Consider the following 144,179-nt stretch of genomic DNA (forward strand, 5'->3'; position numbering starts at 1 on the left):
AGTATATGTGGTACCTTGCTCAATAGTTGTAACTGTGAGAGGGATCTTGGAGTCTTAGTGGACAATCATTTAAATATGAGCCAGCAGTGTGCTGCAGCTGCCAGAAAAGCCAACACAGTTCTAGGCTGCATAAACAGAGGGATAGAATCAAGATCACAAGAAGTGTTAATGCCACTTTATAATTCCTTGGTACGGCCACACTTGGAATACTGCATCCAGTTTTGGTCTCCATGATGTAAAAAATATGTTGAGACTCTAGAAAGAATGCAGAGAAGAACAACAAAGATGATTAGGTGACTGGAGGCTAAAACATATAAAGAATGGTTGCTGGAACTGGGTATGTCTAGTCTGTTGAAAAGAAGGACTAGGGGTGACATGATAGCAGTATTCCAATATCTCAGGGGCTGCCACAAAGGAAAGAGAGTCAAGCTATTCTCCAAAGCACCAGAGGATAGGACAAGAAGCAATGGGTGGAAACTAATCAAGGAGAGAAGCAACCTAGAACTAAGGAGAAATTTCCTGACAGTTAGAAAAATTAATCAGTGGAACAACTTGCCTCCAGAAGTTGTGAATGCTCCAACACTGGAAGTTTTTAAGAAGATATTGGATAACCATTTGTCTGAAATGGTGTAGGGTTTCCTGCCTAAGCAGGGGGTTGGACTAGAAGACCTCCAAGGTCCCTTCCAACTCTGTTATTCTATTCTATATGGAAATGGATTCCTGTCTGCTGCCTTCTCCCCAGTTTTCCAGTTTTTCTATGGCTTTTCTATTTCCTGATAATATACAGTATTATCACATACTAAATAGATCTGACTGCTTAGCCATTCAGTCTATTTTAAGACCATACTAACCTTCCTGCTCTCTGAGGATACACAAAGTTGTTTCTTCTGCATGGAACTAAGGTAGCTCCTATTTGTCTGATGATAGAATAATGTAACTGGCTATTTTATCCATAAGAAGCTACCCTGTCTTGCTCACTGAAATTCATTCTTCAGTGTGTAAATATGAAGATGCAATTTTTAATGTTTTTCCAAATAATTTCTAGAATTCACTGGTTAACAATTGTACAATTATTGGCTTTTATTTTTGTGTGTGAAATAATCAGAAATGATGTGGCATTGTCCTGTCTCCCCCACATATCTGCAGATTTTATGGCTCTTAGCGGATACTCTCCTGCTAACTGTGGAGATCACTGGAGAATAAATTGGTTACTTGGCTTTAAAAAAAAAAGGAACAGGTGAAAAAATACAGTGAAAACTGAAATAAAGCATGGAGTAGCAAATGACATTTTTTTCTTCTTTTATGAACTGTCCACACACATGAAAGAATATGGATTTATTTGGCATACATCTGAATCAAAAAGGGGATACAACATGGCTTCAGTATATTGTGATTACTGAAAACTGAGAGCAGTTAAAACCAAGCAACACTTTTTTCTTGGCTGTTCAAAAGCAGGTTTGCCTAAGAAATTTAACAAAGGTTACATTTGAGGGATAATGAAAAAATACATTCTGACAAGACTTAAAAGAGACTTCTAGAGCCAGAGAAAAAAAGAATAATATGTTCCCGGGATAAGCATTGTTGTTCATTAAGCAAATAGATTTATTGCAAAAATGAAATGAACTCATTATTTTTATATTTTTGGCTTTGGTGTATTTTACAAATGCTGTTTATAACCTCTTTTTGTTGTTTAAGATGAGTCCTGTTGAGATATTTGTAGTCTAGTGAACAATCAGCAGATAGATCACAAATCATGCAGTTTTGGCGCTATTTTTTTAATTTTCTTAATTTTAGTATTGTTACAGAATACTGAAAAACCAGCGGTATTCTAAGCTTAACATATGGCTTGGGTTTCTAGAGACAGATGTCACACAAACATATAGGATTTCAGACCTGTATAAACTTTCTTCAAGTTTTCCTTTTCAGTTTTGAATTTCACATAGAATAAGTTACCTGAATCCGCCGAGTCACACATATTTAAAAATAGCTTATAGTTAACTTTCCACTGAGTTTTTTTTTTTCTTGACTGCTGAAAGCATCTTGAATTTGAGTGGGTCACTAAGCTAACTAATGTATAATTTTAAACTTGCTAGTGATTGCTACTCACAATATTGATAGCATAAATATAATGGCATATTATGCAACAGAACATACCATACTTCAAATATGAATGAACTGACTGATGCAATACAAGGAATTTTGAAAAAAAAAAGTGCAGTTTCAGTATCAATATATATGCAGTTTCAGGGGTGGGTTCTACTTATCTTTACTACCGGTTTGCAACAGGGCTGCGTGTGAGTGAAGAATGCACAGAAGCGTTCTGATGACGTTGGAGTCGGTGGGCAGAACCTCCCACCGGTTTTACTATCGGTTCTATAGAACTGGTGCGAACCGGGGGCAACCCACCACTGTGCAGTTTGTATATCGGTTACCACCAATTCTGTATCTAAAGAGTTTCCTGTCACTGCAGTTTAAAGATTAATCTCATTCCAAAAGTTGAAAATTCATGACTGTCAGAAGGTCACAAAAGATGGTCCCAGGACACTGCAACCATCATAAATATGGACCAGTTGTCAAGCATTCAATTGTAAATCATGTGACCATGGGGATGCTACAGTGGTCATAAGTATTAAAAATGGTCATAAGTCACTTTCTTCAGTGCCATTATAACTTTGAATGGTCATTAAATGAACTGTTGTAAGTCAAGGACTACCTGTATATGGAACAGGCAGGATAATCTATGTCTGTTCTGTGTCATCTCACTATTTCACAGTGTTTGTCATTTGAGTCACAAGAGCCAGTTGCAAATTCTGAGTCCAGTTCAAATGTTACTTTGCCATCAGCCTGCATCCCATTATCAGAATCAGAAAGCTATCTCATTGAAATTTTATATAGTAATTAGATATGGATATGTGGGAGCAGTGTACACATACAGTAGATCCTATCTTAAAGATTATCTGATGAAAAAATATCTTTTCCCAAAGCCTATTTTTGATAATGTGGAAGAGAATTCTTTTACTTGTTAAAAGAAGCTTTATTTAGAATTCCACAATGCTAAATAAACAAGACATAGAGAAAGAGACATTAAATGAAACTTGTTTTCTGCCTTGACCTCTCCAAGTGTCAATCGCAAATAATTGGAGAAAAGATGTACTTTTAGCTTCAGGCTTTTGAAATTTAGAGAAATAATGGTGTGTGTGTGTGTGTGTTTCCTGTATGTTCTCTTGTCCGCATGGAAATTGAAAATGTCTAATTCCCTTTTAATTAAAAGTCAACTGTCATGGGTAAGTGCTGAGACATTGCTTTCTGTCATCCTCCCCTGCATCCCAAGAAGTGCATCCTCTGCTGTAGCCAAGGTCCACAGAACTTTTAATTACTTGCATCAAACCTAAGGCACTCTTGGATTTGACTTTTTCAGCTTCATACCATAAATCTTGATGTGGTGCACAGTAGTGATAGAGTGGTGTGGCAGCGGGGAAACCCAGGTTGAAGTCTGCTTTCATCTATGGAGCTCAATAGATAACTTTAAGTCAGCCAGGCTCTCAGAATTGTACTGGAAAAAACTGGAGGAGTCTCTGCTAGGTAAGCTTCCTCAAGCAATTAGAGGGGAGGAAATTCATTCTGATCGATAATGTGCTCATTGCATTGTGTTTGGAAGTTATCCTTTTTCCCCCCAGTGAATGACAGCTCAGCACCTTTCATCAGGCATGACATTTTCCCCTTTCACAGGACCAATAACAACCTAAATGTCAGAAAGGCACAGAGCTGCCTCTGTACTCTCAAAGTCATTCTATGTGGGATTTGGGAAGGGTTAGTGTCTTCCAGTAGCCATTCTTCCTTATTTCAAGTGATTCTTTAGTATCACTTAATCACTTTAGTAACAACATGCAGGCCTAGTTCTTGCATAAAGTAAGACATTATATAGTTGTTTGATTTCAGTTTAGCATGTTATTTGAATGCAGTCAGTGTAGGGTTATAGGAAGTTAGCACCCACCCCTTTCCTGGAAGAGTGAAATATTTTAGGAAATATGAAAAAGGCAGAATATTATATTTCCCTGGGATAAGCATGTTTTGAAGCAGCTCCCATCTTCCTGCCCCCACCCTTTATCAATGGGCCATTAAGGCTTGGGCCAGTCTATTCTACATAACAAAGATCTACCTCCTTCAGGCAGAGCCATAGTAGGAATTGCCAAAGATCCAACAAAGATAGGATTAGCCCTCTACACAATAGCAGCAGAAACTCACCACATGTGACCTGGGAAGCACATGTGACCATCAGCCAGCAAGGCTAGCTAAGACCCCCACCCCCTGGGAGTCTGACAACCAATCAGAGTACTCTTTCTGGGCCCTAGGAAGTTCAAAGCCAGAGAGAGCATAAAACCTGAAAAACTCACTGTATCTGCCCCTTTTCTGTTCAGGAACTCAAGCCATGTGATCCTGTCCACCATTAAACCATCTTTCCAAGCAGTCTCCATGTTTCCAGTGTCTGTTTCCCCACTTGGAGCAGAACCCAGAAGGATGTTTCTTCCAACAGGGTTATTTAGCTTCTCAGCTCAGCTGACTTCTTCTTCTTTTTAATGGTACAGAAACTAGTTAGTTAATTAGTTCCAGTGTTAGTGGGAAAGGGGGCACATATTAATGTGTAACTCTCTGGCAGTTGCTCTGGTCCTGAGCCCAAAAGGACAAGTGGTTGGTTTCTAGCTGCAGCTGGTAAAAGCAGCTGAATAAGACTAGATTCATCTATGAAACGCTGGTGGACAAACACCCATACCTAGTATATATACTAAGCGGGGAAACTGTGAGGATGTAGTCTGCTCCACATGTTTTCCACTGCCCTACATGTTTTCAGATCCTGCAGCTGAACTGATCAGAAGTACTTATCTTGGGTGTCTGGTTAATTTATTGTCATGTTTCTTTAATGTTTATTCTTGCTTTGCTGTACATTGCTTGGAGTCTTAGCCATTAGAGCAAGAACTGTAAAAAAAAAAATCACCTTCTATATATGGAAATACTGACTGGTTCAAGGTTGACTCAGCCTTCCATCCTTCTGAGTTCAGTAACACGAGGACCCAGATGGTTGTGGGCAATATGCTGACTTTGTAAATCATTAGAGAGGGATGTAAAGCGCTATGGGTTGGTATATAAGTCTAAGTGCTACTGCTGTTGCTACTGTATAATCAACTACTAGTGAATTTTATATGTCTTCAATCATCTCCTGATAAAGGAAACTAAGCCCATATAACTAGGCTTACACATAGACCCCTGGATCTCCTCAAAGCTTGGGGAAGTAGAGGCTTGTAGAGCTTTTCAGGCTGCAAAAATAATTGCGCTCCATGCCAGTCTCAAACTGCCTTGAGTATAAATAGCAGGATTCAATTTTATGAATATGAATATAAGTATGCATAAATGAATGAACGAATAAATAAAAATATTAAAAGGACATTAGGGATACAGATGAGCAGAGATTATAATGAATGTGACCTGCTCTATTGTGCCAGTTTTTACTGTCTGCTGTTATTATGTTGAACTGCTCAGCAAAGCCTAATAGGCAAACTTGTCCTCTAAGGAAGGGAGAGGAATGGAGCAAATGCAGTCTCAAGCCTGGTATAAACCATCATGTGGCTGCCTTGATTTTACCTAAATGAAGTGAGCCCTGTGATTATACTTTCTATATGACAGTTTATCACATGGTGTATAGTGCAAATCCACTCATCTACCTAGCAAATCATAATTAAACCAGTAATATCTTATTGTGACAGTACAATCTCCCAAGGGGTAGAAAAGGAGAATTTGAATTTGAATTTTTTTCTGCTTTTGAAGCTTGATTTTAATTTCTGATTTTCTGAACTATTCAGAGTTTATCAAAAAATTACTGACTAAATAATTGGACAGCAATGTTTATCACATAGTATTTGTTGATTCTTTTCTTTTCTACGAATAAATTAGCCTGTAATTACAACATGCAGGGTGTGTGTGTGTATTTCATTGTATCACCCATCCCACTCCCTTCTTTCTCTAAAGGTTGATTTCCCCCCTCCCCCAACAAAACCCTGACATTCACTCTGAAGTTAGTCTCCCACTCAATTTAAAACAGAGGAACTGAACAGATTTGTTATGATTAAGCAGTAAAACTACATAATAGTTCTGTTAGCTTCTCCAGTCAATTATAACAGATATAACAATTATTATTTTTCTCCATCTTTATTTTTCTCCATCTTATTATTTTTCTGCATAAAAACAGCTTTATAAAACTGATATGTATGCATTGGGAGAATGATTGGCTATTGTTAAATCATCTGGTCTTAGTTGTATAAGTCCCCAAATGTTACAGCTAAAAGTGGAGAGTCAGTTCAGAGACATCAAGCAAAGAAGAGACTATTTATTTATTTATTTATTTATTTATTTATTTATTTATTTATTTATTTACTTACTTACTTACTTACTTACTTACTTACTTACTTACTTACTTACTAACTAACTTACTAACTTACTTATTTATTTTTGCTGAAAGCTACAGTATGTGCCTGTGTAAGGTTTCCTTCAAACACAACTACATCTGCATTTAGTAAGTCATTCTCAAGTGGTGGTGCAGAAAGAGAACATTCGTGTTCTTGGTGAATTAAATTCCATACCCAAATAGAACTTAGTTCGCATTGATTAGGTTGACACACTATGATAAGTATAGTTTCTTTAACCACATTTATTAAATAAACCTTAATTGCTCAAAGATTAGCCTAAAGCTAAGTTTATTAACCCTGGTAGATTGAATGTAATGCAGTTCACTGAGTCCACACAATGTGTTATTCTACAAACCATGGTTATACAAAACCCAGTGACTGGTTTCATACAATAAATTATAGTAAAATCAAACCAACCATTCTTTTCATATAGTATATAAACAAGTTACTCAAATAGTCAAGGACGCTGCCTCTAAACAAATAGAATATCAATTTGCTTGCTTTTCATGTCATGAACAATTTAGCCCAACATTTTCCAGATCCAACACCATATAATTTACACACTTGTTGGGTTTTTTTTTTTTTTTGGTTTTTTTTGAATTTTATTTTTTGAATTTGATTTATATGCCGCCCTTCTCTGAAGACTCAGGGCGGCTTACAATGCGTTAAGCAATAGCCTTCATACTTTTGTATATTTTATACAAAGTCAGTTTATTGTCCCCACAATCTGGGTCCTCATTTTACCTACCTTAGAAAGGATGGAAGGCTGAGTCAACCTTGAGCCTGGTGAGATTTGAACTTGCAGTAATTGCAGGCAGCTGATGTTAATAACAGTGCTTTAGTCTGCTGCGCTACCAGGGTTTTTCCCTCAAATGTCTGGGAGATGTTCAGCATTTGTACAGAAGGCACCAGGAAATAACAAGACTGTAGGCTGGATTGAGACATAAGAGAAGAGAAGGCCATGCCAGGCAATTGAAACTCCAGCCCTTTTTGATGCATGGCATACAAGTGGCACATAGGCTGTAAAAAGGGCAGACTTTGATTATGTTGGTACAGCCACAATGTTACCTTTTTGGAACATTCCTGCAGAAGACCCCAGGCCAGAATATTGTGGCCAGAAGACCACCCAGAAGTAGTATGAAGCATGAGGCTTGTCTATGGAATCATCAGGAACTGAGCTTGACTCAGAGAAGACAATTATCTTTACCTAGATTCTCTCCGAGCATGTATAATTTATATTTATAGTAAAGTTGGAATTAATATTTTATTAATGCTTAATTTAATATTGTGACTCTGGAGAGTTAATCAGGCTGTACTGATGTAAAAGTCTAGCCTTTAGAAATATATGTGGTTAGTTGTACATTTCTCCCAGTAATGTTTTCTCACAAATTTAGGTTTTGCACATCCACTTCTTTGTCACAGCCTACTCTTGGTTCATGACAAAAACATTCATGATCATAATGCATCCCCTTGGCATTAAAAAACGACCCCCTTCTGCTCCAATAAATGCATGCATGATTTTAGCTTAAAGTATCAGAATTGTAGAGATGAATACCTTCTAGCTATATGAGATTTTTTTTGTGTGCCAACAGAATGCCAAGCCTACATATCATGTTGTTATTTTTTCCTGTTTGGGAATTAGGGAGTTAACTGACCTGAATATGCTTTTAAAACAGGGACTATAATAGAGGCTGGCATTTTATTCAAGCCCTGGCAGGCCCAGGCTATTATCCTGCAAAGTTCAAACTAGTAACAAGTTAAGAATGGTATGCAAAGCTGTTAGGGGCTGCTTTCAAAAGTTTCCTAGTCTCCTTCTGGTAGCTACGGTAACAGGCAATCTAGGAGGAATACAAGATATGGAAAGAATCCATGAATTAAAAATTAAAATTCCAAGAAAAAATACACTGCCTCTATCTCTTCCAGTAAAGGATCAGTTAATAATGGAAATGCAGATATATTGTATTCTTCTTTCTTCTGGCTGAGCTTTTACAGGGGTGTGAAACTGGCGGCCCACTGGCCAGATGTGTCACGCACAGGCCATGCCCACCCTGACTCCACAAAGTCAAAAAAGTCACGATACGTCGCAATACGTCATGTGATGCAATCAAGTTTGACACTCGTGCTCTGTCAAGTTCAGAAGGCAGCATCAGTGAAAATATTTGCTTCACTTTTAAAATTTTAAGAGATACCTGAGGTGACTTTAGGCCAGCCAATCTTGATCAGTCTTAGATTGATTAGTCAGAAAATGCCCATCTACCAACCCACATTAAACCAAGGTGGATCTATGTAGTGTGCTCATCATGGCACAATACTATTCTTTTGTAATAAATTGATCATGGTTAGTGTTGAGTATTGAGTGGCAGATTTGAACGAGCCAATCAATAAGCGATAATTGAAGTGGGAAATTCAGAACATTTTCAGTGGCTGAAAGTGCGGACAGCTCCTAGTAGGCATTGCAGTTTACGGAGCTAATAAAGAAGTATTTGTTACTCGCGTGTCCAGTCCTTCTTTGCGCCCACTATACAACACTGGTGACAAAGGTGGGATTCTGAAGGACGAAGAACGCAAGGAATATATCTCCAAGAATCATCGGCCATCTGGATCAACAACTACAGACCGGTCAGATCATCGGCTAGCAAGAATGTCTGCAATCAGCCCACCCACACCGTTCAACCCGGCGGGAGAAGATTGGGAGTTGTACATGGAGTGATTCTTCATTTACATGGAGGCTAATGACCTGTTGAGCCTCTCCGAACAATGAAAGAGGGCCCTTTTCCTCACACACTGCGGCCCAACAGTATTTAAGATGGCAAAGGCACTCGCTGCCCCTGCAGAACTCAGAACACTCACATGGACAACCCTACAAGGCATCCTGAAAGTGCACTATGCCCCACAAGCATCGTCTCTGGTGAGAAGGCACGAGTTCTACCGAAGAGACCAGAGAGAAGGTGAGACAATCAGTGAATTTGTGGCAACCCTGAGGGAGATCGCTGCCGCGTGTAATTTCTCAGACCTAGAAGAGGCCATGAGGGATCGGTTTGTGTTAGGACTAAAAGACCTCACCCTACAAAGCAGATTGTTGGCCAGACCTGAGATTACATTCAAGGAAGCCTTAGAAGAAGCTTCAGCAACCGAAGCATCACAGAAATCTGCAGCAGCCATAAAAAAGGTGAACAAGGGACCGCCAGAAAAAGAGGAAGCCTCAGTTCACCACGGAGAAATAGAGACGGAATCAGAGGAAGGAGAAGAAGAAGACGTACACCATCTCCGAGCGGATCGAAGAAGGAAGCCGCAAAGTAAAGAGAAGAAAGAGTTCTGGTGTGCAGGTTGCAAAGGCAACCACCCACGAGCGGAATGCAGGTTCCGAGATGCTATATGCCAAAGATGCAACCGGAAAAGACATATAGCAAGGGCCTGCAGGGCATCACAACCGGCATCCTGGAAAAACAGACCACCCAACTCACCGCAGAGCAGCCGACAGTTCTAGACAAGTGGAAAAAAACAGCCATTCGGAAGAGGTCGCAGGGACGAGGATTCCGTCGCGGACAGAGGAGAAACGCACCAAACATTAATAGTGGGCCATGTGAGCGCGGGAAAATCAAACAAGATGGCGGCGACCATCATCGAGGGGAGACCCTGCAAAATGGAGGTCGACTCGGGATCTTGCCTATCCATGGTATCCTGGAAAACCATCAAGTGGTTAATCCCTGGAATCAACACCAATGAACTCAAACGCCAAAGACTGACCCTGTTGGATTATCAAGGGAACCGAATTCCCATACTGGGCACCAAGAAGTTCAATGTATCCTACAAGACCTTTCAAGCAAGACTTCCCCATACCATCGTGGATAGTGACCGGTCCAGCCTATTGGTTTGGAGTGGTTCGAGCTATTGGGACTAGCAGTAACCGGTGTCGACCACATCAACAAAGATGGCTGGGAGGAAAAATTGATGACCGAATTTGCAGAGGTATTCAATGGCAAACTGGGCAAGTACAAGGGGTCCCCGATATCATTTAGCTTAGATCCCCAAATTGCCCCTGTCTGGATTAAACCCAGGAGGATCCCATTTGCTCTAAGGCCCAAAATTGATGAGCAGCTAGACAAGCTAGTGGCCCAGGGGGTTCTCGAGCCTATAGATCACGCAAAGTGGGAAACACCCATTGTAACCCCTATTAAGTCAGATGGGTCAGTATGCATCTGCGGAGACTATAAAAGTACCATAAACAAGGCGTTACAGCAGAGCGCGTACCCAATGCCAGTGGTACAACATCTGTTACACTCATTGGGCCTAGGGAAGATTTTTGCAAAGCTTGACCTGGCACAAGCATATCAACAACTCCTGGTAGACAAGGCGACAGCCGAGGCCCAAACAATTGTGACACAAAGAGGGGCATTCAAATGCAAACAGCTACAATTCGGAGTCAGCATAGCCCCGGGTCTATTCCAAAGCCTGATGGAACATCTATTACAAGGGATAGAGGGGGTTGTACCCTATTTCGACGACGTTCTAATCTCAGCAATAGACCTGACCCAGCTCCAGCAGCGGTTGAGAGAGGTACTATCCAGATTCCAGAAAGCGGGGCTTAAAGTGAAACGGAACAAATGTAACCTGGCTGAGAAACAAGTAGAGTTCCTAGGCTACTTAATAGATGAGTCAGGAATCCGGCCGACCCCGGGAAAACTGAAAGCCATTAAAGAAGCACCCACACCCACAAACAAAACAGAGCTACAAGCATTCCTCGGGTTACTGAATTTTTATAATATTTTTCTACCGCAGAAAGCCACAACTGCTGAACCTCTCCACCGGCTACTAGACAGGAAAACGGAATGGAGGTGGGGGAAACAAGAATGAGTGGCATTCGACGAAATCAAAAGGCTGTTAACATCAGACAGAGTGTTAGTGCAATACAACGGGACATTGCCCATCAGATTGGCGTGCGATGCCTCACCATTCGGCATCGGGGCCATACTAAGTCACTGTATGCCCAACGGAAAAGAAGCCCCCCCCATTGCATTATATTCCCGAACACTGTCCAAACCTGAAAGGAACTATAGTCAATTGGATAAGGAAGCGTTGGCTGCTGTAGCCGGAATAAAGAGGTTCCACGAATACTTGTACGGGCGGAGATTCAAATTTATAACTGACCACAAACCGCTACTTGGCATCATCACCGGAGACAAACCTACTCCGCCCATACTCTCGCCAAGAATGCTTCGGTGGATAGAGTTCCTAACTGCTTACGACTACCAGCTGAACTACAAACCTGGAAAGACAATCAGTTAATCTCAGGGGGTTTAATCAGTTAAAAAAAGATTTGTGAGTTTTCCATGGTCTCAATCAGCAGGATGGTAGATGCTGGGGCCGGATCCTCCGCTGAGTCATCATCCCCGGGCAGCTAAGGCAGGACATTTTACACATGCTACACGACAGGCACCCGGGGATCATACAAATGAAAGCATTGGCAAGAAGCTATGTGTGGTGGCCCGGAATGGATAAGGAAATAGAAGCGTGGGTTTCAACATGCAAGCCCTGCCAAGAATCAAGACCAGCACCACACACGGCACCCACACACGACTGGGAGAATCCAGAAACTCCATGGTCCAGAATACACATAGACATTGCAGGACCGTGCCAAGGCAACATGTTCCTGATAATCGTGGACGCATTCTCCAAATGGCTGGAAGTGCAGCTCATGCCATCGACCAATACAGAAGCCGTGATTCCAGTGCTCAGAAAATTGTTCACAACACATGGGCTACCCGATCTGTTGGTCTCCGACAATGGGCCACAGTTCACGGCCAATGCATTTGAAATGTTCCTGGTGAACCAGGGAATCCGGCATGCATAATCCACGTCAGGAAAACCATCTATGAACGGACATGTGGAAAGAATGGTGAGAACGACCAAGGAGACGTTGGCGAGACTGGGACCGGGAGACATGCAAGCCAAAATCGACAAATTGCTCACCATTCAACATAGAACACCATGCGCAGCCACACACTGAAGTCCGGCCGAACTATTAATGGGGAGGAAATTAAGATCCCCGTTAAACAGACTGCATCCCCAGTATAGTACGGAAAAGCCAGCTGACTCCACGAGTAAGACACGGAAGTTCCAGGTGGGGGACCAAGTCTATGCGAAAAACTTCAGCGGTAACCCCCTATGGATTCCAGGAGAAATCACCCAAGTCACAGGCTACAGACCGAGGACAGCTGCCAATGGAAGCAACACATTGACCAGCTCAGAGGTCGAATAACCAGAAAAGAACAAGAGCCCACAGAACACACGCAAGAGCAGCGGAAAGGAAAGAACACAGAAGGTGACCAGGCCCTACCACAGCCAGAGGCACAAGACAGCACAAGCAGAGACTCAAACCCAGATAGACGCAGCGGAAACTTACTGGCAGTCCCAGAGGAGGAACCAAGCAGCAGCGGCAGTCCACAATCCCGATCGGGGGAGGAAGGAAGGAGCAACGAAAAAAACAATGCCCATCCAGCGAACGAGTTCGAGAGAGTTCCAGAGGCAGAATCAGGAGAGCCATGGAACTCGACCTCTCACTCCGAGAACGCTGAGACGACTAAACTGCGCAGGTCCAGTTGCGCACCGAGGCGACCCACCTGCTTATGGGACTACGTAGCATAAAAGCCTCAGGATTGATTGTGCTGAACTAGAGGGGAGGGGTGTTGAGTATTGAATGGCAGATTTGAACGGGCCAATCAATAAGCGATAATTGAAGCGGGAAATTCAGAGCATTGTCAGTGGCTGAAAGCATGGACAGCTCCTAGTATAAAAGGAGCTGCCACGGCTAGAGTAGGTATTGCAGTTTATGGAGCTAATAAAGAAGTATTTGTTACTCGTGTGTCCAGTCCTTCTTTGTGCCCACTATACAACAGTTAGCTTCTCCTGCTATTTCCCTAAACCCATTTTGCAGTTTAGGTAGAATGTTATGAATACGTGTATAGTTGAAAAGCACAAGTAATGTTGAGCAAGGCAACGACAGATCAAAAGTGAACAGATCAAGTAAAAATGCAAATATAGAAGCAGGCAAGAAAGCAAGTCTACCCTTAAAGAGAGAAATGCTTGTCATTTTTTCACCATCAACTATTTTAATCCTTCATTGCAGTGCTGCTGCCCTGAATCTGCACATTTAATATATTGTGCTAAAATTTATAAATTTGATTAATTTAAAGAGTTTCAGGGAAAAAAACAAGCTGTTTTTTTAAAAAAATTTCATTTCACCCATGCCAATGGTGGCTATATCCAATCATGTTTATGAAACCGAGGCTCAGAATTGCATTCTCAGCTGAAGGGAGTTTTTCCTTATAAGGTTTTGCTAAACTCTGGAGAAAGAAAAATGCTTATATTGGCAATGAAATATTGAGTAAGATATGGAATAGAGTACAAATTAATGAAGATGGAGTATACATAGAATGGAGGAATACATTAGGTAAACATCGAGTTTACCATTACTTTTGTTGTTGTTAGTTGCGAAGTCGTGTTCGACCCATCGCGACCCCATGGACAACGTTCCTCCAGGCTTTCCTGTCCTCTACCATCCTCTGAAGTCCATTTAAGCTCACGCCTACTGCTTCAGTGACTCCATCCAGCTACCCTGTTCTCTGTCGTCCCCTTCTTCTTTTGCCCTCAATCTTTCCCAGCATTAAGTTCTTCTCCAATGAGTCCTTCCTTCTCATTAGGTGGGCAAAGTATTTCAGTTTCATCTTCAGGACCTGGCCTTCTAAAGAGCAGTCAGGGTTAATCTCCTCTAGGACCAATTGGTTTGATCGCCTTGCAGTCCAAGGGACTTGCAGGAGTCTTCTCCAGGACCATCGTTTAAAAACCTCAATTCTTTGGCGCTCAGCCTTTCTTATGGTCCACCTTTCACAGCCATACATTGCAACTGGGAAAACCATAGCCTTGACTATACACACTTTTGTTGGAAGGGTGATGTCTCTGCTTTTTAGTATGCTGTCTAGATTTGCCATAGCTTTCCTCCCCAGTAGCAAGCATCTTTTAATTTCTTGGCTGCAGTCCCCAGCTGCCAAGACAAAACTACCGTATTTTTCAGAGTATAAGACACACCTTCCCCCCCCTTAAAAGGGGGTGAAAATTTAGGTGCATCTTATACATCGAATGTAGCCCTACCCACCCACTGGCCCCCACCCTTTGGCCTCTGTCTCCCAGCAATTTACTTCCTTGCAGCAAGCAGCAAGAAGAAACAGCTCATTTCAGCTTCAGCACAGCCTAATTAGCACAAGTTGATTGGATCGGCCTCCCAACTCTCAGCTGTTTTGCTCTCAGCTGTTTTGCACGGGCCTCTGCTGCTTGCTGCAAGGAGGTAAATTGCTGGGAGCAGATTTTTTTTTTCTTGTGCTAATCAAGCTATGCTGAAAATGAAAATGAAAGTAAAGCAGGCTATTTGCTGTTTGCTTCCACGAGGCAAAATTCCTGGGACGCAGAGGCTGAGGCAGATTTCTTTTTCTTGTTTTCCTCACCAAAAAAGGTACGTGCGTCTTATAGTCTGGAGCATCTTATACTCCGAAAAATACAGTATATAGCTGGATCTGTATATTACTCTAAGTACTTCTTCACTTAATTGTGGTTTATTGGATAAACAATTTATTCAATATGCTAAACAAAAACCAACAAGCAATATTATGGCTGTGTTATGGCAAGCTTTGCTATTGCCTAAAATTTAGGGAATTGGAATACAGCTAGATACCTAAAATAGGAAGGAAAAAAGGTGGGTGGGAAAATTTTAACTCCTCCTTCTCCCTGCAAGTTCCCTTATGAGTGGTGCAAGATTTTTCCATAGTCAAACACAGTGATGGAATGCACGAAGAGGAAGAATTGTAGAAAATCATATCAACTGAGGAAAAAAAGACATATTTCCATGATCCATAAAGTTATCACATATGCCAAGATGAGAAACATTAGGCTGAAGTCTACAAAAAGGACCTATGCACAAGTCCCTGGGGATTCAAGATGTTGCAAGATATAGTGCAGAACTATATTGAAACAATATCTCAAAATATAATTATTTAGAGCTGGTTTTAAAAGTATTTCAGTTCTCAATCTGAAAAAGTATAGAAGAAATCAATATTTTGGTGACAAATATTCAACTTCTCCAAACTCTATTTTGGATTATTGTTTTCCTAATCTGGTTCTATCCCCATGATTTATTCCAGGCAATCAGAGAACCGGAAGCAGGAATCCAGAAAATTTAAGTGGAATCCAGATGACCCAGCTGCCGGAGACTTGACAATTGCTCAAGCATGTGAAATGCTAATTCTAAGTCTTTTTCTGGTAACAGATTTGATCACTCTATGTGTTTATGTACATGTGTGTTGTGCTTGGAAACAGTGCGGTTGATTTTTTTCCCCTGGCTCTGGCTCTGGGTATTTATTTTAGCAGGCAGATAAACTTCCAGTCAGGTTTTTTCCTCTCAGTTTCCAATCCAGGATTTCTATTCAAAATGTTCACATTCATGTTTTCTTTATATGAAATGAAGTATCACCAGCTGCAGTTTGCAGATGTTCAAGGCACAGGAATTTCTCTTGGGGAAAAACATATAAATCTTGGGATGTATTTTGGTATGAGTTCTAATGAACTGGGTAACATTTTCCTTTTATGATTCTCATGGATATGATTTCTATCAGTGAATAATAAGAGACTTCATCATCCACCTTCTCAATTCTGACATCTGCATTCTATGCCGGATTCTTTCTTTTCCATCTTTTGAAGAATGCATTTCTTATTCTTACCACAAGGTGGCCCTTTGAGCTCTCTGATACATGCCATGGGCTTCAGCAGGTAAGAGCTCCTTATTGGTTTATTGAAAGCATGATGCTTCCGAGCAACCCTTTTAAAGAGAAAAGCTAGAAACAGTACAGAGAGCTTGTAGCCCAGCAGCTCTGCCTTGAGGAAGTGAGGATCTGTGAACTCTCATTTCAAGTTCATCATCATGAGTGAGGTGAGTGAAAAAATCCTTTTATTTTAGGAGATGGGGAGAGACAGAGAAATAGATAGCTGATAAGGCATGAATTTGCTATAAGGCTAAAACAGAAAAATCAGATTTGGCATATTTAAGGTTGAGTTGTGTTAGTATGAGAAGAATGTGTTGTTTGAAACTATTGTTGGAGTATGTGTGTATCTTACTTTTCTGACAGTGGGTTATGTACAACTACTGAAATTAATATGCGCTGCTTTAAAATCAGTAAGTAATCTTCACTAGTACATTAATCCTATAGCAGTTTAACTATGAATAAACCCAATGAAATGCCATAGAACCTTCTCTGAGCAGATATGAATTGATGAGAAATATATTGCCTATGGTTAGTCTTAGGAACTTCTGCCAACTCAGAAGCATCAATTCTGCCGTTTATAAAAATTCACTGGGTGGAAAAACTCTTTAGTTTCTCATTTTTAGAAAATACTTTAATGTCGTCTTTCTAGATATGTATCATGTGCTGAGGATATAAAAGAATGTATTTCAGTTCTTGTTCTGCATCCTTAAAAAGTCAAACTAGGCTTCTGGTATACAAAAGTTAGATAGAAATCAGAGTGATTTGGGATAGATCCAAAAATCATCCTGTTTGGCCCTGCTTCTCCCATGCCTACCTTATATTGCTTTCCAATGGTGGAGTATCAGTAGCAATTGTGTTTTTAAAATACAGAAAATTGTGGCTGCCTCTATGTATCCATCTTAGGGAAAAGATTTTCTAATATCAAGGCAGCCGTAAGTAGCCCTTGATTGAAAATGTCACGATAGCTCTACTAACAGAATAATATTTCTCCCCGCCGCATTGCCTAAACCTTATTAGACAGGTATTTCCATTATAAACATCATTTTGGGCAAAAGCCTAACTTTTTTCCACCCCACGATATCAAACTGCCTTGAGCAGTATATATGCAGAAGCAGATGTTGTTATGGGATACTGTCATCTATTATTTGAAGAATACCTGCAATCTTGCCTAAAAAGGGAGGAGTAGAATCAATAGTTATGAGAAAGAAATATTGCTTTTTTAACAGGCATAACCTGGAGCTCCGACAACATATCCATCCCAGGGGACAGAGCTGCCCTAGGACCAGGGAAATTCCTCTCCCGGGTCTCCACAGGCTGACTGAGTACATAGTTAAGAGAGCCATGTGATCAGATTGTTCAGTTTTGAATATTTATGCGTACAGCTGAATAAATAAACTTGAAAAGGTCAACATTTTTGTTTAATTGGATTAAAATGTCTTTTCCTATATACTGTATAGCAAATTAAATGGCTAATTGATCCGGCTACATGCCCTTTTTGTTTTAAGTTTAAAAAAAAGTTTCTTTTGAAACCATATTTGATTTCTCCTGTCCATAGTCATGATATGATTTTGTTCCTGGTGCCGCCAACTGTTCAAAAAATTGTCATTCACAGTATAATACTACAATATACATTTAGCTTAATTCAGATAAAATCTTTCTCCCCTTCAGTTCAGCATAAACTAGAATTTCTCACACACCAAAAATAACTGTGTAGCAAAAATAAGAAACTTAGATTGCTAAATTTAGATTGCTAAACTTAGGCTCCATCAGCCATAGGGGAGCCTGAGCTAACGCCCATCAACCTCTGCCAGTCATTCAACATAATTTAAAGACTGAATCAGTATTTACAAATCTTTTGTGTCAATGATACGTTTACATTATCCTATAGATATTTTGAAATCCAAAGTTGTTGTAATTCTGAAAAAAGTTGTACGAAAAATCTATCAGAATATAAAACCACATCCCTTGGTAATTGTCTTTTATTTATTTTTAAAATATTTATTTATTATTTATTTATTTATTTATTTTCCATTTTATTTTTATTTTCCAAAGGGAAAAAGAAACCAATGTGAAAGAGAAATAATGCTTTTTTAAAATAAAAAGAAACAAAAGAGTTTCAGAGAGAATTGCAATTATTTGAGCTTTCTGTTTTGGGTGGTGCATTTGATAGAATATTAATTTGGTGAACTGAGCTTTAAAAATAACTTGTCTCCAAGTTTTAGGAGATGAAATCTGACATACTTTAATGGACCTAGTAGTTCAAATATGGCTAGGAAAATATTGTCTCCAAATACTGCTGAAAGAGAATGGACCAAAGGAAGATATTTCATAGTAGAGGTGTTTATACTTCCAAGTAAGTCTAGGATTTTCAGAAATACTCATCTTCTCAGTTCATTTATTTCATTGCATTTAATGATTTTTCTAATTTAATTTCTTTATGATGGGGATAAATGTTGCTAGTCTTCTATGGTTATAGAAAAACATAGCATAAGAGCCTGTAGTACAGTGGACTAAACACTGTTATTAACATCTGCTGCTTGCAATTACTGTAAGTTCAAATCTCACCAGGCTCAAGGTTGACTCAGCCTTCCATCCTTTCAAAGGTAGATGAAATGAGGACCCAGATTGTGGGGGCAATAAGCTAACTTTGTATAAATATACTAAAGTATGAAGGCTATTTCTTAACGCATTGTAAACCGCCCTGAGTCTCCGGAGAAGGGCGGCATATAAATTAAAGCAAAAAAAAAAAGTAACATATTCCTTATTTTGACCTTATCTTTTTTGTCAGTTAATTTGGTATGTATTCTTTTCTTTTTAAAAGGTTCCTTTGAAATTTGATCTAATAGTTAGTATGCTTATAAGACATTTAAAGGATAAGATATATGCAGTTGGGTGGCTCTACAGGAAATCAGAACTTGCTTTATTCTTTTTTAATAATAACTATATAAAGCTAATACACATATCACATGCACACACACAATTTTTCAGAGTATTAGAATTTTTCAAAGTATCTATACAGTCCAGTGAGCTTTCTATGTCTGTATATGTACCTTTCACTGCTTGCTTTTGCATATTCAGCATGGAGTCCTAAACATACCGTAAGCCAAGGTAACATAGGGATAAGAGTTAAGGCAGCTGGCTCAGTTCCATTGCCTTCCTATGTATTGATTTTATGCATAGCTTAACACTTCCATCAGCCTCTTTGCACCATAAGAAGGATAAATGTGGTAAAAGCTAGGGGGGAAAAAAATAAATGCATACTGAGTCTTTGGATTAAACATATATAACAGTAAAAAGCCAGTCTGTCAATACAGTTCTATTTTCATAACCACTGAATTTAACTTAAACCCCAAGTCAAACCTCAAATTAGTTTTGAAAAAAACAGCAGAAAAAGATATAACAGTATCTTTCAATATATTGACCCCATTTTAAAATACATCTCCCCAATACAAAACAATACAGGAACCCTCTAAAGTCAACAGGGCTCAATTTAAAGCTAAAAGAGGGCCAATTAGTTAAGACCAAATTGTGATGCCTAAATTGTGAGTGGGATAACTTTCCTGACTGCATCACTTAGCGAATGGATCCTCATACATGTACAAGCTGTCCAGTTCTTTACTGCCTTGGATGTTATAGCTAGCTATAATTAGGACAAATGGGGTACTTAACAGTTTGATAAAGAATTCTGCAGCTGACATAAGGTGGGTGGGGTGGGGTGAGAGAAGGAAAGCAAAGAAAGATCACTTAATAATTTGAGCTGACATCCCTTTATTAGATGGGTGGGAATCTGCCAGTTGAGGAAAGGGAGCAAAAGATATCTTAAAGTTGTCACTTTGCCTACGCTTTAACTCGGGACAGGTTGAGGATTTGTTACCCTTCCAAGTTTTGCTGATAGAACTGTTTAAAAAGATAAGTAACCACATACATTTTCCCAACTGCTTTGAGTATAGCTACATCAGCATAGTCATGAGATATCACTCCATTAATGGAGAAAGGAGGTTGTAGAGATAGGTTTTATACCTTTGGGCAGCTCATTATTTCTATTGATGTTATAATTATAGTTGCAAAGACTAATGCAGTTGACAAGGGTGTTAAAGAGAAAATGTTTACTTGGTTGAGGTGAGAATAACTCACTAGTCCTGATAAATACTACTACATTGACATAAGGATAATTAAAATGTTTTTTTAAAATTACCTTGAAAATCTCCATTAACTTTGGACCTTGTTGCCTCATTGAGTTTGGGTTTCTCTGCTTCTGCCAATACTGTAATATGATTCTTGTTGTCTATAGACTTTTCGGAACCTTTCGATAAATATCTAATGCTAATGCTATTATGTATTGGTAGGCAAAATCCAACCCCATCTAGTCTGATGTTTTCTCCTTCTGCAGCTTTTGGAAAAATACTGTGCTTTTTCTAGAGTTCTTCCATGTGCAAAGCAGTTCCTCCATAAACCTTTGAAAATTTATCATGATTTGAAGGTGGAAACAAGGCAAAACAAAATCACCAACAGTGTGTGAAAGACTAGCAGCTTAAGTTCTTAACCTTTTATAATAAAAGTTTCTGAACAAGCTTAATTATGAGGATTAAAAGCACAAGGCTTCCCAGAGTTTATGCTGGCAATAAAAACTGTGAATATTGCTTAGAGTGCTTTGTTAGAGCTTAGAAAGAAATCTTATTTCTGTTGCTAGTTAGCCTCCTTGAAGCTAATGATTGAATTCACATCCTCTTATTTATTTATTAAACTTATGTGCTGCCCATCTTATCAATAAGGCAACTCTTTTTATTAATGCAAGAGTTCATTTCTCAAATTACATTATAAACCATGGTTTATAAACTTAGCATGTTCACTTAACATGATTTATTTGGCTTTCCCTTAGCATGTTCACATAACATGCTAAAGGAAAGCCAAATAAATCATGTTAAGGCTTAGTGCTGTCTGTGAACCAGTATAGGAAAGAGAGACCAGGGAAGTAGCAGGTGCAGAACTGATTTTGAGACATTAGGAAGCTTTTTAGTGACATATAGTGTGAATGCTTTAATCTTCCCTTCATTCAACAGTCAGGTTTTGTGTGCCCAGGAGATTTTTAAACAACCAAATATAGTAGACAAAGCAATATTTTTCATTAGCTCAACTTCTATACAAATTATCCAACCCTTTATTAATTTCTTTCCATCCTTTCTTTTTTTAAAAAATCTCTCAATCTCCATTTGCTCCCACCCAAATCTTAGTGAATGTTCCTATTTTATAACACCACAGTTTTGGATACATGATTTATTTCTGACAACTTTTTTTCCTGGAAACAAACCAAAGAATCCAATGTTGCTATGCTTGCAATTTGCAAGCAAGGGAATATTGACCTTTTTTTTTTAAACAGCTCTTGTATTCATTTCCTGTAGCTATAGCTATTAAAAATGAAAGGGGGGAAAGGAAAAAGAGATGAATGAATCTATTAGAAAGGCAAATACCTCTATGAGTGATATTAATACAAGTTTTCCAAAAATCTAGTACTGTATTGCTTATCTCATAGATTTTGCATAAGGCTAACAATCTCACAGAGATGGGAAGCCAAATTTAGTTCTTTATTTAAGGCATAGAATGTTGGTCCTTTATTTTTTTTTAAAAAAATTGATAAGCAGAATTTTCTTGGAACAGACTTGTAGAATGAACCATACTTTCATGCAGTTCAAAGGCAGAAACTCATTCATATGGAATTTTCTTCTCTTGTTTTGATACATATGCTTGACCAATTTTGACCAATTTTATTTTCAAGATATTGGCCCAGAGGCTGAATCGATCAGATGCAACAAGGCCTAGGCCACTAGCTGGCATGAACTATCTTATCCACAGACACAGGATTCTACTAGATCCATATTCGAAGAAGAATAGAATATCTCCCCAACTGCTTTTTCCTATGATTATGCAGACTGGATCTAGATAAATTAGCAAGAAAAGAGACAGCCACCATTAGTAAGCAGAAAGTTAGTTTAGTTCCAGGACATGCAGGTAGTCTTTCTTTTTGAATATGCTTGCATTGAGTAAGTAATTAAAATATTAATGGATTGCTTAGTGTGCCCAGTTGGGTTTTGTTAAGAATATCACTCAGTTACTAATTTTTGTAAGATAGAATTAATAGTGGGAGTTAAATAAAACTAAAATTCAGAAGTGACATATAAAGTGGTAGTGATTAATGTTGATCCCTTTGGTGCTTGCTTTCTGCAATGGGCTTACTGCTTACTACTCCAAACCAGCATAATTTAAGAGAAAGCAAAAGAAACGATGCTTTAATGAGCTAACAAATAACACACAGGTGAGCAAATATGTCATAAGTAAGGACTTCTAGCCTTAATTAAAGGGCGTGTTCACTTACTTATTTCAAGTCTTTTGGAACACACAGGCTATCTTCAAAACATCCACCCACATGAATGCCTGATATGGCCTTGGCCATTTGGCTTTGTTATTCTCTCGTGTTCCCAAAATGTTACATGCAGTCCCCTCTCCCCAAATATTTGCTTCTCTCTGCCTTAAACAGTGCTCTATTTATTAATAAAATTTATATATCGCTTATCAGTGATTGAGCAGTTGAAAAGTAATAAAACCATAAAACCCTTACAAAAATATGCATAATAGGGAGAAGGCCCTCAAGCCACCAACCACTCATGCCAGTTGAGGAGAATCAGATTCTCATGTCAATTGACAGAACCAGGTCTTAACACTCTTCCAGAAAGCCAGACGAGTGAGGACTAACCTCACCTGAGGGGGTGAGGTGTTCTGTTGGGCAGAAGCAACAGCAGAGAAGGCTCTTTTCCTAGACCCCACCAGCTGAATTTTTTTTAACCAACAAGATCCATGATATACCCTCCCTGCCTGATCAGGTGAGGCTCGATGTAATTGGGATAAGATGATTCCTCAGGTAACCTGGATCCATGCCATGAAGGGCTTTTAACTTCTGGCCCCTTGTTTGCTGGCAGTATGCAAAGAAGTATGCAAAACTTACTGGTTATGCTGCTCAGTCATGCTATTCTCCATTCTACAAAATAGCTGTAGCCAGAAAACAGGAGAGCAAAGAGAGTCAGGGCATCATCATTAGGCCAGCAGCTTTTTCCACTGCTAGTGAAGCAAGGCTCTGAGAATATGGTACCTTCCTTAAGCTGATGCCCTCCAGACACTTCAGAATTTACGCACCTTGTCCTTAGCCAGGAAGCTCATTTGCAATGCTGACTAGGGATGTGGGGAATTGTATTGTAACACGCTGGAGGAAACAGTCTTTGGGAGCTGTTCTGCAGCAATTGCTTGCTGAAAACATCCAGAAAATTAGACAATATATCAAGCAAGTTATATGCATTTCAATTTGTTTCCTATATACTTCCTTTCCCCCTCCTCGTACCCTCCCCAATTTTATTGATATTAAACGCTATTTGAGCAAGTTCTGACATACTGAAGGGATGAATCTGTTTGTTTTACTCGTATTCTTCTGGCTAATAAGAATGTTCTGAAAATCTATACATAATAAATTGGCTAAGATCCAGGCTATTAACATCACGAATACATGGAAACTTATACACGCAGATGGTGCTTAAAATAAAAGTGACCCCATTTGTGAAAGATGCTGTAATTTTATCATGCCTGGGGGCATTCGAGTTTCGTTGCCCTGAATATCCAGCAGTCACCTAGGTAACAAGGGATGCATTTGTAATGTTTTATAGTTTGCAAAATTGCCATCCCTATTCCTCCTACAGTATAGTCTTCACAAACTTCGAATATAATGTAGTATTAGACTTCCTCTGTCACATAAGAAATAATCCACCAGGTACTTTTGGACAAAATATGCAATCTATCTCATAATAAGAAGAGAAACCATTTTCAAAACAGTAAAAAATGGTTGAAGCAGGATGGTATTCAAAAGCGGTTTCCCCAGTTCTAGCTTAAACTGACACGTATCCATCCAGGAGGGATAAAAGTTGCTTTCCTTATCCCTATCTTGTCGGTATTGCACCTCTCCTGGGGCACCATTGAATATACAGGTAGTCCTTGAGTTATGACCACAATTGAGCCAAAATGTATGTTGCTAAGTGAAACATTTGTTAAGTTTGTCCCATTTTACGACTTTTCTTGCCATGGTTGTTGTTAAGTGAATCATTGCATTTGTTAAGCTAATAACATGGTTGTTAAGTGAATCTGGCTTCCCTATTGACTTTGCTTGTCAGAAGGGGAATCTCATGACCATCGGACACTGCAACTGTCATAAATATGAGCCAGCTGCCGAGCATCTGAATTTTGATCAGGTGACCCTGGGGATGCTGCAAAGGTCATAAGTGTGAAAAATGGTAATAAGTCACTTTTTAAAGTGCCATTGTAACTTTGAACAGTCACTAAATGAATTGTTGTAAGTCGAGGACTACCTATATTTTACTATTCGGGAGGTGCTCTATTGGGAAGGGATTCCTGCCTTCCCCTTTAAGCCCCTCCCTATCTACCAATCAGGGAACTGTAGCATAAAGGGGGGGGGTCTGACTTCAGAACCTGTCTTCTGTAGACTGATGAGTCTGCCTCTCCTTCCAGGCCTCACTGGGCTTAAATAATGTGAAATGAAGAACTATGGAAGGCATCGTAGCAGAAAAGCCCCATAGAGGAGAGAGTTGTGACTGTATTGCTTAGCTTGGCTCTGCAAATCAAGATAACTAACACTGACTAGCTGCTGAGAACAGTAGGCAGGAGTGGACCTTTAACCACTGCAATCTCCTTGCAACATTTATTTCTTTTGTACAGGCATACAATCTATTTTAGTGAGCTAACTTTTGTTATAACAATGTAGCAGCCAAACGATAGTTTTTCATTCTGATCTGGAGTTCTATGAAGTTTTTCCTAAATGCCACTAAACAATGAAAGGCAAATGCTCTGTGCAATTACACTCTTTTTATATCCCTGCAGTAGTAGAAAAGCAGATTTAAAATGCAGCCTTCCTCCCACCTTACATAAGGACTTTTTGGTGCCATAAGGTCTGCAACCCCAACCCTGTCTCCCATCACTTTAGCTATCTTCAGCACAAGTGAACGACTGTAATGCACTCACCATACTGTAATACCTGGTAGTGACAACAATCTCTCTGAGTTGGTTGCAGCTCTTGGTATTTTTGAAACAAAGATGTTCATTTCTTGCAGTGACAGGTATTCAGGATTTTAGATTCCTCTTTGAGGCCCAGTGCCTTTGGAATGGCAGATTTCAAAATTTGCTGAAAGTAAGATGTTGAGTAAAGTTAACAACCACCACCGCAAAACTGTCACAAAGAGCAGTCCTTATATTCCCTTTAAGGCCATCCTTTTCTCTTTAATAAAGTTGGGATTAATATGAAATGATTTATTGGGGACAAGTGTTTGCCATTAATTAATATACAGTACTGTTCTGGAAGACAGACATTTTAACCAAATAACAGCTGGATTTGCAGTCTGGAAAATTTAATTACCTTCTAATCTCACTTTTTGCTCTGTTTATAGTTTAAGTCTTCCCTGTAAAAACAAAAACAAAACTTTTCTTCCATTTCTATTCTAATGCCTTTCTTCTTCCCTTCCTCTACACCTTTCTCAGTACTCACTATGAATCTGTCAGATGAGTTCATTCTACAATCCCCACAGCAAGTTTTGAATTTTCCCTTATACTTCAGTTTCTTTTTTTATCAGGGTTTGCCGACATCATGGACTACAGGTAGTCCTCGGTTTACAATATTTAGTGACCATTCAAAGTTACAATGGCACTCAAAGAAGTGACTTAGGACCATTTTTCACACAACCGTTACAGCATCCCCTTAGTCATGTGATCAAAATTCAGAAGCTTGACAACTGGTTCATATTTATGATGATTGCAGTTTCCTAGGGTCATGTGATCAGTTTTTTGTGACCTCCTGACAAGCCAAGCAATGGGGAAGCCAGAATCACTTAACAACCATATTACTAACTTAGCAACTGCAGTGATTCACTTAACAACTGTAGCAAGAAAAGTCACAAAATGGAGCAAAACTCACTTAACAAATGTCTCACTTAGCAACATAATGTTTGGGCTCAATTGTTGTCGTACATTGAGGGCTACCTGTATACAGTAGCACAGGCCTGGATCAGAGGCAAGTAAGATATGAACAGTTCAGTTCTATGATTGTATTTTACAGCTTTATACCATTATTTGCTGCCTCAGAAATGTTAGATGTTAGACACAATAAATTATTATTAAACAAGTATGCCAGAGTTACACTGCCAGTTATTCTAATTTAGGGATTAATCTTAAAATTATTTTTCTGCATTTCATTGTTTGTTATCCAATGTGCCACTGAAATTTCTTGCTGTGTTCAAAACACTTTCCCAACAAACATGCTGGCTGGGGAATCCTGGGAGTTGAAATCCACACATCTTAAATTTGCTGAGGCTGAAAAACAGTGCCCTAGAGCCTTCAGTGTGCCCAGAATCTTTCTCAGATCTGGTAGTGAATTATAATTTTGGGAGTGACAGAAAGGGAAACTTATTAAATATATGAAGGATAATGCTATCAACTGAATCTTAGCTGAATCTTTTAAAAGATAGCTTCTTCCAGTACCCAATCTTTTTCTCTCAGGGTCTGAAAAATTCTACTTCATGCTGCCTTTAGCACCAAGACATGTCCTACTTCTGGTATAAATTTTGCTGTTTAATGAAAGCCATACCCCAGCATGAGATGTGTGGAAGCATAGCATTTATAGCGGGTGCAAGCTCCATGCTACAACACGAGAGCCTCTCTGTTTTGGGGACCTGATGTGATTGTGATTTAGCAAAGAACACCTATCTGGGCCTCGCCACCTTTTTCAAAACCTTTACTAGGTGCTTCTTAGAAAGCAGCAGAAGCTGCTGCTGCTGTGCCAGAATTTTACAACTGGTGAAGTTTGCTGAAAAGGACTCCTTACAAGGATTTAGCCAAGCCTTCCAGGATGGCTGCAACCGCATTTCTCTGGAATCTGTACTGGAAAATTGTAATGAGCTCATTTGGCAAAGAACCCAATTCTTCTCTGCCCGATTGTTTTTGACTGTCTCCTCACTCTTTCTCTGTTTATAATTGTTGTGAAAGCTGCTACATGACTGAGTTTATCTGGCCTTTCTCTCCTTTATTCTTCTGTTGTCTCACTCTTTGTCAACTTTAGTTAGCTCACCTCCCTTTACTATTTTCTCCTGTCTGTCTTTTATCTGCCTGAGGCCAAGTTCAGTTTGCATAAATGGTACACATTCTCTACTTCTCCTAGCTTCCTTGGAATGTGAGAGAGTTGGAATACTCTGCCATATTCAGTTGGTAAAACTGATCTCTTAATTGATCCCTTGAACCTTCTTGTCTTGATTATTCAGCTATTATTTCATATTTGTGCATATAATTCATATTTCACTGGTCTCCTACACAGTGTCTTCCAAATGGGCAACACAAATTACTGCTTGAAAAACTGGGATTTGTTTGTTTTTCAATATCTCAATATTACCACCTCTTGTAGAAGGGAAAAGCCCAACAGACAGACAATGCCTTTTTTCATTTTTACATCCGTAAACAAGGCATCTAAACACACAGAAAGCAATCAAAGAATAGTAGTAATTTCCCCAGTCACAGAACTGCACAGGATTCCATGTATATTGCACATCACAGAAGATAGGATGAGTTTGTGGTCAGAATTATTAAAGAATACTTGGTATATGAGAACCATCCCTGAATTCTTGTTAGAAGTTGTAGATGATTACAATTTTCCAAAATAGATTTTATGGGGATGTAAACATTCTGAATTTTGAACACTGAATTTGAACATTGAATTTTAAATAAAAATGTAGACGTACACATTATTGTAAATCAAACATCACTCATGTCTTGCTCATGTTTAGAACATATATGTATGGAAAAACATATCAAACCTCACTCTGTTCTCAACAACTATATGTTAGCCTTGGGCTTTCAGATGAAAAACATATATGAAAAACATATTTATGTGAACAGCAACTCTCATAGACAGGGTTTTCTTGATCAACTCAAGGAACAAAATTTTAAAAAGCAAAGCATCTAAAAATTAAAGTATAAACTAAAATCAATACTCCAAGACAAAACCACTTAACAATTAAAAGCCTGGCAAAAGAGATGCATTGTTACAGATTTTGAAATGCTAAGGGGGGGGGGGCAAAGGAAAAGTGCTCCCTAGGTTAGGAGTAATGCAGGAGAAGATTGTAGCTGATGATGGACTTGGACATCTGGAGCTTCTTCAGAAAAAACTCTCCTATCACCTTAACAGCTGGGCACGTTCATAGTGGGAGAGGTAGCCATTTAGACAGAAAAATCACAAACTACAAAGGCTTACATTTGATTTTGTAGTATCCCTGCTACTTAGAAGTCAAATTCCTCTTCACACAACAGCCCAAAGGCAACTGTCACTTACAATGTTTGAGGGAAGGCTAGTATTGTAGTATTTTGACACTGTAAGCAGTGTCTGTCAGCTTTGAAAGCAACAGTTTAGTCTAGTGAAAAGAAGGACTAGGGGAGATATGATAGCAGTGTTCCAGTATTTGAAGGGCCACCACAAAGAAGTGGGGGTCAACCTATTTTCCAAAACACTAGAAGGCAAGACAAGAAACAATGGATAGAGAGAAACAATGAAAGGACAGAAGCAACCTAAAACTAAGGAGAAATTTCCTAATGGCGAGAACAATTGAATAGTGGAACAGTTTGCCTTCAGAAGTTATGGGTGCCCCATCACTGGAAGTTTTCAAGAAGAGTGCAGGGAGTTGGAGTAGTTGACCTCCAAGGTCCCTTCCAACTCTGTTATTCTATGTTCTAACATTATACAGTAGGCAATGTATCACCTGTACATGACACTGCAACTTTATTCTACATACGAGTAACATGAGGATAGACCTCAAGTTATCAGAAGTTTTTTTTTATTCTGCTAGATAAATGTCATGTATGAAATACTTTTAAGGAGTTGCTCATTCCCCATTTGGCTATTTAAATATGATTATTTATAGTCTAAACATACTCTAATTTAAAATATTTCATTTGGATCCAGTTCCTTTTTTGCACTCTAATGAGAATAAAGACCACATCCTTTATTATAATAGGATAGAAATAACAGCAATCCATTCTGTGTGGGAGGACAGGAACAGCTAACCATGTCTTTTGCACTTACCCTTTGTAAAGGGAGCATATGGTATTTACCAAAATGTACATGAAAGCAAGACCTTGATCTTGCATGCAGTAGCAATCTAGTTATTCTATTTAAGTACACGAATATTTCAAGGGAGTTGAGATATCAGGGAATCACCTTTTCAGATGTTTGCAAAATCATTTTCAAATACTATTAATTTCTACAGGAGAAATATTTCTGATCCCAGGATCTTTGAATCTGGGTCTGCCAAAAATTAGGCTTATTTCAAAATTTGTTGAAATTTTGAATTATTATTATATAATTTGTAAAAATTATGTAAAAATTATTACATAATTTGAATTCTATTTCATTCCCACTATTCTGATAGGAACAGAAATTACAGTATTCCCATTTACAGTTTATCTAAGATTGGATCCCTGACCCAAAAGTGCTTTTTCAAGAGGCAACTGGACTTTCTATCCCTGACTTTCCTATTAAAAAACCTGGGCTGACCCTCTCTTATAATGGTCCCACAATTCTTAGTATACCCACTGATCTTATGCTAGTACAGAGACAAGGATAATGTTATGAAATAGCAGATGAGCTCCCATTGACCTCATGTTTCTCCTAAACCATGCATAACTCATAACTTGGTAACTTCCAGTTTAGATTACTACAATACAGTCTACATAGGGCTGCTCTTGAAGACCACCTAGAATTTACAGCTGTTCCAGAGTACAACAGCACACTTGATGTTGAGTGTCTTTAGGTTTGCCCTTGTTACATATCTGTTGTGCAGGCCACATTGGTTCCCAGTTTTCTTCCAGGTGCAATTTAAGATGCTAGATGGCATGGGACCAGGTTATTTGCAATACCATTTGTCCCAGAGCAGTGAGTGTAGACACAATCCAAGTTCTTTCCCTTAAACATTACCACTATCTGGGTCTATGGAAGTGTGATTTTTCCATTGCAGTCCCTGTACTATGGAATACCCTCCCCCTGAGGTCTGACAGACCTCCTGCCCTTTTATTATTCCAGAGATCACTTAAAACCTGGCTTTTCCTCCACGCATTGGGGTAGGACAAGATCAGAGTGGGATGAGAATATGGGGGCATCAGAGAAGTATGGCTGTGGTGCCAAGTCTTTGTGTTTTTACTTTTATTGCTGTTGGTTTTATGCTGTTTATATAGTTTTATTAGTTGTAAGCTGCTCACATTTTATTTTTGCAAGCCTGCATATGACTCTCACTAGATTACAGAACATATGAATTTTATGTTTGACTTTTCCTATCCGTTTTAAAGAATACCATTTTTGGAAGTTGTCTTGCAAATATAAATCATGTGTCCTGATTTTCAGAGGCATCCAAAAATAGGTTGACTGTAATTGAGTTAAAATGAAAATAAATTAAGGGTGACATTCAGTATTTGAATTACCCAGTACAGCCCTAGCAATCTAACTTAAATTGTTTTAAAATCAATATCTAGGCTTTTGCAGGAAAAAAGGATAGGCTGCATCAAATACTGCATAAATATACTACAGAATAGTGCCGCCCTGGGTCACAAGCCAGTCCCTGAAAAATTACTGTCTTCATCCAAAAATATACTGAAAAGTATGAACTCACTTCTGAATCGTTCTACCTACGTATCTTTTCTTTTATGTACACTGAGAGCATATGCACCAAGACAAATTCCTTGTGTGTCCAATCACACTTGGCCAATAAAAAATTCTAATTCTAATTCTAATACTATCAATCTATTTTGCTTTTCTTTTCTTTTTTCATTCCCTTTTTAAAAAAATCTCCATATCTTCTCAGGCTATTTGGGTGAAAGTTGTTAATTGTTGTAAATTCTTGTTAAAAATAAACTAGATTCTCTCCCATTTGCACTGGCTACGTTTCGCTAAGACAACATAGAGTGAAGTTTTATCTCCCTGCAATATAGCAGATCACAAAGAGGAGCCTGTCAGAAAATTGGAGGTGGCAGCAATCCAAATTTAGGAGTGAATTCCACATAAATATTGGCTGAATATGCAGAGCTTCAAACTCAGAATTTTAAGCACTATCTACTCATGCCCTCTGCATGGATCAATACATCTGTCAGTTCCATGTTCTCAGGGTCTTCACTTTGGTTTAAATGTCAAGTGCTTACTGCTTAATTACGAAAAAAATGCACATTGGTCATCTCTGTTCCTCCTCCTTCTTCATGAAAAAACTCACTCTTAAAAATTTTCTATCACCCACACCTCTCCCTTGAAATATGGGGAAAACTATTCCTGTTTCTTTCCACATTCCCTGTGTTGATAGTGATGTACTGGGATTCAGTGCAAGGTTTAAACTATGATTTATTAAAATATATTAAATATAAATATTAATATATATTAATATATAAAATATATTAAAATATCTTCTTCCCTGTTGATGGGCAATGAGGATGGGATGATGACATTTTCTTCTTCTTTGCATTATTCCTGCCATATCATGGGGTCTGCGATTTTGCATTTCACCTGCCACATCATCTGGTCTGCAGCTTCTTGCATGGCAGCATCTCAAGCCTTGTTTTGGGTTTGATGCATAGTGATGCGACATTGAAATCTTAGCCAACTTGTCACAAAGTCTGATGCCTACCATCCTCCTATCTCATCCAGGCTTGGGGACCAGCATGACGGAGTTGATGGGAAGATGACATGGAAGCAGATATTCCCCTCTCTTTTTCAGAGAAGATAGTGGAAAGAAAAATCCTTCAATCCAGACAACTGTTGTCCTATTGCAGGATCATAGCCCTGGGTAGCAGCTCCCTGAGATACAGTGCAAGTTCTCCCTGAAAAATAAAAATAAGCGTAGAATAGGGGTGTGGAATCTCATAGCCCATGTTTTTTTTAGCCTTGCAGCAAGTTCCAAATTATGCTGATGGCATTATTTGGGGCATTTCTTCCCTGAAATGAAGACTCCAAAGGAATGTGCTGCAAAAACTTCTGCAAGATCAATACACCAGTGTTGTCCCTCAACACCTAAAACATAAAATAGTTGTTCTGTCCCACCTATCCAACAACAACACAGCTTTGCCATTTGAGCTTTTGCCAAACAAAAATAACAGCAGCAGCAATTTGCCTTGGCATTAAAAAAAAAAAAAAAAGACAAATAGAAGAGAAGATAGGAAAGATAAAAATGGATGAAAAGAAGTAATAGAGATAGTTTAAGGCTTTTTATTTCCAAAAAAATAATTTCAACTTTTTCAGAGGTTTGACAATTCTGGAAACATAAGGTTTATGCCATATAATTCTCATGATAATGCGTATCATTCTCTGTGGTTTATATTATACCTTTGGCTTGTATTATACTTTTTACTTTCCCTTTTTATAATGAGTTTGGTTTTCTATGCAGTTTTTAATGATGTCTCTTTGACGTTTTGCAAAACCAGTAATTTGAAAATTTATATGGCCCCAAGCAACCATAAACTGTGTTACCTCCTAAACTTCATAACAACAACATTGTTTATCTTTTTAAATGTATAATCATTCTGTTTTTACATTCATGTTAATTGTAGCTGAGATAGCTCATCAGCAAGAGATAGTGAAAGAAATTATGGGACAAGGTGTCCAACACATATGGAATTCACCTGCTTGGAGACAACTCTGGTATCATTTTAGTGTGCTTACTTAATATAACTTGTATTCTCAGTTTTCAGCCATTAAAACCAAAGTGAATCATTATTAAAACATACAATTTGAAAGAAGTTGATGGAGGAAATTAGTAAACTACTTCTGAATTTGAAATGGACTGGGTTGTTCCCCTCTAGTTAGCAAAAAGCTTGTTCATTGCAAAGCCAGTTTGAATTTGCTCTTGCTCTTACCCATAGGTGTCTGCACACTGCAAGTGTCTTTCAAACTGAGTGGACTTTGGGTTGGACATCACCAAGTTTAGTTATAACTGCAATTTTGTCAGCAAACCAGGACCCTATAGCGGAACTGGATATAAACTGCTTAAATAAAATATGAAAAAGATGGTTTACATTACTTTTCCTCTCATAAAGGATAGTATACATATGTGACATGGCTTAGAAAGCCCCTCTGCAGAAAATAATTGAAGATACTATGCATATATGACATGGCTTAGTATGTCCCACTGCAGAACATAACGGAGATAATGTGCACACTTTTCTTTCCTTAAACCAGGCATTTTCCACCTGGGCATAATGGAAAGCAGCTGCTGTGATTCCTTAAAAACATCTTATCCTTAAGAAGTGACTCTATTAGAAGGAGTATTAACTCTGCTCAAGGCCAGGAGGATGTTGATTTATATTTCAAAAGTGTCTTCCCTACATTCTTTTACCCACTAATCATAATCAGACATTCAATATGCAGGAGTCTCAAAGGCAATTTATAATAGTTCTCATAGTTATTGACTAGATAGACTCAGATAAAAACAATAAAGAAGCTTGTGGCACTTTAAAAACTAATATATTTATTATAACATTAGTTTCCATGCTCTAGGAGCTTAAAGGAAGTGGTTCTGAACTAAAGGGAGGAACATTCATTAAGATTTTAAACATTTATTTTTAACTACATGTTTGCATTGCTGGCCACCAAGACATTCAGGCAACATCCATTGCTTTCTCCTCTCTTCATTGAATCTTCACACCATCCCTTATGGATGGATCTAAAGTCAATTAATAGCTTAATACTGTAGTTGGGGGAATCTGATTCTTACCAATATATACACTAATTACTTCACAATTTTGACTCTGTGGAAAACTGTTGCAACAGCAGTGCCATTTTTGAAAGCTTTAGATGCAGCTGGCCTCTCAGCTGAAAGAAAATGGTTGCATTAATAATGGCTGATTATCTTCAGCAACACATCATGCCAGCTTTATTTGTTGTACAAATATTGCTAATTCAAGCTAGCTGCCTTCAGTTTTTATTGAAAGGTTCCTATACTTCTCTTGCAACGTCATTCTCTTGTTTTGGTTTTCCCTTCAGTAGCCGAAATTCTTCATGCTAATCAGCAGATCAACCTATTTTCTCCTGATGATCAAATAAAAATTCGAAGAAGGCAGGGGTTAGACATGTCAGAAAGGGTGTTAAATTCAATTCTGCAGGTCCAGTTCAGAAAGCTACTTAATAGCAAGGAATGATTTGCCTTGTGAGCTATCTCTGATCAAGACAGTGTCCTCCTTCAGTCAGTTCTTTTCATGATCCACACTGGAGCAAGAAAGATTCAGTGAAAATATTGATATAGCATGTAGTTACAGTGAAAAGGCAGAAACTCTTATTGGTGTCTGAGAAAGAAGTCAAAATTAATTTTGCCAGATGAACGTAATGGAATACAACACAAGAGGGTAGGAAATAGCTTTCATCCAAGAAAGCTAAACACTGTGAGTTTCAGACAGATTCACACAATGCATAGTTATGAAAATTATTTAGTAAAAAATATAATGATGACAATCAAGTTAGATGTCTTTCAAATGAATTAAACACATTTTAGAGATAAATATGTCATGAAGCCTTGTATTATTTCCTACATTAAAAGGTCACATTAAGACTCAGAGTAACACTTGCTAGAGAGCATTAGAATTTGATTGGCAGCCATAGGAACAAAGACCAAAGAATTCAAAACACAGAAATCTTGTCAGAAGGAGAAAAATGTTCGGACCACAACCACAATACACTGATACTGAGTAGGAATCGAAATGGGTACTAGGTTGATAACAATGTGTTTTTTCTAATATAGCTTGTAACAAACTGCTAATGAACATCCTTTTCCTCCTTTTCTTTCTCAGAGACAAGGTGCTGGAGCAACAAACGGAAAAGGCAAGGCCCCTAATGAAAATGGTAAGAATAGTTGGATTATATTCAATTCCACTGGCTCTTGCAAAAAACCTAAACACAGAGCTAATTGCTGTCAGCCACCATCCCAGCAAGTCTGCTTTAAACAGCAGGCTTTGTCAAAACTCTTCTCACAAATTAAAAAATAGTTAACTGGTTCTGAGTCAGCCTTGCTTTAAAGACATCTTTAAATCTTGATAGTCTTCTTTTTTAATATATAAATGATTCATAGAAGATGAAATTTTTGATGGAGCAATCTAAAGATGTGAGTTGTGGTTTTTAGAATTTGATTTTGTCTTTTTAGCATTCCATCTCTTTCTCCATGTATCTTCATTTCTTTTGCCTTCCTTCACACATGCTGGAGATCTATTACATACATGCTCCAGAAAGGCTTTGGCCTGGTCTATTCCATGAATTTGAAGCAGTTATGATGGGGCAAAAATGCACCTAAATAACTCTTCCCCTGCGTTGTCCAGAAGGTCCTGTTCTGTAAATTAGGTATCGAGCGTGTGATTCTGAGGACCTTTGTGGAGATGGCTCTTGAATTCCATTGCTTCTCTAAGCATGCTAAATAGCAGGTTCTGTGAAAAAGAGTTGCAGAGATGGCAGCTGGAAAACATCATGGGTTTAACTAGGTTTTTTTTAGGGTTAAGGTTTTTTATTCCCATGAAGATCCAAGGATTTCTAGTCAAAAGATGTTTCCTTTTCTTACCATAAGGTTTGGAGGATTGCAAGTATATCTTATGCTTGGGGAAACTGAATTGAATATGGAAGTGGCAGTTCTTCTGGTCTGTCTATGATGGGCTGGAAATATTCCTATTCATGCTGTTGGCACAGGCTGGAGTGAGTGGGGTGATTCTAGAAAAATTAAGCTCATAGCCACACTTGCTATTTTGGCAGAAAAGAGGTTGATGATATCCAAGTAAGAGCTGAACTAGTAGAATTTCTTTTTCCATAATAGAGTAGCTGACTTCAAATAGCTTCAAATAGTGTCAGTGTAGGACAGGGGATTATGGGAAGGCTGTATGTATGTGCAAGAGATGGAAAACTACGGATTTGTAAATCTGTTCAAATGGGAAGGGAATATATTCTTCTCCCCGCCAACACCAGCAGTCAGACTTACCACTGATAGCAAAGCAAACAGGTTGCCGCCCCAACCTTTCTTCCATCCACCTTTCTTCAGTAGTAATCACCAAGAATATTTTTGCTAGGTAGGCTTTTCTCTAGGGATGAGCAAGGAAATATTCCCCCCCCCCCCTGTTTTTTTCTCTGTATAGGTTTTATACACATCTTAAGGCTTTCCTAGGTCTTTTAAAAGTGCCACTGATATATCAATGGTGCTATTCAGGTTATATATTGCAAACACATTCGTCTTTAACATTGGGGGAAAAAATGGAATCATGGTATCAGAGAGTGTGCATCATATTCTTGATGTATTCATAGATCTTTCTGGATAATGCCCTGTAGAGGTTTGCTATCTAAAGGGTAAATAATATGGTGGTTTGAAAGCATAATACTGCAGTTTTTAAGCCTGTATTAAATTGCAGTAAATCCTGCCCCTGTCAGATACCTATGTCAAGTTGTCTCTTGCTTCTCATCTGCCATATGCAGCAGCATTTTGCTTGCTGACTCAGATGAAAAATAAATAGACCGGAGCTGATTTGGTCTGTGTCAAGTGAATCAATGAGCAAGTAAGCAATAGCAGTTGTCTATTTGAGAACATGAGGTTTTTGTTATTGTTGTTGTTATAATTGTTCTCAGTAGGAAATAGTCTCAGCTCATGGACTGGGTGGGTTCACTTTGTACAATTGGTACCAGAAGGTGAAGGGGCGGGGTGTGTATGGAGCAAAAGGGTATCCAAACAACAATTGCTTGCCCTTCCTTTTTAAATCTCTGCCTGATAATCAGCTGTACTATTCCTACCCTGAAAAAAGGCACTTGCTGTTTCCAGGATGCACTGGAGAAGAGCATGGGGTACAATGGACGATTTTTCAATTTGAACAGTATGCTCAAAATAAGATCTCAAGTGTAATATTTTTGTACTGAGATCTGCTGTGGTTAAATCTCTCATTAGCTGTGGCAGAGAAGGCATGCTGCAGGTACCATTGGCTAGGGGCCTACATTTGGTGGGTCCCAGGAGATGTGCCTTCTCAGCTATGATGTCCACCTTATGGAACTTCTTCCTCCCCCAAAAAGAAACATTAAACCAACTCCATCCCTTTCGGTTTTTTTGAAAAGGCTTGTTATATATCAGGCCTGGAACTCCTAGGGAACTGGAGACTTGCGTAGATAGCTTTATTGTTGGGGGGCATTTTTATCCTCCCTTCGCCTAAGGGTTTTTTTTTTTCTTTAGAGGATATTTACCAGTGGTGAAATGTAAAATTTGTTACTACCGGTTCTATGGGCATGGCTTGGTGGTGGTGGGGTAATATGACTGAGTGGGTGTGGCTACCTTTTTTTTTTTACTTTTAAAACCATTTTTTCTACAACCTCTTCGGCTGAAGAGGTTGTAGAAAAAATGCTTTTAAAAGCCTCTGATGATCCAAGCTGAGCCGCGCGATCATCAGAGGCTTTTTTTTTTTTTTACTTTTAAAAGCATTTTTTCGGCCAAAGAGGTTATAGAAAAAATGCTTTTAAAAATTAAAAAAAAAGCCTCTGATGATTGCGCGACTCAGCTGGGCAATGGGGCGGGGCAGGGATTTTTGCTAGCGGTTCTCCGAACCACCCACCTCCATCGCTACCGAATCGGACGATCCAATCCGAACCAGGAGCATTTCACCCCTTATATTTACTGATACATTTTTTAATAATTTTATCTGTCGTTTTTATGTTTGCTATTTTATCCCATTGTTGTACACCGCTCAGAGTTGCTATTTGTGCAGTTGATGTACATTTGATTATTAAATAAAGAAATAAAGAAATAAATAGCCATCCAAATTTTCTCCCTTTCCTCTGTCAGAGCTATGCAGAACGTTGTCTGTTTTTAAAAAAGAACAGCCTGCCTTAGCCCAGTAGTTATTAGATTCACTGAAATCTGCAGCAGTAGCGTGTGCTCCTGTCCACAATTCCAGTCATCTTATTCTGCAATAGTCAGAATAAAACTGTTCAGCCAAACAGGACCAGATCCATTCCATAATGGTAGCCCATCATATGTTAGTTAAATATCTCACAGAAATATTTTGTTTGATGATTCTGAATGACACAGAAAGGATTAGCAGACAGATGGTTTTCTCCCTCCCATCCTCTTCTCCTGGATTCACCCTTCAAGTCATTTGTCCACCTTATGAGGTAAACAGGAAATAATGTCTTCCATTAAAACAATGCTGTAATCTCAGTCATTAGACTGAAGTATACTTTTTATGCAGATGCTAGCAGGTAGATATTCTACATTTCTTCCCCTACTAATTAGCTGACTAGCCTGAATTTTCATCTCCTGTAATTGGGATTGGTGGGGGAAGTCCTGTGAAAGAGTGTGCATCACTGAACGGAAGAAGTGGAAAATATTGCACATGTGGAGACCACACCAGATGTAGGCAACCTGTATGGACATTGTGGTTCAAAGGGTTTTCCACCCATGGTGCATTTTATACTGGTATTGGAGTATTTCCTCTAGAGTTTTGTGTGAATGCCCGAAAGGCTGTTTCTTTTCCATTTCAGGAGGTTGATACTGAAACATTCTAGGGTCTCTTCATGTCTTCAGCTCTGCAGCAAGGCAGTTATAACTAATGTTGGGTTTATGAGCATCTGTTGATTTTCTAAAAGGCATCATTTTGCATTTTGAGATTAAATCATTAAAAATGCACAGAATTGGTTTTATTTGCTTAAGACTGGGCGACTTGCTGTTTTGTGCTATATAACACAATAATGAAACACAATGTTCTTAAATATTTAATTATTCATTCCATGACAACACAAAGATAAAACGGTACCTTTTGGCAAGACCCAACAGCTGTTTTGATTGGGCAGGTGTACTTGCTGGAGAATCTGCCTTTCTAGGACAGATAAAAAGAATATTCCAGTCTTCAGCACCTTGGCAGATAGAGTTGGCCATGTGCATGGTGTTCTTTTTTCACAGAAAATAACTGCAACCCAAGAAAGAGGAAATGCTCCACAACTCCTGATCTTCATGCTTGCACAACCATCTTTTTAAATTTCTCCATGTTGTCATAAGCACATTTCCCCTTGCTCAGCACTTCCTGTAAGTCACCTGCCTTCACACCAGCCTCTATGCCTCTTACATAGGGTTGCCAGGTCTGCTTCCAAAAAATAGTGGGCAAGTGGGTGGGTGGGTGGGCGGGTTAAGTAGTAAAAAAATAAAAAAAAATTACAATTAAATTATATATTTTCTTACAAACATTTTAACACGTATTAAAATAATCACTTCAAAACTTTACTTAAAATTCAAAACATCAAATATATTATAATAATATGTAAAATATTAAATTACATTTTACTTTGCTGTCATGTGTATTTTTTATTTGACTGCGCAGCTTTGATCAATTCTTTGTGTTTAAGGAATAATTCTTTAATTTCAGTACAACATTGAAAAATATTAAAAAATATACAATGTTCACTTCAAACTGATGGTACAAGCAGTCGGTTATGTTCGTCAGTCCACAAATTTCCCATGATGCTAAAAATTCGTTCAACGTTTGCATTTGATACCGGAATTGATGCACAATACTGGAACAGTTTCAGTAAACTCGGAGCTGGCTCTTTCTTGAAAAAGTACGTCCACTTATCAAGGGATGAATCGCCCTGTAGATGAACATAAACTTCTAAGGCAAAAATTTCATCAAAGAGAGTGTTGGGTGGAAGTTCTTCTTGCCATGGTGATAATAACCAGATGTTCATCATTTCTTCTAAAGTTGAAGGATTATTGCGATCAATTAGATTGAAACAATTTAGCGTCTCATATACTGAATCGGTGAAATTATACCACTTTTCTAGGTACGCAATGGCTCTTTGATACATGTTGATGGCTTCTTTCTTTAACTTTTGCATGACATTCTCAGGCAAATGTTTTTTACGTAAGGCAAATAAAACTTTCATTCCAAAAAACTGCTCATCATATTTTTTTTTTGCAAAGAATCACGCAGCTTACACATGATAATGTGAAGATCACATGCAAGAATTTTCTTGCTTTCCAGCTTCAGTAGGGTGTCTTGCATTATTGACATGAAGAAGTGCATGAAATATAAATACAACCCTGAAATTGTTGTTTCATCGTCCTTTGCAAGTTCATTTTCTTGATCCGAAATAAGGTTCCAGATAACCTTATGGCACTCATCAGATCCAAGAGAAATAAAATACGATTTTAGAGGTATCCAGTTTAAAAGAAGTCTTTCGACCGCTTTAAACAAACTTAACCAACATGTTGGAACATGGCGCAAAACTTCACGGATTTCTGACTCGCAAAACTCAAAAAATGATTTCAACTCTTCTCGTTTCTTCGCAGAATTCGAAAATTCGGCAAAAACCTTCAGCACTACATTTTCGATATCAAAAAATAACTACTTTAATGCATTTTTTGCGTTGTTGTGTAAAATGTGATTATTGCAATGAGCAGCTACAATATTGTCATTTTCCAGCAATAATTTTTGGTAAACAGATTTGTTCACTCCATAATTGACCGATGCATTATCTGCTGAGTAAGCTGAAACATTATTTATTTCCAATTCATTATCACTAAGAACTCGACACAACTGATTTTTTATTGATGTAGAATCTTCGAAAGAATCCTCATAAAAGTCAAACATTTTCACCCACAGTCCTTCTTCACAAGTAAAATATTGTGCAATAATGGGATACATTTTGCGATTTCCCTTGTTTGATGCGTCAGTGGAGAGAGAAAATGGAATTCCAGTTTTAAGATCATTGAGAACCAACTCAATAGAAAAAGGATACAAAACCTCATTGACAATAGCTGATGATTTGGTTCTTCCACAAGACATCTTTTTTACAATTTCTGAATCATCAAAAATTTGCTTCATTAACTTAATACCGCAATCTTGAGCCAGGAAAGAAATATTGTGTTTGATCCCATGGTAAGTTTCAGCCATTTCAGCTACAGTCACTTTCTCACTGAAAGAGGAGTCTTTAACAATGAAAAATGAATTGATTCGCTTGTTGCTGGAAGCTATTTTCTCCTTATCTAAATGATTTTTTGTGCTTGCATGCTGTGTGACAACTTTTATACCATTATATTCAATTGTGAACGATTTCTGACACAATTTACAGTAGGCCGTCGTATTTGTTCTGTCGGTTTCGTTGTTGGTAATCCATGCAAAAGTAGCTTCCCAGTCTTTGATGTATTTGTACACTCCTCTCTTTCATTTTAAAGAATTCGAAATCTCGCCGCTGTCACTCTCATCACTCGACACAAGCTACAATACATTTTTAAAATGTGAACTGTACATAATTTTATAATATATTTTTATTTTAATCTCATCATTAATTTTTTCGGAGAATCGAGTTCAATGGATATTCAATCTTTGTCTCATTCTAACTTATGAAAAAAAAGACAAAACGCGATTCTCCTATCCTTATTCTCTTAGACTGTACAGCTTTAGATTACGTACCATTTCATCACAAAGCTTTTGAATAAAAAAAGTCCACTATTTTGTGAAAAAAAATAGTGAACATAATGTGAAAAAAGTGGACTGTCCGCTCAAATAGTGGACACCTGGCAACCCTAAAAAGGATTGCCATACAAACTGTCTCACATATTTTATAAGTGGAAAACTGCATCAAAACCAATGAAGTGTGGCTTCCCAGTTCATTTATTCTACAAAATTGCAATCCTGAATTACTAACTCCTCTCATCGCCTGTCCTTTTTCTTTTTAAAAAGGGATGTGTCCTGTTTGGCCAAGAAAATTCCTTTTAAATAGCTATTTGTTTAGATATTTATAAAATTAATGCATGATAGGTCATAATTTCCATAGCTTTCTAATAATTTGCCTAAGAGGAAAATAAAGTAGATCCATATTGGTTGGTGTGGAAAAACGAAAATGTTAAAACCTTTTTATTAAAAAGAACTTCCCCAGGCTTCTGCTATCTTGACATCAAATGCTGATTAAGAGGCAAACTGTATTGCAAAGACTTAAAAACACGCTATGTGGAATTGTCCCCATCTACGCTACAGCATATAAATGTACAGATGTACAGGTAGACCAGTGCAACCTACCCACATTGCTTTTAGTTTACCAGTTTTGCCTATTTTTTGCTCTATGCATGTCATGCAAACTTGGGGCTCCCCTTGAACCAATAGAAATTGTGCAGTCTTTGTGTCATAGGAGAGACCTGAAGATGCAGGTCAGGATTCACTTTTTAAGAATAGAATAATAAGTGATATCAGTTCACATTTATAATTGCCAACAACACGCCCCCATCACTTCTGGGCATAACTGGGGGAAAGCTGTGGTGTTGATAGGTCATTTAGATGGGATGGGTAGTGTAGAACTTTAATAAATAAATGTACAGTTACATCAGTCGGCATCTGCTGTATTTTTCCTCCTGTTAAAACCAGTGTGAGGAAAAATAGCTTATTTAAAAACTGAACTACTACAGTGAAAAGTTATGATAGCCTGTCCATCAAGCCTGGTGGAATTCAACTTTGAAAATGGCAGATGTATTATTTTGGCTCTTGCCATTATTTTGTTCTGGTAAATATATTTTCTTAGAACAAAACAACAGGTTTGCATATCTTTTTTTGTAGACAAAATTTTTGGTATTTACAATGAATGTACTCTGTGTTTCTCAGAGCTGGTTTTATGTTGCTATAGAATAAAATATTCACTGTAACTGGCAATGACATTGGATCTTCCTTTGTGTGTGTTTGTGTGCACGGGTGCACGGGTGTGCATGTGTGCATGCTTTCTTCAGCTTTGAAATAACTTGCAACTGTCTTAGTCTGAATCAGACCATCAGAGTCAGCCATTTTTGGACAAATTTTGGCAGCTTGAATCCTAGAATGCTACTAACATAAATTGTTATCAGAGGGAGGCAAGCTCCTTTTCAAAAATACAGCAAAATCAAGCCTATCCCTTTTGTTCTCTACAGGTTGTTCTTACCTTACGACCATTCTTTTAGCAACTGTTCAAAATTATGACAGTGCTAAGCAAATGACTTAGTAATTGACCTCACAACCTTTGTTCCATCCCCATGGTGACATGATCCAAATTCGGACACTTGGAAACAAACATGTATTTACATTGGTTGCAACATCTTAGGGTCATGTGAGCAGCATTTGTGACCTTCCCTGGAAGCTTTCAGCAAACAGGGTCAATGGGGAAACCAGATTCATTTAACAATCACCCAATTCATTTAACAACCATGGCAAAAAGAGTAATAAAATCAGGTATGACTGACTTAACAATCCCCTTTCTTAGCAATGGACGTTCTGGTTCCAACTGTGGTCATAAGTTGAGGACTACTTGCATATTTGTTGCACTGGCTTTTTCCATAGTGGAAGCTGATGAATCTGATGCTGTCTGTGCAGAATGCAAATTCCTATGTTTTGTTCTATTTCAGTTTGTATGTATGCACATACATATCCACACCAAAGCTGATTGAAGATGTTTTCTCAGACAAATTAAAGAGCAAAAGATACTGTGTGTGTCACAGCAGAAGGCAGCACCTAGTCAAATCTTGGCTAATCAAACAGGGTTATATTTCATTCATATTTAAATGGAGCCCCCTAGAAAAAAAATCAGAATTGTAGCCTAGATTGAAATCTTGAAAAAACAATCCACACAAAAGCAGTGGTAAAACATATATGTATTGCTGCCAATAAGACAAGATACATGTGTCCACATAGTCAGTAGGAATCCAGGTTGACTGAAGGGAGAGTTTATTTTTATCAATTGCAATTTTTGCGTATTTAAATATATTGTAAGATGGGTTGTACGACATCTACAGTTACCAAATCAAATCAACTCAAAATGTTTCACAACTATTGTAGCTGCCATCATTATATGTGCTGAGGTTCAAGAAGTATTCCTAGGTGTAGTCCTATATTTTTAGATGGAGTGTACGTCCATTCAAAGTTGGCTAAAGTTTGGTTCCTGAGTTTAGCATGTTCCTTATTTGGCAACAGTTTTAACAAACTTTAAGGTGGTCCTTGAATACATTTTTGCTGAAAACAATGTTTCACTAATTTGTTGGTAAATATTATCAAAATAAATATAAAATACCTCCCCTCCCACTATACATGCAGAGTCTTTTCTTTTCTTTTTTTAATTATTTTTGGATATACATCAATATCATTATATGAACAATGAGGTATCTGGGTATCATTCATTTAAATACCGACAATAATAATAATATTAATATTTGTTACATTAATCATACTTATGTAAATATAGTATTATACATATTGGTATTAGAGTGTGTTCCTTCATTGTTTGTTGTTCAGCATTTTTGTGTGCCATTCTAATTACAATCACAATATTATTGAAACATACATAGTGATACCATCTTTCAACATCTAATCTTTACATCTAGCTATTACTTTTAGTAAATTATATAAAAATATGTATAATGATATTCCCCTGTGATCTTGTTTCTACCTCTATTCTAGCTCTCAATAAAGCCAATCTTATATTAAACAGCATTCCCTTTCTAACCATACTCTCTTGCCTGCTTTAGTATTTAAATTCTTATTCATTTTTTGACTAGTCTCCCAAACTTCTCCCTTGGGTCTTTGTCTCTGTCTACATCTTTCCTTTTTAACTCAAATATTTCTTCCATCTCTATTATCTTTTGCTGCCATAGCTCTGGAGGATTTGCCCAAGCCCCTATCTTCTCTTCTAAAATATCTTTTTATCCCATCCCATTTTTTGATTTCTTTATATATATTTATTTCTTATTTGATTCGTAAGTCTTTATTGTCTTCTCCTTCTTCTCTTCTTGTTTTATTTGTTGATTTATCTGTTCTGTCTTTTCCTCTGGTCTTTCTATTATCTCCTCTATTTCCTGTGTTTTATGATCTTTATTCATTGTCCCTTGTTGAATATTTTCTGATTTCCCCACAATGTCATGCTTTAAGTCTTTTATCTCCCTGTGGTTTTTTATCAACATATCATAAGTACTGCAGAGCATCAACACCATTTTTTTTTTAAATTCACTCATCTCATCCGATGCAACATCTTGTCTTATTTTGTTGTTGCTATTAGTTGCAAAGTTGTGTCCAACCTATCGTGATCCCACGGACAACGTTCCTCCAGGCTTTCCTGTCCTCTACCATCCTCTGGAGTCCATTTAAGCTCACACCTACTGCTTCAGTGACTTCATCCAGCCACCGCATTCTCTGTCATCCTCTTCTCCTTTTGCCCTCAATCTTTTCCAGCATTAGGCTCTTCTCCAGTGAGTCCTTCCTTCTCATTAGGTGACCAAAGTATTTGAATTTGTCTTATTTTGATAGGTCCAAACATTGCTCAATAGCCTGTCAGTAGTCTGTCAAAGTCTCAATTGTCTATGATATCAGAAAGCCATTTTAGAAACCATTTGTTCAATCCTAGCATTGCTTCTCAGGGGAATGCAATAGGTATAGTTCTTTGTGTCCCATAGTTAATCAATTAGTTCCATTTAGATAATCCAGGGAGATTTCCAAATGTCTCCTTAAATCCACTCTGTAAATTTAGTCATAGATCTTGGCATTTAAAAGTTGCTTTCTTTAGATGTCTTCCATAATCTCACAGTTAAACCTCCAATAACCATGAAGTAGACAGATATAGAACAGTAGATAGCATAGCAGTCCTCCAGGTGTTATTTATTTCCACTTTTTTTCCCTTTGTCTTATCAGTACGTCCCAAGGTTGTAGGAGTTTAGTATATATTCCATTCACCAGTAGATGGCGCCTTCAGCTTGAATTTCAATGTTGCATAAAATCTGAAATAAAAAATATTTATTTCAGTTTTTTGCAAATAGTCAATATTCAGACAAATAATTCCAGCATTTTAAAATGCCTTACCAAAATATTGCCAATAAAGTTTAAAAATCCAATCTTTCTATATTTTAAAGATTTTTGCTCTCTAGTTCCTTTTCTTTCGTGTCTATAATTTTTCTCTCTGTAATTATTTGCCTCTTTGACAAGCATTTCAAAGAGTCTCTTTTCAAGGGTTTATTTTCTTTGGGGTTAGGTTCTAGGTAAAAAAAGAATCACCTCACCCAGTTCCAATCACTGTTCATCTGCACCGCACAGTAAATTCTTTGCTTCTTCGGCTGCCCCAGCTTCACGGCAGCCATAATGCCTGCCTCTCCTCTTCACTGTTGGATGGGAGGGAATCCCTGGGTCCAACTGGAGAGCCACCACTCTCCACGACCTGCAGGATGCCCCTCCTTTCTTCATCACCCCTACAGGGTGACTTTAGCCCCTTGGGGGGCCCTCAAATGAGGAGGATTCAGCGTGAGTTCGCAGAGCCCCGCTCCTTGTGTCAAATCTCGCCATGATGTCAAACCGGAAGTCTCATGCAGCGTCTTTTAAATGTATGAGCTTTGGATAATATATTGGTGTATTGAAACTTCACATCAGCTAAAAGTTTATTTGAGTGTCTATCCCCAAACCAGAGCATGATCCACAGCTGGATAAACTAATGCATAGAAATGAGAGGACATCTGGGCTTCTGTGCCACATGTAAGTCAGTAAAGAACCTGACCATGGCTTCAACTTGCACATTTGCCATAACTCAGGCCAAAACCAGAAGATAAAATGATTCAATCAATCCCCAGATAATCCTCAGCCTTTACATTTTCCATTAATAATTTGCAACAGCAGCTTTTTCACTTATAGAATTTCCGGTCCCCCTCTACTATTGTTTTTGCCCTCCACGTTAGGTCAGGTTTTGCTCCCCCATCTGACTAGTGAATCACAGGCAATACACATTACCATTCACTTTGAAGATTTAGATTTGCTGTTTAAAGTTCTTTCAAGCATGTTTCAGAGAAATTCTAGAGGGTGCACTAGTATCTAGTCTTTGCATATTTATCTTTCAAGTGGCTTTCTATGCTTGGAGTTTATCTCAAGTAAAGACAACATGAGGGGGACTTCCTCCTATTGAACTTTTTCAGAATATGTAAGTGCTTCTGATTTAGCTAAGGAGAACTCATGTCCTTTAAAAATTAGCAAATTAATCTATCTGTAGGAACTTGGGGAAATCAGCCATCCAGTTTCTCTGCTCACAAACTTGGGAGAGAATGTTGAAAGGCAACTGATGCCTGTCTTCCAGTCTTGGGGGCTGGAAGAAGGCAAGAGCATGGAAATCCAGCAGAAACATAAAAGATGTTGGCAAATCATATTTGTGCTGTGCTCAGATGCAAATGAGGTTATAGTCATAGTCCTAATGCCACAATACCAATGATACATTTCTAAAAATCATCATCCCAAAGCATCTGTAAACTCATAATCATTAGAGACAGGCTAGGTGGTGTGGCAAAATTCTCTTCCTATAGTGTAGGATTGTATTCTTGTCTCACAGTATGCTACCAGTTTTCTGTTCTTTATGCAATCTGTGAACTTTATAAAGCCCAGATATTCTCTTTCTAGTCATGGTGAAATGTATGGGGAAAGAAACAGGCGCAGCTATGCCATGAATGTCCATTTAAAAATAGCAGCTTTTAAAAAAATATAACTACATAACCCATTTTTAATAAAGTGATATGCTTTTAATTTAATCAAAGCTGAAAATCTTTAAAACTGATGTCACTTAACCTGCCGATAATATATGATGTTAATGATTATAATCTGGAAGCGTTTTGTGTTTCTAATGTGAACAGCTAGCATAATACATTTAGCTTGATGTTCCAAAATTACCATGTAATTTGCCATAATTGGAAGACTCAGCTTGAAAGAGTGACAGAATTTAGAACAGCAGAAGACTTATAAATCAGGAGCAAATATGTGTCTATTGTTACTTACATTGTTTTGAAGAATTTTCCTGTAATCTACACTGCAATCCACTCATTAGAGAGAAAGCATTTAAGTTCAGTTAACATCTAAGTTTAGTTACTTTCATTAGCCTGTATTATCAGCAACAAAACAGCACCTAGAAAGTATACTTTCCCTTGTATTGGTCATATTCATATTTTATCCTTCCTTTAAGCTATTTGTTTTACCCACCACACCCAGGTAAAAGTTTACATATATTTTGAAATTCAGCAAAAATTTGGATTTATAATGTTACATTTTGAATATTTCAGTGGTATCTCTGGTGCAATCTGGCCTTCCAAGTGCATCCTCAAAATGTGTTCCTCAACTTCCTAAATAGAAATGGCCCTACAACCAATCCTGAGCTTATATGATGCTCAACAGAATGTGAAGCTCAGTTTGCTCATCCATATCCAAGTAAATTAAATGGCAGCAGTTTGAAAACTTTTCAGATTAACAGCTTAATTGAAGTAATCACTGTGGAAAACCTGAGGGATATTAAGTTGTCCCTCTTGAGCATGCAGAGCTGTGAGCCCAGGAAAAGAAATCTCCATTAAGAAGTGCTTCCTCCAATCTGCATAGCTGCTGCAATAATCATGCCCGAGGTATGGCTGGCAGTGATATAGGTCAGGGCTGCCTTTCTCTTCTGGCATTTAAGCCACAGAGTTCTCTGCCAAATAATCTAACTAAGCAGAAAAATGATTTTAAAGGCATGCTCTTGCCTAATTACATGAAAATTATTCATTCTCTCTCCAATGCCTTCCTTTTGCTAGTTCTGTGGTTTTATGAAAGAAAACATCTAGATATTTCCTTTTTATATGAAAAATCTTTAAATTGTGGATGGCAAGGGTGTAAATAAATGTAAAAGTATGCACATTTCCATAAATTCAATTATAATACAATTATATTCTTTAATTTCTTTCTTATATCCATCATACCACCGATAGATCAACAGTGTAGTTAGAACACATTGATGTATCTGGACAGTTTGCACTTCCAGAGTGAGAAACAACAACATAGCATGTGTGTGTGTGTGTGTGTGTGTGTGTGTGTGCGCGCGTGTGTGTGTGTGTGCGTGTGTGTGTGTGTGTATTTTCCTGTCTGGAAATCCTTGAAAATAAGTTCTTCTGGTAATAACCATAGCATATAAAATGTTTTTCTATCTTTGATGTAAAGCTGATGTGACATGAATCTCTTGACAACCACAGAGACTCTTTCAATCCTGAGAATTCATTCCAATTACTCATCAGATGCAGAGTTCAATCTATAGTGTTGTAGCATTGAGATGGGAAATGTAGAAAACTAAAATATAATTCTCCAAATAGGATTAGCAAAATTAAAAGTAGAAGGGAGATAACATACCTCCATTTCCCCCTAAAAATGGAAATGCCTATTCAAATATATGATTCAGTCCTTTCCCCTTGCCAATCATAAATGGACAAATTCAATTTGTCCAAAAGCATTTAAGTGCAGCCCTCTGTCATAAAAATGTTACAGGTAGTCCTCCATTTATGATCACAATTGGGCTCAGAATCTTGGTTATTGAGCAAAGCAGTTTTTAGGTGAGATGTCATGTGGCTGTCCCAGTTGTGATTAAGTGGAGCACTAGGGAGAGGGTCTGGGTCTCCCACCACATCCACGAGGTCCAGGTCTTTTTCCTGCCCCATTGGGAAGAACAATCACAAGAGTGATGATGTTCACTAATAAAATCCCTTGACATACTGGAGGGGAATAGACCTAAAAATGAGTGAAAACACTAAATTTTCACTTCATTCTGGAAGGTTTGGCCATAAGTCGAGAGTTACTTACAGTATATTCAGCTTTAGCTCTGGTAAAAGAGCAGACATTTCTGCACTGAAAATGCAGGTATAAAAGCAAATTTGTTTATTCATCCTTTGACTTGTGTGAGAACAGGTGCTGCATTGACTAGCTAAGAGTACTGTTGCTTTTGTTCAGTTGAACTTTTCCAGTAAGATGAACTTTCAGAATTAATTATAATGGTATGTCAGTGCCTTTTCTAGTACTCTTTTATTGTTCTAAGTAATGCAGTCTAGTACAGGAGATGATTTACAATTCACTATGTTTATAAAAAATAGATTTCCTTTGCAAAAGATTTCAATCAGGTAAATCAGGAGGCTTTGTGCTTTAAGGCCTTCAAAGATCTGGTTTTCCCTGTATAAAAGAAATTAAACAATGTACTCTGAAGTGTATAGTATTTTCTGAGAAAATTCACAAGGCAAAAGATTTTGGTTTTTTAAACAAATGGATCTCTACCTTTAGCAGATACTAGAGATACTGGTATAACATGATCTTTTGTCAAGTTCCACCTGTCCAAAAACCTTGCTTGGTTACAAAAATTCACAAGTTTCTTCATAAAATGAAATTGGAGGTTTAAAACAAAGTAGACTTTGTCAGACTGCTGTGCCTTTCCATCCTTTCATTAGTCCAAGAGAGAAAACACCAGGAATTACTTTACACCAAGCAAGAATATTTGGCCATCTGACTGGAATTGCTCTCCAAGTTTTCTCGACTGGTAGTGGGGAAGCCTTTAAAAATGAGAATAAGTTTCTAAAATTATTTATCTTAAATATAGCAATATGTTATTTATTTAGCTGAATTGTATTCAGTTTGGAAAAATTTAGCACTCACTGATTTTCAGAAGATTTTCTGCCATTTGTGACACAGGGAAGTGGAGAATTGTAAACCAGACCACAATTTTAGCTTGCCAGACTTGGATTACAATTTGTCAGGACATTTTCCAGTCAAGAGCCTGCTGAATATATTAAACTGAAGATTAACAAATGCTGACAATTGTTAACAATTCTTGATAAGTATTGTAAGGAGCCTTGGTGGTGCAGCAGACTAAAGTGCTGTTAAGTAGCACTTAGCTGCCAGCTGCCTGCAATTACTGCGAGTTCAAATCTCACCAAGCTCAAGGTTGACTCAGCCTTCCATCCTTCCGAGGTAGGTAAAATGAAGATCCAGGTTGTGAGGGCAATAAGCTGACTTTGTATAAAAAAGAACAGCGCTTAGGGGGGGGGCGAAAGCCCTACTAAGCAGGTATATACAAAAGTATGAAGGCTATTGCTTAACACATTGTAAGCCGCCCTGAGTCTCCGGAGAAGGGCGGCATATAAATTGAACCAATAAATAAATAAATAAATTGTCTTCTATAGTTCCTCCTGACAGCCAGTATATTTGATCCTTAATAGAAGTGGGGAAATTCACAGAAGATTCTGATAATCAAAGTTCAGCAGAGCACAAAAAAAAAGGAAAGGTCAGAGACACTGCAAAAGGAAATTACACCAGTTTTTATCTGACCTTTTATTTCAAGTTTCAGTTAACTAATTCATTACTGCAAGCCATGCTACATATTTATTCAAAATGACACAAGACCCTCGTATATGTTTTTCTCATCTCAGAAGTAGTTCCCAAATATTCAGGTGGATAGCCAGTAAAGATGGGTAGCATGTATTCTGTAGTTTGGGTGGGCTTTAGAGCACTCTTCACCAAATCGATACTTTGAGACAGCAGAAACTTCCAGGGGTCCCAACTGGCACTGAAATGTGAATGGAAGCTCAGACTCAGAACAAACTCTAAATGTGCTCTAAAATGAGCTTCGGAATGAAACTGCAGCCTGCAGGGAGTTGGCAGGCCATACATACAGTTTTTTGGCAGAAAAATAGATACGAAAAGAAGTTCCCTGAGGGAAATTGCAACACTAATGAGTGAAAGAAATATGGTCTGCTCTAAAACATGGACTTCCCAGCAAGCTGTCAACTGAGAGAGCCTGGCCAATCCATTTTAGAGAAACATTTGACATGCTCATTCATCCAGGCTGAATGCAAAATGTTCATCTGACTCATATGGTGAGCTGGTGGGGAGAACCTTTCAGAAAAGATTATTCAGTATAAAAGCTATAGTATACACAGTACTAAGAGATTCTGGAAACCAGCTTGGCAAGAAATTGTTTCCATCTTTATCTACTGCTAGCAAAACACTCATCAATGTGATAGTTATTGTGAGTGTGTTTATTTCCAGGACCACTACAGCTGTAACAAATCTCTGTCTGATAATTTAGAAAAATAAGTTTTCTCACCGGTGCATCCATATCCCCATGCTGTTACTTCACTATTCTTCACAGGAGCAAACTGGCAAACAATCATTTACATAGAACGTATTTATCTTCTATAAAACTCCGGAAATGTTTAATTTTCATTGCACTGCACACATGCACTTTAGAACCAATATTAATATTACATAAATGTAATGTAAATGTTGGATAGCAAAGTGACAGGAAATAGTTTAAAAAGGGAGAGAGGAAGGAAGTTAAACTGCATTGGATTCTTTAGCCTATTTTATAGCTTTATTTTTCTCATTTAAATTGCTTGCTCTGACATGGCACCCCTCTCCCCAGTGTGCTAGCTATTAAAGCACGTAATCCTTGTTACCCTAGGAAACTTCATATCTCAGTGTTCTAGGCAAGGAGGTAAAGAAAGAAAGGACAGATTATGCCGTCATTGCTAGCAACAGAAAACATTCCCTCAGGAACTGAGAAGTTCTACTTATCTCTCTAGTAACTTTCATATTGAATGCTTCCCTAGATTATTTCCCATAGAAACTAAGTTATAAATAATATGGTGGACTTGGACTGAACAAATAAAACTTTGCCAATTAGAATTTAAATACGTTAAACCAAATGTCAGATTAATCTGTACTTATAATTGAGTGGGATTCCACACACACACACACACCCCGCTCAACAGTCCCTATTCAATGAATAAAAAGCTACAAAACCGGATACAGCTGTCAAGGTAAATAAGATGGCAGAGAAGGGAAAACTAAGATTCATAGAAAGTCATTTGATTGGTAAATTCAAAGGATTCTTCCATATTTTAAAGAACATCTAAAAAAAATTTGTGCAAAAAAAGTATGAATCTCTTCTCTGCCTATTATTTAGGTACAAACATCTTCTACTGCAATGCCCACCATTCCCTGACAAGTTGCACGCTGAAGGCCAGATATGGCTTGTAATTTAGGAAGTAGTACTAAAATCCATTGTGTTGGCAAAAATATAGCTTGACACACTACATCAAGTACTATAGAAAAGTCAAAAATCACAGCTCCATTTAGGAATCCATTGACAGGGATAGCCAAACTGAGAGGCAGCCATCCAAACCCTATTGGAAGATGGCCAATGAAAAGAGTCCTCCACTATTCTAGACAGATTGTTTGGTTGCTTCATGGTGGTTTTTAACTGCTGTCTTGTGCCAATAATAAACTGCATCCCCTTTTGCCTATGCAGTTGATAGCCTTTTAGATTGTAGAACACCGCTGTAATATCTCCCATCAGCCTTCTCTTTTGCAAGTTTACCAGTTCTTCTAACCATTCTCTATAGGGTTGGATTTCCAGGTTCTTGCCATTCTGTACAGTACTCTTTCAATAGCATAATAGCACACAACAAGAGCAAAGCTCTAATGGATCCCAGTTAATGCTTCCTTCCAGTTTGCTGTGAAGCCATTAACAATGTTTAGTGCTGTTATTCAAGTAGATGCAAATCTACCTGACAACAGTACTTTCCATCCATCAATAATAGGGTAGAAAATAGCTTATCTACCCAAATGGCTTTCACAAATAATTGCATTAAATAAGTTTAAGGAAATGGGTATGCATAAATTTGAAAATTATGTGCACAACATTTATTTACAGAGCTTACCTTGCACCTCACATGGACTATTCTCTCATTGTCAAAGTATAGTGTATGGGTAAAAACATAAGGATTTGAAACCTTCAGAAGTTTGAAGCCAAGATTGCTAGAACAGAGGACAGAAACCAGGCAAATATTCATAAATTCTCCACAATACTACTGATGTCTAGGGCACCCAAGAGAAAGTTACTCTTCAGAGGGGATGGAATGAGGCCAGGAATAAAAATGTATTCTCTTATTTCCATGATGAATCATTCTGAAACATTTTGTTTCCAGAAAAGACAGATGATGTTTACTTTAGAAGCAAAGACTAAAAGTAATCATAAGGTTTCGTTTAATACAACTTAGAATGAAGCAACTGAGATATAGGTTAACATATTAGGAAACTTCTGAGGGAAGCCATAAATTCTACCTGCCTTACTAACAGTGCAATCCTATTTGTGTTTTTCAGAAGTAAATCCTACTGTTTTTAATGGAGCTCACTCCCTTGAAAATGTTTTATTGTAGGCTATTTTTTATTGAGACAATCATTTACTTTCATGGTATTAACTGTTGGCCAGTTTTGTTACATTCGTTATTACATCAGACTTGTTCAAATCAGGAAAAAAAATGTTACAAAAACTCACAAATGTAAAAATTAAGGGCATTTTTTGAGAATACACAAAGTGCTGGTTTTAATGAAAGTATTATTTTGTTATTGCTTTTTCTTCTCCTTTTCTATTAGTCATGGTGGCTTTTTTTTACATCACCATGAGTCCTTTCCCCCCCAATAATTGTATTAATTATATTATACACATAACATGAATACAATCTACATAGTATAGAAATATATTAAAAATATTAAAAAATTAAAAAGTGCAGAAGAAGAAAGAAAGAAAGGAAAGGAAAGGAAAGGAAAGGAAAGGAAAGGAAAGGAAAGGAAAAAAGAGAAAAAGATGAAATCTTCCCTTTCATCTCCAGCAAGTATAAACCAAACTGCACCCCATTCTTTATAAGCCAGTCTCTAAAACCTCATATCTCCATTTTATCAGCAAAAGTTCATTTAGGATTATCAGAAATACATACTGTAACTATTACAAATGATCTCTATTAAACCCAATTTGAATCTTTACATACAGACACATTCTATTTAAATATATTCCCCTTTTCTTCCTTTCAAATAAACAAAATCTTTAAAACTTCATCATTCAGTCCCAGTCTAAAAATCATGAAACATTATCAGCAATAACAACCTAATACATTAACCTTGATCAAAGAAATCAATTTTATATTTATATTCCTTCTTTCTCTCAACAATTTAGATTCTTCAAAAAAAAAAAAGTTTTAACATCTGCTTTCTCATTCTCTCCTTGTCTCTTATCTCAAAATTTTTCGTATCTTTGTCAAGATACTTTTTAAAATTCCAATGGATCAACTTCAGGAAATCCCTTTTATAAATCCAATGTTAAAAAATTATCCACATCATTTTTCTGGTTTAATTTGCATGCCTTTTTACTAGATCATTATCCTATTTCAATTATACATCCATTATTCCCATCTTTCTTTTTATCTACCATTTTTGATGTACCCTGATTCTAGGATTTGGCTACCCTGAATCTCTTCCCCTTCCCCCATCCAGCTCAGGACTGTGTAGTCTCTTAAGTTGGATTTCTCTCTGGTCAAATGTCTTCCCTGGGAAAACTATGTGCTGCAAAGACTCCATTCCACTGCTTCTCATTTGGATGATCATTCCATCACATCCGGTGATTTCAATAAAACTTAGCAAAAGTGAAATTCTCATTTTTTTAAAAAAAAGTCAAAGTAATTAAGAGGTGAGCCTAAATTGAATTTAGAGTCTGTATGAGGAACATTAGATGCTATAAGCTTGACTGAATCTTGTAACTCTCAGCCAATCACAAGCTCAACTCAAAAACACAGTTCCTGCTGTCTGCTAAATTTAAAAAAAAAAGCTATCTGGAGTTTATGGATAATCTTGTGATCTCTCCTTACTCTGGAGAAAACATGGCCACCCGAATCCCATATCTGAGTACCGTTTTCAGCCATAGTGTGTCTGTCTATTCTAGAGTGATATCAGTTCACCATAGTGTTTCACCAGAGGCACCTCTGTCACGAGTCCTATGGAATGTGGCACTATAAGAATATTGTAATTATTTGATATAATATGAAATAATTCAAATATTGTAGTTCTTCTGAAAAATAATCATTTGTGTAAAAATCCTACCAAAATGGAAATCCCAGAAAACATTTTCTGAAAGAGACACAACAGTAATTATTTTGCAGTCTATTATTGGCAAAGATTACTAATGTGGCCCAAGAAACACTTTTCACGCTATATTTTAAATTGCCATTACTGATATCAACAAAAAGCAAAATTTGATGGATTTATTATGTTATTACATTCTAATATTTGGCTAAAATCACTTAAAAAGAAAGGAAAGAGTTATCTGAAAGTAGCATAAAGAGAGAAAATCTGGCTGGGGGAAAAAAGGGAAAAAAATAATTTGAAGAAGAAAATATAGGTTGTGTCCTCTGCAAATCATTATGTTAAGGCAAATAATAACAAAAGTGAACCAGAGAAATATTTGTATTTTAAATCTCAGCAGAAGAAAACATTCTTTGGTATTGTGCTTGACTTTCCTCAGGAATCTGAACTGCTTAAAAAAGCTTGGAGAGCCCATTTGGGCTCTCCGTAGCTAAGGCATCAGCTAGAAAGCAGGAGACCGTGAGTTCTAGTCCCACCTTGGGCACAAAGCCCCTGGGTGACTTTGGGTCTGTCATTTTCTCTCAGCTCCAGCCTCCAAGATACAAGCAATGGCAATCCTTGCCAAGAAAATTAAGGGAATTTGTCCAGGCAGTGAGGGCATAAAAAAAAAAATAATGAAATGAAATGAAATGAAACAGAAAAAAGGAAAAAAGTGCATTATCCTCCACCATTGGATTATTGCTCCTTCAATAAGTTCAGATAAAAAAGACACGTAAGAGAAATCCCACAGAGCTCTAGTATTGACTTCTATCTTTGGCCCAACAGTGTAACAACTATCTCTAAATAATGAGCTAGCAGCTGAGAAGGATGTTGTGCCCTTTTTGATTCATGCGCTGCTGGTCTTTCAAGAGTATTAATCATCACTGTTATTTCTTTGAGTTTACCAGCAATTATTTGTATGTGAAGATATATATAAAGATTTGTACCTGCTCCTAGAAAAATAGGTAAAAGTATAAGTGGGAATTGTATTTTGATAATTTTCTTACTGCAATTCTTGAGTTTCTTCCTGAGGAATAGTCTGTGTAGATTAGGGGGTCCTCAACCCCTGCCCTGTGGCCCATTCAGAACCGGGCTGCGCAAGTGACTGGCAAGTATGTGCAGCTCCACTTGCACAAGCAGTGGGCACTTGTGCTGATGCGAGAAGCTCCATTTGTGTGAGTGGTGGGTACATGTGCCTTGTGCAAATGGAACGGTGCACACTTGTGCGCTCACCTGCCACACTCGCACAGAACCATCTTCTCTCCCACTCTGCCGGGCTGCCAAGCTGGAAAGGTTGGAGACCGCTCGCATAGATGATTCAATAGCTTTCAACAGTAAGGGGCCTAAAGAGCATCCTTTTGCAACCCAGCCCAGATCCCTCCAGAGTTTGCAATACACAAAGGGTATATAAAAGTTTAGTAAGCAGGAAGTAGACAAGAAATGAAAACAATATTCCTCAGAGAAGCATAAAATCAACAAAACCATCTCTGTCATCAGCAAAATCAGTAGGAGTGATAAGTTAATTAAAGTAACTGTAACCTATCTGACTTTTCTTCTTTAGGCTGAAATAATTTGTTCCACTTATTTGAAAGTTATAATTGCTGCTTTAAATACACCAGAGAGAGCAAATCTATGTGTAATGGTAATCCAAAGACCAATTGATGAATGGTGCTAAATCTGAAAATAAGATCCATCTGAAACCAGTTACAGGTGGGGATAATGGATACCAGGAAGGGTGAGCTGTGATAAATATTAAGGCAGGTACAATTCTTTCTTAGAAATGGTCAATGTTATTTTTTTTCTGTATTCAGTTGGGAGATGCATCTTTAGTTTCCTTTTTATGCTGTAAAAGTGTAAAAAGTGTAAAAAGATTTGCAAGCCACTGCTTTGTGTGAGACCTTATCATCTAACAATAAGTTTTTCTTGACTTGGAAAGTAGGAATTTACTTTCTGCAATTTAGCCAATAGTATGACAAGAATAGGAAGACAAACCAATGTTGCTTGAGTGTAGAGCACAAATTAAAGCATTCATATTCACATGCAGTAATGTTAATACAGTTGAGGCTGTCTGGAGCACAATAACTTCTACACAACACAATATTTGAGGTGCATAACATTGCAATTTCCCCATATTTTAATTTGCCTCTTCCAATATACACATTTGGTTCTTCAAGTTTTCTCTGCTCCCACATAAGCAGGCAGTAACTTTAGCACATTTTGCTGCTCCTTTCTACTGGTGGTTTCATTTTTACAGACGATCTCAGGGTGAGGCAGGAGAGTGGCCAAGCAGAATTCATTCTGATTGTCAGATGTAAATGCCTTATTCTCCAATGTGTAAATAATGTATATATGGAACATCAGAGGTTAACTTATTCTTTGGACTTTAATGTATTCATAACTTACCACTCCCATTCCTAGCTCCACCCCTTGTATATATAAGGAGCCACCCTCACCATTCTCGTTGCTTCTACCTCGAATATTCAGTGAATATAGAATGCCTATCATAATTAAAAAGAAATATATTTAAAGCTTTAACTTCTATTATCTTTATTGAGTCTGATCCTGGAAATATTGCAACAAGCTGGTAGCAGAGGATGGTTAATTGACTCAATAAGTAATTAAAAATGTCCAAGAAAGATAGGCCCAACACCAGGGCCTACAGCAAAGAAATAGAAACTGATCAAGAGATGATCAACGAATCCACCAATGCGATTTCGAGAGAATCCGAAGAATACACCACTGAAGAAGAAGAACTAATGAGTGAAAATAATGACCAGAAAGAAATCGAAATAGAAAATAACGAACTCAGGTCAGAGATATTAAAGATACTAAAAAGCCAAAAGAATGATGAAAGTCTCATCGCGGACCTCCAGGAGATGCTGAAGAACAGCGGAGCAGCGAGAGAGAAAAACGTCATTAAAGAAAAACCCAAAGATCAAAAAATCGTAAGTGAGATGACTACTGAGAAAATAGTTGTTAAAAAGAAAAGATGTGATCCCGCGCGAAATTTTGAATGGCAGCCATCTTGGTTTCAACGAACTTCAAAAGAGAATGGAGCAGAGCCAATCAAAACGCTCAGTTCAAAATTTCTGGCGCGAAAAACACTATCAGACGAAGAAAGTGAGAAAGAAGTCTCAAACTCTTCAGATGATCCAAAATCAGAAAGTGAAGACGATTTAACAAAATCTCAAGTAAAATCAGCAATGAAAACGCTTTTTGCTGTTTTTGGGCCAAGACTGAAAATTACCAAGACATCTACGAAGAAGCAAGAAATCAAACCGGCGACTCAAGACCTGCACGCTCCCATCCTGACTTCGAAAGCGACGACGCCCGAGCCCAGAGAGCCATGCCGATTTCGCCCTACACCACAGACAAAATCGAATACCAACGCACACAAAAAGAAGAAAAGAACCGTCACCACCACCAGAACCCCAAAAACCGAGCCAGAGACCGACTCATCTGAGGAGGAGCGGATCGAGAGAGCTGAAAGGGAGAGAACCTTCCACGACGCCACCAAAGAAGAAATGAACAACGCGCATGTGCGAAACTACGTAGACGACCCAGAAGGACTTGAACTGGCCAGAGAACCGCGCAGACTCATTGCAAGCATCCCAATGCCGTTCTGTAATTTCCTGCACTTGAGAGATCACGGACTGCCCCAGGTTGTAAGTAATGGACAGAATAATGTAGGTAACTTACCCAGTGACTTCCCAAAACTTAGAATTGATGGCATTAATTTACAAGAGTGGTATCAACAGCTTCAGGTTATTTTCATGAAAGAAAATTTACTATTCTTTATAACTAGCCCTCCAAGAAGACCTTGGACTTTAAAAATAGATTGTTTACATCATAGAGCATTTTTCATAATAATATCTAGCGTGTCTCCTGCAATGTATCATAGCATCAAACCAAACCTAACTGTATCAGAAATAATTCAATGCATGTTTAATCTATTTCACAGCGATAGCGTAGCTACAACCACAAGAATGTCTAAGGATTTCTTTTCCTCTAGAGTAAAACCAGGGGTTTCTATAAGTGAGCATTTGATAAATCTAAACAAAATAAGAGCTGAGCTACAATTGAGGGGGGAAGTGATTTCAGATCAAACAATGAAAAGTGTTATTATCAATTCACTTGATCCATCATGGGATAGCTTTATGTCACACTTAGATACCATTAATTTGGGATATTTATCCATAGAAAGTCTATCTAACAAATTGATAGCAGAAGACAATTCAAGAAAAAATCGATCCAGTAACCAAACAGACCACAAACCTTTTAGGAAAGTAGTCTTTCAAGATAAACATAATGAGGCCTTTAGATGCTACAATTGTGGATCCAGGGAACATAGTAGAAGAGACTGCCTCAAAGTCTCAAGAGAGAGACATAGACCAGAATATAGGAGCAAATATAATTACAGACAATCTTCCACAGATAGACACAAATATAGAAGCCCACCAAATTACAAAGAAGGTAGAAGGGGTAGAGAAAATTCAAAAGAGAGGAAATCTGGGTCACTGAATGGGCTAAATAAGCAAGACAGCACCAGAACACAGCAGGATGAGAATAACAATTGGCTTATTGATTCTGGTGCAACAAATCACACCACCAACAACAAAAGTATATTATCTTCATTTATAGAAGATAAGTTTGTGATAAAGGTAGCTAATCAAGAAAAGGTTCAAGTACTAGGCAAAGGAAATGTGACCTTGCCTGGTCTAGGGAAAATAGAGGGGGTATTATTAATCCCAGAAATACCTCACAACATACTAAGTGCCATAAAATTAAGCAGAGAATCTGATATCAATATAGTTTTCTCAAAGGGGAAAGCAACTATAGAAAAGAACAAAACAAATGTAGGTACTGTAATGATAAAAGGAGGTCTACCCTATCTGATAACTAAAGAAAGATGTTTACATAACATTGATTCAAATATGGAAGATTGTATTGAAGCAGATGATGAAAATGTCAGTAACAGTGACAATGATGAGTGTAGAATAACTCATGATCACAAAAACACATACAAGGAAAAGAAACCAAAAATAGGTAAACCAATTCATGATGAGTGTGCTCACATCTTACACAGGAAGTTAGGACATGCAAGCTTTCCTGTAGTACAAAAAATGACTGAACACGCAGAAGGTGTCAAAATAAAAAATTGTGAAAATTATTTGGAATGCTCAGTATGTAAGTCCACCAAACTAAAAACCAGTCCCAGACCAAAAAAATCTAACAGATCAACTAACAATATTTTTGATTTGGTACATATGGACTTAGTTGGTCCATTAAGTCCCTCAATTACCTATAGAAAACGTTACTTCCTAACAATAGTGGATGACTACAGCCGATATGGTTTTGTTTACACATTAAAGCACAAGGATGAAACATTTCAGAAATTTAAGGAATTCTACAAACGTATAGAAACACAACATAATATCAGAATAAAGCAAATTATGACAGATAGGGGATGTGAGTTCATGTCTAAAGAATTCTCCCAATGGTTAAAGGATAGAGGAATGTTACATTTCACGTCCAATCCTTTTTCTGCATTTCAAAATGGAGTTGCAGAGAGGAAAAATTCCACACTACAAACCATGATTAGGTGTACATTAGAGGATGCTGGTTTAGGCAAACAATTTTGGTCAGAGGCATTACATTATTCGAATTACACTCAAAATAGAACCTGGTCCAGTATTGTGAATAAGACACCATATGAGGTGATGTACAATAGAAAACCCAAATTATCACACATGCACATATTTGGAGTCACTGCAGACGTACACATACCTAAACAATTGAGGAGAAAGGGAGAAAACGTATCCAGGAGATTAAGATTCATGGGATACGAAACTGGAACCAAAGGGTACAGATTTATTGATAGTAATAACAAATTTATAGTATCCAGAACAGCTGTGTTCCATGAACAGGCCAATTGGTCAAAATTGCACCTTAATGAAATATTTCCTAATAAATGTAAAGATACGATATCTTGCGAGGAAGGAACAACAGAAAATCAAAATATTAACAAAAGTAAGAACAAAACCAAAACTTGGACTAATAGTCAGCATAAAATAAAGACAGACACATTAACAAAAAAGGAAGCTAGATATTTACATGATAACCATAGCAAGCCTGAAAGAACTATTAGAAACAATAGAAACCAAATACCAAATAAATACAAAGATTACATAATGCATATGAATGGAGAACAAATAACACCTAATACATATGAAGAAGTATTGAAACTTCCACATGAAGAAAGAGAAAAATGGGAACTAGCTATGGAAAAAGAGATGGAAAGTTTACAAGGATTAAATGTATTCACACCTGCGATCGCACCTAAGGATAAAACAATTATAGGTACCAGGTGGATTTATAAAATTAAGAACTTAGAAGGAGGCAATACCTTATACAAGGCTAGACTAGTTGCACAAGGCTATGCACAAAAATATCCAGAAGACTATACTGATACATATTCACCCACAGTGAGAACAGAGAGTGTCAAAACAGCCCTTGTAGTAGCATCTGCACTCAATCTGGACGTATTCCAATATGACATACAGACCGCATACTTACATGCAAAATTAGATAAGGAAATATATGTAAGAGCACCACACAGTCAATACACTAATAAGAACGAAATTTGGTTATTAAATAAGAGTCTGTACGGATTAAAGCAATCCGGCAAAAGATGGTACGATTGCTTGGTAAAAGTACTTAAGACCATGGATTTCAACGCCACCACTGCTGATAACTGTTTCTTTGTAAAAAAGAGTAATGATCATATTGAATTTGTATTAATTTACGTGGACGATATTTTATACATTGGAAAGCATAAAGAGAGCAGGGAAATCTTTGTAAATAAGTTAAATGAACACTTCTCACTGAAATCTCTGGGTAAAGTGAATAAATACCTTGGTGTGCAAATTAACAAAACTAAAAGGGGATTCAAACTTACACAGAAAGATAAAATCATCGAACTCCTAAACAAATGTAACTTAAATAATGCTAAAACCTGTGACACCCCTATGCAAACTGATTTTCTTAGAAACACTGATGAATCTTCCCCTGAGTTTAAAGACAACACATTTTACAGATCAGTTATAGGTTCACTCCTTTATATATCTAATTGGACTAGGCCAGATATTGCATTACCTCTCAATCTATTGTCAAGATATGTTAGTAAACCAACCTTGTATCATTGGGAAGCTGTCAAAAGAATTCTAAGATATCTGAAGGGTACATTAGATTTTTGTTTAATGTTGGAACCCAATAATGACAGAGAACCAAAAATTACTTGTTATGCTGATGCAGATTGGGCTGGTGATACAACATGCAGAAAGAGTACTTCTGGTTATGTTTTTCTATTGAATGATTGTCCAGTTTACTGGTATACTGGTAAACAAGAACTAGTAGCCACTTCTACTACAGAAGCGGAATATGTTTGTTTGTCCAAAGCTGCAAATAACCTTGTATGGTTCAATGATCTGATCACTGATGTTTGGAAGAAACCCACCTTACCATTTATTATGCATGAAGACAATAAAGCGGCCATTGAAATATCCAGATCCGATGCAATTGGACAAAGGTCCAGGCATATTGATATAAAGTTTAAGCATGTGAGACAACTGTCTCAAGACGGATTCATTAAAGCAATACATTGCGATACTTCTGAACAATTAGCTGACATATTAACAAAACCCTTACCTTCTAAACAACACAAATATTTAACTTCTAAATTATATGTATTATATTGTCCTGAATCAGAATGTAATTGGTGTTGTGTAACGAACCGGCATTTAGAGGGGGATTTGTCAGATGTAAATGCCTTATTCTCCAATGTGTAAATAATGTATATATGGAACATCAGAGGTTAACTTATTCTTTGGACTTTAATGTATTCATAACTTACCACTCCCATTCCTAGCTCCACCCCTTGTATATATAAGGAGCCACCCTCACCATTCTCGTTGCTTCTACCTCGAATATTCAGTGAATATAGAATGCCTATCATAATTAAAAAGAAATATATTTAAAGCTTTAACTTCTATTATCTTTATTGAGTCTGATCCTGGAAATATTGCAACACTGATCTTTCAAAAACACCTATATGGCCTTGTATTTGGGGATCTCTGAGCTGCAGCACTTTGCACTGCCTCTATGGATAGCATTGACCTCTATGGATACTCTAGTCATTACTGCTCAATAGTACTGGCCATTTCATTTGTTTATCATCAAGCAAGGACAGTTCATTCCGATCTATACATTTTTCTGCTTGATGCAAGCATGGTACAAAGGCAGGGTGCAATAGTAAAAGGTTATCCATGGATAACATCTAGTTCTTCCATATACTTTTTGTTAACATACACCCCAGATTTTTCAACATAGCTCCTAAAATAACATCATTTGTTTTTTTAGAAAATGTATTTCCTTTAATGGCTTTGGATTTAATCTATAGTAAGAATCACTTTTTAAAATGCTAGCCAGTATAGATTGATGTCTAACTAAAAGGGTTGTTAGCTAACATAAATTTTCTGCCCATCACTTTATCTATGTTAATCTCCATGAAATATATTTAAAATGTTTAATGCTTCCTTCTCACCCTCTTCCAATGACATAGACAGGAGACCTTTACTCCTACAGTATGTAGTAAATGCATTTAATACTATTGCTCCCTTATTTCTGTCCTTTTATCTCCACAGGACACTGAGTATTGAGGTTACAGTAATTGCATGGCATGGTATTACCAAAATAGTTCAAGAAAATTTGTCCCTCTTTTCAGCCAGGGCAGGCAACATTTTTAAAGTTAGCCTTATTTATTTTGTAGAGCTAAGGAGTACAGGTTCAAGTAATCCAAGAGGAAAGGGTTAGAACATATGAACCAATTCCCCCCCTTTTGGATGATTAACGAGCTTTCTTTTTTTACTTTTGAAGAATGTATTAAGCCAGGGGTGTCAAACTCAATTCACTGAGGGCTGCATCAGGATAGTGGTTGACTTTGGGGGAGGGGCGTGGCTGGGTTGGGCGTGGCCAGCTTCCAGTGCTGCTATGCTCGCTCTCCTTGGCCAGGTTGCTCATGGTGTGTATGGGAGAGCAAATGTGTGGCCCACTCCCTCTCCTTGTGAGGAGACCCAGCTTTGTAACCAAAGCAGCCTCACTGATAGGATGGGAGACCACCAGGAGAGGTCAGGAGGAAGGGACAAGGGGATGACAAAAGGCAGCAGGGCTACAGGTGTCAAGTGCTAAGGCAGGATTTACCTGAGACTCTCACTCTCTCTCATTATAACCCTCCCTTCCTTCCTTCCTTCCTTCCTTCCTTCCTTCCTTCCTTCCTTCCTTCCTCCGTTCGTCCCTCCCTCCTCCCTTTCTTTTTCCCTTTTCTTCTTTTTTCTTCCCTCTTCATTCTCCTTTCTTTCTTCTTCCTTCCCTTCTTTCCTTTTTTCCCCTTCCTTGCTCTCTTCCCCTCTTTCCTTCTTTTTCTTTGTCTTTCCTGGCCCTTCTTGGATGCTCAAATGCAAAAGGGGAAACATTTCTCAGTGCCTCCTTGCCTTGTGACCAAATGCCACTTTTGCTAGTAGTTTGTAGCCACTTAAAAGACTGAGAACAAACCAGGCTCAGTTTATGCCATGCTTACATTTCGTGGGGTTGTCCACAGACAGCAGTACAGCAAAACTGTCAAAATGATGGCTCTGATAATTGATCAGAGCTCCTCTGTTTTTTATGTGCAACAGCTTTAGCATTTAAGAACAGAGGTAAGTTAGTTGCTTTTCTATTAATATATAATCCTTAAAAGGGCTTCCTGTAGGGACCCTGCCATGGTCTAACTCAGATTGGAAATATAGCAAAGAAAACTATTTTCCCCCACTTGCTTTGTCCTGTTTTCGCCACTGGAAATAGCTGTTTGCAACACACTAGAGGGGATACTTTCCTAAGAGCTCACAATTCAAGAATACCAATGTGCACATGTGGTATCTCAGGGTGGGGAAGGCCATGGGGGGCCTAGTGATAGAACAGGCCCTCAACCCACTAAGATACCTCATGCTTCTCTTTCTCTTCTTGCCACAAGGACTCACTTACCTTGCAAACATCTATTTCGGGGGCAGTAATGATACCCTATCCCATGGAGCCCGGTGCCACTTGAGTGGGGATGAGGAGGAGAAGAAGAACTGTGAGGCTTTGCACCAACTGGCTGGCCAGACAGGGAGCAGGGCAGGTGGGGCTGGCTGGTTGGGGAGGGGGGAATAATGGCTGCTCAGGTGGCTCCTGCTGCCCCTGCTGATGCAAGCAGCTTGGGTGCCCCATTGAAACATGGATCTCTCTCTCTCTCTCTCTCTCTCTCTCTCTCTCTCTCTCTCACACACACACACACACACACACACACACACACACAGAGGTTGGTTATGCCTGTGAATATATACATTTTTTAAACTTCTTTTTGTCAGCCTAGAAATTCATTCTACAGGCAATGAGTTGTTCTCTGTACATTTTATCTCTGCTTCTTCCACTGTCTTCTTTTTCTCATTTTGCTCAGGGAGGAAATGGAAAGAAACGGGTCAAATAACAGAGAAAGGACCGTTCACTTTCCTTTTTCCTACTCACCCTGATTTGCCACCTTGCCTTTTCTCTAATCTCAGCTTTCACAACAGCTGACATTTTAAAGCCTCCTACACTGCTGGCTGTGCCTTTCTCTCTACTGGCAATTTCTGTTGCACCTCCCTCTTCCTATCCAAGTGACTCAGTATTGAGGGGCTACTGTTTGTTCTCAGGCATTATCAGACATGAGCCTTTGTTTTGTTTTGTGCCTTTCATTTCCTTCCCCTTATTTTTTTAAACATGCTGACACCTTCTTCTTGGGCGTAGATGCTGCTATTAGGCCTGCAAAATTGATCACTCCAGTTTCAGTGGGAGCGTAATAGTTAAATGGATCAACTGCATTTAGAGCCTCTACGAAAATAAATTTTTCCCTTAGGAGACTTTCCCTTCCATAAATATATCATAGATTACTCATTTCAAAAAGAATTAAAGCAATGGACAATTGACAGGCACCATTAATCTATTGAGTGCCTATCCTCGCAATAGGACTTAAATCAACTTAATTAAAAGATGTTATTTAAAGGATCATGTTATCATTATTTCAGATTAGATTGAAGCGGTTGGTATGTTTCTAAATTTCATCAAGATTAAGAGCACTCATGCCTGACCAATGTCAGTATGCCTTTGCACCTTGGAAATAAGGATACCCAAACTGTAAAAATACAGATATCAAATAGGACTGCACCATGTTCTCACCAGCCAACAACTGGATAAATGGCATTCTCAGAAAAGTAAGCTGATTCTCCAACCTCAGACTGAATCAGAAGTTTTAAATTTATTCTGTAGCAGCATAAAAATGCATTGCTGGCTGTTTGTCCAGAACTGCTTCTTTTCCTGATCCTTGGCTTTGACCATTTTCATATTTTTTAAAAAAAGGATATTTTTTTTCATTAGAGTAAAATAAAGCAATAATCAATCATGTAAGTAAGATCCTGATGCCACAACAGCATTCAACCCATTTTGATAGAAGCCCTGGGAATCAAGAACTGAAGACAGGCTAGCTCTGGTTTCATTCATAAACTGAGAACAGAGAATCCTTAGAAGTCTGCGTTTTTTTCTTTTGCAAGAAGGCCAGTGTGACATAGGAAAATCAGTCTCGGAACTGACATTGGTCAAAGAAGCAACAGCTGCAAGGAACTGACTTTGCCCCTTGCTCTCACATAAAACACTCTGCTTTTTCTGTCAGTTGTTCTGGGATGGTAGAAGGAATTCTGGTTCCATTGCCACAGCAGTTCTGGATCCATCCATCAACTAAAGCATATGGCTTTTTTTTGGTTGAAGAGCTACATCAGATTTTGTCTTTGACAATGTTGAAAGTTACATTCTGAAAGTGGGTTTGGAACAGGTTCCAGGGTAAGCAAAACAGGCCTAAAGTTTTTTGGTCCTGCCTTCCCTGAGCAAAGAAGAGGTGCTGATGGACTGTGCATTTTGCATTTTTGAGCAAAAATAAGCAAAACAAAACAAAACAAATAATATTAAGACAAGGAAGGGCAGTTCAATCTTACTGCTTACCACTTAATTGATCTCCTTTGCCTCTTTTTCTTCCACTCCTTGTATCTTACTTTTCCAGAATGTGAGCTTGAATCAATACAAGTTCTTTTGGAACAATCGTTATCAGAGAATAAAAAGATTGCAGGGGTGAAATGCTCCCGGTTCTGACTGGATCGCCCGATCCGGTAGCGATGAAGGCGGGTGGTTCGGAGAACCTCGGTAGCAAAAATCCCTGCCCACCCCCATGCCCAGCTGAGCCGCACAATCATCAGAGGCTTTTTTTTTTACTTTGAAAAGCATTTTTTCTACAACCTCTTCAGCTGTAAAAATGATTTTAAAAGTAAAAAAAAAAAAAAGCCTCTGATGATCGCGCGGCTCAGCTGGGATCGTCAAAAGAAAAAAACCCTTTTTTTTCTTTTAAGTACCTCTGACGGTCCAAGCTGAGTTGCCTGATTGGCAGAGGCTTTTTAAAAAACTCAGCTTCGATCATCAAAGGCTTTTAAAAGAAAAAAAACCTTTTTTTTCTTTTAAATGCCTCTGATGATCCAAGCTGAGTTGCCTGATCATCAGAGCCTTTTGAAAGCATTTTTTTACAACCTCTTCGCTGAAGAGGTTGCAGAAAAAATGGTTTTAAAAGTAAAAAAAAAAAATAATGGTCATGCCCACCCAGTCACATTACTCACCCACCCCCCAACAAACCACGGCCACAGAACCGGTAGTAACAAATTTTAGATTTCACACTGAAAGATTGCAAATAAATATTTACATACATTCCATTGCAATGAACAGGCAGATATTTACTCTATTTAAAGCTACAAAGTTATGTTGCTGCGTGCCTGTTACTGCCTCAGTTCTGTTATTGAGTAAAAACTATAATTGTATGAGTTCTGCTTTTGTCCTTAACAATAACTGGAAAACAAGTATTATTACTACATAATCAGTTTGTGAGCTCTTCATCATTCTGTAACAACTGAAATCATTGACTGAATCTATAAAGGATTGCCATCCAGCTTGGCAAAATAAAATATTAACAGATGGTTAGGAATATAAGATTGGTTTGTTTTAATTTCTGCTCACACTATTAAAATGTAAATATCTAACACTATCTTGACACCAAGCTGAATCTCTTCAAGATCTGTTTTTGCTGAGCTATTTCCTGATGAGAGCATGCAAAGCTATAATGCGTACAGGCCTGTAACCGCATAAACATACTTCTGTCATTTTCTAATGATAATTATCTTTTAAATATATATTTATGTATTTAATTGTCCTTTTAAAAGGTAAAAATTTTATAGCTAGTATAATTATACTATTGGATTGGTGCCCTCTGTAGGCTATCACAGTCAAATAAGGATATGTGAAAGCTTCTGCTTCATTATCAGCTAAGTGAATTATCTTGATTTACATAGGTCCTCTAAAATTGTCATAATTATCTGCCTCACTAAAGAGGGAGATGAGGGATTAGGCAATTCTCCTTTGCTGTACAAAATGCTGATATACTTTGTAGACCTGCCTGTTTGGTCCCAGTTTGATGTATTCTAATATAGACGTTGCATGCATTCTTGCTTTTATGGAGCAATATTAGATTTCACTATAGTTTCTCTCTGACTTCAGGTAATACTGATATGCACTGATGGGACTATCCAAATTTGTAATGCTGACATTAGTATTTCTGAAATCCTCAAAGAACTGCAATAAATTGCTAATTTAAAACCTCTACACTTAAATTTAGAAAGCTATATGTTTGTCATCATCTCAATGGTCAGTGAAAGAATTGCGGATAATTAATAGCAACAGCAATTGCTGATTTTTTCCATTTTTTTAATATTTATTTTATAATATTTGTGTGCATGTGCAAATACATATGTCTGCCTCTCTCTTTTTTCCTGCAGAAAAGATTAAGAATTCTAAGGGATGTACTAAAATAATGACAAATATCAGTACACAGCAACTATCATACTGCATATAAAAATAATTGTCCATATAATAAGAATACTACACTGCCTGAGTAAGAGTTCTTCCTTTTGATATAAGAGTAATTTTTGGGAGGGAATGTTTTAAAATATATATGCGGCATACACAGCCATGCCTCTGCCCAGCAACACGAAAGCATTGCCTATTGGCTGTGAAGTGACAGCTCGGCTGGCGGGAGAAATGAGTGCGTGTCATTGGCCGCCCGCTTGACAGCTGCTGTATAAATAGCAGCCGTGACAGAAGTTCAGTGTTTGTGTTTGTTCTTGCTGTGAGTGGTGTTAGTTGTTGTTATTGCCTGTAGCTGTTGCCTAATAAAGGGATTGTTAATTCACACCGTCTCGCCTCTTATCACCTCGCTTTAAACAAAGCACTGGCAATGGAGGATGGGATTTTGAGGAGACGGTAGAGCACTAGCACTGCAGTAGAGTCTATTACACTCCGTGCCATGTTAAGCTCATCAAGAATGGTTATCCAGGCAAATTTCACTCCGTATGAACCAGCCTCTGAGATGTGGGACATGTATGTAGAATATTTTGACTGTTTCCTCCAGGCCAACGATTTTACTGAACTGTCCAGTGACAGAAAACGTGCCCATTTCCTAAATGCATGTGGCCCGCAAATTTTTGCAAAGGCTCTGGCGGCACCACAACCCGTCTCTACCATGCCTTGGGCCATTCTGATGGGCAAACTGAAGGCACACTATGTGCCTGCTTCCTCTCGCATGTTCCGGCGATTTACATTCTGCCAGAGGGTCCAGAAGGAAGGAGAATCCATTAACTCTTACATGGCTTCCCTCAGGACCGCTGCAATAGATTGCGAGTTCCCAAACCTAGATGACTCCCTCCTTGAGCAGCTGGTGTGTGGCATGAGGGATGCAAGATTACAACGCCGCCTTTTAGCAAAAAATGACATCAGCCTCCAATCCGCTTTGGATGAGGTGTGTGCATATGAAATGTCAGAAAAATCTTCAGCCGAGATGCACAGGGCTCCATCCTCACTCGCAACTGCCCGCTCAGCTGTCATTCACCATGACAATGTCTTTTCCGATGACCCCACAGACAAGGAAGATGATGTGAGTCACCTCAAATCATCCCCAAGGGGCAAACGACAGACAGAAAGAAAACCACAGCAAGCACCCTGTCTCGGCTGCGGTGAAAACCATCCTTGGTCATTGTGCCGTTTTAAGACCGCAGTCTGCTGACGATGTGGAAAAAGGGGTCACCTGGCTAAAGTCTGTTGCTCCAGCCCACAGGACAACAACCCTAGCCTGGCCAGATGGTTAGAAAGAGGCCACCCTGCTACCAGAGAGGATTGTTTCACCATCACCAGAGAGGATGCCAACCCTGCAGTGTCAATCAGCCATGCATCCACTAACTCCAACAAAACACTTTTTCTAACTGTCAGAATAGAAGGGGTGCCCTGTAAGATGGAGGTGGACACAGGCTCCTCCAAAACAATTGTTGCCTGGAACACAGTTCAAAAAATAGCCCCCAACTTCCCCAGGGGTCAACTAACTGCCTGCAACACCAGGCTTCGTGACTATCAGGGGAACAATATTCCCATTCTGGAGTGTGCCAAAGTTCTGGTAGAAAAAGGCGTTTTCTCAGGGTGCCTCCCATTACTAGTTGTAAAGGGAAACCTCCCCAGTTTGCTAGGACTTGATTGGTTCAAGGCCTTGGGCCTCAACATCACAGGCATTCATGCTACCACCACTAATGATTTTGAGGCGTTGACTACTGAATTTGCTGAAGTCTTCGATGGCTCCCTGGGTAAATATGAGGGAAACACTATATCCCTCAACCTTGATCCCCAAGTGTCTCCTATCCAGCTTAAGTCTCGACGTGTGCCTTTCATACTACATCCTAAAGTGGACAAGAAGCTGGATAAGCTGATTGTGCAGGGAGTGCTTGAGCCCACAGATCACTCTAAGTGGGAGATACCCATTGTCTTTCCTATCAAACCAGACGGTTCTGTGCGCATCTGTGGTGATTTCAAATGCACACTGAACCGTGCATTGCAGGCACACTCTTATCCAGTCCCTGTGGTCCAGCACCTCCTCCATTCTTTGGGCCAGGGGTCTCTTTTTGCCAAACTGGATATGGCACAGGCTTATCAGCAGCTCCCAGTGGATGATGCCACAGCTTCTGCCCAGACTATTGTCACACACAGCGGTGCCTTCAGGTGCCGTCGCCTATAATTTGGAATCAGAGTGGCTCCTGGGTTGTTCAAGAGCCTCATGGAATGGCTGTTACATGGGATACCGGGAGTCATCCCTTACTTCAATGACGTTTTAATCTCAGCCACCAGCCAAGATGCCCTTATTAGCCGTTTATGACAAGTTCTCACCTGGTTTCAACAAACAGGCCTTAAGCTCAAAAGGTCTAAGTGTAAATTTGGGGTTCCCAAGCTTGAGTTCTTAGGTTTTCTGATAGATGGTAAGGGCCTGAACCCTACCCCATCAAAGGTTGAGGCCATTAAGAAAGCTCCTAGTCCAATATGCAAAGCTGAATTGCAAGCTTTCCTAGGCTTACTCAATTTTTATAGCATGTTCCTGCCACATAAAGCATCTGTGGCAGAACCGCTTCACAGGTTATTAGACTGTAAGACTCCCTGGGTATGGGGGAGGGCTCGGGCCTCTGCTTTCATTGCTGTCAAGGACCTCCTTACCTCAGATGCTGTGTTGGTCCAATACAGCAACAGCATCCCCTTAATTTTGGCTTCTGATGCCTCTCCATATGGCATAGGGGCTGTCTTGAGCCATCTACTGCCAAATGGAACTGAGGCTCCAATTGCATATTTCTCTCGGACCTTATCCTCAGCTGAGAGAAATTATAGTCAATTGGACAAAGAAGCCCTGGCGGCTGTTGCTGCCGTTAAATGGTTTCACGACTATGTGTATGGCCGTTTTTTTTCCAATTGATAACTGACAACAAGCCCCTGCTGGGGTTGTTGGCTGGCGACAAACAGACACCCCAGATCATGTCCCCTCACCTATCTAGATGGTCCATCTTCCTTACGGCCTACTATTATCAGCTGGTCTATCGCCCTGGCAGAGAGGTGTCTAACGCAGATGGCCTCAGCTGATGCCCACTTCCTTTACCCATGGAGGACCCAGCCCCTGCCTCAACTGTGTTCTGGGTGGACAAATTTCCTGCCCTGGTCACTGTAGCTGACATTGCCAGATATTCCAGATGGGACCACAGGTTCTTGACTGGGTGCGCAGGGGGTGGCCTCAGGGACATCTCCCGGAGGAATTCCTGCCCTACAAGGCAAGACAGCATGAGCTGTCCATCTTGAAGGGCTGCTTACTGTGGGGCAGCAGAATAGTGGTTCCTCCTAACTTACGCACCCCCATATTACAATACCTGCACAAAGGGCATCCTGGAATAGCCAGGATGAAGGCTTTGGGACGCAGCTATGTGTGGTGGCCTAAATTAGATCAGGCTGTCACTAAGTGGGTAGAAGGTTGCCAGAGCTGCCAGCAGTCCTGGCCAGAACCCCCCACAGCCACCCCTACAGAATGGGAGACTCCCAGGAGCCCATGGTCCCGAATCCATATCGACCTGGCCAGCCCAGTCCAGAGGCAAACCTTTTTGGTTGTGGTTGATGCATACTATAACTGGGTAGAGGCTGCTATCATGGCATCAAACTCTTCTGAGGCCATCAACAGGGTCCTACACAAATTATTTGCCACTCATGGCTTGCCCGACGTGGTGGTATCAGATAATGGGCTGCAGTTCATCTTGGCCATTTTCCAGATGTTCCTGGCAGGGTTGGGTATTAGGTGTGCCCAGGTTGCACTTATCATCCTGCCAGAATGGCCGGGCTGAGCAAGCCATCTGGTCTGTTAAGGAAGCTCTGGCCAGATTCGGGCAGAGAAACTGGCAGGGCAAACTGACAAAATACCTTCTGGCGCAGCATGCCACCCCATGTCTAATTATAAATCGCAGCCCGGACAAGCTCCTCATGGGCCGGTGCCTTCGGACCACTCTGGATAGGTTACACCCTAGTTATGCCACCGATAAGCCACTGGACTCCACCAGCCGAATCAGGAATTTCGGAATAAGGGACAGCTTGTACGCCCAGAACTATGGGGGTGATCCCCTATGGTTGCAGGGACAAATCATTCCACTAACAGGGCCCCGTTCTTACAGGGTACAGCTCGATGATGGCAGTATCTGGTGGCGCCACATAGACCAGCTTCATGGACGACCATACACCACCTCCGGAACACCTCCCGGCTCGCCTCCCATTAGCCCTGTGGGGCCAACCCCGGCACCAACTCTGCAGCCAGTCGATGGCCCCGACACACTGTCCCAGCCAACGTTTCCAATGGCCAGTTTACCTGCAGATCCTGTTCTTCGTCCATCGACCGACTCTCCTGACGTGACGGGACCACTGACCCAGGCAGTTCCTGAGGTCCCGAAACAAACGCCTCCTCCATCATGCGGGGGCCCAGAATTATGATGATCTGGAAGGGTGCACAGGCGCCCAGCATATTTGCAGGAATACACATGTGCCATCCAAGGGGGGAGGAGTGCGGCATACGCAGCTACGCCTCTACCCAGCAACACAGAAGCGTTGCCTATTGGCTGTGAAGTGACAGCTCGGCCAGCGGGAGAAATGAGCATGTGTCATTGGCTGCCCGCTTGACAGCTGCTGTATAAATAGCAGCCATGACAGAAGTTCAGTGTGTGTGTTCATTCTTGCTGTGAGTGGTGTTAGTTGTTGTTATTGTTAACTTGATTAGAAATTGTTGAGAATATTTATAGCTCAGATTGTACATTTTGTCAGGGGTTAAACTGGAAGCTCAGAGAACAGACCCCTGCCAAAATAACTCAATGTTGTACAAACAGGATAAAGTTATCCATTTGTTTGAATCACCAGCTCCTTTCATTTAAGGACATTGTTTTTGATGCTATAACAGTATATTTCTTATACTTTCCTATACACCAGGTATATTCCCTGTGCATTTACAGGATGTACAATTAACAGATTAAATGTCTGGGATCAGGGATTGTCATTTTGGGACAAGTATTCTCAGTAAGTTGAAATGTTACATCTTTAAGAACACTCTTTTTCAAAAGGACAAAGGGGGAAAAAACACAAAACAACACATTAAAAAGATGCATCAAAAAAGAAAAAAGACATTATATACATATTGTCCCTCTAGCTCAGGGATCAGCAACCTGCGGCTCTGGAGCCGCATATGGCTCTTTCACCCCTCTGATGTGGCTCCCTGTCACTCAAAATATGTGTCACAACCGCCAATGTGTGACACATGTCAGCACATGATTTATTGAGCTTTTCAACCCCCCGATAGGCCAACCATGGATAAATCCAAGAAAAGAAAAGTTTCAGAAGAAAACAAAGTTTATTTCAACTACATATGCTAGTTTTGTGGCTGCTCAAGAAATAGTCAGGCACGGGAAGGGTTTGTGGCTCCCGGTGTTTTCTTTTCTGTGGGAAACGGGTCCAAATGGCTCTTTGAGTATTTAAGGTTGTTCTGTATTTTGTATTTTAACTTTGTTTTGAATAAAATAAAAACAGGTAAAAAAAGAACACTCTTTTTCCAAAACACCAAAAGCCACAGAAATAAATGCCAGTCTAATTTTATCTTCTCAACCGGAAATATTTCCTTAGAGATTATCAAATTGTGCCTAACTGTCTACATGATTAATATCATTAATTACTTTAGGGATGTAGAGAGTAATTTCTCTTCATAGGATGTTTCCAAAGTGTTCGTGTAATGACTGTATCAGTATTTCTGTAATAAGATATGAGATTGACTAGCTAGTAGAAAAGAATTTTTTAAAAAGAAAAATAACTCAGATTGGTTGATAGTCCAATTGATGTCCAATTAATTTAAATGGGAGAATTATTATTATGGTAAATTCTTTGTGTTTGGATTTTGTCCTCTTTTCTCCCTTCCTCCTTTATATTTTTATTATTTTCTTAGATCATATATATTTTATATTTTTTTTATATGACTATAAAAATCTATAACAACTAAACAATTGACAGTAGAAGAGTTATTTGGTGAAGCATTTTGAGATAGATATTACCTGGTTGAAACATTGGCTATGGATGCAATTGAACATGTAACATATGATGCATTTTACATTAGTCCCAGTCTCAAAAACATAAAAAGCATTAAATCTTATTTAATTGTCAATGTCCATTATTTGAATGGCTGGAGAAATATTTGGGATATTAAATGGCAAATGACCTTCTTTCATCAACAGCATCTTCATTTTTGAAATAACAGAATAACAAAATAACAGAACTGGAAGGGATGTTGGAGTAGGGGTGAAATGCTCCCGGTTTGGTCCAGTTCACCCGAACCAGTAGTAAAAAAGGCTACTGGTTTGCCAAACCAGTAGTAAAAAATGTAAAAAAAAGTTCTGATGATCAGGTGAGCGACGAGCAATCATCAGAACTTTTTAAAAAAACTTTTTAAGCATTTTTTTACTACCAATTCTCTGGAACCGGTAGTTAAAAATGCTTTAAAAAGTAAAAAAAAAAAAAAGTTCCGAAGAGCGTGCGTCGTTCAGCTGATCATTGGAAGTTTGTTTTTGTTTTGTTTTTTTTACTTTTTAGGCATTTTTTTACTACTGGTTCTTCAGAATTTGGCATTTGGTGCATGGTGCGCACTGTGCATGCGCACCTCACGTCTGGCGCACAGCGCGCATGCGCAGCCAGGGAACCGGTAGTAAACCGGTTCAGATTTCACCACTGTGTTGGAGGTCTTCTAATCCAACCCTCTGCTCAAATAGGAAACCCTATACCATTCCAGACAAAAAGTTGTCCAATCTGTTCTTAAAAACCTTCAGTATTGGAGTACCCACAACTCCTGAAGGCAAGCCTTTCCACTGATCAATTGTTCTATCTGTCAGGAAATTTCTTCTTAGATCTAGGTTTGTTCTCTTCTTGGTTAGTTTCCATCCATTGCTTCTTGTCCTACCTTTTGGTGCTTTGTATAATAGCTCTCTTCTTTGTGGCAGCCCCTTAGATATTGGAACACTGCTAGATCATTGTGAAGAAGGTAATTTCAGAGCTACGTTGCAGTAAGATGAAATCTGAGAATGGGATGGGATATATCCTGGTAACTTAATTTTGTCCTCAAAGTTTTGTTCTAAAAAAAAAAAAAGCTTTGTAAAATTGTTTCACATACATATGCAAACACAAGTGATTTGGTATTCATACCTCCAGAGGCATAGTGAATGCTTTTCATTTACGAGTACTGCCATTGTTCATTTCAGTTCTGACTTTAAAAGTAAATCAAGAAATTAGCTGAAGGCTTGGTCATGAGTAATTACACTTGCACTCTCAGGAGCTTGCTTGCCATCCATCCATTCCTTTTTATTGATTGTGCTGTGCAAAAACACATTATAAAGCTAACTTATTTGCTGCACAATTGGAATGAATAGCTCATTTAATTCCACAGCTATATTATTTGTATAAGTTGCTGAGTGCTAAAATAGGAAGTTGGATGGGCAGTTAAGAAAACCAGCTAATTTAGCTATTATTTACTTTCAGCTTTTCTCATGATCTCTAAGTAGTGATTATTGCATAAGATATAAATTTACTTTTTGAACATGAAAAAAAATTGGGAATACCTGCAAACCTATAAATGTACACTATTTTACATTTACATGTGTATTTAAGCATATTTGCCCTTAGAGGATGGCTTTTCTGTACTGAATGTGGACAATGAAAATTGTAATTATTTGTTAAATTGCAAAATTTATGTTTTGCCTGATTCCACAATCTCTGGGCAGCTCATATTAAAAAAAAATCCTTGGATTTAAAAATCATTTTAAAGCAACAGAAGTATAACAGACCTCTTAAACCTTGAAAGCTTAACATAATCAGTTTTTTGTAATCTAAATGATTTTTCGTAATCATTCTATATGTTTGAGAAACAATTATGACAATAAAGTGTGTTGATGATTCTGGATTTGCAAATAGCAAGTCAATAACGCCAAGGTCAGGATATTTTACTGAAGAAAAGAAGGATATGGGAATTGTCCCCTATTCCATTGCAAAGCAGGCTTCATTGGAAGTTCTTGTTTTTCAGCCTGGGCGTTGAAGACTGATGTGTGTGTGTGGGTGGGTGGGTGGGTGGGAATTCTCTCCTTCAACCGTGTGTACTTGTCCTCTCATATCTATACCTTTGCTCCAAGGTAGAATTGGACTCAGGAAAACAAGTTACATTACAGTTTGGAAAAGTGAAAAACAGACTAGAGTGCTGCTTTAAAAAGCAGCAAAGATACTAATAGCACAAGTCTATACATGACTATTCAGATGTAAGTCCTGTTGGGCTCAATGTGGCTTAGCCAATCAAACCTGTATTATAGAAAATGCCACATATGCCACAATAAAATACAAAGATCTATAATTAACAACATTTAAAAAAAATACAGTAAGATTATATACATTGTTATAGTAACTATAGTACAATCACCAACATTTATACTAAACTTGGGACAGATACAACAAATGGTTATACAAAATTGGGCAACCTGGAAAGATATGCCAGGGTCCTGATCAGATAGAAGTGATAGATGGACATTGTGCTGTCTACCAAGGTAGTTCTTCAAAATGGGATAAATATATATCTTCCTTGATTTCTTATAGAACAACAAAGGAGCATATGGCTTAGAGATTCCACAGAACCATCTCCACATGGGCCCACGCAATGCTGAAATGGGATGTTTTTATACCTCCCAAACAGAAACTGCAGAGGATAATGCATCTATCTTGGCCAATGTGAAACACTGACAAAATGTCAAAATTAGAACTGAAGAGACATAAGATGATGGCACATGTCCATTTGGGGAGAATCCAAAACTGTAGGGTTGGATGTTAGGCTTAAACTGGTTTCAAAATCAATACCCCAGATTTGTTGTTTACTATGTCTATTGGCATTTTCAAGCCCTAATGGACAGAAACTTTCCAAAGAAAGTCCTGAGGACTGGATTTGCTATTGACTCTTGTTAGCCAGGTTGATTTAAAACAGCATCTGAGAACTAGTGGAGCCAGAACTGCAGAGAAAAAAAATCAATTTCAAGGAGAAATGAAGGAACTGCAGATCTGTCTTGATGGCTCCATTGCTGAGCTGTTTTTATCCTCTCTTTGTCCAGGTGTAGTATTTTTGTTTTTATATTATTTATTATTGTGGCTTTTAGATTTTTGTTTTAAACTGACTGTTTTATTGTTCTGCACTGCCCAGTGTCCCCTTTGGAGGAAGTGGGCAGCAATATTAATTTGATTAAACAAACAAATAAACAAACAAATAAACAAATAGTAACATCTGGCACTCACAGAAACCAAACCTGTTTCTAATTGTAAGGCAGCATTGTTAATGTGTCTTAGAACTGCAAGTATTGTTCTTACAAATCGGGACTGGACAGCTTCCAGGATATTAAACTTTATAAAAATGCAAATTAGAACACCATAATGTAAATTTTGCAGGCTGCAGGAATAAAAAGCTTGAATGGAAGACTCTGAAGACAGCTTTGGGCCTACATTGGGCCCAACAAGATAAGGAACCCTGAAATTGCCACCCCAAGATATTTATAAGTACTACCTACTCTATTGGAGGCCCATTAATTTTCCATTATGTAACCTAGTGTTGTATCATGCAATCACTGGAACTCTAATTTTTTAATAATCTACTACAAGTCGTTCTTTTAGGCAAAAGGAAGCCAACACCCTCACAATTCCTTTTCATTCCCACCTGGGAGATAAAAAATACTACTACATTGTTTGCATATAGCAAGGCTGAAATTGGACGATCTGCTAATATTGGAGAGTGATGACTAGAAGATGGTAAAGCTGAATTAATGAACTGAACAAATTAAAAAATAAGGGGGCTTAGATACCCCTTTTCCTTACCCTTCTTATCATGGAAACAACTTCAGAAACGTGTACCTAGGGGAAACATTTCACTCTTGATATGTCAAAATAGAGAGTCTGGATAAGAAGGAACAATCTTTTATCCATATAAGATTCCTGAAGTTTTTGTCATAGCCTCTCCCTTGGAATCAGATCAAAAGCTGATCTGAAATCCATAAAAGCTGCAAAAGGGGTGCCATTGGGTAGTGAAGAATATTTTTAAGCTAAATGGCGTGAAACCAGAATAATGGTCTAAGGTTGAATGGTCCCCTCTAAATCCTTCCTGTTCCTCAACTCTAATTATTTTTACTTTGGACACAATCCAACACTTTAAATAAAGATACTTTGCATATACTTTGCTTATTATATTAAGCAAGGTAATTGGTCTATAGTTGGCAGGGTTAAGTCCATTTCCTCTGTTCCTCTAAAGAGGGATAACTATGGCCTCATTCCATTCAGATAGAAAATGTGCTGTGCTATTAATGTAAGTTAAAAGAGCAGCCAGCACTGGGGCCTACCAAACTTTACTTTCTTTCAGAAACTCTGGAGGGAGTTCCAGGAGCTTTCCCAGATTTCAGTTGTACAATGAAATATATACACAGGAAGTATATACACAGGAAGGCATTCAGAGAAATCATTACTGAGTGAGGAACCACCACTGGATTATTTATTTAATATTTCTGGTTTTAAAAAGTTCTGAAAGTAACTTGTTCAAATATCCGCAGGTATTTGGCAGATGAAATTTAAAATACTACTTATAGGAGAGCAGTTAACTAGGCACCATAACCAAGCTCTTAAGCTTAATTTTCTCCCCCAATCCTCTTTAAGTGCTTGTCCTTCTTAGTTTTATAAGTGCTTTATAAAACATCTTGTGCTCTCTGAATGACTGAAGGGAACCCAATGAATTGTTAGGTTGAAAAGTATGCTCTGCAGTAAAAAGGGCCTTTTTAAATAACTCTTTACCAATTTGTTAAACAAACCCTAAATAATGGGGCCTGAGAATGTGGATAATAGATAGATAATATGACAATATCTTTTCAGAAGAATCTGCCAAACAGATTTGGAAGGGGAGTTGAAGTAAGAGTTCTGAATTTAAAGTTTCTTGCAATTCTAGAAGACTATTTGCTTTGAATGCGTGTTTTTGTTGTGGCCCCAGAGACAGCTAGGAATTTAAGAATTACTTTTGGACTGATAGCAGATTAATAGGGAATGGTCGCTATCTGGATTTATTAGATGAAGTATTGTATGTGGAACCATAAAATAATCAAACACACTTACTCCTTTGGAGCTTCAGAAAGTTAGTCCCACATCCAGGCTATCTATAAGCTAGATAGCTTGCTTACTCTGAAGCCTGCCACATTATAGTTTTATTTTTAGACTGTTGAGCCAATAAAGGAAATATTATTTCATTTGAAGGGAGAGACCAGTTAAAATGAGTTTGTAAAAAAGCATCTGACTCTCCAATATGAATACTGAAATTACCAGCAATAATTACTAATGCATCTGGGTACTGGCAAAGCAATCTGGAGATATAGTTGCCAAGAATATCCCAAATACTATTAACTTCATCATGTCTGTGTAATAAGGGAAGATATATATTGATGAATAACATATTGTGAGGCTTAAGATGAACGAAATGGGCTAGTGCCACACTGCCACGTGGCCCCAACACAGTCACACAGACGTTAAATTTTGTAGTGACCATTTTGTTCAAACCTCCAGAGGAATCTTTTATTTTTAACATTGGGTAATGCCTGGAGTGTGTATGGAATGTACCTAGAGAAAGAAATATCACCTGTGGCCCATGTTTCCTTCAGCAACAAAATATCAGGAATTAATATATTCTAGAAAAAAGCTATGCTATTAGGATGGAGTCCAGAAGGAAGCAGAAGTTAGGAAAGAGTCAGGATAGTTGGATTTTTGGTTGTTTTATTAGGATTCTTTTCTTCTGAAGGTCTATAGCTTCTTTATTACCTTTATTGTTCTTGCTTTTAAAGTGCAATCCAGCCAGTGTTGCTGATTTATTTATGTGATTTTATTTATATAGCCACCCAGCTAACCTAAGCAATTCTGGGCAGCTCATGGTAATTAAAACAGTATCAAAAAACAGAAAACACATCAAAACAAATATGCATTTTTTAAACTAAGCTTGATTTTTGATGATTATGTACATAAATCAATGCGTTTTCAGTACAACAATGTGGAGGTGGTTTCCTATTACCTTTTGGGGAAGTATCTTTTTCAATTTCTCAATTTAATTTAGAGCCTTTGTATTTCCAGTGATGTCCTAGAAATGGTGGCATTTCTGTATGCATGCACATGAGAAAACTTAGAGTGAAACTGCAGCTCTGTTGGTTTTATATTTAACATTTTCTGTTTATTTTCCGAATAGATAAACATGTCCCTTTCCAGATCTGTTATTTGAGACAACCTATGTCCCCACATTCCATAGAGATGATTTTCATTAGATGAAGTTATGAACAAAGAAAATATTTTTAACAAATTTCTCCAGTGCTCCAATCCTAATCTAGGATTCTCACATGAAATTCAGTTTTGCCTCCAATTTCCATGGATGATTGACTCTGAAGTTAGTCATCACTGACTTTGGAAGGTTCTGAAGAAATGAGGTTTTCTAGAAAAGGTGTTGGAGAAAGAGGAAGATTGAACAAAGACCTGAAGCATTCTTAGCAATATCAGCCTTCCACTGTAGGACCAAAGATTCAAAGTCTTCAAACAAATGTAAAATAGAATATGAAATGACAGGCATTCATTCATTCATTCATTCATTCATTCATTCATTCATTCATTCAATCAATGACTTATTTCATATTAAAACTATATCCATATCATCTATTTTAAATACCTATTTTAACCATAGCAAAAATCTGCTATTAAAAAGCTAACACCAAATAGCTAAAAATATACAATAAACAAAGCAATTATAATTTTCTAATACAGGCCCTCCTGGATTACAAATTAAACAGTAGAGCTCAGTGACATTTGTGAAAAGTTGTGCCTATCTATATCATAGATATGATATATTCAATACCACTATTGATATAGTCAATATATGTTTGTTTAAAAATAATAGAGAATTTAAAAAGTCGAGAATACATTAGGAGCAAATTCTACTTGAAAAATCTTGTCAATTAATTTATTATTGAAAGAAATAATGCAAGCCAAGAATCCATAACATACTGCCTTCAAGCACAAATGTGCTTCCAGACAATTCCCCTGGTGCCCAACAAGTTCAACTTCCCTTGGAGCTTGTTAAAACTATTTTAATTAATTATTTACATTAATTAATTTTAATTAATTTAAGTAGGATATTGACATGCTGCAGAGCAAAGTACCAGCCTTTTGCAGTGCAATTTATTTGCAAGAATTCCTTTGGCATCCCAAGAAAGCTAATTTGCCTTTTGGTAAATGGTGTCCAGTGATTGACCACGCTCATCACAGCAGCCCTGTTAGTCTGCAAGTTTTTCGCAGGAATCATCTTTTCTGCAAGCCTATCAAATATTTTGACTTCCCAAATGTGCCTCAATCCTTGAAACATTGAACAAATAACTTGCTCAAGTTATTTATCAAAATAAAACTTTAGGAAGTTGAAAAAAAAATTCCTTGTAGTTAGCTTGTTCCAGGCAGACAGCTATGTTGGTCATTCCTGGACAGCTGGTGTCTGCTCTCGGCCTTCCTTAGCCTCTTTTTTTTCTGATGGGAGCCTGATACTAAATAATGGTTTTAATCTGTGGGATATTTAAAATGGTGTCTACATCAGTGTTTCTCAATCTTGGCAAGGTTGAGAAATGCCGGCTAATTCTCAGCCACTTATCATGTCTCAGAACACTGTAAATCGAGTGGCTAGGTGAGATTTCTTAGATATATGGAAATAGGAGTGAAGAAATCACAAGGTTTCTTTGTTTGGCTTCTCATCAGAGAATCCATGTTGGTAATTTTCTTCTTAAACATGTATTAATTATTTTTGTTTGTGTTTATTCATCTTCTTGATATAGATACACAAAAGAAGGTTCCAGAGGATTTCGACATAGACATGGATGCACCAGAGACAGAGAAAGCTGCTGTGGCGATACAATCTCAATTCAGAAAATTCCAGAAGAAAAAGGCTGACTCCCAGTCTTAGTCTCTACCTCAGTTTTCCCCATCAAACACTAGTCTTATCTGGAAATGAATTAAAACATTTAGATGCATGTACAGGAATAACCACTATTTAAAACCCCAATTGTCAGGTATCAAAATAAGTATGCATATACTGTGGCTTAGTCTCTATATTGACATCCAGTATCAAGTCTTCTGTAATCCATATTTTACCTGATATGAAAATAAAATATTAGGATGAAATTACTGAAATTTGGTCAGTCTTGAGCTGCATTCTTATATTATTTCAATAAATCCAGTGCTTTAAATTAAAACAATGCAAATGTCCACTTTTGTCTTCACTGGGAGCGATAATCACTACATTATATTATGTTTTGAGCTTATTTATTTTCTGAGGAATGAGGGTATACATTTTTCTTATCTCATTTGGTGGACCAAAGTGTCATCCACATGTCAATAAACGATATTTTTCCATGACTGGAAAGAGTCAAACATTTAAGCCATTTTCAAGTCTAAATGTTTAATTGACAGAATAATAATAATAATAATAATAATAATAATAATAATAATAATAATAATAATAATAATAATAGTAATATGGGAGTTTTGAGTGGTGACATGGATACTTTAACCTTGCAAGTTTTGGAGCATCATTTCTGCCCTTGGCAGCCCCAACTACTTAAACATGGTTCACTCATGCTGAGGCACAAAAGGTGCCTTCAATTTATGGACTACGTGGAGCTCCTAAAAACTAAATAGCAAAGTATTATTTTTAAGAGGCTTGGATAATGCTCCAAAAAGGGACTCACCTGAGCCCTCTCCAAAATAACATCTATTCAGATGTTAATTATGCTATATACAGTTGACATGACAGAAACAGTGGCCTTTCACAGAATTTTTATTACCTCGACTTCATCATTTTCAAGATAGCAGGCCTTAGAAGTATGATGAAGATATCCATAGAAATAACTCAAGTTGCTTCATGTTGAACCAGACTATTTAGCTTTTAGTATTAATCAGCAGTCACCCCGTGTTTCAAATGGGAATCTTTCACAGCTTTACGGGGAATAGACCAGAGAAGCTTTAAATGAATTGATCTATCTTGCTATTCTTTCAGATAGTTGATCCTGCAATTCACATACTCAGAGGAAAAATGCCTGCAATCAAATGTCATTCTTTTTTATTTAAACAATTAAGTAAAGAAAAATAAATTTATGTTCCAGCAATAGTTAAGATTGGGTTCTCATCACAATAATTGTAGAAACACTTAAATCAGTGAGGCTTCTAGCACTCACAGCTAGGATATCCCATTAATATCAAGGCAAAATCTGGATCCATTCAAATGCCTTAATCTCTCTCTGAATGCAAAGAGATAATACACTGAAGTTCTGAATTTATTTCAATTACAAAAAGGCAAATATGAGGAAAAAGTATCACTTATATAATATCATTGATGCTGATAGTAATAATGCTGCAAAGCAGTCAAATGACATTTGGTGTTAAATGTTGGGCATATCAAATTAATCAAAAGCTTCCGCACAGGGGTTCCATTTATTAAATGCTTTCTGCATTTGAAAGCTGACTTATAGATTAATTGGCAGGCATCAAAGGTTATCCAGCCAATTCATGACATCAGCACAATCATGTAAGCCAGATATTTAATAGTAATCTTTTCTGATGAGATCACAGGATAAAAGAAGGCAGTGAAGGTGGGCTTCTTTCCAACATCTGCTAATTCCGAGAGTTGCCTCCTATGACTGTTTTAGCACAATGTATTCCCTCCCTGCCACCTGCTTTATGTAGTTGGACCAGATTGGAGATTGCAATATTTACTACTGCTCCGATTTTTATGCAGTTTGCACATGAGGGGAGAATAGCAGCATGAGAACTACCGAAAAATATTTTTAATGCAGCTAAATTCTTGTGATTAGATTCTTTCAGATCTCTTACCCTGTATTAAACAATGGGTTAAATATTCTGGTTCCTCACCTACTTTAGTCTCAGCACAGAGAGAAGGACGCTTACAGTTCATGGGGAATTTTGATTATTTTTATTGTCCAACAAATATCATTTGTGGGCATAACATGTGGAAATAATTTGTTTCAATCAAGCAAAAATGAACTGCATGTATGAGCCTTTTTTCAACCTGGCATTTCTTGATATAGTAGAATACAACTCCCATAATACCCATCAGTCAAATTGACTTAAAAGTGTAAGAATCGCAATTTAACAACTTTAGAGGTTATTACACAAAATAGATAACTTTTAGTAAGTATAGAGGCTCTCCTTCAAAAATGCATTTTTATAGATTAGAGTGATTACAAAGACTCCAGATTAGAAAGATGCAGATGCTTCCCAATTGCTTATCAGCAAATAGCTTGCTTAGCTCTCATTTTATGTGTGTCAGTTAACAAAAGTACACAAGTTTCATCATCTCACTTTCAGTGAAGCATATGGAGTGGTAGCTTACATATTCAAATATTTGCTTGGCCCTGTAACAATGTATTACTATAATTTGGGTGATCAGAAGGAATGGAGCTTTATAAGAGAGAGCATTCCCCAGCTGTTTAGAGGCACAGCATTTCCTGTCCATAGCAATCACAGCAAAACTTCCCACATGTCTCCTTTCTTTAGTTTACTAGCGGAGCTGCAACAAAACCAAAGTAAAGCAGTGAGAGGTAATTCACTTCAGTGCAGCAACTCAACAGACAGTGACAGCTGTGGAGAACCAGTTGTTCTGGAAGAATATTATGTCTGAGCTGCTGGTCTCTGGATTAGCCCAACAAATACAATAAATGCTTCAGACTTACCATTAGTAGAGGTAGAAGAATAAAAAAAAAGTGCTGGTGAAATCCAGGTATCATTTTTGTTGTTCATCCAATTATTTGTGATGTGACACACAGCTCACTGGGATTGTCTTTGAGTTCTTATGAGCTCATGCTTCTGATACCTGGTTTTTTGTCTTTGGCTGGCTTCTTTTTCTATTCTATTTTTCTAAACATCAATGTCTTTTCTAAAGACCCTTTGTTTCACATTAAGTGACCAATATATTTAAGTCTTAATTTCATCATTAGCACTGCTGACTGTTTTTACTTAATCTAGTATTGAATTATTTGCTTTTCTTCCTGTCCAAGGTACCCTCAGCAATTTTTCTAGCACCACTGTTCAAATGCATTGATTTTTCTTTATTCAGTCTCTCTGATAGTACAGCTTTCACAGCCATATATTACAAATATTTTGTGGCTTTGTACAGTACAGATTTTTTGGGGGGGAGGGTAAAATTACACTTTAACATATTATTTATGATCTTTCCCCCCAAGAAGCAGATGTCTATTTTTTCATTGTAGTAATCATTATTTCTGTAGACTTTTAAGCCCAGGAAGTAAAATCTGTTACTGGCTTCGATACTCTCATTTTTCACCTTCAGTAAAAATTAGATTACCAAAATAGTTTCATCATAACTTCTGAGGTTGTTCAATTTCTTCTGGAAATTTTAATTCCAGATTCTATTTTTGTAGCTAAGCATTTCTCATAATATAATCTCCATATGTTAAGTAGTTGGGATGATAGTATATATATTCACTAACTGAAGCAGTTCTCAATATCCATTTTGACTGTTATTTTCTAGTCAGTGTAAAATATCTACATGTTAGGTATGGATAGTCTCTAAAACACGTAGTCCTATGTTTTTAAGGATTGTCCACAGTTTCTGCCAAGCCCTGCATCAAAGCCTTTGTAGAATCAACACAGAAAATAATGTTTTAATCACTCACTTGGCTTTTCCATTATCTATCAAATATTTGCAATGAGATCCGTAGTGCTGCTGCTGAAATCAGATTGTATCTCCAGTATTTTTTGTTCCATATATTGTTAAAGTCCAGGCTGCAAAATCTTGAGCATCATCTTGATAGCATGCGAGATAAGTATAATTGTTCATTACTCTGAATAGCCTTAGCTCTTCCCTTTTTTGGTATTGGAATAAAGACTGATCTTTTCCAGTCCTCAGGCCAGTTCCGTGTTTTCCATACCCACATTGAAACTGCAAGAAGCACTTGACCTTACAAGCAGATCTATTGGAAATCTTCTAGGTCATAAACCATCAAAGTTTTTTGTGGCTTTTTCAAATGTCTGGTTTTCATTTAGTCTTCATATCTTTGTATGTACCAGTGATTTGGGGGTCTTTTTGTAGAGACTTTTCATGTATTATTTACATTTTTTTTCTCCATTTGTCTTTTGTTATGTCCATCTTTGTATAAAAGTTTTTCTTAATTTCTCTAATTCTCTGAAATAAATGTCTTCTCTTTAGTATTCTCTAAAATCCAAACAGTTGGGTAAATTTTACTCTTTTGCTGCTGCTTTTTGCCTTTCCTCAGCTGTTTTCAACATATCTTAACATATCAGTCCAGCGTTCTTAAGGCACTCTCTCAGATCTAATCCATTAGATCAGTTATTTATCTCACTACATATTTGGATGGGATATCCAAATTGTATCTTCATGATTTTGTTTGCTTTCTTTAGTGGAATTTGGCAAGTTTATATTCTGAGCCACTAGATTTTAATTTTGTTGACTGATTAGAGTTCCTCCAACTTTGCTTCTGAACTATTTAGTCAGTTAAGTTTCAATATTGTCCATCTGATAGTGTCTATGTGCCAAATTGTCTGTTAGGTTTTTGGAAAAAGACATTTCTTGTGTACATCAAATTATCCCAACTGAACTCTTGGACTGCTTAGCACTTCAGAAGACATGTTTTAAAAGGATCTCCCTCAACTTGTACTTTGAACCCTACCACATAACATACAATTCAATGATGAGAAATGTAATATTCTGCACTTAGGTGAAAAACCAATTGGACAAGCGTAAGATAGGTAGTTTCTGGCTTGGCTTGGTATTTGTGAGAAGATCTGGGTATCCTGCTAGAGAACAGATTAATCATTATCCAGCAGTGTGCTTCAGCTGTCAAAATATCTTATGTAATCTTGGGCTGCATTCAAAGAGATTCAGTGACAAGAAATGATAGCTCTACTCTAGGCTGCATTTGACAGATTGCACCTGGAATATTGTATCCGCTTTTGGTTACCACAATACAAGAAGAATACCAAGGAATAGGACAAAATACAGAGAAGAGTGATAAAAATAGTGAAAGACCTAGGCACTAAATCCTACGAAGAACAGTGAAACAAACTTTTTATGTTTAACCAAAGAGAAAGCTAGGGACAGACATAATAGCACTCTTCAAATACTTGAAGGGCTATCACAGAGAAGAGAATTTTATTCTCCATCGTTCCCAAGGGTAGAAAAAGTACCAGTGAGTGGAAATTTTGTAGAGGGAAATCTGAATTTGAAATAAGGGGAAATTTCATGTCTGTAAGAGATATTAAACAGCAGAATAGTCTGCCTTCTGGAGCTGTAGATGCTCAGTCACTGGAGATTTTTAGGCAGTTTGGATAGTCATTTGTCTGGTATGATATGGTATGGTATGGTATGGTATGGTATGGTATGGTATGGTATGGTATGGTATGGTATGGAGAGTCCTGTCCTGAATAGGGAATTAGACTTAGAAGCCCCTTTTCCCCTGACAGCTCCTTAGCTACCTTCTGACCTGAAAAACAGGTCTTCTACTATCACAGAGATATTGTCCTGGATACAAATATCCATGCTAGGTTTTGGGCAGAATATTGCCCTACAATTTCCTTCTTCAATAGAATGTTTTTTGTTTTATCCCTCATTTATGAACTACAGGCACTCCTTGACTTACAACAGTTTGTTTAGTGACCATTCAAAGTTACAATTGCACTTAAAAAAGTGACGCATGACTGCTTTTCACACTTACACAACCATCCCTCTAGTCACATGATCAAAATTCAGATGCTTGGCAATTGACTCATATTTATAATGGTTGCGGTGTCCCGGGGTCATGTGATCATCTTTTGTGACCTTCTGGCGAGCAAAGTCAATGGGGAAGCCAGATTCACTTAACAAACCTGTTACTAACTTAACTGTAGTGATTCACTTAACGAATGTGGCAAGGAAGGTCATAAAATGGGGCAAAATTCATTTAAATGTCTCACTTAGCAACAGAAATTTTGGCCTCAATTATGGCTGTAAATTGAGAATTACCTGTTCTCCTTTGGTACTTCTGGGAATGTGTACTCTGAGTGGAAGAGCTCATATCATTGGGATACACAAGCATAAGGAGGTAGGACTTGGAAGATGAAAAGATACAGCTTCCAAGCCTATCTTAACGTAACTTAAGCTTCATTCAACACACCAAAACTGCAGAGAGAAACTTGTTGTTAAAGTTGCACCACACAATAAGAAAGCACCAAGTAATTACAGAAAAAACTATTACAGTAGTAATAAATCTGGAATTTATAGAAGTTTTCTTTTTAGTCCATGATGTTCACTACTAGCAAGAAAAGGAAAAAAAAATGGTGAAACTAAATATTATTTGAAGGAGAAAAAAATAATGCTTAACTTCCCTCTCCCTGCAGTAATTTAATTTAACTCTGAATGGCATCTCTGACATCTCATAAACATAGATGAACATTTCTGCCAATCTGTTTCAAGTCAGTGGAAGACTGACTTGAATTGGGGACAAACACAACACTTGTATCATAACTGCTTGTCTATTACTGATTTTTGAGGAGGCAGTAAAATATTATTGCATATCCTTGCATTTGTAAATATGTATTGTAGACATTTCTAATCTAGGCTTTTATCTGCAACTTTTCAGGTAGCTTTGCTTCCTCAATCCCTTGTTTATTTAGTCACATCAGAAAATATTGGCAACTTCGGTTCCTTACAGATGCAGATATTCTGTGTATCTTTTAGAACAGGCTGAGGATATCTGAAAGGAATATTTATTACATCATTTCCTCGCACGCACGCACAAATCAAATCATACATGCAAAATTATTCAGCTACTGTGGGTGCATCTTCAAATGACGTGTTAACCAGGATATCTTATGTAAATAAATGTAGCAATCTAGCTTTGCAGGAAAAAGGGGAAAAAATCATTCCACTGGATTTGAAATGGTTATGCATGTATTTAAATTTGCCTCCTGCTGTCCCATAGACTTAAGCCAAGGCTGCTTCTCCACCAGAGATTTAGGACACAGTCAGAAAGCCATATTAACAGTCATTTCTCCTTTTCTGGATTGGTAGAAAAGTTTGCCAGCATAAAGTGTACTGTCCCAATGCCTGAGTGCTACAGCTGTATTCCAGGATAAGTTAAGAAAGCAATTGATTAATTCCCTCACTTCATTTCCCTGCCTGCTGAGTATCCCCCCTTGCTGAAAAATACAGCTATCAATTACTTGACCAAACATCAGAGGGAATCTGGTGACATCTTTTCTAACTAACAAATTTTGGCTTCCATCCACAAAGCAAAACTGTTTTACATCCACTCTTAAACATGCTATTCCCAATTCATAGCATTGGTTTATACTCAGAGTTCTGCATGGGAAGGAATTCTATCACTGGGGCTCTGCAAGGACAGAGTATAGGTACAGCAAACATATAGTTCTCATTTTCAATTTCCTTACTTCTCCTGTCAATAGAGTTAAGACCTGAGGAATCATTCTGTTGTGATCCTGAAGTCTGAATCCATGTTCATAATCTGAGTGGATCAATGAACTAATACAGAACAAAGTTGATCTTTATTATGCTGGACTGCCCTGTCCTGATCATCAAAATGAATGGAAGATGATACTGGATACTGGCAGACCACAAGGCTGCTTGATTTATTTGGTACATGATGTCTTTGCTGAGTAATATCTACACTAAGACTGCTGCCTAAAATTTGGAAAATACAGTTCAATTATTCAGAAGGGACTCCCACTGTGTGCAGGAATAGGTAGGTTGCAGTGGCTTTTAATCAGTGGTGGAATTCAAATAATTTAACAACTGGTTCTCTGCCCTAATGATTTCTTCCAACAACCAGTTCACCAAACTGCTCAGAAAGTTAACAACCGGTTCTCTCGAAGTGGTGTGAACTGGCTGAATCCCACCACTGCTTTTAGTCCACAAATTCAAGAGACGCATTCTAGCATTGTGCTACCACACTTTGGTCTTCCTTTATATGAGAAGTGCAGCTCTGAAAAATGGCAGTTAGGATCCCAATTCACAACTGATATTTTGGTAAATTACATTCACAGGGCAGAAATAATCCCATTCCCTATCATTTTCATCAACATTGCATCAAAAAACATCTAGGCTCTGCATATTAACCCTAAGTGCAAAATTATTTGGAATTAAAAAATATATGTGGTTGGCTAAACCTGAACCGAGACATGACTAATATACTCCTAAAATGTTTATCTAATTGAAAGCTTCAATGGATTTAATGGCACACACTCCCAGGATCAGGATTTGAGACTTAGCTTTATATATCCACAGGCCTTACTCATTCAGCTTTTATTCACATTTTCTGAAAGTGCCTTCCTTTGGTATGGACACAATAAAAGATCCTTTTGGGAGAATATCATAATTATCTTAAGGTGACCAGATTTTAACATTGGTAAAGAGGGACATTGTGAGCGTGGCTTATTTTGTGGGCGTGGCTAGCTGGTCATGTGACTGGGTGGGCGTGGCTAGCTGGTCATGTGACTGGGTGGCCATGGCTATGTGTATAGGGTAAGGTGAACAGATTTTAACATTGGTAAGAAGGACACCATTGTGGGCGTGGCTTACTGTGTGGGCGTGGCTTGGAGGCCATGTGACTGGGTGGGCGTGGTTAGCTGGTCATGTGACCTGGTGGCCATGGCTATGTGTATAGGGACTACTCAGAGGGCTGAAAAGTCATTTCTGACAGGTCCTCGCACTTTTGACTGGTCCTCACACTTATGACCATCCTCACATTTATGCCCGTGCAGCATTCTTAACAACCATGTCACTCATTTCACAACTGCTTCTCTTCACCATGGTGATAAGATAGGGCAAAAAACGTAAAATGTGAGGACAGTCGTAAGTTCGAGGACTGGTCAAAAGTGCGAGGACCAGTCAAAAATAACTTTTTCAGCCCTCTGAGTAGTCCATATGCACAAAAGGACTAACCAGAGGGCTGAAAAAAGTCATTTCTGACAGGTCCTCGCACTTTTGACTGGTCCTCACACTTATGACCATCCTCACATTTATGCCCGTGCAGCATTCTTAACAACCATGTCACTCATTTCACAACTGATTCTCTTTACCATGATGACAAGATAGGGCAAAAATGTAAAATGTGAGGACAGTCGTAAGTTCGAGGACTGGTCAAAAGTGCGAGGACCAGTCAAAAATAACTTTTTCAGCCCTCTGAGTAGTCCATATGCACAAAAGGATACAGCAATAGAGAGGGATGAAGGAAGGGAAGGGAAATTAGAGTAGGAGTGACGGTAAGAGAGGGAGGAAGAGAGGAGGAGAAGGAGAAAGGAAGAGGAAATAGGGAGGAGAAGAAGAGGGTGGGGGGAAGAGAAAGTAAGAAGGAAAGAAAAGAGAGGTGGTAGGTTTGAGGAGAAAGATTGCTGTACAATAAAAAAGATGAAAGGGAAGAAAGCCAACCCCAAACAAATATAAAGATATTAAGATAAAGAATGAATTGTTAAACTTTAAAGAATAAAAGAGAACAAATATGAATAAATAGCAATAATTAGAAACACACATACAAACATACAATGTATTTTCTTTGAACAGAATATTTGGCTGGTTCACAAATTTAAACAGTGTTTAGTCATTTCAATTAAATTTACAATTTCTATATTTCCTTTTTGCCATATTTATTCCTCATCTGTTTTTTTAAAAAAAACAATATTACCCTTCATCCTCATCTCTAATCTTAATCAAATTCAATTTTTCCCTTCTATTCTATATTATACCCCTTTCCATTGTCATCTATTTTTATATCCATCCTCACATTGGTTAATTATGTAATTATGTAATACAGTTGTTTAATACAAATTCAACATTTTAATATAAATCAATTAGTTATATAACTATCTTTTTTGTATATTAATATGAACATGAATATTCCAATTATTTCCATGCAATCCAATTTCTTACAAATCAATTAATTATATTTACCAATAATAATAAACCAAATAATTTCCCCCATATATTCCTCCAAACCAGAACTTTAACCATTTCTGCTTTCAACACAGTATACAATTAATGGTATCTCAATTATTACAATTCCCTAGTTAAAAAGAGCTTTTTTTTCTTTTGTGTTTTAAAATCTTGAACTCTCCTCTTTTGCCCTAAATAATTTCCCATTGTTTCCACCTACCTTTTTTGGTGAGGAAAAGGAAAATAAATCTGCTGCATAATTTTCCAACGTTGCAAGCAAACACCAAAGCCAACAGCCTGTTTTACTTTCATTTTCGTTTTGAGCTTGGTTTGCACAAAGAGAAAAAAAAACTGCTGGAGCAATTTAGGAAGAGCAGAGCCCTGTGCAAATCAGCTGAGAGGGGGAAGCCGAGCTAATCAACGTAGGGCGGCCCTTTGAAGCCCCGCGGCAAGAGTTCAAACAGTTTTTTTTCCCTCTAGCCATCAGCGGGGACTCAGGAGACAGAATGAAAAATCGGGACTTTTTTAAAACGCCGCGGGACGCGGGACAAATTGCTCAAAAGCGGGACTGTCCCGCCAAAAGCGGGACGTCTGGTCACCTTAAATTATCTCTACATTCAGTGGAACTAGTGAGCAAATGCTGAATCTTTTATTTTCACTCAAACTATTTTCCTTTACCATCTTCTCCCAATTCATAATATGTCCACTGACAAGTTTACATTACTATGTTTAGACAGTCCAGATATTTTGGATCAGATTCAAAGCTGTAACCAAACTGATGTACTTCCTCCTGAAGCAGATTATATAGTAGCTACTTGGAAATCTTTCAGTAAACAGACCTGATGAAAAACCTGCTATGCAAGCAACCTATATATATTTTCTAATTCCAATCCATCCAGTTGCCCAAACTGTTCCTAATACTCCTATATACCAGCTGGCTTGACTCAATCAGGCAAATGTACTATAGCTGCCAGGAACAAGACTGTCAAAATCTGGGGGAAGGGAAGTAACTGCAGCTGCCAAGATGCACTTTCCAGTAGCACCATCATCAGGTGCATCCTGATATCGGTCAATAGTATAAGTTGCAAGTGCTGGTTGCACTTTAATTTGTAGCAAGAGGGGTACTAAGGCAACAGATAACATCCCCCATAATGTGGTTTGTGGTCTAGCATGAAATGGGCTACTATTATTAGTAGCAGGAGATGAAAGGAACTGATCCCCAACAGTCAGTTCAATCTGCTTTGTTTTCCTGCCCTTAATGGAAGTAAGTAAGCAGGTACCTCTAGTGGGTTGTTGAGAGGGGGAAGAAATGGAAAAAACTTAACCTGGGTATCTGTGCATTTACCTTTGTGTATGAGGAGGTGCATTTTTGTGCAGTTTCTTGTCTCAAATCTGCCAACTCCTGCAGTTGAGACCAAATATTTTGCTAGCTGAAGTTTAGTGAAAGGTTGTAGTGATGAGAGAAGAGTCAAGCTTTTGGGGAAACACAGTTTTATTAAATCCATTTTATAAAGTAATCATGAGATCAAGTCTCTCACTATATGGTTACATCACTCCCAACTTCATACAATTTTAAACCAATATATTTAAATAAGAATGTAGTAATAATGGTAACCTTTCTCATTAAGCAATTGCAGCAGGATAGTTTATTAGTAAAAATATTTTTGTCTTTAATTCTGCAGAATGTAGGAACAATTCATCTGGTTTCACTGTTCTAGTAATGTCCTTACTGAAAGAATAAGGGCAATTTGTGAAAAAAGCTCAAAAATAGCAACAAATCTTCATGTTTACAAGTTTCCAGGAGAACAAGTTCTAATCTTCAACACTTTGCTCATCTCTAGTTTTATCAGCTAACAAAACAAAATACTTTTATTGATTTGTTCCATTATCTTTTATAAAAGTGCTTCAGCTGTGAATTATTTCACTTTGGGATTTACAGCTTGTGTATTTAGTATTGCAAGCAGCATTGCCATTGTTTCCTGTGATTTTTATATCTCTTCGTAAAAGTTCCGTATATTGTGAAAAGAGTCTATTTGTATCTATTCCTAATTTTTCAAATCCCAAATCATCCCTAAAAGCAACTGATTGACAGTTAAAAGTTGAATTACTTCAACAATCTACTTCTGATTTTATCTGCTGTTTTGTACAGCACATTTTTTCATGAACAGCTTCTTGTTAACTCCAGGCCTTCATTGCTTCAGCAAATTACCTTTGCAATTTTATGGGCATATTATTGGAGAATTTTTCCATTTTCTGCTTTATGTTTTCAGTCACTATATCAGTATAAGTGCTAAAACAGAAATTGCAACTGGATTATTTTATACACAAAGCAAACTCAGTTAGCACTAATACTAATGGAGTACTTCAGCCCCTCTCACCGTTTACAGCAGGAATATTGAAATCTCTACATGTAGCCTGTCATTGTAGCCCAGGAAAAAAAAGTGAATTGAAGAATGATGGACTTTAGTAAAAGCTTATTTTTAAAACAGTGTTTGGGGCAGAATACTTTCTGTGTTGATTCAGCATAATCTCTCTGTAAACTCTTCACTAGTCATTCTGAGATAGCTGTAAGGCACACAAAAAAGCATTTGCAAGCATTTTAATGGTTACCACAGTTACATAATTAATTAATTGAAGCTTAAATCTTGTTGAAATGACTCTTTAGATTTAAAATTGTAAATTTGTATCAAATCTTATATCCTTTAAATATCCAATCTGAGGTGGATCTTGGCTGATCTATACATCCATAATAGATAGCCAAACACACAAGCTTTGATATGAGCTGGCCTTTGCCATGTACAGTGTTTATGGCCATATAGAATTCTATAAAATATGCCAACTCCTCTTACATAATCCTCTGCAGCAGAATACTGTGCCCCTGTATGGTTTAACAGCTTCCATATTAGTAAGTTAGATGCCAGACCCAACAACACCCTCAGGATTATAAGCAGATGTATTAAAGCCATTTTGACTTGCTGGCTTCCTGTTCAGGGGCATATAGCACTGGCAAGATGCACTAGTGAGAGAATACAGAAAAATTATGAACCTACTGGTGCATGCCGACCTTCCTCATTTCTCAGCCAGAAGACTCAAATCCAGGAAGCTCCCACTAGCACAACAACTGCTCAACAACTTTAATATTGATTCCCATTAGAAAGTCAAATGGGTTGCTGAATGCCCAGGCATAGGAAGATGTTAGGGAATGGGGTTGAGGGGTCCCCCGGACCTGGAACCAGCTCATGAGCAAACGCACTAGGACTGAAATAAATCTGACAGAGGAGTCTTGTGTAAAAATACAATTTACTTTAAAATGTTTAAAAAGCACTATGTCTTTAAGAAAGCACATTAAAAACAAAGTCTTATCTTGGTTATGTGAAGCAGGGCTATCTCCCTAGATTCCTCTCCACAATACTAAAACAGTTCACAAGAGAATAAAGCTAACATGAAGATAAGCAGCTTCGGTGTCGATACATCATCGAGGTAGTAGAAGGGCGGCAGCATAAACTTCACAGCTAAAAGTCACCTGAAGTAAAAACAGTTCAAACAGCAAACGTAGCTTGAAGTTTGTGGGAGGAAGAATGTCCAGCAACAGCAGTCCCGATGATAGCTTACGTGCTTCAAAACAGCAAAAGGCAAGCATCTGTAGGAGTTTCTCTGCAACAGCGTCTGGAGTCCTTAACTGTGCTTCTCCTCCCATCTGCGACGTTGCACTGAGCTCTGCTTGCAGCTTCCAGCAAGAGCTCTTGCATCTAGGCCTAAAACAGCGTTTAGGCCCAAGTAGCAAGCGAAAAGGTCCTTGCTTATATGGGGAGTTAACCTGCAATTAACTAGGGCGGGGAAAGCTTGCAGGTAATTGCAAACAGGAGATGGCTTAATTGAAACCATACTGTTTGTGACTGATCAAGTAGCCACAGCAATCCTGAAAACACTCGTGATAGAAGACATATAAATGACATCACAAAAAAGGTGCTAGACTTTGAACTACCATATCAGCAATAGACAAGCTTGAATAGGATTTGCACCTCACATGGCATCTGCCAGGATTCTCTGTATAAATGGGGCATAATATCCTCCCCTCAGTGTGACTGCAGGGTCCCACATTAAGCTGTGGATCACATTGTGACTGGCTGTAAACTGTAGGCATATACCGGTTCAGTATCTGATTTTTTTCATATATATGATGCTCTGCTTCAATGGTTAGATGGCCTAGATATTTGAACATAGATCTTTTTACCATTTATATTTTTGTGCTTTATTAATCTAGGTAATATATTACTATCTATGTATGATATGCCATACACTAAATAAACAAACTCCTTTTGGGATGGGAAAACCATACAACGTAGGAGGTAGAGGGGAAGACTAGCACTTTTATGGACAGCTAGTCTCCATAGAGACTATGAGACTAGAGACTTATAGAGACTGCAACACATGATAGACATAAATTGAGGTTCTACCAAAACTATATTAATGCATGGAGAGGAAAATGGAGGATAATGAGATTTCTAGTCTTAGTCCTGCCTTTTGTTATTCTCACATTATTATCTTATCCTATCTTGTTGGTCTGTAACCATCTCCATCCAAACTCAGTACACTGTCTCCAGCTTTACAGTAAAAGATGCCATGAAGTTTATCAAATTATCCCATTCTCAACTTCTAACAGTAGTTTGTCTACCTTGACTGAGCTTGGAAGGTAAGCAAGGTTGAGCTTGGTTAACATAAGACTATTATATCAGGATGGCCACACTCTAAATAAGTGTTTCTCAGAGGTGGCAACTTTAAGATGTGTGGACTTCAACTCCCAGAATTCTCCATTCAACCATGCTGTATATAATTACTAGCCTTCCTAAAATCTAACATCTGGATCTTACCAATCTGATAACTCTGGTGTTTAATTAATGTAAAGGTTTCTCCTTTCCAGTCATGTCTGACTCTAGGGAGCAGTGCTCATCTTCGTTTCTTAGCCAAGGCAGCCAGCATCGTCCAAAGACATTTCTGTGGTCATGTGGCCAGCATGACTATATACCGAGGCACTTGGAACACTGTTATCTTCCCACCAAAGTGGTACCTATTTATCTATTCACATTTGCATACTTTCAACTACTAAGTGGGCAGGTACTGGGGCAAATACTGGGAGCTCACCCAGTCACGTAGCACTCAGGTTTTGAACCCGGGCTGTCAGGCTTTCAGCTGCCTTTGTCCACCTGCCCTCAGTTCTTCTTGCTATGTGACCAGCCCATTTCCATTTCAATTCTTTTACTCTCTTGATGATGTCATATAGTTTTGTTCGTTCTCTAATCCATGTGCAGGTCTTTCTATTTTGTCTTATAATGCTGAGCATGTATCTTTCCATGGTTCTTTGCACCATTCATAGCTTTTGTATTGATTGTGAAGTTAGTGTCTATGTTTCACTAGCGTATGTTAAAGCAGGTAGCACGCACTGGTCGAAAATGTTTCTCTTCAAGCCTAGGGGAAGTTTGTTCTTGAAAATTATGCATAGCTTGCCAAATGTCTGCCAACCACATTTAACATGCCGTTCAATTTCCTTTATTATATCACCTTCCATTGAGATCCATTAGCCAACGGGCCTTCATCCTGCAGTGGATAGACAATGGCTAAAATGATAATGATATATTCTTAAGGACTCAGTTTGATTTTTTAACAATTCTGTAGTCTGATGAATCAAAAAAGCAAGATAAAGTCAGTTTGTACTGGAGTTAGTTGGGGCCTATTTTGGATGCACAAAATAGACATGCTTAAATCACTTATACATATCTTATTGCACTAATTTCAATACCTTCAGCACTCATTCATTTATGAACAAAGGCTTTGTGTTCACATGAAATGCTCCTTTCACTTTGTAAAGCTTTTGTTTTTCTCCTCTTCAAACTCTTGTAAATGTCCAACTTTAAGGGATCGTTATCTGGAATATATAAAATCACTATGGCCATAATTGGTGGTGTTCAAATCAATGGAGTGTTTCATATAATATGGTCGAGATCAAAGTGCCAGGCTTGTAGAAATCAATAGGGCTTTAACACAGTGTTAAATTCTAACGATTTGAAACAGACTTACCGCCATATTGATTTTGCAAAACAAAAGCAAGGCACACTGCAGAAGAGAGAATGTATCTCATCAGAATAAATGCTAAAACAGCTTGCCAAATTTATGAGCTTTTTCTGTCACTCAGAATTCTTTGGACATCATTGTGGTCATCCTTTCTTTTTTTAGGTAAAAGTGATGTGACTCTTTCTTAGTTGTTAAAATGAGGGCAAAATAATATGTCATTTAAATAAAGAGGAAATAGTTCAATAAAGACTTATAGTAATTGGATCACAAATCCAACTTCCAAGTTGTCATTTCTCTTCTAGAAGTTCTACCATATACTTGGTAGAACATCATCACATCAAGGTGAAAAAAGAGATAAAGGATGACCAAGAGTGTCAGGGCATTTATTAATCCCAAATTGCACTATTCTGAAAAGAAACGCGAGAAAGGTTTCTAATAAAACTCATTTATTTGTTATAAAGAAAATAAAACACCTCACTAACTAAGAAAAGTTAATTGTTACATTTTGAAAATAATTCTTGCCGGCTATGTGAGCCGGACCTCTGGCAAGAGAACAAAGGAAAAGAGTGTGAGAGCAAGTGAAGGAATGGAATGTGGGTGGATACGGAAACACGTAGCTTACTGATAAGAAGTTGGCAAAGCTACGGAGAGTCTGACAGTCCAGAAATGATGAGCTCAGCTGGCAAATAAAATAACGCAGTGACAAAGAGGACTAACATAGACAGTGTAAAGATCCCCTACACTGCCATTGAGACCTTTAACTTCCTGCCAAGAAAATAAAGGGGAAAGTCTTCTATCGTTCAGCAAATGAGTGATCTTACTTTGTTTTCTTTGCCAAGTTCTGCTGACTTTCAGAAGGAGGAGAAAAAATTTGTCAGCAACTAAGATTGCTCTGAAAAGCAAATGGCTTTTATTTCTACTTATTGATCCTCCTTGATCTGTGGTTTATGTTTTTAGCTAACAACTAAGCAAAAGGTTGTGTTTTAAAGGTCCACAACAATGTTTCCCTTTGCTCTCAGAAGAGGACTATATTGCTGCACTAAAGATATTTACTTCTTTCTTAAGTAAATTTCTGTGTAGGATTCTGAGACATATTTCAAACTTGCAAACCAAGTAGAATTTTCCTAAAGTAAAATTTTAAATCACATAACTGCTACTCTCTAACCCAACAGATTCCTCTATAACATTACCTAGTTTGCATGTAGTTAAATAGCATGTATAGTAGTGCTTCTTCCTCTAGATTGTAACTACAATTTCTTCCCTCAAAATCTTTCATGGAGATGCTTAATTGCAAGAGACAGGATCACTTCTGCATATGAACAGATTATTATGTCAGGGCTGTAGGCTATTTCATCTCTCTCTGTCTCTCATCTAATTTGCATGCCATAGATACAGACATTATTTTCTTCATTGCAATGTTTTATATGAAAAAAATACCACATTTCTTAAATAGAACTAGAATTTTGTTTTAGTGGAAAGTCTTTTGGACTATCCTATACCTGCTGCTACTGTTCAGATGATATCCTATTCAGTTGCATAAGATGGTCTAGTCCCTTGCAACAGTGTTATGAAGGCAAGGTAGGGCTATGACAAGATGAAACTTCATAGATCAGTCTATTCAGATTCTCAACCATCCAGGTCATGGTTGTCCCAAAGATGTTTTTCCCAAAAGACAACTGGACTTTCTTGGGTTTTTTTCTTTGAAAATATTTTGCTTCTCATCCAAGAAGCGTCTTCAATTCTGAAGAACTGAAGAAGCTTCTTGGATGAGAAGTGAAATGTTTTTAAAAGAAAAAGAAAACAAGAAAGTTCAATCGTCTTTTGGAAAAAGCATCTGTAGCAAAGATCAGGTATAAGAACAATTGGGGAAGGGAATCATACGTGTAGGACATTAGTCCAACCAATTGATCTTTCAGAAAATTGACTGGAATATCCCCAATAAATTGCTGTCCATACTATACTTGAGACCATTCATGAAGAGAAAAGCCCACCAGTTTTCTAGAATATCCTATTTATACCTTTCTCCAACCAAACATTCTGGAGCAACAAAGAACAAAATAGATGACAGCTTTTCAGGGCCTTCAAACAATGCAGTCCTATGTTTCTGTACATAGATATGTTTTCTCTACAGCAGTATTTTCCACCTTAGGCAATTTCTAATTGTGCTGACTAACTCCTGTTGTAGCTATGCTACTTGAAAAAATCTGGGAAATTCATAGAACTGAAATTTGTCCAGGTTTGGGAACAATGCTTTCCGGCAAATTCATTACTGGATTCAATCTGATTTTTAGCGAGACGATATCATGGAATTCTAAATTACACTGAAGGCTTTTACATATTAAAAATCAACATAAATTCTTAACATGCTACATAGGTAGCTATAAAATAAAACATTGACTTAATGCACCATTCAATGGGACGGAGTCTCCATTAAATCTAAACATTTATTAAATTCAAATTTATTTCCTCCAGCTTGCCTCATTTATATAACTATGCCATTGGTATAAATGATGTTGTTTGTAATAAAACCTTGATTTAACAGACACAGCAACAAGTAATATTTGATGGTGGAATCTAAACAAAAGTTCAATCTGTGATATTCTAAATAAGGGTTTCCATAATTCTGCCAAACTGATACAAGAGCCTTTTTGTGTTGTTTCTGAAAAAGAAGAAAATTTACTAAGGTGACAGCTTTATTTGGAAAGACTGATGAAAGCAATAAAAATATAGACCTTCTTGTTGTCACAGTGCTTTCTTTGGAGATAAGTCAAATGCTGTAAGTTTTTTACCATTAAAAAAATCATACATCAAACTACCAGTACATTATACATTAAAAATTCACAAAGAAAAGGAACTAAAATAAGATATGCTTCCAACTGCAAGGAAAATAAAAAAGAGACAACAACTCTGTGCCAAATAAATGGTCTTGAGGTGTTATATAATGGTAGTCCAGGTATCTCTGCCTGAAGTCTTTAAAAACAAGCTCCACGCCCAAAACACACATATTCCATACACACTCTATGTTGGAATTATTTTAGAAGAAAATAAAAACACATTTGGGCCATCCAGACATAAGAAGATTAAAAAAAAGCAATATACTTTGTAGATTAATTTTGTTGAAGTCTCACATTTTATCCTTGTAACCAAGGTTATTACAATGGGCTGAATGTTACCACTGTTAAGAGGATTACCAGCTGGATAAGCAGCTGTGCTCATAAGTGTTCATTAATGGACCTGCATCAGACTGAAAGGGTGGAGGTGAGAAGAATGTGAGAGAGTTTGACATTGATCACCTTACTCCCCTACAGCCCTGCCATGCTTGCCTGCCTTCCACGCTGCCTTCCTGCCAGTCCCCCATGCCCGCTTGCCTTCCAAGGTCAGTGTCCAGCTAACCCTAACCCTCATGCCCTTGGGGGACATGCAGCAGCTGCTACCTTTGCCCGAAATGCCTCTCATGTTTTTCAGAAGCAAATGGGAGGGGAGAGAATGCCCAGCAAAGGCCAGGAAGACCCAGCCACCCCCTCCCGCCCTCCTCTCCCCCCTTTCTCCTATCTGGCTGGCAAGAAACAGGGTGTGGACAGCCACTGCTGCTCTCCTCTACCTCCTTTGCAAAATTGCTCTGTGGCTCCGCTTGCCTTCAGTGCACCAATGCAATGCCCGCGGCTTGCACAGGGCAGACCATGGCAGCTGCAAGACCGAGATGCTGCCCGTGGAAAGAGAAGGGGGAAGAATGCAGGCATCACACCAAGCAACCCTCCACCTCCTCCTCTTCTCCTCCACCAGCTTTGAGGTTGGGCAGGGCTCGGAGCGGCAAGAAGGAAGGCAAGGCAACAGCAACTTTCTCCTCCTCCACCTTGCGGGGTTCATTGAGTTTGTTTTGCAAGCTCACCCAAGGTTTACAACTTTGCACGGCCTTTGGGGCTTTTGTACAGCAACCCCCCTCTTCTTCCTCCTCCTCTGCAGCTCTAATGAGGGTTTTTAATTCACGAGGAAGGAAGAGAAACCCTCCCCATCCTACTTGAGGAGTGATTAGTTTTTCTTGTCGCTCATGGTGGGAATCCAGCCTTTGTGTGGGACAGAGTTGCTTCCCGCTGGCCCAACGGCCCTTGGGGGAGATGCAACCATTGCGCTGGGGCTGAGAGGGGCCACTTGCTTTCTTCCTTCTCCCACCACTGCTGCTGGAGTCGAGACTGCTGCTCTTCTGGGGTGTGTATGGGCAGCGCTGGGTGGGCAGGCAGATGTAAGGCTGATGCTGGCAGTGGGTAAGGGAGACCTGCTGCGCCTGGCTGAAGAGCTGCCTCAGAGAAACATGGTGAGGCTCGCTCTCCTTTTGGACTTGGCCCGCTCGGCTTTCATGGGGTCTTTGGGTGCTTCCCGCTTGCCTTCCCCTCCACCTCAGGCCCTGCTGTCTGCATCCAGCCCATGATGGGGGACGCGTCACTTCCAGCCCTCCTGGAGCACTTTCTTCCTTCTCCTGCAGCAGCTGCTGTTTAGACCAGGCCGAGAGGTGTGTGTGTGTGTGTGTGTGTGAGTGAGTGAGTGGGAGAGAGAGTGGGAGAGAGAGAGAAGCAAGAAAGAAAGAAAGAAGAAAGAAAGAAAGAAAGAAAGAAAGAAAGAAAGAAAGAAAGAGTGACATGAGTAACATGTTGACCACGCCCACCAAGCCATGCCCACTGAACCAGTGACAAAAATTCTTAGTTTTTACCACTGGATCAGATGCAAGCAAACTAGAACAGATGAAAGAAAAGAAGTTGAAAAACAAGAAGACCAAAGACTACTTAATCAAAAAATATCAGCTAGACACAAGGAAAATCAAGGAAGCAGTGAAAATAATAAAGCAGCAAATAACAGCCCAGGCCAGGAAAACCATCAGATACAAAACTCAAATTGCACACTACAGGCAGAATTTCCACTTTCATTAGAATCAGAAATGTTTCTACCAATCCATCAATGGACAAACTGTAATGAACCAGCCAACGAAGAAGAAACAGTGCAGTTCTAGGCACAGATATGGGACAATCCAGCAAGAATGTAGCTCAGACAAAGAGGTAGAAAAAAAAAGAAGCTGAAATGAAAGAACTTGTAACAATAGCAGAAACGGTGGAAAGGAAAGGGCAAGGAAGAAAGAGTTGATCAGCACCAGGTAAAGATGAATTGCATGGGCTTTGGTTGAAGCACCTGACTAGTCTGCATCCACTCATTGTCAAGAAATTTAACAACATATTACAAGGAGGTGAAATTGAAGAGCGGCTAACATTTGCAAAACCTACCTGATCCTAAAAGATCCAACAAAAGGGGCAGCACCAGAAAATTAAAAATCAACCTGATTATCAATAACTTTCAAATTGTTAATGTGATAGCTGATGCAAACCAACAACATCTAGTTGAAACCCAACTCTTTCCACCTGAACAGAAAGAAAACTGCTGAAACAAAAGGTCAACTCATAATTGACAATATGATTCAGGAAAAATGCAAGAGAAGGAAAACCAATTTGATTGTAGCTTTGATTGATTAAGAAGGCATTCAACTCTTTGCCACATGATTGGATAATCAAGTGTCTAGAAATAACAGGAGTCAGTAGAAAGTTCAGAAGCTTTGTGCAAAGACTGATAGCATAATGAAAGACAAAGTTGCTGGTCAATGATTGGGTGAGGTTAATATCAAGAGAAGAATCTTTCAAGGACACTCACTATCACTACTACTATTTGTCATTACACTGATTCCTCTGTCAACAATACTGAACATGCACTGAATACTGACTGAACATGTAATGAATACCGGCTTTCAAACATAAAAAAACCCCACCTGTCAGGCTAGCTTACCTTCGTTACATGAATGATCTGAAGCTGCATGGAGAAACACCATCTGAGATGGAAATGTTGTTTAAAACTGTCAGAATATACATGCAGTTTGGACTGGACACATGTGCCATTCTCACAATCAAAAGGGGAAAATGATGAAAATTAAAGGAATATGCCCTATGGAAATAACTTCAAGAGTCTGGATGAAAATGACTACAAGTACTTGGCCATCCTTCAGGCTGAAAACATCAAGCAAAGTGAAGCCAAGAAGAAGATTAATGGTTAATACATCAGAAGAGTGAAGACGCTCTTAAAGTCCAAACTAAGTGGAGGAAGTAGTATTAAGTGATTAATACCTGGGCAATTCCAGTTATTAGATATACAGCTGGAATAGTGGACTGAACTCAAGTAAAAGTCCTGGATAAGAAGACCAGAAAAATAATGATAATGAAGCATGCCATTCATCCATACATCAACATTGACAGACTCTGTTTACTAAGGAGGTGGCCATGGAATGTTCTGAGTACACCAGAGAGCTGGGGGGGGGGCATTGAAAGTATCGCTGGTATACAATGAATATCAAAGAGAAAAAACTGGCCTATAAGAAACACCAAATGAAGATTAGAAAAGAGACATAGCAAGGAAAGTATTACATGGCCAGTATATAAATAAATTAGGAGGTGAATAACATAACAATAAGATCTGGCAAGAGCAGGAAAGTTGAAGAAAAAGACCGAGGGACTAATTTTGGCTGCACAAGATCAAGTCTTGAGAACAAATGCATGTAAAGTCAGAACTGAGAAGAAAGCAACAAAGAGCAAATGATGTCTCTGCAAAGAAGATGAAGAAACAGTGGACCACCCAATCAGCTGCTGCAAGAAGACCATATGGATTGATTACAAACAACATGACAAAGTAGCAGCAATGATGCATTGGAAGATCTGCAAATAATACCATTTGCCTCCAAACAAGAACTGATGAATAACAAAATAGCTAAAGTGTCCTGGGACTTTAGAATTCAAAGAGACAGGCATCTGCCACATAACAACCCAGAATTAAGAATTATTGATAAGAAAGACAAAAAAGTCTGGATAGTGGATGTGGCAGTACCTGGAGACTGCAAAGTATAACAGAAAGAACTGAGAAAAAAAAAATCACAAAATATAAAGACCTGCAAATAGAAGAAGGACAATTGTGGCAAAAGAAGCAAAGATAGTACCAACAGTAATAGGTGTTCCAGATTATATAACATCTGTAGCACTAGTTGAATACCATTGGCATTGATAAAATTGCCATCAGTCAACTGCAAAAGGCAGCTTTACTTGGAACAGTTTAAGCCCTGACATGATATCGTTAATATCACCAGACAATCACGTGTGCCTATCCCAGACCCTTGAGAAAGATTTGATAGGTGACAAAAATGCTCAATCCAGTTTAAACATCTGGCTGACTGTGCAACCAACCATAATAATAAAAAGTAGATTCTGCAAACCTGGTATTTGCTTACACATGGAATACGTACTGCATACACAGAATATTTCCATTCCCTTGTCATTAGTCTATTTCTCTCTAGATGGTTGGAGAAGAAATGAGAAGAGATGTATCCCAGTACATTAGATGTTTAATAGAATGGAAAACTGCTAGTTAGGACTTTTCATAGCATTCAAAAGATTGATGCTCCATCTGGCTCTTCGTGCTCATTTCCAGTATATATGTGCTGATAAGTACCGTAGATGACAACGACATACATTATTCATTTACTGCCCTCCTTTGAACTTGAGAGAAGTGGTCTTTTCAAGACTCAAGAAAAGTGATTGTCCATAACTGAAGATTTGTCTGAAAATGCTCAGTTCATAAATAAATAAATGAACTGAGCCTCCAAACCTGAATTCAAAACCATCAATTCCCATTTTTGAGCAATGTGCTATAGCAATTGCTAAAATTAAACAAAATTGTTTGAGTGAAAAGAATGATTATTTACACAGTCAGCATAGAAGGGACTGCTGAAGGGGCGTGGGAAGAGGTTTTGGTAAATTTCTTTGTTTTGGATCAGTTTGTTATCAGGCTCGAAATATTTTTGTGATGAAGCAAGTAATAAATGTTTTAGAAACATCATTTCTCACCAACCATCTACTTCAGTAACATCAATATCTATCAGGAAGAATTCCATCTTCACTGTGGGGGCTGTAAGTGGACAGCTGATGCAAAAACGTGTGGACTCAGGCATACTGCCAGCTGCAAATAGTGGTTCATGGCTGAATAACCCTGGTGACTGATGGTCATTTCCACTACTTGTCAAATAATATATTCCAAATGCAAACCTATTGAATTAAGAGGAAAGGGCAAGATGTCCTCATCAGTTATGAAATAAGAATCTATTACAGTGTTTTAAAAATGTTTTAGAGCATTGTAGAAGCATGTTATAGATTAGACCATTGCAACACATAACTTAAATGTTAGTATCCTGATACTGAGTGAGAAAAGTATAAAAGGTGAAGGAATCCAAGTAGGTTATTAGCCTTTGTAAATATCATTGCCATGGTTATCAAATTCATTGTGTATTATGTTTGTCCTGAAAGAGCTCTTAATACTATTTTTGTCCCTCACTTCATTCCATCTATTAGTGATAAGACAATTGAATATTATTTTACCTGTCCTTCTAAAAGAAGGAAGGATGTACATGTCCATGACTCACTGAAAATAATGCTCTATACAAAGCATTCCTCTTTTAACATCAAAGGTAGCTGTCAGAGATCACAGCTGATCCAACACAGCCTGCCCTAACCTCAGGCCTGGCAGCTGTGCTGCACATCAAATTTAATGATCACTCAACAGGCTTTGGCCTATGACAGTGATGGTGAACCTTTTCTGCACCGAGTGCCGAAAAGGGAGTGTGTGCGCACGTGGCACCAAGTGCTGAAAAGGGAACACATGCTCATCAGGGACACGACCAGGAAGAGGAACTGCCCAGGGGCCATGTGTGCACCGGACAAGGTACTTGTGGTTTCCAGTGTGTGCATGCACGCCGGCCAGCAAGTCTTCCAGTTACTGCCACACATGCGCACGCACCGATCAGCTGACGGCCTGCATGCTCATGACACGCATGCTCACACGCATGTGTATCTGGCCAGATGCTTCCAGCCCCAGAGGAGGAATCTGCAGTTCTGCATTGGTGGAAAGAAGTGTTTATTTTGGACTTTTGAGATGGGAGGGGCCAGAATGAGGTGCAGCACCAATGAGAACTCTCCCTGCTTGAGTGTAAACAGTCTCGGGGCAGAGTCCTTTGGGACTTCATCTGAAGGAGGAGAGACAGTTCTGTGGAGAGAGAGAAACGGAGAAAGTGGGAGGGGGGATTTTGGCCTGAATAACCAAGTTGGGCTTCTTCTCTGCGTGGAACTCTCTCCTCCAGTGGGTAAAGTCAAGGGAGACTCTGTCCAGAGACCGATGATGCTGCAGAAGGGAGAATTCCCATTGGTCCTCCTTCTTTCTGGACACTCCCAATTCCAAAGTTTGAGGAACCCCCATTCCCTACTCACAGACCAATTCTTCTGGTTTCCAGCACTGCTGCACAAAGGCCGGCTGATTGTTGTGTGCGCATGCTCACTAGAAACCCGGAAGAGGAACGGGTGATGCCACGCATGACAGGCAACATGGCTCCGCGTGCCACTATAGGTTCACCATTACGGGCCTATAAGATAATTGCCTTTTGGAAAGCATTCTGGAGATCCCACCACTATCTAAAAATGTTACAGAGAAATGGCTAGCATTATTTATTTACATATCAAATTTAGAAACTGTCCAGTGTACAATTAAAAACATAAACACTTAAAAACCTATAAATATTGTATCCTACCAAGAGGCAGTTAAAACAAGACTAGGATAATTAGTTTAAAAAGTCAGGGGAGGCCTTCAAGGCACTAACCAACTCCAAGGTTGTGTACACCTCTGCAAGCCTCAAGCGAGTTGGCAGAGCCAGGTCGTCAGACAGCCCCAAAGGCCAGGAAAAGGGGCACCCATCTCCTCTCTTGGTGGGAGAATATCCCAAGAATGTTCCAAAGGGCGGGGGTGATGATCATTATTATTACTTACTTAGCTTTATTTACTCACCTAACATTATTACTCACACAGTCCAAATATCTCTATATAAATGATAATGCCATAAAACCAGTCTATTTTCTTGTTCTCCAAAGCAGCTCTTTTTTGCCATTAATTTGTGAGGAGCTGTTTGAAATAGGACGTGCCTCACAGCAGACGCAACCAACAGTTACAACTGAATTATGCCATCTTCCCCTTTCCTCCCTTTCTATAATCCAGAAATTTAGGGTGGGGAATGACCAATTCAGGCTGTAAAGTTAGTATTGTCTATATGGCCTGGCAGCAGGTCTTCATGATTTTACATAGGAAAAGACAGCCTAAAAAAACCACAATACTTAACATCTGTGAATGAAAAGGCATGCCCTATTGAAGATGTCCTTTATCCTCCCTGCAAGTATGTATACATTTTTGTTTTATTATAGTAATCTGGATATACAGTAGTGAGATTGAGAGAATAAATTGAACAAAAATGTTTATATGTTTAAATTCTATTTTTGATCAATATCTCAAATCATTTGAACTCCAGAGTGGAATCCAGACAGGGCAGTAAGATTAAGACTGTGTTGGATGGGTAATTTTTTTTTTAAATTTGATTTATATGCCACCCTTCTCCGGAGACTCAGGGCGGCTTACAATGCGTTAAGCAATAGCCTTCATACTTTTGTATATTTTATACAAAGTCAGCTTATTGCCCCCACAAACTGGGTCCTCATTTCACCTACCTTAGAAAGGATGGAAGGCTGAGTCAACCTTGAGCCTTGGAGAGATTCGAACCAGCAGAAATTGCAGGCAGCTGTGTTAATAACAGGGTGAGTATACCACTGTACTATTGTTTATCTTGGTTTGAAAGATGGGAAAAGTATAACTTTATTATTTTATACCTTTTTGTGACTTTTGGTACCATTTGTTGTGATATACTTCTGACCACTTATGAGGTCTGGAAATAGGAGGTACACTTTTGCAGTGATTCCATCCCTATTTCTCAAGTATAGCAATAGCACTTAGACTTACCGTATTTTTCGGAGTATAAGACGCACATTTTTCCCCCCAAAAAAGAGGGTGAAAATCTTGGTGCGTCTTATACTCCAAATGTAGCCCCACCCTCGCAAACGGAGATTTCAAAGGCTGAAAGAAGCCTCTGAAAGAAGCTTGAGAAAAAAAGCCTCAGAAACGAAGCTTCAGAAAAAAAGGCTCTGCAAGGCTTTTATCTAAAATAATATGGCAAGCAACAAAAGAAGAATCAGTAAAGGTTCTAACCAAACTATGCTAACAAATCTGGAGAATGACACAATAACCAACAGATTGGAAGAGGTTAATCTACATACCAATACCAAAGAAAGGAGATTGAACAGAGTACAGATAGTCCTTCAAAATAAAAGCCTCTGAAAGAAGCATCAGAAAAAAAGCATCCAAACAAAGCTTCAGAAAAAAAGCCTTTTTCTTCTGAAGCTCTGTTTCGGAGGCTTTCAGAGGCAAAAAAAAAAAAAGTTTTTTTCTGAATCAGAGTTTCAGAAGTTTCAAAGGCTGGGGAAAAAAAGCATGGCACAGAGCTCACAACCAATGAACCTGTTGCTAAAATTCACCTCTAGGAACAGCTGATTGGGGGTATTCTGGGAGGCTGATCCACCCACCAATCAGCTTTTTCCTTATTTTCCTCCCCAAAAACCAAGGTGCATCTTATACTATGAAAAATAGGGTATATAGCACTTCACAGTGCCGTCTCTAAACAGTTTGCAGAGTCAGCATATTGCTCCCAACAATCTGGGGCCTCATTTTACCGACCTCGGAAGGATGGAAGGCTGAGTCAACCTTGAGCCTGGTGAGAATCAAACTGCCAAACTGCAGTATATGATGTTTCTGGGCATATTTGTTATTTGAGTTGGTCCATCCTATCTTTAGCAATTTTCAATATCTCCATGAAACCACAGATGGAGATTACCAGGATATGTGTAGCTGGAGATTATTAGTATGCTGATGACGCACACATTATTTCTCTATAACATCTTTAGATAACGGTGGGATCTTCTGTTTGCTTGCCCGAGGTCAGTAATGTCTTGCTTGGTTGATTGATCGATTGATTATGTGCTATCAAGTCCATGTCAACTTTTAGTGACTACATAGATAGATGACTAATAATATGAAATAGAAACCAGATTGCTCAAAAGTTCTCACTGTTAGTAATCACAGTTCCAAAGAACTAACAAGTCTCTCTGTTCTGAACAGAACCAAACTCTCCCAGAAGGAGATGAGTATTATTCATGGATGCTTTGGAATTAAAAATATATTTTTGGTTTCCCAGATTGAGAAGTGGCCTGGAGTGCTTTTTATCAACTTCCATTTATTTGTGAACTGAACTCCTTGGAAGAAAATTATCTTAAAACTTTGTTGCGTGTACTCTAAACTATCAATTGACTTTTATAATAGACTCTGTGTGTACTACCTTTGTAGCTAATCTGGACATAGCTCAGAAGGCAGGTGAGTCATTGGAAGAACAAAAAAAGATCACATCACACCTTTATGAATGAAACTGCCGTAGCTGCCAGTTTAAAGCTCTATATGACTTGGAAGATTGGGTTTCGCTCAGTTTGGGAATGAGCCTTCTCTCTATAGCCGTTTCAGTTCTTAGGAATGCACTCCAAGCAACTCTTTGTTGCATTTGAAAGGTTCCTATATCACAACTTTTTCTTGGTTTTATTTTTTAATAGTTTTCAATATTTTATTTTTTATTGCATTGATTCAGCAAACAGAGATCTAATATTTAGTAAACAAAATTACTTGATGACCAATCAACTTGAAATTGTAAAGAAGCCAACTGAGATACCTTGGCTAATTTCATTTTCTGGCCTCATCTTATTTCATCTGATGCAGTGATCTCCAATGGAGTCATTGGAGCTATGAGTAGCAATATACTGTATGTAAAAGTAATTTGGTCTGTTTTTAAAGAAAAAATAAAAAAAATGTAGAGATTGTTCTATACTGTAAATGGAAAATAAAGGATTTGAGAGTAAAAATATTAAAATGGCAAGAAAGCAATAATTGTCCATCCAGACTGTTGCAATATTTTCAGGATCAGACTCAATAAAGATAATAGGAGTTAGAGCTTTAAATATATTTCTTTTTAATTATGATAGGCATTCTATATTCACTGAATATTCAAGGTAGAAGCCACGAGAATGGTGAGGGTGGCTCCTTATATATACAAGGGGTGGAGCTAGGAATGGGAGTGGTAAGTTATGAATACATTAAAGTCCAAAGAATAAGTTAACCTCTGATGTTCCATATATACATTATTTACACATTGGAGAATAAGGCATTTACATCTGACAAATCCCCCTCTAAATGCCGGTTCGTTACACAACACCAATTACATTCTGATTCAGGACAATATAATACATATAATTTAGAAGTTAAATATTTATGTTGTTTAGAAGGTAAGGGTTTTGTTAATATGTCAGCTAATTGTTCAGAAGTATCGCAATGTATTGCTTTAATGAATCCGTCTTGAGACAGTTGTCTCACATGCTTAAACTTTATATCAATATGCCTGGACCTTTGTCCAATTGCATCGGATCTGGATATTTCAATGGCCGCTTTATTGTCTTCATGCATAATAAATGGTAAGGTGGGTTTCTTCCAAACATCAGTGATCAGATCATTGAACCATACAAGGTTATTTGCAGCTTTGGACAAACAAACATATTCCGCTTCTGTGGTAGAAGTGGCTACTAGTTCTTGTTTACCAGTATACCAGTAAACTGGACAATCATTCAATAGAAAAACATAACCAGAAGTACTCTTTCTGCATGATGTATCACCAGCCCAATCTGCATCAGCATAACAAGTAATTTTTGGTTCTCTGTCATTATTGGGTTCCAACATTAAACAAAAATCTAATGTACCCTTCAGATATCTTAGAATTCTTTTGACAGCTTCCCAATGATACAAGGTTGGTTTACTAACATATCTTGACAATAGATTGAGAGGTAATGCAATATCTGGCCTAGTCCAATTAGATATATAAAGGAGTGAACCTATAACTGATCTGTAAAATGTGTTGTCTTTAAACTCAGGGGAAGATTCATCAGTGTTTCTAAGAAAATCAGTTTGCATAGGGGTGTCACAGGTTTTAGCATTATTTAAGTTACATTTGTTTAGGAGTTCGATGATTTTATCTTTCTGTGTAAGTTTGAATCCCCTTTTAGTTTTGTTAATTTGCACACCAAGGTATTTATTCACTTTACCCAGAGATTTCAGTGAGAAGTGTTCATTTAACTTATTTACAAAGATTTCCCTGCTCTCTTTATGCTTTCCAATGTATAAAATATCGTCCACGTAAATTAATACAAATTCAATATGATCATTACTCTTTTTTACAAAGAAACAGTTATCAGCAGTGGTGGCGTTGAAATCCATGGTCTTAAGTACTTTTACCAAGCAATCGTACCATCTTTTGCCGGATTGCTTTAATCCGTACAGACTCTTATTTAATAACCAAATTTCGTTCTTATTAGTGTATTGACTGTGTGGTGCTCTTACATATATTTCCTTATCTAATTTTGCATGTAAGTATGCGGTCTGTATGTCATATTGGAATACGTCCAGATTGAGTGCAGATGCTACTACAAGGGCTGTTTTGACACTCTCTGTTCTCACTGTGGGTGAATATGTATCAGTATAGTCTTCTGGATATTTTTGTGCATAGCCTTGTGCAACTAGTCTAGCCTTGTATAAGGTATTGCCTCCTTCTAAGTTCTTAATTTTATAAATCCACCTGGTACCTATAATTGTTTTATCCTTAGGTGCGATCGCAGGTGTGAATACATTTAATCCTTGTAAACTTTCCATCTCTTTTTCCATAGCTAGTTCCCATTTTTCTCTTTCTTCATGTGGAAGTTTCAATACTTCTTCATATGTATTAGGTGTTATTTGTTCTCCATTCATATGCATTATGTAATCTTTGTATTTATTTGGTATTTGGTTTCTATTGTTTCTAATAGTTCTTTCAGGCTTGCTATGGTTATCATGCAAATATCTAGCTTCCTTTTTTGTTAATGTGTCTGTCTTTATTTTATGCTGACTATTAGTCCAAGTTTTGGTTTTGTTCTTACTTTTGTTAATATTTTGATTTTCTGTTGTTCCTTCCTCGCAAGATATCGTATCTTTACATTTATTAGGAAATATTTCATTAAGGTGCAATTTTGACCAATTGGCCTGTTCATGGAACACAGCTGTTCTGGATACTATAAATTTGTTATTACTATCAATAAATCTGTACCCTTTGGTTCCAGTTTCGTATCCCATGAATCTTAATCTCCTGGATACGTTTTCTCCCTTTCTCCTCAATTGTTTAGGTATGTGTACGTCTGCAGTGACTCCAAATATGTGCATGTGTGATAATTTGGGTTTTCTATTGTACATCACCTCATATGGTGTCTTATTCACAATACTGGACCAGGTTCTATTTTGAGTGTAATTCGAATAATGTAATGCCTCTGACCAAAATTGTTTGCCTAAACCAGCATCCTCTAATGTGCACCTAATCATGGTTTGTAGTGTGGAATTTTTCCTCTCTGCAACTCCATTTTGAAATGCAGAAAAAGGATTGGACGTGAAATGTAACATTCCTCTATCCTTTAACCATTGGGAGAATTCTTTAGACATGAACTCACATCCCCTATCTGTCATAATTTGCTTTATTCTGATATTATGTTGTGTTTCTATACGTTTGTAGAATTCCTTAAATTTCTGAAATGTTTCATCCTTGTGCTTTAATGTGTAAACAAAACCATATCGGCTGTAGTCATCCACTATTGTTAGGAAGTAACGTTTTCTATAGGTAATTGAGGGACTTAATGGACCAACTAAGTCCATATGTACCAAATCAAAAATATTGTTAGTTGATCTGTTAGATTTTTTTGGTCTGGGACTGGTTTTTAGTTTGGTGGACTTACATACTGAGCATTCCAAATAATTTTCACAATTTTTTATTTTGACACCTTCTGCGTGTTCAGTCATTTTTTGTACTACAGGAAAGCTTGCATGTCCTAACTTCCTGTGTAAGATGTGAGCACACTCATCATGAATTGGTTTACCTATTTTTGGTTTCTTTTCCTTGTATGTGTTTTTGTGATCATGAGTTATTCTACACTCATCATTGTCACTGTTACTGACATTTTCATCATCTGCTTCAATACAATCTTCCATATTTGAATCAATGTTATGTAAACATCTTTCTTTAGTTATCAGATAGGGTAGACCTCCTTTTATCATTACAGTACCTACATTTGTTTTGTTCTTTTCTATAGTTGCTTTCCCCTTTGAGAAAACTATATTGATATCAGATTCTCTGCTTAATTTTATGGCACTTAGTATGTTGTGAGGTATTTCTGGGATTAATAATACCCCCTCTATTTTCCCTAGACCAGGCAAGGTCACATTTCCTTTGCCTAGTACTTGAACCTTTTCTTGATTAGCTACCTTTATCACAAACTTATCTTCTATAAATGAAGATAATATACTTTTGTTGTTGGTGGTGTGATTTGTTGCACCAGAATCAATAAGCCAATTGTTATTCTCATCCTGCTGTGTTCTGGTGCTGTCTTGTTTATTTAGCCCATTCAGTGACCCAGATTTCCTCCCTTTTGAATTTTCTCTACCCCCTCTACCTTCTTTGTAATTTGGTGGGCTTCTATATTTGTGTCTATCTGTGGAAGATTGTCTGTAATTATATTTGCTCCTATATTCTGGTCTATGTCTCTCTCTTGAGACTTTGGGGCAGTCTCTTCTACTATGTTCCCTGGATCCACAATTGTAGCATCTAAAGGCCTCATCATGTTTATCTTGAAAGACTACTTTCCTAAAAGGTTTGTGGTCTGTTTGGTTACTGGATCGATTTTTTCTTGAATTGTCTTCTGCTATCAATTTGTTAGATAGACTTTCTATGGATAAATATCCCAAATTAATGGTATCTAAGTGTGACATAAAGCTATCCCATGATGGATCAAGTGAATTGATAATAACACTTTTCATTGTTTGATCTGAAATCACTTCCCCCCTCAATTGTAGCTCAGCTCTTATTTTGTTTAGATTTATCAAATGCTCACTTATAGAAACCCCTGGTTTTACTCTAGAGGAAAAGAAATCCTTAGACATTCTTGTGGTTGTAGCTACGCTATCGCTGTGAAATAGATTAAACATGCATTGAATTATTTCTGATACAGTTAGGTTTGGTTTGATGCTATGATACATTGCAGGAGACACGCTAGATATTATTATGAAAAATGCTCTATGATGTAAACAATCTATTTTTAAAGTCCAAGGTCTTCTTGGAGGGCTAGTTATAAAGAATAGTAAATTTTCTTTCATGAAAATAACCTGAAGCTGTTGATACCACTCTTGTAAATTAATGCCATCAATTCTAAGTTTTGGGAAGTCACTGGGTAAGTTACCTACATTATTCTGTCCATTACTTACAACCTGGGGCAGTCCGTGATCTCTCAAGTGCAGGAAATTACAGAACGGCATTGGGATGCTTGCAATGAGTCTGCGCGGTTCTCTGGCCAGTTCAAGTCCTTCTGGGTCGTCTACGTAGTTTCGCACATGCGCGTTGTTCATTTCTTCTTTGGTGGCGTCGTGGAAGGTTCTCTCCCTTTCAGCTCTCTCGATCCGCTCCTCCTCAGATGAGTCGGTCTCTGGCTCGGTTTTTGGGGTTCTGGTGGTGGTGACGGTTCTTTTCTTCTTTTTGTGTGCGTTGGTATTCGATTTTGTCTGTGGTGTAGGGCGAAATCGGCATGGCTCTCTGGGCTCGGGCGTCGTCGCTTTCGAAGTCAGGATGGGAGCGTGCAGGTCTTGAGTCGCCGGTTTGATTTCTTGCTTCTTCGTAGATGTCTTGGTAATTTTCAGTCTTGGCCCAAAAGCAGCAAAAAGCGTTTTCATTGCTGATTTTACTTGAGATTTTGTTAAATCGTCTTCACTTTCTGATTTTGGATCATCTGAAGAGTTTGAGACTTCTTTCTCACTTTCTTCGTCTGATAGTGTTTTTCGCGCCAGAAATTTTGAACTGAGCGTTTTGATTGGCTCTGCTCCATTCTCTTTTGAAGTTCGTTGAAACCAAGATGGCTGCCATTCAAAATTTCGCGCGGGATCACATCTTTTCTTTTTAACAACTATTTTCTCAGTAGTCATCTCACTTACGATTTTTTGATCTTTGGGTTTTTCTTTAATGACGTTTTTCTCTCTCGCTGCTCCGCTGTTCTTCAGCATCTCCTGGAGGTCCGCGATGAGACTTTCATCATTCTTTTGGCTTTTTAGTATCTTTAATATCTCTGACCTGAGTTCGTTATTTTCTATTTCGATTTCTTTCTGGTCATTATTTTCACTCATTAGTTCTTCTTCTTCAGTGGTGTATTCTTCGGATTCTCTCGAAATCGCATTGGTGGATTCGTTGATCATCTCTTGATCAGTTTCTATTTCTTTGCTGTAGGCCCTGGTGTTGGGCCTATCTTTCTTGGACATTTTTAATTACTTATTGAGTCAATTAACCATCCTCTGCTACCAGCTTGTTGCAATATTTTCAGGATCAGACTCAATAAAGATAATAGGAGTTAGAGCTTTAAATATATTTCTTTTTAATTATGATAGGCATTCTATATTCACTGAATATTCAAGGTAGAAGCCACGAGAATGGTGAGGGTGGCTCCTTATATATACAAGGGGTGGAGCTAGGAATGGGAGTGGTAAGTTATGAATACATTAAAGTCCAAAGAATAAGTTAACCTCTGATGTTCCATATATACATTATTTACACATTGGAGAATAAGGCATTTACATCTGACACAGACTTTCAGTGCTGGGCTCATAAGTCTGTTAAATCATACTTCTGTGATGCTAAATTTGGATTGTCATTTTTGTTTTCCTAATAAAGTTCTAATTTATGTGTAAGGCTGGCAAATATGTGCTGCATGGCTTTTTCTAGCTGATTAGGTTGGGTGAGTATTGTATAAGTGGGCTGTAGTAGGCAAGAACCAGACCAGTAACAGGATTTATTGGCTCAAAACTGGAACTGAGGAACAGCAGGCAAATGCCTGTAATTTATATTTTGGGCCCACAGTGTCTTAACCAATCATAATGCTTGAAAAACCCGCCCAAATATGAATGTTCAAAGTTTCCCTCCAAAACATTTGGAGAGAACAGTGAGGGTCATCTAAAGATTAGTTTCACTTTAGCAGGGCTTAACACAACTATATATATTCAATACATAACAGTGAGGATTTGGAGGAGGAGGGAGCCTGTTATTTAACCAAGAATTTTCTCAAAATCAATACATTTTCTTTTGAATAGGATATAGAAAATTTTGGATTTCAAATATATGAATAGGGGAGGGTGTAAAACTGACATGCTGTGAACATCTAGTAATGTTTATGTGTGAATTAGCTATGAATGAATTCAGTTTTAATTTTGAACTTCTAACATAAAGATTTCCATTTTTTAAAAAAGTAACTGCTCATATTATGGCCAGCAAACAAACAAACCCATTATGCCAAGAGATTTAGCTTAATGGCAAAGTTAATGCTCTCCTGAGTTTTCTTTTTCTTTTTCCATGAAGTCTCTTGCCTGCTATAGACACTATTTGAGTAAATTGTACTTAACACATTTTTCCCCTAACAGCTTCCCTTCCCTTCATTTCATTTTTGTTGTTTTCCTCCTAGTTCTCCTGATGAATAAATACATCATCAAGCCAAAGACTGCAGATCCTCTAAGGTGTAATTAAAATTGTCCTAGGTTTCAATGTATTTATTTTTAGACAAGGAGGACCTTTCTAGTATCAGCTTCAAAAGTAAAGTTTTTCTTTGCTTTTATTACTTACTGTTGCTAGATTCACCATATCCAGAGGGTTAGTGGAATGGGCTTCAGGATGAATAAGAAAGTTAAGATACAGATAACTAGCTGTATCTGCTCTCCAAGATGGATTGCTATTTCCTTGAAACATAATGATTTCTTATCAAATTCAGCATTAATTCCACAGATTATTATTATTAGAAAAATATGCATCATAAAACAGTATTTCATGAAGTCATGAGTCTAATATCAAAAGGTTTTGTAGTCAGATCAGTAAGAGCTGGGTTGGAGGGAGAAAGAGAGAAGAAGTACAAGAGAAAAGGAAAAGGAGGCTCTTTCAAGCTATTCTCCAAAGCATCTGATGGCAGGACAAGAAACTAATGAAAACTAATCAAGGAGAGAAGCAACCTAGAACTAAGGAGAAATTTCCTGACAGTTAGAACAATTAATCAGTGGAACAACTTGCCTCCAGAAGTTGTGAGTGCTCCAACATTGGAAGTTTTCACTTCAAACGTTTTTCCAACTCTGTCATTATTCTGTTCTGTTCTGTTCTGTTGTTCTGTTCTGTTCTTCTGTATTTTCTCCTTGACTGTAGCTTTACCTAAATTGATGAGGCCTAGATTCAGCTTGCCAGTTTTTGCCTGTAAAAGCATCTAAAATAAAAGCAGTAGCAAATCACTTCCATATTGTTGCCAAGAGGAGATAAATATATTCCCATTTTTATCAAGAATCAGCTTGTTGCAATTTTAAATTTTATATGATTTGGAAATCCATTTTCTTCAAGTTGGCCTGATCTTTTCTATATTCCCACTGCATTTGTATTTGTGATATCAGGGATTTCAGAAACTTAACTGCTTGCACTCCTGAATGTTTACACTTCACGGGTGTGTATGTGTGTTTCTGAGAGGTTTTGAGATGGGTGAGCTTTAAATCAGATGGAGGATATTGCTATACACCATCCATATTTTGCACATCACCCCTGCCTTTTAAGAAAAAGAACTAAGAGGAGGATCTTTATATCTATTTCAAGTTGCCAGGACATCACATGGAATGGAGCATATACTCAAATCATGATTGATTTGTCCATGTATAATTGGAGGAACAGAGGCAACTGCACTCATGCTTCGGAACCACCCATCTTATATGTAGTGTCACTGGTTAATTAATATCTCTCTGAACCAAATGCAATAGTAAGATGGAGAATGATTACAAAATCAATCTATGACCACATGAATTTTCAGTTACTAGAAAGATCATAGAGTTTTATCCCATTGCCTTTTCTATATATGGTCAAGTATTAAATATGATTCAATAGTACTTTTACTGTCTTAATCTTGAACCTTGCTGATACTAGGGTATTAATAGGTGGCATTCTTTTTAATATGTACTGTGCTGAGCTTCCATATTTCTTAAATTGGTTTACAACTATAAATTAAAATGGTATATGTTATAAAAGTTGGACAAATAGTGTTCTGAATTTGTGGTAAATTTTCTACAGGCCATTTCTCTTCCTACTTTTTATGCCATTGTAAATTGTTAAAAGATCTTTCTTTCCCTAGAAACTGGCAATTGTTATTTTTACTAATTTTAAGTACATTACAAAGTACTTAGGATTTTATAAGCACAAGTATTTGGCTGAAGTAGATTTGGAAACAAGTATGTTTGGTTTAAAATTAGATAATAATCTATAATTACATTTTAGAGTTTATATTTTATGTAAAGATGAATTTCTGTAGAGTTTATCTTTATCCAAAATGGTTCCATCATAGCACCCTGTACAAAATCATTTCAAATGATTGCATCTCAAGAAATATCACATTCAGTTATATTCTTTAGGACCACATTACACAAAATTTTAGATATAGTAATTGACATAAATGTTGCAAATCAGTAAGACATTGAGAAACATTTTTTTTATTTGTCGTGAATCAACAAATTCATTTGATAATGCCAGATTCCAGGTTTTAAGAGATAAATATATCCATCTTTTCTTCTTCATATTATATTTTTAAATATGTCATTCCTCTTTCCTACCCAGTATTTTTATATTGCAAATGATAAAGCTCTAGCTAAAATTTGTATTGAAGAAGTGATGGCCTAAAAGACTGCAGCAAATTTCCACAATAATTTGTATGTTAGATTTACAGATCCTAAGGCAATTTGGAGTAGTGATTTACAGTAGGTGTTGGACTCGGAGTAGAGAGACAAGGTTACAATTCACCCTGAGCCACAGAGGTTAACTGGGTGACACTGGTCAATTAGTCCAATTAGTCCAATCTACATCTCTGCCTTTTGAGAAAGGCCATATCAAGAAACAGACATTTCAGGGATGCTGCTTTATTATTGTAACAGAAACTTTAAAAAGTCTGTCCAAGTTTCTCTTTGTCCATCTCATAGTAAACAAAAGTAGAGTGGGTTTGAGTTTCTTCTTCATGCTTCCTTCAATCTCTGATCCATGTAAATCTATCTTTTATTTACTCACATCTTCTCCAAGGAGAACTCTAGGTTCCTTTACATTACTTCAAATGGACGTTGCTGTACAGAAAACCAGTAAGGAGGAGCACTATGTGCTTCACCTTGAACACTACACAAAATACAGTTAATTAGTAAATGAATTCCTGCAGAAACAATGGATTTAAGAGTATCATGATTAACATGTTCTATTGGTATTTGTTTCCCCTTTAGGTGGACTAATGTCAAATGAAAACAAAATCAACTTTTAAAGAATAGCAGGATGAGAACAAGACCATGTGAACTTCCATAAACATTATAAATGAGTTACAGTATTTGGATTACTGAATATGTGATACTAATTTGTTAAATTGCTTTCCAAATATGTCCCCATCCAAATGAGCAGGTCTTGTTAAATAATTTTTCAATGTTGTTTACACCAAAATATATTTGCCATTTCTTATTCACATATACTATATTGGGATACCTTGAAATATTTTTTGTCACTAGAAATAGGTAGCATACTGATGTAAAATACTTAAATCATTCATGACTGCTTATAAACCAGCAAACATTGTGTGTCACTGTACAATAAGAAAAGTTTAGGTTTCCCCAACAACCCTCTTTCAAGTAACTTTTGTTTATCAAGGAAGGGAGAAGTACAGTGGGTTGGCCAGGAGACAAATGCTGAACAGGTTGATTGGGGTTGAATTCAGCTTTCCTCAGCAATTTTGAGCAGATATATGAACGCCATAAACATAGTGATAAAATGAAAGCTATAAATACTAATTATATTACCCTTTGATTTATTAGCTCAAAGTAGCAAATTTGAAAAATACAAATGCATATATCATTTAAAATATGTATGCCACTGTTATAGTTCAACACTATTTTTACCTTGGATCTAGTCAAAAGTTATAGAGTTTATTGGAAGTGAATGGAACAAGATAGGGGAACTAAGAGAGTCACAATTTACCTAACCAGGCTATAACCTTGTAGTTTATTTGGAAAGGAGTAGGCTCTGTGAAAGAGAAGGCTGACTTCTGACTGATTGCCTATCTTGATTTGCATGCTATTGGAAATAGAATGGCAGGAAGTAAAAACCCATCATGGACCTAAAGCAGTGGTGGGATTCAGCCAGTTCGCACCACTTCAGGAGAACTGGTTGTTAACTTTCTGAGCAGTTTGGCAAACTGGTTTTTGGAAGAAATCATTAGGGCAGAGAACCGGTTGTTAAATTACTTGAATCTCGCCACTGACCTAAAGTATAAGTCATTGCCACCATCTAGGTAATGAGACATATTTGCTAAGCAAGGCTAGCATTTAAAAACGTATTGTAAGTTCCCTCATAAGACAGCCTTTCTTTTAGAACAGTACAAACCCATTTAACACTAAAATAGATCCAGCTAAGACATCAAATATTTACAGGTTAATAAAGCTTGTACTATAAAGGTCTAACCAAGTTGCTATGAGGACAGAACTGCCGTTATGTAGGTGAATAAAATTCTTCCTAGCTTCATGAAACAGCAGCTAACTTGTATAGTAGCCACTACTTTTGGGATTCTTCCTATAAGCTTCAGAAATGAATCTGAATGATTATACCTCTTATGCTGCCCTGGAGCGCTTGCTTCCAGGCTGGGAATTATTGAGTAAAACGGAGGGTTTTTTTTTCAAATATGTTTTTAATATGTAGACACAGTTAAATTCTTAATTCACTTCTCATAAACATAAATCCCAGCAACTGATTTTGGATCAGTTACTACTTACGTTTCTCAAATGGCAGCTATAAAGTTACTTTTGGGAAAGAATCAAGAATGCTTCATAGCAAAGGCGGAAATAAAGTGGAAATAAGTGGAAATAAAATGTGTTTTTAAAAGCTTAATTTCTCATTTGATCAAAAAAATCTCCTATTCCCACTACTGCCATTTGAATAAGTTGTTTTTCTTTTCCTCAATGCAAACACTGAAACAGTTGCTCCAGCATTTTATTTTATTTTTTTATGAAAAGGTTTGCATTCATTGACTTTGTTTTCAGCCTTAAAAATGTTTATAGAAATAACCATGTGTTCTAGAATTTCCTTAGCAAGAAGAATCTTCAGTTTTCTCTGAAAACAGTTTTGGTTTTCAGGTTTCTTAGCTGGTTTTTGTACTACTCAATGCTGGAACGACTTTCAAGTCAAGAATAATTTATTTCAAATATTGTTTACTGGCAAAGAAGAGCTTAATAAACCAACCACAGAAGCCACTTTGGAATAGTCCATAAAAGCACTCTCTTTAAGGTGGGAGGTACAACTATTATTATTAGATCATATTGGCAGAGGAACAATGAAATGAAGTATTTTCCCAGGGTATGATACCATGCATTGCAAATGACTTCTACATTAAAAGCCCCAAGAAGCCAATTAAGGTTATTTCTAGCCACAGAAAAATCAACAAGTTTTATGGAATCTAAAGCTGAACAAAATTAAAGCTGTACAGCACATGAGGGGTAAAAGTTCTCCATTCTCGCCAGAGAAAGGAAAGAGATAGTATGGTTTGGATTAGTCTAACCCTTGGCAGAAAAATTATCCTGCATTTTCTCCCTACATTTATTCATTCAATTTGATAAAGAAAAACATTTTTCTTTGAAAGTTCTATTTCTATCTATCAAAACTATCATCTACCCCTGGAGATGCCTCTAGAACATTTCTTCATAGAAAACAATTCTAGAGGCATTGCCATAGATAGAATGTGGTCTTCTTCCACTGAAAAATTCACTGATTTTAAATTTTATGGAAAAATCCAAAAAGATACTTGTGCTTGGTATTTATTTGTGCTCATAAAAACTGCAGAGAGATCCAGAATAAGTCATCTCAGATGAACCAACATGCTTATTGGAACAGTAGAAATAATAGAACATTGCAGCTGGGAAAAGGCCATACAAGCTTCCTAAACTGACAGAAAACTCAATGGTGAATTGATTACCATTTTGACAAGATGTTGACTTGAAATAATCTTTATGGATAATAAAGCAGTAGGTCCCCAGTTTACCTGTAAGATCATGGAAAGATGGACCTTCTATTGTGAAATAATTTCATTTTGGAATTCCAAGGACATTTCTTTAACCAACCAAATGCAGATCATTCCTTGTCTAGTTGGTTTCATACAGTGAATTTGATACATGGATAATGTATTATTTGTGCAGCCATTTGCATGCTGCCTTTTGTGACATTCTAGGAAACTTACATTTATAAAAACATAATAATAGTAATTAGTTAAAAGTGCACTTAAAATTCCACCACTGCACTCTGCCTAATTGATGTTCTCCACACTAAAGGCTTGCAAAAGACCCCCATTTTATAGACTTTCTAAAGTTTATAAAAAGTTTGACAGAGTGGCAGTCTTCTTGGCTTCTAGGGGAGCTGGAGTTCCAAAGTCAGCTGGCTTTGGTTGAAAATGCCTTCCTCTGGGTCTCTGCCTGCCAATCTCCTCATGAGGACCACTCTGGCATTGGGAAAGACTAGCAAGATAGTGTTGTGGAGCCCTTTTTCCCTTTGGACATATAAGATATAGAAAGGGGTATTAAGCCAGTTGAGGCAATTTGGATGTAACAAATTTGTTTGCAAAGTCTGAGTTCCCAGGGTTTTTTTTGACAAGATATATCAGCAGACTATCCTTGACTTTGTTTTGCTTTATTTTGCTTAGGGACATTGCTTTACTTAAAAATATATCTGTCAGAAAGTCAAAGGTCTCAAGTTTCAACCAAGTCAGTGGGAAAGTGGGCTACCAAACCATTTCCAGATTACTGCTTATATACCCTGAGTCTTTAGAAAAGTATTAAAAAGTAGGAAATTCCTAAGAAAGTTGAACCTTGGTATAGACCTCAGTCTTGAGAAGAAAAGGTGCTGCACAATTGCTGGGTCTAAAGGGTCTGTGCTGTCCTTTCTGGGATTTCTGAAAGATGAAGAAATATATATTGATATCCATTTCTTTTTCTGTAACTCTTGATGTTTTTCAATAAAATCCTTTCTGACATTTCACCTTGGCTTGAACCTATTGTCTTGCAATCCCAAAGAAGCCTTAAAGGTATTTATAAGAAACAGGTGATATCTTGCATTGAAGCTAGAAGCAATGTAGTTTCTACAGTATAGATGTAAATCTTCTAAATCAGTTAGGTATCAGTTGACAGACTGGCAGCCACATTCCATGCAGTTATAGCTTCTGTGTCATTGTCAAGGGCAGCCACACACAGAATAAATTTCAGAAATCTAACCAGAAAATTTCAATGATTTAAGTTACTGTCTTCAATGCCTCCCAGTCCAAGAAAGGTTATAGCAAGAGCTGCAAGTCAAAAATGCACACACTACTCCTTCAGAGGAATCACAATCCTATCAAAAGCAATAGATTGAACCTATGTGGTACCTGAGGCCTAACAGCAACTTCATCTTGTTGGTATTCAGACTTAGTCAGTTCTACTCCCTTTGATCTCTCATTTTGACACAAGGTCAAAGCTTCCATATCATTGGTGGAGATTTATAGTGATGATACTCACCTAAACCACTTCTAACAGAAGAAAGGGCTGAGCCCTGGGGTACCCCAACACTGAATTGCCCAAAGATTTAACCTCTCTTTCATCATTGACTGATTGGAATAGCCCACTTAGGAAGGAACAGAATTACTGCACAGCAGTGCCTCAATTCTTAATTGTCAAAAAGGATGCTATAGCCAATGATAGCAAATGTCACTGAGAGCTCTAAATTGATTAGGGAATCTAAAACATGATCTAGTCATGTTTACATTTAGACAGAAGTAAGGAACATGTACTTTTCATCTTGGTAGATCTAATATTAGACTGAACTGTTCCAGGGGACAAGCTTCGGTTGTCTGTCATATCGTTTGTTTAATTTGGGGGATTTTTTTTACAATATATGATTTGCATGGTTGATACCTCTGTACTAAATCTGCTCCATTTGCAGATATCAGCAAAAGAAAAGCAAATTTGTTTCCTCTTTCATTTCATTCTGCTGATATCTTCAGCACATTTCGGAAATCAACACTATGTTGTACAGAAGGTGACATTTATACTTTCTGACTTCCAAAGGTAGTGCTTTAAAATGTTTTACTTTGCAGCTGAAGTTTAGCATCAAATCCAAAGACTGCTCAGTGTCAGGAACACAGGACAGCCTTCAACATTTATTGAGAACTAGTAAATGCATCTGGCATTGGTTTAAGACACTGGCTGGAAAAATAATAGTGAATATGGAAAGTAGTGTAAAGAACAAACAGAAAAAACATCTTAAACATACATTCGAAAGCATTAAAATTATAATTCATTTTATGTTTCAAATAAAATTATTTTAGCTCTCTATACATTTTAAAATAAATTCCCAAAGAGTTCATTCACCATGGAAAGTTCATCCAGCTATATGCACATAGTCATTGTATAGAACCTGATACATATGATAGCCATCTAGGTTGTTATTCTCTTCAAGCCAGTCATTGTAAATATTCATAGGATTAGCAGAATCTTAAGGCTAGAAGGCTAGAAGAATAGCCACTCAGTTGTCTCCTGTTATAAATTAAAAGGTTATACATTATCAGTACTTTAGTTTAACAAATATTAAACAAATGTCACAAAAAGAATGGGGTAAAAACAAGTAACATCATAATTGAAAATCTTAAATTGCTAAAATAGGAATAGTTATGTGACTAGCTGATCATTGTCATGTAAAAGAGAAGAAAGGAGAGTCACTTCTAATAGTCATTCTGACGAAAAGATGTTTTGCATTCATGCACTGCAAAGAAATTGTTCAACATACACATGCGGGGGTTTTCAAAATAAGATTGAAGCAAAAACCTTGCTGCTATAGAAAATTTTAATCCCTGTCTCATAGTCTACAGTTGGTTCTCCCAGCTGTAACCAGGTGTTTGATATTGGGGCTTTGCAAGGACACCGCAAATGAAATAACAAGAATTATCTTTTGTTGTTTGTTTATGCTCTCTAGATGTATTTCAAAATCATATTAATCATTTTAATAACTAAGATTCTATAACTAAGATTCACCTAAAAGTCAATTTTTTTTGATGCAATCAAAATACATAAATGTTCAAAATGTAATTTGTCTTCAACAGATGGTAATATTTTACTGACTTGCAGACTCTATATGGAATTGGATCTTACAATTCAAACATCTAGATGATTTGTTGAATGTACTCTTTTTATGTAAAAGATATATAAAAACAAAATAAAACAATTTCCCTACTTCCCTGATTTAATTAACTTCTTTGATTAGGATAGAGAAAGGGAAAACGGTCTGAAGTATTTACCAGTATTTCTATGAACAACTTAAACTGTAACCCCAAAGGTCTAAACTGCAATCCTACATTTCATCTGACACAGAGAAAAAAAATGACTAAAAACTATTTAAGTTAGATATATATAATGGGATTTTAAAGTTTGCAGTTTTCCTTGTGATGGGGTCCTTATTGTTACTGGTATTATTTTATCAATGTGTCTCTAAATGGGTAGTGTGAGAGGTTCAGGATTGTGGACCATTAACATGTGTGATGTAATTGTTCTGCGTTGCAGATGCTGGGACTGACCATCTTTAGGAGGGGAGAGAGCTAAGGCATGAACTAGCTCAGGGGTCTCCAACCTTGGCAACTTTAAGACTTGTGGACTTCAGCTTCCAATTTGCTGGCTGAGTTCCTCAGCTTGCTGGCTGAGGAACTCTAGGAGTTGAAGTCCACAAATCTTAAAGTTGCCAAGGTTGGAGACCCCTGAACTAGATCACCATTGAGAGATAAAACAGCAGTGGTGAAGGACAGCAAAATATCTTAGCAAGCATCCTATATTTCAAAATATTCACAAGAAGGTTGCAATATCAAATAGAGCATAGTCAGCTTTCAAAAAGGCAACCAGCCTTGAACTCCATTATTTGGATAAAGCATCATAGCTTATAAAATTATACTTAAGGGTTTAAAGATGCATCAATTTTATTGTTTCTTTATTTTTCTTATTCCTACTTCATCTAGAATTTTTAGGAAATAAATCTACTGGTTAGAGTCTTGGACTAGGCCTGAGGATACCCAGATTCAAATTCACTCTGTATGGAAACTCACTGGATTATTGCCACTTGGCCCAATTCATTTCAGAGTTGTGGTTAAAAATGAAAAAAGGGCTGCTATATATACTGCCTTGAGCCCTGTAAGAAAAGGTAAATTAAGAAATGAGTATTTCCTTTCTTCAACCAGCTTCATGTTCAGGCCTAAACTAGATTTTACTAGAGCTATTTAGATCTCTGCAGGGGTATTTCATTTCAACAAAAGCTTGAAGAAATCACTGTTTTATGAAACAAAGCAGCCCAGTAATTTCTAGGAACAATGTGAAGCAGACCTGTTTCATTTATTCAAAGATTCTTGTGGAGCACATACAATAATCATATATTCCACAAGGATCTTTGAATAAATGAAACAAGTCTGCTTCACATTGTTCCTAGAAAGTTTTGGGCTTTAATAAGAACCATACCCTTTCTATCCATCAGCTTCATGTTCTACCTGGCAAAGAAAATAAAAGTTATTTTCTTCTTTTAGTCCCTAACCAATGTAACCCAGGAGAACATTGCTTCTCATACCTTTTAATATAACTGTCTATTGGAGATAGAACTAAATGAAAACAAGAAAAACATAAATAAATGATGAATAATTATACATTTTATAACTATAAAGTCAAGCTCATCTTGTTATATGTCAGCCCGAGTTTTATTATGACCTCCCCAATGATTAAAAACTTTTCTAGGCAAGTCTATAGAGATTATAAGTCTACAAAAAATGAAATTACCTGTGCTAAATGAACACAGTGTGAATAAGGGAAGGCAATACAGATGCACAGATAAAGGCAGAAGACCCTTTTATTTCGCATAGACAAAATGCAAAGAGTGTCTCATTAAATTAATATAAAAAGAAAAGAGATGCCAAATCAAATTGATGCCCCTTCCCTTCCCCACTTCACTGACACACAGCACTCATTCTAATTAACAGTGAAAAAAGAATTGATCAACGACCCATTTGCTAGTTTAAAAAAAATGTGCAAAACATGACAAAAGACTTTTTTTGCCTTTTTTAAAATAAATATCCCTGTTAAATTCACAAATAGAGTGCTTTCCTTTTTTTAAAATTGTTTTCTTTCTTAATTGTGTGTGATGGAACTCCCAGTTTAAAATATTTTATTTAGTCCCCATGCACTTTGTAGAAAACCAGTAAAAACACAAAAGCTTGTGAATATCAGAAAAAGTGGACTCCCTTTTCTTAAAAAATTGAGGAGGTTCATTCAGATGAAGCTCACACTCAGACAGAAAAAAAGCAGGAGAGTCTTTGCACTGTCTGTCAGTTGCATTTTTGTCCCAAATATTTTGGCAATCTTCTTCTTTAATTATAAATATTGGTATTCAATAAAAAAGGTAGCTTTGATTGGATTTTTAAATAATTATTAAGTATGTACAGCCACTGTCCAGCCATGCTCTCTTTTCGTTATACAAGGGTATAAGATTTTGCGTAGGGATTGTTTCCTTTTAAGTGGCTCCGAGAGTCCAGGAGGGATTCTTGGGAGCTGCTCATTTTTGCTGCCTGTCCTAGCTCAGCTCCTTCTCGCTGAGGTAATGTTGCTACGCCACCAGATTGCCATGACTGTGCTTCTCTCGTGGAGGAAGCCTCCACAGGGACTGGCTCCAAGACGGCTGGGCGCTTCAAGGTTCGGCTTTTTTGGGGTTCCAGGCAGGTCTGTCCCAAGTCTCTGCTAGTGCCCGGAACGCCTCGGTTTAACAAAAAGTCCATCCGAAGATACGGTGGCAAATGCATGAGGTCACCTGTTAGGGAGAGGAGGGAAAAGGGAAAGAGTTAGTCTGCATGACCCGACTGCCAACGTGTGCCGAGGCACACAGAGAGACGAAAGAGGATGCGCTCAACCCAGAAATACACATTCCTGCAGAGTGATTCAACATATGGCAACCAAAATAAATTTGTTCATTAATTTCAAGCAATATTGATGCATGAAATTGGAGAGCAGCCTGCACTTGATTTTTACTGCAAAGTTGATGGTATTCATGTGTTTAGGGTAGAAGGAAAGGCAAGATCATAAAAATGGTATTTTGAATAGGAGGGAGGGCACCACCATTCCATACTTTCAGATGTCACATTCACAAAAACATATTCAACCCCAATCCATCGGGCAGGAATATATCTCATTTGTTCCAGTGCAGTTTGCATCGAAGTAGATGAATACTGATCTGGAATGTTATCCATTAAATGTATTATTATTATTATTATTATTATTATTATTATTATTTATTTATTTATTTATTTATTTATTTATTTATTTGTTGAATTTCTATACCACCCTTCTCCTGAAGGACTCAGGGCGGTGAACAGAATAAGATAATAATTTTTTTATTTTATTTTTTTTATAAACAGTAAATAATAAATTGAGTCAACTTAGTGTATCTGATAAGACCTTGGCATAGAATTTAGATGTTTATGGTAGCCCTGCTTGCTGAAACAGAAAGGTCTTCAGGGCACGTCGGAAAGTGCGTATGTATGACTAAACAGGTAAATAAGGATATGAATAGCATGTCCAGAATATGACCACAGAATATCATTCACAGGGGCTTTCTGTTAATGTTTCCACAATAAATATATAGGAATTAGGCATTTATTGAATTATTTATAAAAAGTATATACATGTTTCTTTCTTTCTTTCTTTTTTTTAAAAAAAGGATTATTTATTTTTTATTTTGTATACATCTTGCCTTTCAACTCCAGGATACATTCAAGGCAGCTAACAAAAAATGTAAAACCCTAATGGTATATATAAACATGTATATAAATGATCACTAAAAATAAAATTAACGATCTACCCTAAGAGTTGCACCTTGAAAAGTTTCCCAAAGTCTGAGAGAGTGAAAAAATTAAATGCAGTCATAATGGAGTACATATTAGTCCAGGAACCATACAGGAGAAGGCTTTCTCCTGCATGCTTGAAAGATGAACTTCCCAACAGCAGGGGTATCTGCAAGAAACTTCTCTAGAGCATCTGCAAAAAAATCTTTTCTGAGCTATCTGCAGAAAATCATGATGCCATCACACAAATGCCGATATTAAATAGTTGACTCTCAATGTCTGAAACAATGTCTGAAACAAATACATAAACTGTACATAAGTTGTGTGCTGCATATATGTCATCACTTTTCCCATCGCTTTTCCCTGTTCCTCCACAAAGACCAGTGGTGGGATTCTGGGGGTTCTAGGGTGTTCGGCCGAGCCCTTTGTTAAATTGCTGGCTCGCCCCGCCCCTTGCCCTGCCCCTCCGCACTACTATTTATTCCAATAAATGGGGCGAGCGAGCCAGCAATTTAACAAATGGTTCGGTGTTTTTTTGTAATTTATTGGCCCCGCAGCACACCTAACCGTTTGTTAAATTGCTGGCTCGCCCGCCCCTCGCCCCGCCCTGCCTCCCATCCACGTGGCGCCAGCCTATACCCTATATAATTCCTGAGACAGCCAATTCTGGGAGTTGAAGGCCACAGGTTGTAAAAGAGCCACAATTGCCTACCCCTTCCCTAGCCTGAGTTCCGCTGCCTGGGATCCACGTGGGCTGCCACGTGGTTCCCCACCAGCTCCGGACGCAAGAGAGCAGGATGGAGAAAGCAGCTTCCACGCCTTCACTCACCCTCACTCTCTGCTCTGTTGGATCGCCGGCCGTTCGCTTACCCCGCCCACTCCCAATCTATTGCTGCCTCCGGAGTCCCAGCTGATGGCTGGAGGAAAAAAACCTGTTCAAATTCTTGCCGCGGGGCTTCAAAGGGCCGCCCTAGAGCCAGTGGTGCAGCTGAACTGTTTGTTAAATTGCTGGTTTGCCCCGCCCCTCCGCACCACTATTTATTGCCAATAAATAGTGGTGGGCGAGGGGCGGGCGAGCCAGCAATTTAACAAAGGGTTTGGTGTTTTTTTGTAATTTTATTGGCCCGCGGAGCTTCAGCATAGGCTAATTAGCCCTTGCTTAGATCGGCTCCCGAGACTCAGCTGATTTGTCTCAGCTGTTTTGCTCAGGGCTCTGCTGTTTCCTTGCAAAGAGTCCTGGAGCAATTTTTTTTCCCCCTAGCTATGCTGAAACACGAAACTGAAACTGCTCTGCTGTTGCTGCAACGTTGGAAAATTAGGCAGGCAGAATTCTTTTCTTTTTCCTCACCAAAAAAGGTAAGTGCAAACAATGGGAAATTTAGGGAAAAAGAGGAGAGTTCAAGATTTTAAAACACAAAAGAAAAAAAGCTCTATTTAACTAGGGAATTGTAATAATTGAGATAGTATTAATTGTATATTTCTGAAAGCAGAAATGGTTAAGTTGTGGTTTGGAGGAATATATGGGGAAAATTATTTGGTTTATTATTATTGGTAAATATAATTAATTGATTTGTAAGAAATTGGATTGCATGGAAATAATTGGAATATTCATGCTCATATTGATTAATATACAAAAAAGGTAGTTATATAACTAATTGATTTATATTAAAATGTTGAATTTATATTAAACAACTAATATTACATAATTAACCAATGTGAGGATGGATATAAAAATAGATGACAATGGGAAGGGGTATAATATAGAATAGAAGGGAAAAATTGAATTTGATTAAGATTAGAGATGAGGATGAAGGGTAATATTGGTTTTTTACAAAAATAGATGAGGAATAAATATGGCAAAAAGGAAATATAGAAATTGTAAATTTAATTGAAATGACTAAACACTGTTTAAATTTGTGAACCGGCCAAATACTCTGTTCAAAGAAAATACATTGTATGTTTGTATGTGTGTTTCTAATTATTGTTATTTATTCATATTTGTTCTCTTTTATTCTTTAAAGTTTAACAATTCATTTTTTATCTTAATATCTTTATATTTGTTTGGGGTTGGGTTTCTTCCCTTTCATCTTTTTTATTGTACAGCAATCTTTCTCCTCAAACCTACCACCTCTCTCTTTTCTTTCCTTTTTACTTTCTCTTCCTCCCCCTCTTCTTCTCCTCCCTACTTCCTCTTCCTTTCTCCTTCTCCTCCTCTCTTCCTCCCTCTCTTACCCTCCCTCCTACTCTAATTTCCCTTCCCTTCCTTCATCCCTCTCTATTGCTGTATCCTTTTATGCATATGGACTACTCAGAGGGCTGAAAAAGTTATTTCTGACTGGTCCTCACACTTTTGACCAGTCCTCGAACTTACGACTGTCCTCACATTTTACGTTTTTGCCCTATCTTGTCACCATGGTGAAGAGAAGCAGTTGTGAAATGAGTGACATCGTTGTTAAGAAAGCTGCACGGGCATAAATGTGAGGATGGTCATAAGTGTGAGGACCGGTCAAAAGTGTGAGGCCCAGTCAGAAATGACTTTTTTCAGCCCTCTGAGTAGTCCCTATGCACATAGCCACGCCCACCCGGTCACATGATGAGCTAGCCACGCCTACACAGTCACGTGACCAGCTAGCCACACCACCCAGTCACATGATTGCCAAGCCACACCCCCAACTAAGCCACGCCCACAGAACCTGTTGTTAAAAAAATTGAATCCCACCACTGACAAAGACCCATGTTTCTACTGAGGATCTTAATAAACAGCAAGGTTCAAAGAAGAGCCAGTCCTTTGATAAGCAGGCCCTAAGCTGTTAGAGCTTTACATACTAACTAAACCTTAAATTATGCCAGGCATGTAGATCTTTCAGTACAGATATCACAAGGTTTATGCAACCTGAACTAGTTAGTAGCCTAGCTGACACATTTTATCCTACAGTAACTGCAACTTCTATAGGTAGTTCTTGACTTATGACCACAATTGATCCCAAAATCTCTGTTGTTAAGCGAGAAAGTTGTTAAGTGCCCCATTTTATGACCTTTCTCGCCACAGTTGTTAAATGAATCTCTGCAGTTGTTAAGTTAGTAACATGGTTGCTAAGCGAACCTGGCTTCCTCATTGACTTTTCTTGTCAGAAGGTCACAAAAAGGGACTTACATGACCCCGGGACACTGCAGCTGTCATAAATATGAGTCAGTTGGCATCTGAATTTTTATCACATGATCACAGGGATGCTGCAACAGTTATAAGTATGAAAAATGCTCCTAGGTCACTTTTTTCAGTGTGATTGTAATTTCTAACAGTCACTAAATGAACAGTTGCAGTCAAGGACTACCTGTATATGCTTTTTTATTATATATTTTATTAATTTTTAAAAGAGATACACAAATAATAACACAAGTATTACAAATAAAAACAATGCCCTGCATTTCATTTCTTTTAAACTATTGTTATATAACTAATGTTATATATAATGTTTCATGGATAGCCTCATGTAGAGAACGTTGCAGTATTAAATATAACTAAAATGTGGTGTCTTGCTACTAAATCTGAATTTATCAGGTTTGTTTTTTTAGGCATATCCAGGAAGCTTAGTAGCCCCAAACTCTGTCACCCATTTTCCAGTTTAGGTCTTTCATCAAAGTGACCAAAATACTGTAGTTTCAGTATCATATCCCAGCTGAAAGACTGACTGAAATAGCTCTAAAAAAAGTACTATTGTGCTCCTCCAGGATCCACTATAGTAATAATGGAAGAAAAATTGATGCATAATTTATTTATATTCAAAGAAACAGAAAATGGCAAAAGAGTGAGTGAGTGAATGAATGATTAAACAGTATTCCTGCTATGTACTGAACTACAATAATTGTTATATGTTTATATAACTCTTTAAATAGCAGTTGCCCACTCAAGATTCATTATATACACATTTTTCCACTCCATGGAACAGAACAATTATAGTTCTCCTCTTGGGAAACAGCTTCTAAACAATAGTGATGTCTGTGATAGCCATTTAATGGAAGATGCTTCCTTTTTTACAAAACAAAACATACTACAGACTTAATGTTTAGATGGAATTTGAGTATTTCATAAAAATGATTGTTCTTCATTTATCACTCAATAGCATCTGTCTGTTCTTGAACAGTTTAAACATGTGGGAGGGAGGGGAAAAGTATGGGCAGATTCCTTTATTGGAACTGTAATAGACAGAGTTGAGCTGGGAATGATGTTTAAGAGCTATCCCATGTCTTGCCTTCAGTATTTACCCTCTGGAACAGATAACCAGACTCCTGTTAGCCCTGGACTCTTGCCTGTTGCTGTCAGAATAGCATGTAATAAGGCTACCGTCATCCCTGACTAGGTTGTAGAGGACGTGACACTTCTTATTGAGATTGGGGCCTATAGGAAAAATTAAAATGCCTGCTTATTGTACTGCCTTTAGTTTAGATAATGAAGCATAACATTACGAGAGCCTGCATTCAGCCATGGCTTTCTATCACTTGGTCACATGCAGAAACAAAAATAAACACTTTTCCTGATAAGAATAATTTGGGAGTAGACCTTTGTTTGATTTCTCTGAGGAAGTATTTTCAAAGACTGCAGAGGAAGTTTGTGAATGAGAACTGGAAAGAAAATCCACAGATTGGAGATAGTGGCTAGAAACTATAAAGACTTACTGTAGATAGGCCTAACTATTTTAAAAAATATTATTTTAATACAGAACAAAGGAAGTCTGCATTGGATTATATTATATAATTCAATGCATATTAAAACCTGTCTATGCAAGATAAATGGCCCTAATGGGGGCCAAAAATAAAAAAGTAAAAAAAAAAGCTATCTGCCAATTTCAATCACAGAGGGAGTTTCTGCCTATATCTGCAAATTCTGTCTTAATTCCAGATTAGAAACCATGTTTTCAAAACAGAGCAACATGCATATATATTAAGCCAACATTGCAGAGTTTATACATTTCCAAGCAGAAACACTCATCTGGCATAATATAAGTAGAGAGGAAAAAGTTCAGTAACTGTGCTATATAGAGTTTTAAGAAGCTGCTTAATCTCAAAATGGATAACATAAAGCAAGAATAATGCAAATATTCAGGTTGTACATAATGCTGGTAAAATCTGCCAGGGAAATCTGAACTGAATGCAACCTATGTGTTGCATAAAACACCATGCGATGGTGTTTTGCACTGGGTTTCTATCAGATTCTGAGAAACCATAGAAAACTCTGGTCATAAGGAGATTTCAATTACAACAGTGACCACATCTGTCAAAATAATGGTCTTTAGAGTAGTAATAATAAAACTATGAAAACTGGACAGTGAGAAAGCGAAAAATGCCTTCAAATTATGGATTTGGAGACAGTTATTAGGAATGCTATGGAATGCACGAAGAATGATAATCAGTTCTGGATGAAATAAAAAGTGACTGCTCCCTTGAGGCAATGATCAGCAAGCAGAAACTCACATATTTACGGCACGTGATATAAGTTGTGATGTCTGGAAAAACTTATTATGCTTGGTAAATTTGAGCAAAATAGAAGACAACAGATCAGGTACGTGGAAGGGATCAAGATAATTTCTGAAATGTCCATGGAAAAGCTATACATTATTACTAGAAACAGGTTAGGATGGTGTCCATACAGTCCTTACAGTCATCACAAATCATGTTTATGGAAATGTAAATAAATAACTGATTAAATTACATTAACTATGCTTCCATGTCAACTATTACCTGCTGAAACCATAGCCATGCAAACCATTTCAAATTATTTAAGTAGGGGTTTGTTTGTTTTTTGGTTTACAACTCTATAGTACTATAGTAAAGCTTTAGGGAGTAAGTTACCGGTACATTGAACACATTGCACAGTTATCCTATTAAGTAATAACACAGAAAGTTGTCTGGCAGCCCAAAATAAAACAAATTGCTTAGGTGGCTATAAAAGTAATAACTGTACTATTTTACATAAAGGATAAACTGTTCCTCTTTCCTTCCTGATTCATAATCACAGTCAGATAAAAGCATTCAGAAGTTTGGATGAAATCTCTATTCTTTGTTTGATAACATGTTCTTTGCTGAAGTTAAATTTCTAACACAGGCATATGATCTGATATTTTTAGCATGGTATATACTTTTAATCTTGGAAAAAGACAAGCCTATTTTGCAGCATTTACATAAATCTACCAATAGAAATAGAATGGTTAATACCTGAGGATTTTTAAGCTGCTAATTTATATTTATTTAATTCTTTTTAATCTGCCATAATTGGCTATATAAAATTGATTTGATCTAAAATAAAATGCAAGATACACAGTGATTGGTGTAGAACAGCAGCACTCAGGAAGAACTGGAGGTAAAGATAGAGAAATGTTGACTATCTGGAATTCCTACAAATAAAAAGAACAGAATTTTCCAAAAGAGATAGCAATAGCAATATAACTTAGACTTATATACCACCCCCACAGTACTTTACAGCACTCTCTGGGCAATTTACAATGTCAGCATATTGACCCCAACAATCTGAGTCCTCATTTTACTGACCTTAGAAGGAGGGTAGGCTGAGTCAATCTTGGGCCCTGTCAGAATCAAACTCCAGGCTATGGGCAGAGTTTGCCTGCAATACTGCATTCTAACTACTGTGCCACCAGGGCTCTTATCTTCATTTGGAACTGAGAACTCTGTCACTAAGCAACGCAGTTGCAAAACAAAAGATTACTTGATCATAGAAACTTACAGCAGCAATTTCAGTTGCAGTCATTAAGGAAATCAAGCATGGTCATTAAGTGCGACATCATGTGAGTGTGTGTTGTGGCCCGCCAGCAGCCAGCAGAGCTGGCAGCAGATTCGGACAGTGAGGAGGTTGGGGAGGAATGTGGACCAGTCCTGGAGTCTGGGGAAGGCTCAGACGAGGGCTCTGCGTTGGAGACAGAAAGGGAGCCAGGGCCATCTGGTATGTGCTGCCTCCAGAGTAGGGGTGGATTCTACTTACCTTTACTACTGGTTCGCAATGGGAGCGTAACGGGAGCTTGCGCAGATCACACATGATGATTTTGTGGCGGGTGGACAGAGTCTCCCGCCGGTTTTAGTACTGGTTTTATAGAACCAGACTGAACCAGGAGAAACCACCACTGCTCCTTAGCCTCCGGAATCTGACATCAGCGAGGCAGAAGAACAGTGTGAGCTTGTTCCCAGTGTGCGCATGCGCAGAGCTGCCAGAAAGCAAGAACAATTAAGAAAAAAAAGGGCGACTCAAGAGTAAGGCTTGGAGATGATTGGCCCCTCCCATAAGACATAAAAGAGGAGCAAATGGACATGAGCCTTTGGAGGAAGCAATTACTTCATATAGTCAATTCAAGATCTGAGAAGTCTGTTTGACTCTGTGCTCCGTTTGGCCTTGCAAAACTAATTGACAATTAGGTCTCTGGCAGCATTTAAAGGGAGATGGGGCGTTGGTCCTACCTGAGACGCACCTTCTCGTTGGGTGGAGACAGCAGCCAGGATGGGGTGTGCTCGTCTATTCAGGTTGATAGATTGAGCCTGTCAAAGTTGCTAAGTCACGCCCTTTTAATGGGCAAACCCAGCTTTTGGCGAAGACAAGAAGACAGGCTCGGCTTGTGGGACACCAAACAAGAGAGAAAGGAACTAGGCGAGAGATAGAGACCAGACTGGTGAAGGGAGGGTCTGGCTGCTGTCTCCACCCAACGAGAAGGTGCGTCTCAGGTAGGACCAACGCCCCTTCTCCATTGTGGGTGGAGACAGCAGCCAGGATGGGACATACCAAAGATTCACGTCCCTACAATTGGGTGGGACCAGCCTGGTCCGAAACACCCTCCCCCGAAAGAACCCGCTGTAGCACCCTACAACCAAAAGCGGCATCTGCCGAAGCAAATTTGTCCAGTTTATAGTGCTGGATGAATGGAGACGGCAAAGTCCACGTAGCCCCCTGCAGATTTCGAGCAATGAGGCCTGCGTGGCCCTGTCGCAGCGCTGCAGGTAGAACGCGCAGTCAGTCGAGGAGGTCTCGGAAGGGAACGTAGTTCATAGGCCTTAGCTATCGTCTGCCGAATCCAATGTCCGATGGTCGTTGACGACACCTTACTACCTAAAGAAACTGGCAGGAAGGAAACAAAAAGAGATTCCATTCTGTGGAAGTCCGCAGTTCGCTTAATGTAGATACGTAGAGCCCGTCGGACATCTAGACAGTGCCACTGCCGTTCCAGTTGGTGAGCCGGACGAGGACAAAAGTTGGGCAGGACAAGTTCCTGTATGGGGTGGAAGGTGGTAATGATCTTAGGCACAAATGTAGTCGAAGTGCCTCTGCCCACCTTCTGCAACGGTAAAAGAAACCATTGAAGTTCCCTTGAGTGCAGCTGGGCCCAGGGAACTATTGCGATGGCGGATATCATTTTGTCCAGGAGCTAGATAGTACAAGGGGAGACACAGACCTAGCCCGTTCAACCTTAGAAACCAGGGACCTCAAGCTATCCTGTCGCTCGCACGAAAGGTAGACCCTCCCTGCCACTGAATCAATCAGAGTCCCCAGATGAAGCAAACGAGTGGTAGGGACTAGGTGGCTCTTCTCCAAGTTAATGGAGAAGCCATGGGCAGCCAGAGTCTGGAGAGTAAGCTGCAGGTCAGAGGCAGCTTGCTGTTGAGTAGAAGACAAAATTAGAATATTGTCTAAATAGCATTGTAGACGAATAGATTTAGCCCTAAGTGATGCTGCTAAGGCAGCCAGTACCTTGGTAAAGGTACGAGGGGCAGAGGAGAGGTCAAAGAGCAAGGCCCGGTACTGGTAATGGCGCCCCCATAGCAGAACTGAAGGAACCTCCGATGGGAGGGGAGGATGGGGATATGGAGATAGGCCTCAGTGAGGTCTATGGAAGAGAGGAGATCGCCCCTCCTAACACCGTCGAGGATAGATTTTAAGGACTGCATCTTGAATTTGCAGTATATAACATACCGGTTCAGATGTTTAAGGTCCAGAATAGGTCTCCACCCCCCGATGACTTTGGTACAAGAAAAACATGGGAATAGAATCCCGCCCCTGTTCAATCTCGGGCACAGGTTGAATAGCTCTGATTGAAAGGAGATGCTGAACCGCCGAGTCCATAAGAGATCGTTTCTCGATGTTGTTAGAAAGCGGACAGCTCACAAAGACCATCGGAGGAGGGGAGAGAAATTCAATGGCCACCCCAGATCGTAAGGTGGCCAGGACCCATTTATCCAAAGTGGAACCTTCCCAAACAGGGACGAAGAGGGCCAATCTGCCCCCTATGGGAGGATCCAGGATGCAGTTAACGACGGCGCCTGGAGAAACGACCTCCTCCCCCTCGAAAGGGCCATTTGGAAACAAAAGTCCTACCTCTGGATGCCCTGTCCTGCGTGCCCCGCTGCCTAGATTGAAAGTTCCCCAAAGGTCTGGGAGAAGGAGAGGTAAAGTTAGCTCCTTCATACGAACGGGATTGGTGATGGGCCGGGTATGGATGGAACCTCGATTTCCCCCTACGGAAGACCGCCGGAAGAACCTTCCTTTTGTCTTTTGTTTCGATCAGGAAGGTGTCAAGAGGATCCCCAAACAGCTTGGAACCGGTGAATGGAACCAAAGGCAGACGCCACTTATGCCTGGTGTTGGCCTGCCAGTGACAAAGCCAGACCAAGTGGCGGGCAGTAACGGAAGAGGTGAGGGACTTAGCCGCAAAGCGAGCGGTAGTGAGGGTAGCGTCCGCCGAGAATTGTGTGGTGGTGATAATCTTGTTCAGTTCCTGCCGTACATGGACGTCCTCCGTAGCCAAAGTCTCCTGTGGATGACGGAGCCATAGGAAAGTTGTGCGATTGAAGAAAGATGCCGTAGAAGCCGCCCAAACGGCCCAAGCGGTGCCCTGGTGAGCCCATTGTAACACTTGTTCCGCTCGGCGCTCCTCTGGGCGGAGACTTTCATCAGGATCACCTGGAACCATAGTGTGTGGTAAGAGAGTGGCCACAGGAGCATCCACGGATGGGACCTGAAGGAAGGTAGCAAGGTCGGGAGCCACATTGAAGTTCCGTTGCTCCGATGCCATAGGGGCCGGGGCCGAACCCAGTGAGGACCACTGTTTCCGGATAATATCAAGGAACAAAGGAGGGGAAAGAATGGAATCCACAGGCCTGGATAATTTGGCGAAGAGGGGGTTCAGAGCCCCTTTGGCCGCACTCGGAATAGCCGGCAATGGAGATGGAGAGCTGAGCTGGGCCGTATTAACAGCCTTGTGTAGCAGAGATTTGAACAAGGCCTGGGGAAATAAGCCCGTAAACGCGGGCTGGTCCAGAGGGAGGTCCTCGTCCTCAGAGAGTTCCAAATCCTGAGATCCCTCCTCAGCCAGGGAAGATGGATGGCTCGCAATGGAGGAGACTGGAGAATCCAGTCCTTCAATAGAAAGAGCATCCTCCTTCTCGACATCCACTCGAGAAGTAGAAGCGCCAGACCGAACCAAGGCCGTCCTGCTGGCGGGCCTAAATTGAGACGCCAATGACTGCTGTACTGCAGTCACGGTGAGCTGTTGAATTTGATCTGGAGACAAAAAACTTGCTTGTTGTGCCGCACCAGACCCAGTTTCCACCGGGGAAGGTACAGAAGCTGGTTTGGGCAGAGCCAACGATGAACGTGGAGCCGGAGAAGGTTCTGCCGGGGGCTGAGGAACCGGGGCTGCGGAGGAACCCCAGAGATCGGCTGTTTGAATTACTGCAGGACAATCCTGAAGGGACAGTTGAGCCACCTGCGCCCCAGAGTCCGAGGCGGCAGCAGTACCAGGAGGAACCGCAGTCCTCTCCTTGGTAGATGGTTGGTGTTTGCTGGCTTTAGCACAAATCTTTTGTAGGACTTTGTCCTGGTGAGCTTCCGCATGAGAAGACAGAGAGTGTGATAATGACTTGCGGTGGGGCTTGGAAGGGTCCGACCCTGCCAGCCTGGAAGAGGATCCAGAAGTGGAATCCCTCGTAGTAGGAGAGGCCTCTTGATGACGAGGACTATCCGAACACCCCGCTTTGCGACAATGCTTCGATTTGTGTGAAACTTTGGGCATGATGTTGATCCATGAAAAACCGGCCAGGTGTTGACAATGGACGGATGTCCACAGTTGTTAGAACGTCGCAAGGGGAAACAACTGCCCTTAGGAGGCACAGGCCAAAGCTTGGAGGCCTCTAAACCGTGCTACCTTGCAACGGCAATGCTGATCAATCACCAAAGGCAAGCAATTGGGAGCGCAAAGCTCTGCTTGTCAAAGAATATAACGCGCCCTGATTGGACTAGGCAGGTCAGCAGTCTGCAAAAGCGGCAAACGCAAAAGTGTTAGCAACAGGAAAGGAGGGGGAGTGCAAAACTCCACCAGCAATAACATTCTCACAGGACAGTCGGCTGTGCTACCAAAAGGGAGTGCGAGGCTCCTCCAGCAATATCCGCCACACAGAAGGATTGGCTGTACTATTAAAGGGAAGCGCGAAGCTCCACCAGCAATATCCGTCACACAGGAAATTCAGCTACGCTATTAAAGGGGAGCGCAAAGCTCCACTAGTAATATCCCCCACACAGGATACAGTCAATGGAAAGGGGGGCGCAAAGCCCCACCTGACGCCGCAGCTCTCCAAATGAGAATATGAAGGCAGGCGATTGCACCCGCGCTGACAGCAAAGGCGCCAAAGCTGACATTCGTGTCAAACAGTTTTTTTGCGCCAAAAATGCTCCCAGCATATGGGATGGTGCAACGATCGGCTAGCCGATCAAAAGTGGAATTCCAGCGCTCCACAAGTTGCAGCCGAGATGAGAAGCATCAGAAGCCGGCTCAGAGAGCGAGGCAACCAAATTTAAGCC

General features: G+C 38.3%; 2 protein-coding genes across 3 annotated transcripts in view; one reads left to right on the plus strand and one right to left on the minus strand.

Moving 5' to 3' along the window:
- The first annotated feature begins 16,296 nt into the window (after window positions 1–16,296).
- PCP4 (Purkinje cell protein 4) lies at window positions 16,297–84,415 on the plus strand. Its single transcript, XM_034423973.2, has 3 exons — window positions 16,297–16,434; window positions 35,168–35,219; window positions 84,061–84,415. Exons 1-3 carry the CDS (start codon window positions 16,426–16,428, stop codon window positions 84,186–84,188), a joined length of 189 nt encoding a protein of 62 aa, XP_034279864.2. The 5' UTR covers window positions 16,297–16,425; the 3' UTR covers window positions 84,189–84,415.
- Window positions 84,416–130,329: 45,914 nt separating this feature from the next.
- DSCAM (DS cell adhesion molecule) overlaps window positions 130,330–144,179 on the minus strand; it is a 394,390-nt gene continuing 380,540 nt past the window's right edge. For both annotated transcript variants that reach the window (XM_034423965.3, XM_060694094.2), the window contains exon 33: window positions 130,330–131,301. In XM_034423965.3, the coding sequence (XP_034279856.1) occupies window positions 130,967–131,301 (335 nt within the window). In that variant the 3' untranslated portion in view covers window positions 130,330–130,966. The remainder of the gene's footprint in view (window positions 131,302–144,179) is intronic.

This window comes from Pantherophis guttatus, chromosome 5, assembly GCF_059756535.1.
Source record: "Pantherophis guttatus breed Tessera chromosome 5, ASM5975653v1, whole genome shotgun sequence".
Lineage (NCBI taxonomy): Eukaryota > Metazoa > Chordata > Lepidosauria > Squamata > Colubridae > Pantherophis > Pantherophis guttatus.

Bases quoted from the DNA above. Each gene is read 5' to 3' on its own strand.
- PCP4 (XM_034423973.2), top strand. The intron at 35,220-84,060 runs GTAAGAATAGTT...TTCTTGATATAG, and splicing joins CAAGGCCCCTAATGAAAATG to ATACACAAAAGAAGGTTCCA.